We start from the raw sequence: 141,178 nt of genomic DNA, 5'->3' as shown, positions 1-141,178 counted from the left end.
CAGCAGTAGAAATCACCAAAGACATGTTTGGCGTTCCCCCTGATGCGGTGGTTTTGCGGTACTCGCTGCTGCTTTGGCGCTTCTCCTTCTCCGCTGAGGTTAAATTGGATGTGGCTGAACTGTTGCCGTGCCTGCTCTGGTTGTAGGCACCTGGTTGCGTTCATTGCCTGCTTGTGTAAAATACACCGAGGCAAAGGAGAAGCAGGGATAGCAAGCCCCGGTGTCTGCAGCCTAAACATTCGGCTCATTGCTGAGGTGCTCGAGCTCCATCCAGAAAGCACAGGGTGTGCTTTGTCTTGGCAGCATTCAAGACGGAAAGCGCTTTGGAAATGGCTTCTGCCTGTTGCCCTCCGCTTTTCCTTCCGTGCCTCCTGCTTCCCTGGGCTGCTCCTGTGACCCAGGCAGCCCCTATCTCATGCAACCAAAAGCATCACGGCGAGTGGAGGAGCAATTAGGGTCAAAAAAAAAGGATGGAGAAAAGCTTGAGGGCGTGAAGACACCACTCTTTTTTTTTTTTTTTTTTTTTTTTTTTTTTGCCTAGAACTTGGAGAGGGTAGAGCTGAGGTAAAAACTTAGCCTTCTTTCTAAGGCAGGAAGCTTGAATTTTACCTTAAGAACAGCTGAGTGTTACCTTGCTGCTGTCCTTCTGAGCATGGACAGCAGCCCTGCAAGCCAGAATCCTGCCTTCCACTTGAGAGAGTCCCTTTTAATCCTTACAGCCTCCACTTTCTGAAGAGCTGACGTGCCTGTCTAACGTGCAGCTCCTACAGACATCGTTTCTGAGGCAGCATCAAGCTGGAAAAAAAGAAACCGAAAGTGCAAGTGCAAGTGAAGAGCGCTCAGTGTGGTTAAGTGACCAATATTAATGGGTGCATTAGAGGACAAAGAAAAGCAAATGAAATTTTGCTACAGATGTCAGGAGCAGTTCTGTAGTTAGAAAATGCGATTCCTGGGTGGTTTCTTTAGTATTTCATCACGACCAATATGATGAAAATCTCCTTGGAAACTTTCCCAAGAAGCCGAACAAGAATACGTTGATCATAAATGGAGCAGGGCATGGTTTGCTGAGGATTCTTCACCGTGCAGTTGAAACAAACGAACAATTTGCAGTTTGAACTATGTTTGGACCCAGGAAGCAGGTAGACTGTCCACTTTAGCGACGATAAAAGAAGAAGGCAGACTTTTTTCTGTGTTTTGCAGGTGTTCATTTGGTGTTTTAGCAAGGGGTGCTGCAGTCTTGCCTTATTTACCAATCTCTGTCCAGTCTTCTTCTGTATTTCCTGGTCAAGTGCTTTTCCTTCTTGAAATAGAAAGAATTGTTCATTTCATTCAGTTGGCTTTGATAGACTTCCGTACAGTGCAACATAGTACCCAATGAAGCAAGACACAATGCCTTCAGTGCATTCGAGGCTACTGGAACTCAGGTGACGTGGCTGAGTCACTGGAGCTGCTTCTGTTCTGTGGCTGGACTTAAGGCTATGGATTGTTGATGGCAGCTCCAAAAATACTTCTCGTGGATTTTGGGGTCTTACTGATTTTTGTTTTTTTAATTATTATTATTACTCTTCTTTTTCCTAAAATGCACTTTAAAGAAAAATCTTACACGGGCAGAAGAAGTTCTTTAGAAAAGCAAATGCCATTGACATCTTCATTGAGTGTTTCAAACCAATGCCAATTCTCATTCTTCAGTGAACACTGAGACCGCTGCTCATTCAGCTGCAGTAAAAGTAGAATGTGACTGTATCTCCTCCGTATTCCTTCTTGTCTAAAATAAAATGTAGGTGCTTTGCAAGGAGCAGGCATCCCCGTTAAAACTCTCTTCTTGTGTACAAGACGTTCACCAAAAAAGTTGGTCTTGATTTAATAGATCATCTTCTATCTTCCTGCGGCTGTTTTCTTGCGTAGCCCTAGCAAAACCGAAGGAAGGTATTCTGGACCTGAAATTTCACTCCTTTCTACATCCTCTCTACTATATTTAATTGTGTAGGTTTCAAGTCATGCCAAAAAGACTCGTTGATAAATCAACAGAGTATATTTGGATTAAATATTCATGACTGCTGTTGCTCTGCCTAGGAGCTCATGAAGCCAGGGGCTTGGGTGAGCTTTGTCTGCTGCTGTTTGTGCTTGCTCCAGGCTGCCTGGAAGAAGAGACCAAAGCTGCTCCCCACCTCAGCAGAGCTGGGTTCTGCAGGGTTTGGGGGCTACCCTGGGCACTGCTGTGTCCTGGGGTGGGAAATCCCATTTCTAGTCAAAGGAGGATGCTTCACAGTTAGTCTTGGAATCCAGCTTTTCTCTTTCAAAGCAAGTTTCAGAAACCTGTTGGTTTGGTTTTTTGGTCTGCTTTCTTCTGTGGTTTGTTGTTGTTGTTTTGTTGGGGTTTTTTGGTTTGGTTTGGTTTTGGTTTGGTTTTCTTTCTCTAGAAGAAAGAGGTGATTCTATGATTGGCAGATATGAAATAGGACTGATTTCCTTCATTGCCCACTAAGAGAAATTGTATAGAAAGTGAATGGGAAAGATGGTAAAACTTCTGCTAAGGCCTTAAAGCTTAGATGAGGTGTTGTCCAAGAAAATGACCGTTAAGCCCGTGAAGAAAAGGGATGTTAAAGCCATCTTCTGCCTTTCAGCCTCCCAGTATCTGTAGTTGGTAGTGAATGTTTCATCAGGGTGCTAAGAATATTTTTTTTCTTTTTTGTCCTTCTTTCTCTGCTTGAAAATCGAAGTGTGCAGCTTGGAACACCGAGCATCTTTTCAGCTTGTTCTGCTTTTGGTCTAAGTCTGCCAGCTCCGCTGATGTTTGGATTTTTTAGCAGAACTTCCTCCTCTAGCTTCTTGCTTTGAACCTTAGGAAAAAAAACAGTTGCCCTGGGCACCAGCAATCCCGATCCGCCAGGGAACTTGGGCAGCCGAGGCGATTTACGTCGATTGCGTAACCTACGCTAACTTTCCTGAATAGCCTCTGCTGCGTCATCTACGTAAGGCGCGTGAACTGCGGCGAGCTAGGGAAGCTCGGCAAGCTACCAGCGCAGCCTCTCAGTGCCGGGCAAAACCAAAGCGTAGCACTCGTTTTTTCGGGAGAGGAGGATAGAAACCCTTGGTGGTTGCACCGCACAGACAAGTGTGACCGTGTCCCTGCAGTAGAAATCACCAAAGACATGTTTGGCGTTCCCCCTGATGCGGTGGTTTTGCGGTACTCGCTGCTGCTTTGGCGCTTCTCCTTCTCCGCTGAGGTTAAATTGGATGTGGCTGAACTGTTGCCGTGCCTGCTCTGGTTGTAGGCACCTGGTTGCGTTCATTGCCTGCTTGTGTAAAATACACCGAGGCAAAGGAGAAGCAGGGATAGCAAGCCCCGGTGTCTGCAGCCTAAACATTCGGCTCATTGCTGAGGTGCTCGAGCTCCATCCAGAAAGCACAGGGTGTGCTTTGTCTTGGCAGCATTCAAGACGGAAAGCGCTTTGGAAATGGCTTCTGCCTGTTGCCCTCCGCTTTTCCTTCCGTGCCTCCTGCTTCCCTGGGCTGCTCCTGTGACCCAGGCAGCCCCTATCTCATGCAACCAAAAGCATCACGGCGAGTGGAGGAGCAATTAGGGTCAAAAAAAAAGGATGGAGAAAAGCTTGAGGGCGTGAAGACACCACTCTTTTTTTTTTTTTTTTTTTTTTTTTTTTTGCCTAGAACTTGGAGAGGGTAGAGCTGAGGTAAAAACTTAGCCTTCTTTCTAAGGCAGGAAGCTTGAATTTTACCTTAAGAACAGCTGAGTGTTACCTTGCTGCTGTCCTTCTGAGCATGGACAGCAGCCCTGCAAGCCAGAATCCTGCCTTGCACTTGAGAGAGTCCCTTTTAATCCTTACAGCCTCCACTTTCTGAAGAGCTGACGTGCCTGTCTAACGTGCAGCTCCTACAGACATCGTTTCTGAGGCAGCATCAAGCTGGAAAAAAAGAAACCGAAAGTGCAAGTGCAAGTTAAGAGAGCTCAGTGTGGTTAAGTGACCAATATTAATGGGTGCATTAGAGGACAAAGAAAAGCAAATGAAATTTTGCTACAGATGTCAGGAGCAGTTCTGTAGTTAGAAAATGCGATTCCTGGGTGGTTTCTTTAGTATTTCATCACGACCAATATGATGAAAATCTCCTTGGAAACTTTCCCAAGAAGCCGAACAAGAATACGTTGATCATAAATGGAGCAGGGCATGGTTTGCTGAGGATTCTTCACCGTGCAGTTGAAACAAACGAACAATTTGCAGTTTGAACTATGTTTGGACCCAGGAAGCAGGTAGACTGTCCACTTTAGCGACGATAAAAGAAGAAGGCAGACTTTTTTCTGTGTTTTGCAGGTGTTCATTTGGTGTTTTAGCAAGGGGTGCTGCAGTCTTGCCTTATTTACCAATCTCTGTCCAGTCTTCTTCTGTATTTCCTGGTCAAGTGCTTTTCCTTCTTGAAATAGAAAGAATTGTTCATTTCATTCAGTTGGCTTTGATAGACTTCCGTACAGTGCAACATAGTACCCAATGAAGCAAGACACAATGCCTTCAGTGCATTCGAGGCTACTGGAACTCAGGTGACGTGGCTGAGTCACTGGAGCTGCTTCTGTTCTGTGGCTGGACTTAAGGCTATGGATTGTTGATGGCAGCTCCAAAAATACTTCTCGTGGATTTTGGGGTCTTACTGATTTTTGTTTTTTTAATTATTATTATTACTCTTCTTTTTCCTAAAATGCACTTTAAAGAAAAATCTTACACGGGCAGAAGAAGTTCTTTAGAAAAGCAAATGCCATTGACATCTTCATTGAGTGTTTCAAACCAATGCCAATTCTCATTCTTCAGTGAACACTGAGACCGCTGCTCATTCAGCTGCAGTAAAAGTAGAATGTGACTGTATCTCCTCCGTATTCCTTCTTGTCTAAAATAAAATGTAGGTGCTTTGCAAGGAGCAGGCATCCCCGTTAAAACTCTCTTCTTGTGTACAAGACGTTCACCAAAAAAGTTGGTCTTGATTTAATAGATCATCTTCTATCTTCCTGCGGCTGTTTTCTTGCGTAGCCCTAGCAAAACCGAAGGAAGGTATTCTGGACCTGAAATTTCACTCCTTTCTACATCCTCTCTACTATATTTAATTGTGTAGGTTTCAAGTCATGCCAAAAAGACTCGTTGATAAATCAACAGAGTATATTTGGATTAAATATTCATGACTGCTGTTGCTCTGCCTAGGAGCTCATGAAGCCAGGGGCTTGGGTGAGCTTTGTCTGCTGCTGTTTGTGCTTGCTCCAGGCTGCCTGGAAGAAGAGACCAAAGCTGCTCCCCACCTCAGCAGAGCTGGGTTCTGCAGGGTTTGGGGGCTACCCTGGGCACTGCTGTGTCCTGGGGTGGGAAATCCCATTTCTAGTCAAAGGAGGATGCTTCACAGTTAGTCTTGGAATCCAGCTTTTCTCTTTCAAAGCAAGTTTCAGAAACCTGTTGGTTTGGTTTTTTGGTCTGCTTTCTTCTGTGGTTTGTTGTTGTTGTTTTGTTGGGGTTTTTTGGTTTGGTTTGGTTTTGGTTTGGTTTTCTTTCTCTAGAAGAAAGAGGTGATTCTATGATTGGCAGATATGAAATAGGACTGATTTCCTTCATTGCCCACTAAGAGAAATTGTATAGAAAGTGAATGGGAAAGATGGTAAAACTTCTGCTAAGGCCTTAAAGCTTAGATGAGGTGTTGTCCAAGAAAATGACCGTTAAGCCCGTGAAGAAAAGGGATGTTAAAGCCATCTTCTGACTTTCAGCCTCCCAGTATCTGTAGTTGGTAGTGAATGTTTCATCAGGGTGCTAAGAATATTTTTTTTCTTTTTTGTCCTTCTTTCTCTGCTTGAAAATCGAAGTGTGCAGCTTGGAACACCGAGCATCTTTTCAGCTTGTTCTGCTTTTGGTCTAAGTCTGCCAGCTCCGCTGATGTTTGGATTTTTTAGCAGAACTTCCTCCTCTAGCTTCTTGCTTTGAACCTTAGGAAAAAAAACAGTTGCCCTGGGCACCAGCAATCCCGATCCGCCAGGGAACTTGGGCAGCCGAGGCGATTTACGTCGATTGCGTAACCTACGCTAACTTTCCTGAATAGCCTCTGCTGCGTCATCTACGTAAGGCGCGTGAACTGCGGCGAGCTAGGGAAGCTCGGCAAGCTACCAGCGCAGCCTCTCAGTGCCGGGCAAAACCAAAGCGTAGCACTCGTTTTTTCGGGAGAGGAGGATAGAAACCCTTGGTGGTTGCACCGCACAGACAAGTGTGACCGTGTCCCTGCAGTAGAAATCACCAAAGACATGTTTGGCGTTCCCCCTGATGCGGTGGTTTTGCGGTACTCGCTGCTGCTTTGGCGCTTCTCCTTCTCCGCTGAGGTTAAATTGGATGTGGCTGAACTGTTGCCGTGCCTGCTTCTGGTTGTAGGCACCTGGTTGCGTTCATTGCCTGCTTGTGTAAAATACACCGAGGCAAAGGAGAAGCAGGGATAGCAAGCCCCGGTGTCTGCAGCCTAAACATTCGGCTCATTGCTGAGGTGCTCGAGCTCCATCCAGAAAGCACAGGGTGTGCTTTGTCTTGGCAGCATTCAAGACGGAAAGCGCTTTGGAAATGGCTTCTGCCTGTTGCCCTCCGCTTTTCCTTCCGTGCCTCCTGCTTCCCTGGGCTGCTCCTGTGACCCAGGCAGCCCCTATCTCATGCAACCAAAAGCATCACGGCGAGTGGAGGAGCAATTAGGGTCAAAAAAAAAGGATGGAGAAAAGCTTGAGGGCGTGAAGACACCACTCTTTTTTTTTTTTTTTTTTTTTTTTTTTTTTGCCTAGAACTTGGAGAGGGTAGAGCTGAGGTAAAAACTTAGCCTTCTTTCTAAGGCAGGAAGCTTGAATTTTACCTTAAGAACAGCTGAGTGTTACCTTGCTGCTGTCCTTCTGAGCATGGACAGCAGCCCTGCAAGCCAGAATCCTGCCTTGCACTTGAGAGAGTCCCTTTTAATCCTTACAGCCTCCACTTTCTGAAGAGCTGACGTGCCTGTCTAACGTGCAGCTCCTACAGACATCGTTTCTGAGGCAGCATCAAGCTGGAAAAAAAGAAACCGAAAGTGCAAGTGCAAGTTAAGAGAGCTCAGTGTGGTTAAGTGACCAATATTAATGGGTGCATTAGAGGACAAAGAAAAGCAAATGAAATTTTGCTACAGATGTCAGGAGCAGTTCTGTAGTTAGAAAATGCGATTCCTGGGTGGTTTCTTTAGTATTTCATCACGACCAATATGATGAAAATCTCCTTGGAAACTTTCCCAAGAAGCCGAACAAGAATACGTTGATCATAAATGGAGCAGGGCATGGTTTGCTGAGGATTCTTCACCGTGCAGTTGAAACAAACGAACAATTTGCAGTTTGAACTATGTTTGGACCCAGGAAGCAGGTAGACTGTCCACTTTAGCGACGATAAAAGAAGAAGGCAGACTTTTTTCTGTGTTTTGCAGGTGTTCATTTGGTGTTTTAGCAAGGGGTGCTGCAGTCTTGCCTTATTTACCAATCTCTGTCCAGTCTTCTTCTGTATTTCCTGGTCAAGTGCTTTTCCTTCTTGAAATAGAAAGAATTGTTCATTTCATTCAGTTGGCTTTGATAGACTTCCGTACAGTGCAACATAGTACCCAATGAAGCAAGACACAATGCCTTCAGTGCATTCGAGGCTACTGGAACTCAGGTGACGTGGCTGAGTCACTGGAGCTGCTTCTGTTCTGTGGCTGGACTTAAGGCTATGGATTGTTGATGGCAGCTCCAAAAATACTTCTCGTGGATTTTGGGGTCTTACTGATTTTTGTTTTTTTAATTATTATTATTACTCTTCTTTTTCCTAAAATGCACTTTAAAGAAAAATCTTACACGGGCAGAAGAAGTTCTTTAGAAAAGCAAATGCCATTGACATCTTCATTGAGTGTTTCAAACCAATGCCAATTCTCATTCTTCAGTGAACACTGAGACCGCTGCTCATTCAGCTGCAGTAAAAGTAGAATGTGACTGTATCTCCTCCGTATTCCTTCTTGTCTAAAATAAAATGTAGGTGCTTTGCAAGGAGCAGGCATCCCCGTTAAAACTCTCTTCTTGTGTACAAGATGTTCACCAAAAAAGTTGGTCTTGATTTAATAGATCATCTTCTATCTTCCTGCGGCTGTTTTCTTGCGTAGCCCTAGCAAAACCGAAGGAAGGTATTCTGGACCTGAAATTTCACTCCTTTCTACATCCTCTCTACTATATTTAATTGTGTAGGTTTCAAGTCATGCCAAAAAGACTCGTTGATAAATCAACAGAGTATATTTGGATTAAATATTCATGACTGCTGTTGCTCTGCCTAGGAGCTCATGAAGCCAGGGGCTTGGGTGAGCTTTGTCTGCTGCTGTTTGTGCTTGCTCCAGGCTGCCTGGAAGAAGAGACCAAAGCTGCTCCCCACCTCAGCAGAGCTGGGTTCTGCAGGGTTTGGGGGCTACCCTGGGCACTGCTGTGTCCTGGGGTGGGAAATCCCATTTCTAGTCAAAGGAGGATGCTTCACAGTTAGTCTTGGAATCCAGCTTTTCTCTTTCAAAGCAAGTTTCAGAAACCTGTTGGTTTGGTTTTTTGGTCTGCTTTCTTCTGTGGTTTGTTGTTGTTGTTTTGTTGGGGTTTTTTGGTTTGGTTTGGTTTTGGTTTGGTTTTCTTTCTCTAGAAGAAAGAGGTGATTCTATGATTGGCAGATATGAAATAGGACTGATTTCCTTCATTGCCCACTAAGAGAAATTATATAGAAAGTGAATGGGAAAGATGGTAAAACTTCTGCTAAGGCCTTAAAGCTTAGATGAGGTGTTGTCCAAGAAAATGACCGTTAAGCCCGTGAAGAAAAGGGATGTTAAAGCCATCTTCTGCCTTTCAGCCTCCCAGTATCTGTAGTTGGTAGTGAATGTTTCATCAGGGTGCTAAGAATATTTTTTTTCTTTTTTGTCCTTCTTTCTCTGCTTGAAAATCGAAGTGTGCAGCTTGGAACACCGAGCATCTTTTCAGCTTGTTCTGCTTTTGGTCTAAGTCTGCCAGCTCCGCTGATGTTTGGATTTTTTAGCAGAACTTCCTCCTCTAGCTTCTTGCTTTGAACCTTAGGAAAAAAAACAGTTGCCCTGGGCACCAGCAATCCCGATCCGCCAGGGAACTTGGGCAGCCGAGGCGATTTACGTCGATTGCGTAACCTACGCTAACTTTCCTGAATAGCCTCTGCTGCGTCATCTACGTAAGGCGCGTGAACTGCGGCGAGCTAGGGAAGCTCGGCAAGCTACCAGCGCAGCCTCTCAGTGCCGGGCAAAACCAAAGCGTAGCACTCGTTTTTTCGGGAGAGGAGGATAGAAACCCTTGGTGGTTGCACCGCACAGACAAGTGTGACCGTGTCCCAGCAGTAGAAATCACCAAAGACATGTTTGGCGTTCCCCCTGATGCGGTGGTTTTGCGGTACTCGCTGCTGCTTTGGCGCTTCTCCTTCTCCGCTGAGGTTAAATTGGATGTGGCTGAACTGTTGCCGTGCCTGCTCTGGTTGTAGGCACCTGGTTGCGTTCATTGCCTGCTTGTGTAAAATACACCGAGGCAAAGGAGAAGCAGGGATAGCAAGCCCCGGTGTCTGCAGCCTAAACATTCGGCTCATTGCTGAGGTGCTCGAGCTCCATCCAGAAAGCACAGGGTGTGCTTTGTCTTGGCAGCATTCAAGACGGAAAGCGCTTTGGAAATGGCTTCTGCCTGTTGCCCTCCGCTTTTCCTTCCGTGCCTCCTGCTTCCCTGGGCTGCTCCTGTGACCCAGGCAGCCCCTATCTCATGCAACCAAAAGCATCACGGCGAGTGGAGGAGCAATTAGGGTCAAAAAAAAAGGATGGAGAAAAGCTTGAGGGCGTGAAGACACCACTCTTTTTTTTTTTTTTTTTTTTTTTTTTTTTGCCTAGAACTTGGAGAGGGTAGAGCTGAGGTAAAAACTTAGCCTTCTTTCTAAGGCAGGAAGCTTGAATTTTACCTTAAGAACAGCTGAGTGTTACCTTGCTGCTGTCCTTCTGAGCATGGACAGCAGCCCTGCAAGCCAGAATCCTGCCTTGCACTTGAGAGAGTCCCTTTTAATCCTTACAGCCTCCACTTTCTGAAGAGCTGACGTGCCTGTCTAACGTGCAGCTCCTACAGACATCGTTTCTGAGGCAGCATCAAGCTGGAAAAAAAGAAACCGAAAGTGCAAGTGCAAGTGAAGAGCGCTCAGTGTGGTTAAGTGACCAATATTAATGGGTGCATTAGAGGACAAAGAAAAGCAAATGAAATTTTGCTACAGATGTCAGGAGCAGTTCTGTAGTTAGAAAATGCGATTCCTGGGTGGTTTCTTTAGTATTTCATCACGACCAATATGATGAAAATCTCCTTGGAAACTTTCCCAAGAAGCCGAACAAGAATACGTTGATCATAAATGGAGCAGGGCATGGTTTGCTGAGGATTCTTCACCGTGCAGTTGAAACAAACGAACAATTTGCAGTTTGAACTATGTTTGGACCCAGGAAGCAGGTAGACTGTCCACTTTAGCGACGATAAAAGAAGAAGGCAGACTTTTTTCTGTGTTTTGCAGGTGTTCATTTGGTGTTTTAGCAAGGGGTGCTGCAGTCTTGCCTTATTTACCAATCTCTGTCCAGTCTTCTTCTGTATTTCCTGGTCAAGTGCTTTTCCTTCTTGAAATAGAAAGAATTGTTCATTTCATTCAGTTGGCTTTGATAGACTTCCGTACAGTGCAACATAGTACCCAATGAAGCAAGACACAATGCCTTCAGTGCATTCGAGGCTACTGGAACTCAGGTGACGTGGCTGAGTCACTGGAGCTGCTTCTGTTCTGTGGCTGGACTTAAGGCTATGGATTGTTGATGGCAGCTCCAAAAATACTTCTCGTGGATTTTGGGGTCTTACTGATTTTTGTTTTTTTAATTATTATTATTACTCTTCTTTTTCCTAAAATGCACTTTAAAGAAAAATCTTACACGGGCAGAAGAAGTTCTTTAGAAAAGCAAATGCCATTGACATCTTCATTGAGTGTTTCAAACCAATGCCAATTCTCATTCTTCAGTGAACACTGAGACCGCTGCTCATTCAGCTGCAGTAAAAGTAGAATGTGACTGTATCTCCTCCGTATTCCTTCTTGTCTAAAATAAAATGTAGGTGCTTTGCAAGGAGCAGGCATCCCCGTTAAAACTCTCTTCTTGTGTACAAGACGTTCACCAAAAAAGTTGGTCTTGATTTAATAGATCATCTTCTATCTTCCTGCGGCTGTTTTCTTGCGTAGCCCTAGCAAAACCGAAGGAAGGTATTCTGGACCTGAAATTTCACTCCTTTCTACATCCTCTCTACTATATTTAATTGTGTAGGTTTCAAGTCATGCCAAAAAGACTCGTTGATAAATCAACAGAGTATATTTGGATTAAATATTCATGACTGCTGTTGCTCTGCCTAGGAGCTCATGAAGCCAGGGGCTTGGGTGAGCTTTGTCTGCTGCTGTTTGTGCTTGCTCCAGGCTGCCTGGAAGAAGAGACCAAAGCTGCTCCCCACCTCAGCAGAGCTGGGTTCTGCAGGGTTTGGGGGCTACCCTGGGCACTGCTGTGTCCTGGGGTGGGAAATCCCATTTCTAGTCAAAGGAGGATGCTTCACAGTTAGTCTTGGAATCCAGCTTTTCTCTTTCAAAGCAAGTTTCAGAAACCTGTTGGTTTGGTTTTTTGGTCTGCTTTCTTCTGTGGTTTGTTGTTGTTGTTTTGTTGGGGTTTTTTGGTTTGGTTTGGTTTTGGTTTGGTTTTCTTTCTCTAGAAGAAAGAGGTGATTCTATGATTGGCAGATATGAAATAGGACTGATTTCCTTCATTGCCCACTAAGAGAAATTGTATAGAAAGTGAATGGGAAAGATGGTAAAACTTCTGCTAAGGCCTTAAAGCTTAGATGAGGTGTTGTCCAAGAAAATGACCGTTAAGCCCGTGAAGAAAAGGGATGTTAAAGCCATCTTCTGACTTTCAGCCTCCCAGTATCTGTAGTTGGTAGTGAATGTTTCATCAGGGTGCTAAGAATATTTTTTTTCTTTTTTGTCCTTCTTTCTCTGCTTGAAAATCGAAGTGTGCAGCTTGGAACACCGAGCATCTTTTCAGCTTGTTCTGCTTTTGGTCTAAGTCTGCCAGCTCCGCTGATGTTTGGATTTTTTAGCAGAACTTCCTCCTCTAGCTTCTTGCTTTGAACCTTAGGAAAAAAAACAGTTGCCCTGGGCACCAGCAATCCCGATCCGCCAGGGAACTTGGGCAGCCGAGGCGATTTACGTCGATTGCGTAACCTACGCTAACTTTCCTGAATAGCCTCTGCTGCGTCATCTACGTAAGGCGCGTGAACTGCGGCGAGCTAGGGAAGCTCGGCAAGCTACCAGCGCAGCCTCTCAGTGCCGGGCAAAACCAAAGCGTAGCACTCGTTTTTTCGGGAGAGGAGGATAGAAACCCTTGGTGGTTGCACCGCACAGACAAGTGTGACCGTGTCCCTGCAGTAGAAATCACCAAAGACATGTTTGGCGTTCCCCCTGATGCGGTGGTTTTGCGGTACTCGCTGCTGCTTTGGCGCTTCTCCTTCTCCGCTGAGGTTAAATTGGATGTGGCTGAACTGTTGCCGTGCCTGCTCTGGTTGTAGGCACCTGGTTGCCTTCATTGCCTGCTTGTGTAAAATACACCGAGGCAAAGGAGAAGCAGGGATAGCAAGCCCCGGTGTCTGCAGCCTAAACATTCGGCTCATTGCTGAGGTGCTCGAGCTCCATCCAGAAAGCACAGGGTGTGCTTTGTCTTGGCAGCATTCAAGACGGAAAGCGCTTTGGAAATGGCTTCTGCCTGTTGCCCTCCGCTTTTCCTTCCGTGCCTCCTGCTTCCCTGGGCTGCTCCTGTGACCCAGGCAGCCCCTATCTCATGCAACCAAAAGCATCACGGCGAGTGGAGGAGCAATTAGGGTCAAAAAAAAAGGATGGAGAAAAGCTTGAGGGCGTGAAGACACCACTCTTTTTTTTTTTTTTTTTTTTTTTTTTTTTTTTTTTTTTGCCTAGAACTTGGAGAGGGTAGAGCTGAGGTAAAAACTTAGCCTTCTTTCTAAGGCAGGAAGCTTGAATTTTACCTTAAGAACAGCTGAGTGTTACCTTGCTGCTGTCCTTCTGAGCATGGACAGCAGCCCTGCAAGCCAGAATCCTGCCTTCCACTTGAGAGAGTCCCTTTTAATCCTTACAGCCTCCACTTTCTGAAGAGCTGACGTGCCTGTCTAACGTGCAGCTCCTACAGACATCGTTTCTGAGGCAGCATCAAGCTGGAAAAAAAGAAACCGAAAGTGCAAGTGCAAGTTAAGAGAGCTCAGTGTGGTTAAGTGACCAATATTAATGGGTGCATTAGAGGACAAAGAAAAGCAAATGAAATTTTGCTACAGATGTCAGGAGCAGTTCTGTAGTTAGAAAATGCGATTCCTGGGTGGTTTCTTTAGTATTTCATCACGACCAATATGATGAAAATCTCCTTGGAAACTTTCCCAAGAAGCCGAACAAGAATACGTTGATCATAAATGGAGCAGGGCATGGTTTGCTGAGGATTCTTCACCGTGCAGTTGAAACAAACGAACAATTTGCAGTTTGAACTATGTTTGGACCCAGGAAGCAGGTAGACTGTCCACTTTAGCGACGATAAAAGAAGAAGGCAGACTTTTTTCTGTGTTTTGCAGGTGTTCATTTGGTGTTTTAGCAAGGGGTGCTGCAGTCTTGCCTTATTTACCAATCTCTGTCCAGTCTTCTTCTGTATTTCCTGGTCAAGTGCTTTTCCTTCTTGAAATAGAAAGAATTGTTCATTTCATTCAGTTGGCTTTGATAGACTTCCGTACAGTGCAACATAGTACCCAATGAAGCAAGACACAATGCCTTCAGTGCATTCGAGGCTACTGGAACTCAGGTGACGTGGCTGAGTCACTGGAGCTGCTTCTGTTCTGTGGCTGGACTTAAGGCTATGGATTGTTGATGGCAGCTCCAAAAATACTTCTCGTGGATTTTGGGGTCTTACTGATTTTTGTTTTTTTAATTATTATTATTACTCTTCTTTTTCCTAAAATGCACTTTAAAGAAAAATCTTACACGGGCAGAAGAAGTTCTTTAGAAAAGCAAATGCCATTGACATCTTCATTGAGTGTTTCAAACCAATGCCAATTCTCATTCTTCAGTGAACACTGAGACCGCTGCTCATTCAGCTGCAGTAAAAGTAGAATGTGACTGTATCTCCTCCGTATTCCTTCTTGTCTAAAATAAAATGTAGGTGCTTTGCAAGGAGCAGGCATCCCCGTTAAAACTCTCTTCTTGTGTACAAGACGTTCACCAAAAAAGTTGGTCTTGATTTAATAGATCATCTTCTATCTTCCTGCGGCTGTTTTCTTGCGTAGCCCTAGCAAAACCGAAGGAAGGTATTCTGGACCTGAAATTTCACTCCTTTCTACATCCTCTCTACTATATTTAATTGTGTAGGTTTCAAGTCATGCCAAAAAGACTCGTTGATAAATCAACAGAGTATATTTGGATTAAATATTCATGACTGCTGTTGCTCTGCCTAGGAGCTCATGAAGCCAGGGGCTTGGGTGAGCTTTGTCTGCTGCTGTTTGTGCTTGCTCCAGGCTGCCTGGAAGAAGAGACCAAAGCTGCTCCCCACCTCAGCAGAGCTGGGTTCTGCAGGGTTTGGGGGCTACCCTGGGCACTGCTGTGTCCTGGGGTGGGAAATCCCATTTCTAGTCAAAGGAGGATGCTTCACAGTTAGTCTTGGAATCCAGCTTTTCTCTTTCAAAGCAAGTTTCAGAAACCTGTTGGTTTGGTTTTTTGGTCTGCTTTCTTCTGTGGTTTGTTGTTGTTGTTTTGTTGGGGTTTTTTGGTTTGGTTTGGTTTTGGTTTGGTTTTCTTTCTCTAGAAGAAAGAGGTGATTCTATGATTGGCAGATATGAAATAGGACTGATTTCCTTCATTGCCCACTAAGAGAAATTGTATAGAAAGTGAATGGGAAAGATGGTAAAACTTCTGCTAAGGCCTTAAAGCTTAGATGAGGTGTTGTCCAAGAAAATGACCGTTAAGCCCGTGAAGAAAAGGGATGTTAAAGCCATCTTCTGACTTTCAGCCTCCCAGTATCTGTAGTTGGTAGTGAATGTTTCATCAGGGTGCTAAGAATATTTTTTTTCTTTTTTGTCCTTCTTTCTCTGCTTGAAAATCGAAGTGTGCAGCTTGGAACACCGAGCATCTTTTCAGCTTGTTCTGCTTTTGGTCTAAGTCTGCCAGCTCCGCTGATGTTTGGATTTTTTAGCAGAACTTCCTCCTCTAGCTTCTTGCTTTGAACCTTAGGAAAAAAAACAGTTGCCCTGGGCACCAGCAATCCCGATCCGCCAGGGAACTTGGGCAGCCGAGGCGATTTACGTCGATTGCGTAACCTACGCTAACTTTCCTGAATAGCCTCTGCTGCGTCATCTACGTAAGGCGCGTGAACTGCGGCGAGCTAGGGAAGCTCGGCAAGCTACCAGCGCAGCCTCTCAGTGCCGGGCAAAACCAAAGCGTAGCACTCGTTTTTTCGGGAGAGGAGGATAGAAACCCTTGGTGGTTGCACCGCACAGACAAGTGTGACCGTGTCCCTGCAGTAGAAATCACCAAAGACATGTTTGGCGTTCCCCCTGATGCGGTGGTTTTGCGGTACTCGCTGCTGCTTTGGCGCTTCTCCTTCTCCGCTGAGGTTAAATTGGATGTGGCTGAACTGTTGCCGTGCCTGCTTCTGGTTGTAGGCACCTGGTTGCGTTCATTGCCTGCTTGTGTAAAATACACCGAGGCAAAGGAGAAGCAGGGATAGCAAGCCCCGGTGTCTGCAGCCTAAACATTCGGCTCATTGCTGAGGTGCTCGAGCTCCATCCAGAAAGCACAGGGTGTGCTTTGTCTTGGCAGCATTCAAGACGGAAAGCGCTTTGGAAATGGCTTCTGCCTGTTGCCCTCCGCTTTTCCTTCCGTGCCTCCTGCTTCCCTGGGCTGCTCCTGTGACCCAGGCAGCCCCTATCTCATGCAACCAAAAGCATCACGGCGAGTGGAGGAGCAATTAGGGTCAAAAAAAAAGGATGGAGAAAAGCTTGAGGGCGTGAAGACACCACTCTTTTTTTTTTTTTTTTTTTTTTTTTTTTGCCTAGAACTTGGAGAGGGTAGAGCTGAGGTAAAAACTTAGCCTTCTTTCTAAGGCAGGAAGCTTGAATTTTACCTTAAGAACAGCTGAGTGTTACCTTGCTGCTGTCCTTCTGAGCATGGACAGCAGCCCTGCAAGCCAGAATCCTGCCTTCCACTTGAGAGAGTCCCTTTTAATCCTTACAGCCTCCACTTTCTGAAGAGCTGACGTGCCTGTCTAACGTGCAGCTCCTACAGACATCGTTTCTGAGGCAGCATCAAGCTGGAAAAAAAGAAACCGAAAGTGCAAGTGCAAGTTAAGAGAGCTCAGTGTGGTTAAGTGACCAATATTAATGGGTGCATTAGAGGACAAAGAAAAGCAAATGAAATTTTGCTACAGATGTCAGGAGCAGTTCTGTAGTTAGAAAATGCGATTCCTGGGTGGTTTCTTTAGTATTTCATCACGACCAATATGATGAAAATCTCCTTGGAAACTTTCCCAAGAAGCCGAACAAGAATACGTTGATCATAAATGGAGCAGGGCATGGTTTGCTGAGGATTCTTCACCGTGCAGTTGAAACAAACGAACAATTTGCAGTTTGAACTATGTTTGGACCCAGGAAGCAGGTAGACTGTCCACTTTAGCGACGATAAAAGAAGAAGGCAGACTTTTTTCTGTGTTTTGCAGGTGTTCATTTGGTGTTTTAGCAAGGGGTGCTGCAGTCTTGCCTTATTTACCAATCTCTGTCCAGTCTTCTTCTGTATTTCCTGGTCAAGTGCTTTTCCTTCTTGAAATAGAAAGAATTGTTCATTTCATTCAGTTGGCTTTGATAGACTTCCGTACAGTGCAACATAGTACCCAATGAAGCAAGACACAATGCCTTCAGTGCATTCGAGGCTACTGGAACTCAGGTGACGTGGCTGAGTCACTGGAGCTGCTTCTGTTCTGTGGCTGGACTTAAGGCTATGGATTGTTGATGGCAGCTCCAAAAATACTTCTCGTGGATTTTGGGGTCTTACTGATTTTTGTTTTTTTAATTATTATTATTACTCTTCTTTTTCCTAAAATGCACTTTAAAGAAAAATCTTACACGGGCAGAAGAAGTTCTTTAGAAAAGCAAATGCCATTGACATCTTCATTGAGTGTTTCAAACCAATGCCAATTCTCATTCTTCAGTGAACACTGAGACCGCTGCTCATTCAGCTGCAGTAAAAGTAGAATGTGACTGTATCTCCTCCGTATTCCTTCTTGTCTAAAATAAAATGTAGGTGCTTTGCAAGGAGCAGGCATCCCCGTTAAAACTCTCTTCTTGTGTACAAGATGTTCACCAAAAAAGTTGGTCTTGATTTAATAGATCATCTTCTATCTTCCTGCGGCTGTTTTCTTGCGTAGCCCTAGCAAAACCGAAGGAAGGTATTCTGGACCTGAAATTTCACTCCTTTCTACATCCTCTCTACTATATTTAATTGTGTAGGTTTCAAGTCATGCCAAAAAGACTCGTTGATAAATCAACAGAGTATATTTGGATTAAATATTCATGACTGCTGTTGCTCTGCCTAGGAGCTCATGAAGCCAGGGGCTTGGGTGAGCTTTGTCTGCTGCTGTTTGTGCTTGCTCCAGGCTGCCTGGAAGAAGAGACCAAAGCTGCTCCCCACCTCAGCAGAGCTGGGTTCTGCAGGGTTTGGGGGCTACCCTGGGCACTGCTGTGTCCTGGGGTGGGAAATCCCATTTCTAGTCAAAGGAGGATGCTTCACAGTTAGTCTTGGAATCCAGCTTTTCTCTTTCAAAGCAAGTTTCAGAAACCTGTTGGTTTGGTTTTTTGGTCTGCTTTCTTCTGTGGTTTGTTGTTGTTGTTTTGTTGGGGTTTTTTGGTTTGGTTTGGTTTTGGTTTGGTTTTCTTTCTCTAGAAGAAAGAGGTGATTCTATGATTGGCAGATATGAAATAGGACTGATTTCCTTCATTGCCCACTAAGAGAAATTATATAGAAAGTGAATGGGAAAGATGGTAAAACTTCTGCTAAGGCCTTAAAGCTTAGATGAGGTGTTGTCCAAGAAAATGACCGTTAAGCCCGTGAAGAAAAGGGATGTTAAAGCCATCTTCTGACTTTCAGCCTCCCAGTATCTGTAGTTGGTAGTGAATGTTTCATCAGGGTGCTAAGAATATTTTTTTTCTTTTTTGTCCTTCTTTCTCTGCTTGAAAATCGAAGTGTGCAGCTTGGAACACCGAGCATCTTTTCAGCTTGTTCTGCTTTTGGTCTAAGTCTGCCAGCTCCGCTGATGTTTGGATTTTTTAGCAGAACTTCCTCCTCTAGCTTCTTGCTTTGAACCTTAGGAAAAAAAACAGTTGCCCTGGGCACCAGCAATCCCGATCCGCCAGGGAACTTGGGCAGCCGAGGCGATTTACGTCGATTGCGTAACCTACGCTAACTTTCCTGAATAGCCTCTGCTGCGTCATCTACGTAAGGCGCGTGAACTGCGGCGAGCTAGGGAAGCTCGGCAAGCTACCAGCGCAGCCTCTCAGTGCCGGGCAAAACCAAAGCGTAGCACTCGTTTTTTCGGGAGAGGAGGATAGAAACCCTTGGTGGTTGCACCGCACAGACAAGTGTGACCGTGTCCCTGCAGTAGAAATCACCAAAGACATGTTTGGCGTTCCCCCTGATGCGGTGGTTTTGCGGTACTCGCTGCTGCTTTGGCGCTTCTCCTTCTCCGCTGAGGTTAAATTGGATGTGGCTGAACTGTTGCCGTGCCTGCTCTGGTTGTAGGCACCTGGTTGCCTTCATTGCCTGCTTGTGTAAAATACACCGAGGCAAAGGAGAAGCAGGGATAGCAAGCCCCGGTGTCTGCAGCCTAAACATTCGGCTCATTGCTGAGGTGCTCGAGCTCCATCCAGAAAGCACAGGGTGTGCTTTGTCTTGGCAGCATTCAAGACGGAAAGCGCTTTGGAAATGGCTTCTGCCTGTTGCCCTCCGCTTTTCCTTCCGTGCCTCCTGCTTCCCTGGGCTGCTCCTGTGACCCAGGCAGCCCCTATCTCATGCAACCAAAAGCATCACGGCGAGTGGAGGAGCAATTAGGGTCAAAAAAAAAGGATGGAGAAAAGCTTGAGGGCGTGAAGACACCACTCTTTTTTTTTTTTTTTTTTTTTTTTTTTTTTTGCCTAGAACTTGGAGAGGGTAGAGCTGAGGTAAAAACTTAGCCTTCTTTCTAAGGCAGGAAGCTTGAATTTTACCTTAAGAACAGCTGAGTGTTACCTTGCTGCTGTCCTTCTGAGCATGGACAGCAGCCCTGCAAGCCAGAATCCTGCCTTCCACTTGAGAGAGTCCCTTTTAATCCTTACAGCCTCCACTTTCTGAAGAGCTGACGTGCCTGTCTAACGTGCAGCTCCTACAGACATCGTTTCTGAGGCAGCATCAAGCTGGAAAAAAAGAAACCGAAAGTGCAAGTGCAAGTGAAGAGCGCTCAGTGTGGTTAAGTGACCAATATTAATGGGTGCATTAGAGGACAAAGAAAAGCAAATGAAATTTTGCTACAGATGTCAGGAGCAGTTCTGTAGTTAGAAAATGCGATTCCTGGGTGGTTTCTTTAGTATTTCATCACGACCAATATGATGAAAATCTCCTTGGAAACTTTCCCAAGAAGCCGAACAAGAATACGTTGATCATAAATGGAGCAGGGCATGGTTTGCTGAGGATTCTTCACCGTGCAGTTGAAACAAACGAACAATTTGCAGTTTGAACTATGTTTGGACCCAGGAAGCAGGTAGACTGTCCACTTTAGCGACGATAAAAGAAGAAGGCAGACTTTTTTCTGTGTTTTGCAGGTGTTCATTTGGTGTTTTAGCAAGGGGTGCTGCAGTCTTGCCTTATTTACCAATCTCTGTCCAGTCTTCTTCTGTATTTCCTGGTCAAGTGCTTTTCCTTCTTGAAATAGAAAGAATTGTTCATTTCATTCAGTTGGCTTTGATAGACTTCCGTACAGTGCAACATAGTACCCAATGAAGCAAGACACAATGCCTTCAGTGCATTCGAGGCTACTGGAACTCAGGTGACGTGGCTGAGTCACTGGAGCTGCTTCTGTTCTGTGGCTGGACTTAAGGCTATGGATTGTTGATGGCAGCTCCAAAAATACTTCTCGTGGATTTTGGGGTCTTACTGATTTTTGTTTTTTTAATTATTATTATTACTCTTCTTTTTCCTAAAATGCACTTTAAAGAAAAATCTTACACGGGCAGAAGAAGTTCTTTAGAAAAGCAAATGCCATTGACATCTTCATTGAGTGTTTCAAACCAATGCCAATTCTCATTCTTCAGTGAACACTGAGACCGCTGCTCATTCAGCTGCAGTAAAAGTAGAATGTGACTGTATCTCCTCCGTATTCCTTCTTGTCTAAAATAAAATGTAGGTGCTTTGCAAGGAGCAGGCATCCCCGTTAAAACTCTCTTCTTGTGTACAAGATGTTCACCAAAAAAGTTGGTCTTGATTTAATAGATCATCTTCTATCTTCCTGCGGCTGTTTTCTTGCGTAGCCCTAGCAAAACCGAAGGAAGGTATTCTGGACCTGAAATTTCACTCCTTTCTACATCCTCTCTACTATATTTAATTGTGTAGGTTTCAAGTCATGCCAAAAAGACTCGTTGATAAATCAACAGAGTATATTTGGATTAAATATTCATGACTGCTGTTGCTCTGCCTAGGAGCTCATGAAGCCAGGGGCTTGGGTGAGCTTTGTCTGCTGCTGTTTGTGCTTGCTCCAGGCTGCCTGGAAGAAGAGACCAAAGCTGCTCCCCACCTCAGCAGAGCTGGGTTCTGCAGGGTTTGGGGGCTACCCTGGGCACTGCTGTGTCCTGGGGTGGGAAATCCCATTTCTAGTCAAAGGAGGATGCTTCACAGTTAGTCTTGGAATCCAGCTTTTCTCTTTCAAAGCAAGTTTCAGAAACCTGTTGGTTTGGTTTTTTGGTCTGCTTTCTTCTGTGGTTTGTTGTTGTTGTTTTGTTGGGGTTTTTTGGTTTGGTTTGGTTTTGGTTTGGTTTTCTTTCTCTAGAAGAAAGAGGTGATTCTATGATTGGCAGATATGAAATAGGACTGATTTCCTTCATTGCCCACTAAGAGAAATTGTATAGAAAGTGAATGGGAAAGATGGTAAAACTTCTGCTAAGGCCTTAAAGCTTAGATGAGGTGTTGTCCAAGAAAATGACCGTTAAGCCCGTGAAGAAAAGGGATGTTAAAGCCATCTTCTGCCTTTCAGCCTCCCAGTATCTGTAGTTGGTAGTGAATGTTTCATCAGGGTGCTAAGAATATTTTTTTTCTTTTTTGTCCTTCTTTCTCTGCTTGAAAATCGAAGTGTGCAGCTTGGAACACCGAGCATCTTTTCAGCTTGTTCTGCTTTTGGTCTAAGTCTGCCAGCTCCGCTGATGTTTGGATTTTTTAGCAGAACTTCCTCCTCTAGCTTCTTGCTTTGAACCTTAGGAAAAAAAACAGTTGCCCTGGGCACCAGCAATCCCGATCCGCCAGGGAACTTGGGCAGCCGAGGCGATTTACGTCGATTGCGTAACCTACGCTAACTTTCCTGAATAGCCTCTGCTGCGTCATCTACGTAAGGCGCGTGAACTGCGGCGAGCTAGGGAAGCTCGGCAAGCTACCAGCGCAGCCTCTCAGTGCCGGGCAAAACCAAAGCGTAGCACTCGTTTTTTCGGGAGAGGAGGATAGAAACCCTTGGTGGTTGCACCGCACAGACAAGTGTGACCGTGTCCCTGCAGTAGAAATCACCAAAGACATGTTTGGCGTTCCCCCTGATGCGGTGGTTTTGCGGTACTCGCTGCTGCTTTGGCGCTTCTCCTTCTCCGCTGAGGTTAAATTGGATGTGGCTGAACTGTTGCCGTGCCTGCTCTGGTTGTAGGCACCTGGTTGCCTTCATTGCCTGCTTGTGTAAAATACACCGAGGCAAAGGAGAAGCAGGGATAGCAAGCCCCGGTGTCTGCAGCCTAAACATTCGGCTCATTGCTGAGGTGCTCGAGCTCCATCCAGAAAGCACAGGGTGTGCTTTGTCTTGGCAGCATTCAAGACGGAAAGCGCTTTGGAAATGGCTTCTGCCTGTTGCCCTCCGCTTTTCCTTCCGTGCCTCCTGCTTCCCTGGGCTGCTCCTGTGACCCAGGCAGCCCCTATCTCATGCAACCAAAAGCATCACGGCGAGTGGAGGAGCAATTAGGGTCAAAAAAAAAGGATGGAGAAAAGCTTGAGGGCGTGAAGACACCACTCTTTTTTTTTTTTTTTTTTTTTTTTTTTTTTGCCTAGAACTTGGAGAGGGTAGAGCTGAGGTAAAAACTTAGCCTTCTTTCTAAGGCAGGAAGCTTGAATTTTACCTTAAGAACAGCTGAGTGTTACCTTGCTGCTGTCCTTCTGAGCATGGACAGCAGCCCTGCAAGCCAGAATCCTGCCTTGCACTTGAGAGAGTCCCTTTTAATCCTTACAGCCTCCACTTTCTGAAGAGCTGACGTGCCTGTCTAACGTGCAGCTCCTACAGACATCGTTTCTGAGGCAGCATCAAGCTGGAAAAAAAGAAACCGAAAGTGCAAGTGCAAGTTAAGAGAGCTCAGTGTGGTTAAGTGACCAATATTAATGGGTGCATTAGAGGACAAAGAAAAGCAAATGAAATTTTGCTACAGATGTCAGGAGCAGTTCTGTAGTTAGAAAATGCGATTCCTGGGTGGTTTCTTTAGTATTTCATCACGACCAATATGATGAAAATCTCCTTGGAAACTTTCCCAAGAAGCCGAACAAGAATACGTTGATCATAAATGGAGCAGGGCATGGTTTGCTGAGGATTCTTCACCGTGCAGTTGAAACAAACGAACAATTTGCAGTTTGAACTATGTTTGGACCCAGGAAGCAGGTAGACTGTCCACTTTAGCGACGATAAAAGAAGAAGGCAGACTTTTTTCTGTGTTTTGCAGGTGTTCATTTGGTGTTTTAGCAAGGGGTGCTGCAGTCTTGCCTTATTTACCAATCTCTGTCCAGTCTTCTTCTGTATTTCCTGGTCAAGTGCTTTTCCTTCTTGAAATAGAAAGAATTGTTCATTTCATTCAGTTGGCTTTGATAGACTTCCGTACAGTGCAACATAGTACCCAATGAAGCAAGACACAATGCCTTCAGTGCATTCGAGGCTACTGGAACTCAGGTGACGTGGCTGAGTCACTGGAGCTGCTTCTGTTCTGTGGCTGGACTTAAGGCTATGGATTGTTGATGGCAGCTCCAAAAATACTTCTCGTGGATTTTGGGGTCTTACTGATTTTTGTTTTTTTAATTATTATTATTACTCTTCTTTTTCCTAAAATGCACTTTAAAGAAAAATCTTACACGGGCAGAAGAAGTTCTTTAGAAAAGCAAATGCCATTGACATCTTCATTGAGTGTTTCAAACCAATGCCAATTCTCATTCTTCAGTGAACACTGAGACCGCTGCTCATTCAGCTGCAGTAAAAGTAGAATGTGACTGTATCTCCTCCGTATTCCTTCTTGTCTAAAATAAAATGTAGGTGCTTTGCAAGGAGCAGGCATCCCCGTTAAAACTCTCTTCTTGTGTACAAGACGTTCACCAAAAAAGTTGGTCTTGATTTAATAGATCATCTTCTATCTTCCTGCGGCTGTTTTCTTGCGTAGCCCTAGCAAAACCGAAGGAAGGTATTCTGGACCTGAAATTTCACTCCTTTCTACATCCTCTCTACTATATTTAATTGTGTAGGTTTCAAGTCATGCCAAAAAGACTCGTTGATAAATCAACAGAGTATATTTGGATTAAATATTCATGACTGCTGTTGCTCTGCCTAGGAGCTCATGAAGCCAGGGGCTTGGGTGAGCTTTGTCTGCTGCTGTTTGTGCTTGCTCCAGGCTGCCTGGAAGAAGAGACCAAAGCTGCTCCCCACCTCAGCAGAGCTGGGTTCTGCAGGGTTTGGGGGCTACCCTGGGCACTGCTGTGTCCTGGGGTGGGAAATCCCATTTCTAGTCAAAGGAGGATGCTTCACAGTTAGTCTTGGAATCCAGCTTTTCTCTTTCAAAGCAAGTTTCAGAAACCTGTTGGTTTGGTTTTTTGGTCTGCTTTCTTCTGTGGTTTGTTGTTGTTGTTTTGTTGGGGTTTTTTGGTTTGGTTTGGTTTTGGTTTGGTTTTCTTTCTCTAGAAGAAAGAGGTGATTCTATGATTGGCAGATATGAAATAGGACTGATTTCCTTCATTGCCCACTAAGAGAAATTATATAGAAAGTGAATGGGAAAGATGGTAAAACTTCTGCTAAGGCCTTAAAGCTTAGATGAGGTGTTGTCCAAGAAAATGACCGTTAAGCCCGTGAAGAAAAGGGATGTTAAAGCCATCTTCTGACTTTCAGCCTCCCAGTATCTGTAGTTGGTAGTGAATGTTTCATCAGGGTGCTAAGAATATTTTTTTTCTTTTTTGTCCTTCTTTCTCTGCTTGAAAATCGAAGTGTGCAGCTTGGAACACCGAGCATCTTTTCAGCTTGTTCTGCTTTTGGTCTAAGTCTGCCAGCTCCGCTGATGTTTGGATTTTTTAGCAGAACTTCCTCCTCTAGCTTCTTGCTTTGAACCTTAGGAAAAAAAACAGTTGCCCTGGGCACCAGCAATCCCGATCCGCCAGGGAACTTGGGCAGCCGAGGCGATTTACGTCGATTGCGTAACCTACGCTAACTTTCCTGAATAGCCTCTGCTGCGTCATCTACGTAAGGCGCGTGAACTGCGGCGAGCTAGGGAAGCTCGGCAAGCTACCAGCGCAGCCTCTCAGTGCCGGGCAAAACCAAAGCGTAGCACTCGTTTTTTCGGGAGAGGAGGATAGAAACCCTTGGTGGTTGCACCGCACAGACAAGTGTGACCGTGTCCCTGCAGTAGAAATCACCAAAGACATGTTTGGCGTTCCCCCTGATGCGGTGGTTTTGCGGTACTCGCTGCTGCTTTGGCGCTTCTCCTTCTCCGCTGAGGTTAAATTGGATGTGGCTGAACTGTTGCCGTGCCTGCTCTGGTTGTAGGCACCTGGTTGCGTTCATTGCCTGCTTGTGTAAAATACACCGAGGCAAAGGAGAAGCAGGGATAGCAAGCCCCGGTGTCTGCAGCCTAAACATTCGGCTCATTGCTGAGGTGCTCGAGCTCCATCCAGAAAGCACAGGGTGTGCTTTGTCTTGGCAGCATTCAAGACGGAAAGCGCTTTGGAAATGGCTTCTGCCTGTTGCCCTCCGCTTTTCCTTCCGTGCCTCCTGCTTCCCTGGGCTGCTCCTGTGACCCAGGCAGCCCCTATCTCATGCAACCAAAAGCATCACGGCGAGTGGAGGAGCAATTAGGGTCAAAAAAAAAGGATGGAGAAAAGCTTGAGGGCGTGAAGACACCACTCTTTTTTTCTTTTTTTTTTTTTTTTTTTTTGCCTAGAACTTGGAGAGGGTAGAGCTGAGGTAAAAACTTAGCCTTCTTTCTAAGGCAGGAAGCTTGAATTTTACCTTAAGAACAGCTGAGTGTTACCTTGCTGCTGTCCTTCTGAGCATGGACAGCAGCCCTGCAAGCCAGAATCCTGCCTTCCACTTGAGAGAGTCCCTTTTAATCCTTACAGCCTACACTTTCTGAAGAGCTGACGTGCCTGTCTAACGTGCAGCTCCTACAGACATCGTTTCTGAGGCAGCATCAAGCTGGAAAAAAAAGAAACCGAAAGTGCAAGTGCAAGTGAAGAGAGCTCAGTGTGGTTAAGTGACCAATATTAATGGGTGCGTTAGAGGACAAAGAAAAGCAAATGAAATTTTGCTACAGATGTCAGGAGCAGTTCTGTAGTTAGAAAATGCGATTCCTGGGTGGTTTCTTTAGTATTTCATCATGACCAATATGATGAAAATCTCCTTGGAAACTTTCCCAAGAAGCCGAACAAGAATACATTGATAATACATCGACCAGGGTATCTTTTGGATCAGTGGATCTGATTCTGTTCTATGAAATGGATTTAAGGCAATGGTTTGTTTATGGCAGCTCCAAAAATACTTCTCATGAATTTTTGGGTCTTACTTGTTTTGTTAAAAATAATCTTTTCCTAAAATACACTTTAAAGAAAAATTTTACTGATGCCTTGCAAGGCTGACCTCAAACAGAGACTGGACAGGGCTAGAGCATAAAGCAGGTATTTCTTGAAAGGCCTTCTGGATCCACCCTTGGCAGGACAGGAGCCCAACCAAGGGTGCACCCTGGGTTGACCAAGAATCATTACGAAGAATGGCTACCCAGTCTCGAGATCTTACACTTTTCTAATTTTTGGTCCATTTGCACATTGTGGTTTAATTGTCCAGTTGCAGCTTCAGGTTGTGAGGTCTCCTCCTTCTTGTTCCTCCCTTCAGTCATTTTTAGCTTATGCTTTTGGGCCTGAAAGATGTCCTTGGTTCTCCACAGAAAAAGCATTTGTTTTGTCTACCTACTCTGTGAAGAGATCTTACCAGGTGTTAATAGGAGGCTCAGAACTACATCCCTTGGCAGCACAGAATCTGTAAATATGAAAATTAAAGCTGAAGGCATCATTTTTCCCCCCTTTAGAGGCTCAACAAGGCCTTTTTCTGCTGAGTCTCTATTCTAAATATCTACTAATTGTAGGAATTCAATAACAAATAAGTAACTAACAAGAGTGAACAGCTAGCAGTAATGAACATTTAACCGCAGATAAATATCTAGCAATAAAAAAAAAAAAATTACTAACCACCAGTAATAAACATCTAATAGTAGTATTGTCTTGTACTGTTAGGATGTCATGTAAAGAAGAATAATGATTATTGTGCACAGTTCTTTAAGTGTAGAGGAGAAATAATTTAAAGCATGTTTTCGTTTGCATCAGTGTCAGTCTCTGTTTTTACAGTTGTTTCAGGAGCAGCAGCTCTCTTAACTTTGGAATAGTGAATCCAGGGTCCTTTGCCAGCAGTTTTGACCGTGATGAGAGTGGTCAGCAGAACTTGGAACGGTTCCCTCTACTTAGCTTGTAGAGGATCATTGTCACACCTCTTAACACAGACCCAGTCTCCAGGTTGGAATGGATGTGCAGGTGTGTTGAGTCTTATGGGTCTGGTTAGCATGATGTAAGTCTGGAGCTTTTGCAAAGTGGAATCTAAAATGATTAGACATCGCTATAAATCAAGTTTCTCCTTTATGTGAATCTCACCAAAACTATGTGGGATCTGATATGGTCTGCTATATAGTATTTCATAGGGACTAATGTTGTTCCTCTTGGCATGGTAACTCCACAAAATCTATTTGCCAGTAATCTCTAGGAAAACCCTTTGCTTTTGTTACTCCTAATACAACTCTTTTCCTCATGTCATGGTTGTTTTTACAGCAGATTTCACATTTGCTCACTACTGATTGTATAATGTCAGTCATTCCCTTTCCTATTACTACCTCTTTCAGCGGTTTCAGGAGGTTTTCAACACTAAAATGTGTGGGTTTGTGTTCTCTTTGAGCCAGCTCTTGCAGGATCAGGGGTGGGACTCCAACCTGATTTGCTGGTGTAACAGCCCACCTACTTTCTTTCTGTGATCTTAGCTTTAAGGAACTTGATTCGTTTGTGGTTTGCTTGGTCATATTTTGGGGTGAACCCTGACAAATTAATCTCTTTCTGTGGAGTTACTGCGAGAACACCTTTTTCTAGAATTCCTCTTGCTGCTTTATCGGCAAAGCGGTCTCCTAATTCTGGTTAGGTGGTTTTCCTTTTTTGGTGACCTCGAAAAGGCATGATAGCTACTTTTTTTTTTTAATGCTCTCTAAGAGGGTAAGTATCTGTTCAGCATGTTTGATTTGATTACCTTGAGCATTCAGAAGTCCTTTCTCTTTCCAGATGGCTCCATGGCTGTGGACAACACTAAACATATATTTAGAGTTGTTGGAGTCCAGGGCAAGAGGAAAACCTCTCAAACTGCCCTGGGGGGTCCAGGACCCCTGTCCGGACCCCTGGAAAGCATTGGTTTTGACTTTAGTCCATGGGAAATATTGCCAACACTTGTGGATGAAATGAGAACAACAGAAATTTAAATTATATAATAGTTTAGTTTGTCACAGGGTGAAAATTTGCACGTTTGCATTTTTAGAATGGAAGTAGATGGAAGCAGGATGGAGACTTTTGGGTGGTGTCTTAAGTTCTTCTTCTACTCCATCTTCTGCTGTGACAGTGGCACAAAGACACTGGTAGAACGTATGTGATTGTAGTGGTTTGAAAGCAAAACAAATGAGAGGCTCCAAGTCAGAGATACAATTTAATAGGAAAAATGGAAAGAAAGTAAAATAAAATAGATGCAATAATACAAAAGACCACTGACAGAGTCAGAATACAACCTGAGCGGAGTGATGAAAGCAGTCCAGATGAGGTGGTCTTCCTGAAGCAGTGATCCTGTAGAAAGGTCTGGTAGCTCGGGTCCTCTGGGAATCCAGTGGGTAAGCGCCCCTCTGGTGTTCAGAGTCTCACCTTATATCCAGGTTGGAATGCTTGGTTCCTCCCTCTGGGCGGAGCATCTCACAATGGGATGGTGAGTCATGTGATAAGGCCTGATGGGCCCATTAACAGGAGGTAGTCCAGGAGGGGGTTATCTGTGAGCTGTGTAGCAAAGGTGCTGATGGCCCATTAACAGAAGATAAGCCAGAGTGGAGGAGGCAGGGAGCACTGCCTCACCTGGTTTCAACAGTTCACGAAGATGGTGATAGAATATACTTCAACCCAGGACAGTGATGTAGAAAATTGCATGCCTAGAATTGGTAGTAATTATTGGTACAAAATTGTAAATATAGTACATTTCAAGGGTTAATTGGGTTAGAAACTTTTAAGAGACCTTGGATGCCAAGTCTCGTGCTCTTAGCAGCAGTGTCTTTCCATGGGCTAAGCCTGGTGGTAGGCAGTGCACTGACCTTCAGATAAAAAAAAAATAATAAACTCCTTTCAAGACCAAGCTGCGAGATCCACTCTTCTTTCTAACTCTGGCACAGGACTTTGAAAAGGAAAAAAACCCTAATTAGGGGAATCTTCGACTCAAAACACAAGATCTGGCACCCAATGACTGAATCAACAGCGACATAACATCAGAGATCCTTCAAAAGCAAAGTGCCAGGATTTTCCCTCTCTCTCAGGACCTCCGGAGGTGCCAAACTCAGACTTTGACTTGGGACGAGACAACCTTCTAGGGCCCAGGAGTGTGACGGCCGTGACTTGCTGGTCAGCAAACAGAACAGACTGGACCAAACCTGAGGACAGCAGAGACCTATTTAGGTCTGGGTAAGCTGTCAGATTCAGAACGTGGGGGCATCACCCTCACATGGGCAGCTAGAGATGCTCTCTTCTCTAGAAAAATTAATCTCTAGCCATTTGATGAAAATTTCTAAGCGGCAATTGAAATCTTTGTTAGTCTGGGTGACTAATTTATACCCAGAGTCCAAAACTCAGGAAATGTTTGACCCTTTATTCTGGTAAGATGTTAATAGGCAATTATATCACTGTGCAACCTGGAATGTTAAAGGGGCACAGAAACTTTTAACAGCGGGACGACTCGTACTGGAAACAATGTCCCAGAGAGCAAAAGAAACCCCTATCCAGCTGCAAAAGCCCACCGATCCATCTTCTGGCACTGAGCCATGTCACCTGACTGCTGCCACACCAACTGCACTGCTACGGGAAGGCTCTATCCCGGCAGACACAGGGGGGGTGGCCGCCACGGCTCAAACAAATTTAGACAAATCTCCATCTCCAATTCCTGGCAAATTGAAACTACTGGTTCATCCCCTAGACCAGGAAGAGTGGGACACGGCATTCTTTGAATCTTGTCCTACTGCGCCTGCGCAGACATCCCGGGAAGGTGCAGCGGAGGAATCGGGACCGAGGGGGACGGATCTCCCAACCCCCCCCCCCAACCTTCCCCTCCCCCCAAACCCCACCTCAGGCACAACCGCAGGCGCCACAGCCTGCGCCACAGACGGCCCCAGACACCCAAACATCATCGCGGGCGGCTCAGGAGGCGCGCGAAATCTCTGAACTTCCCTCTTCCCCCTCCCCACGCAGGCGGCGGCGGCGCGGGGGAGAGCGCGGCGAGCGGGAGCGGCTACGCCAGTCAACGAAACAACCCAAGCGCAGAGCCACCGCGCCGGGGGAGCGGCAGGCGTCGGCGCGGGGGGGGGACGGTGAGGGCGGAGCGGGCGAAGGCGGAGACAGGGTGGTTTCCACCTGAATTGGGCGGACCGGGGATTTTGTGGACGGCGGCGGAGCGGGACCACGCCGTGTGGAGAGAGGCGGATGCTGGCACACAGCCAGGAGGGGCGGAACGGGGCCGGAACAGGGCGGAGGCTTTCCTCCTGGCGCCTCCCGCCCACAGCAAGCGGCGCTTCACTCTCCGCCTCCAGTCGGCGTTCAGCAAACTTGCAGTGCTCGCCCGAAAGAGTGAACGTTTCCAAAGCTGTTTTTAGAAAAAACGACAGCCACGATAGGAGATTTTTTCCACATTTGGGAGCACACTTTCCCCAATTATCCCTTTCAGCACAAGGTGGCCCAGTCCCTTCCCACATCCTCTGTACACCCTTCCTACACGTCTATGCCTAGGCTACCTGCTGGGTCCTCGGCGGTCTCAGCTGAGATTTCCCCCGAGCGTGCTCCAAGAAAACTTTGCCTCGTCCCCATGCCTCTAATAGGAGGGGAAGGGATGCCTGGGATGCCAGTGACCCTCGGGTTAGAAGGGGGCTGCATCCTGGCAAAATGTACAGCAACAGGTAACTTACAGTTGGATTTATAACAACAAATCAATCAAAGTTACAGGTTTCCTGGATTCAGAAGTGGAGAGATGGAAACCACTGTATGTCTGCAAAGCAGGTGCATGATCACAAGCAAAGGACCCGAAAGAAAAGCAGCAATCATTTATTTCTTCGTTGTGCAGAGACCCACTTCAGTATGGGGAAAAGACCTACTGTCACAAAATAGAAGTGGATTTTTAATTGGAGTAATTTAATATATTTAGGATTGAGTTAGGTTTTAATATTCTGCAAATATTAAGAGTAATTTCTGTATAGTTTCTTTTAGGTTTAGGCCTTGTTAAGTACAAGTTGAATCTAAGATTACGACTTATAAAGTTGAAGTGATAATAGATTTATATTTTATTAAAGTTTTATTGCATGTAAGTTTAAAATTATCCTAGGTTCTGTTAAAATATGCTAATTCAATTTGCAAAGTTCAGTTGTTTTTTCTTAGAAATGAGACGGCTTCAAAGGAAACACCTGTGATGAAACACTGAGAAGCTTGTTTGTGAATGGAAGAAGACAATTTTTACATCGTGGTTGTTACTGGTTGCAAGCTATTTTGTTGGGGTTTTTGTGTTTTGTCTTACGGTAACAAGTACATAATAGTTTAGAAAAGTATTTCCTTAACTTCTTAAGATGACTAGTGTTGACATATTGATTACATGATGTGAATCCGCCAATTTTTTATATTTATAACTGACTTTTCACGTGCTTTAACATTTCTTCTCTAATTATCCAAAAGACACGTCATTTCAAGATCCTTCCTTTTTATTTTCTACCTCTTTAAACATTTCCTAACTACTATTGTTAAGAGCTTTGTTTTAAAAATTATTATTAGTATTAAGGGATATCACTCTAGTATAAAGCCAGGGTCCTAGCCACGCCTTGACTTTAACTAGAGGGGATGTTTTTACCAACTAACCCAGATGTTTTCTGCACTAAAAAAAATAGATACAAGTCACTTTGACTTGGCAATTTGACCTTATAAATATGACAGCTGAACAGACTTTTGGAGTGAACTTGGGAGCCTTGCTCGAGAAAGGATACCCAGGTCCTCACTGGAAAAAGAGTTTTTAAGCTGTTGCAGAATCTGGTACCATGAGACAGTATTTTGGTCATTAACAATCATTAAATTTGTGTGTGTTAACAGTCATTATTTGTTTGTCATCTGAAATATTCTTAGTTGTTGTATTTGAATTTTTTCCTGATAGTTTTGAGTTTTAGCAAGAGTTATGCATTTTCCTATCAAGGTACACTCTGTTAACCTGTGGCAAAGAGCTTGCTTGCGTTTCTGTAGATACAGAACCCAAGTGAACTCCTGCAACGAATGTGAAGTCATATCAAGCACAGAAACTCTGACAAGTCCAAGAACGGAGAAGCGAGCACACAGACGTGAACCAGTGTCAAGACTGCATCTTTTCATTCTACATGCAAAGACTTTTCAGCTTGGGCTTTCTTTCTCTTTCTGTGAGAAAATGTGTTGTATGAATTTGTAGGATTATCCAAAATCTATTCATCTATTTCATTGGAAAATGGAGTGAACAAACTTGGAGAAGAAACCGGGTCTTGTATGGATAGTGTGTTCAATTTATTTGACCTTTCACCAATGTGGATGGAAATTTTAAGAACAGCTGTATATGTATTAATTGGCATTGTAATCCTTTTGATAGTTGTGCCATGTCTACTTTGGTGCATTCAGCAATTCATGGACAAAGCTGTCAAAGAGGTGTTTTTGGCTCAAACAGGAGGGGGAGATGTTGGAGTCCAGGGCATGGGGAAGACTCCTTAAACTGCCCTGGGGGTTCCAAGACCCCTGGTGGGACCCCAGGAAAACACTGCCTTTGACCTTAGTCCATGGGAAAAGCTGCCAACACTTATGGATGAAATGAGAACAACAAAAATTTAAATTAAATAGTAGTTTAGTTTGTCACAGGGTGAAAATGTGTAGTTTTGGGTTTTTAGAATGGAAGTTGATAGAGGCAAGATGGAGAATTTTGGGTGGTGTCTTAAGTTCTTCTTCTACTCCATCTTCTGCTGTGACAGTGGCACAAAGACACTGGTAGAACGTATGTGATGTAGAAGATTGCGTGTCTAGAATCGGTAGTAATTATTGGTACAAAATTGTAAATCTAGTACGTTTCAAGAGTTAATTGGGTTAAAAACCTTTAAAAGACCTTGAACGCCAGGTCTCGTGCTCTCGGCAGTGGTGTCTTTCAGCGCACTAAGCCTGGTGTTAGGCAGTGTGCTGACCTTCAGATAAGAAATTTAATAAACTCCTTTCAAGACCGAGCTGCAGGTTCCACTCTTCTTTCAAACCCTGGCACAGGACATTGAAAAGGAAAAAAACCCTAATTAGGGGGATCTTGGACTCAAAATACAAGAATTCTGCCCTTCCATTGCTCTTCATTTTCCTTCAGTAAATCCCTTAACACTCACAGAAAATATCTTGAAGTCAACTATAAGGTACTCTAAAACTGACAAACAGAAAGGCAACTTGTTTAGATGTTGAATATTTGGACACAGTGGAGTGTTGTCAAATCTTTTTTTGATTTATAGATGCCCTAAATTTTTCCATTGATGGAAAGACCATCATGCAATAAATCTGATCTACTGACAATAGACTTGTTCCAAATCCACTGGTGGGTCACAGGTGGAACAAAATCTCATTTTTGCATAGCACGTTCCAGAGTAATTTACAATTAAAGTGAGGAGCACATTGGACCTCCAGTGCTTGACAGGAATTTCGCCATCACCTGGATGTTTTATGGAGAGTCAGATGTTTTCTTTTGGGGGCAAATCATTCAGTAGGAGTCAAGGAAAGTTAAGTCTAAATAATACGTGTGTTTTCAGTCTAATCCAAAGCACACTGATTGTCAGAGACAGCATTTGCCCACATATTCCTCTGATAGCAAAGATAACTTTTATAAGATGCAATCATTTTAATGACTTGGAGTATAAATGGATAGCATGAGGTTATAATGGTATTTCCATTGCCTCCCCTGCAAATCTATGGCTTTTGCATGGCACAGCAGTACATATTTAGAGCCAGACAGGCTTCTCACAGAGGTGCACTGCCATCCTCTATAACCTACAGTGGTAAGACTCAGCTTTATGTGAGAAAAGGTCTATTTAAAATTAGTAGACACATACTGAGCCCACCACTGATTCTGAGGCCAGGAAACATCTCAGCAGTCACATAACTTCACAGGAGAAGTGATGGGTTCTCTGTCTTGTAGTGACATCACACCCAGACTGGATTTCACTGTGCACCCAGAGTGATCTAAATGTGCACTTAAATTACAGGCAATGAAGTGTGAGATATATATATATATATTTATAAACAACTTCTAATTTAAATCTATAATTTAAAATTTAGAAACATGTTCCTGAAAGTAGATGTGAGTTTCTGCTTGCTATGAAATTATGTATTCCAACCCTGGTGGAATTAATTATTTTAATTCAACTGAAGAACAAGTGGAGAGTACTGGGAAAAAAAAAATATTTTTGACTCTGTTTGTGTCTGTGCTGTTAGATGATGAGAGAAGTAAAAGTTATGTAATTCCTTAGGACACATAACTGAGCCTTTCCCAGCTCAGGGGTACCTGAATCCAGTGGATCTGTTTCCTCAGAGTATGCCAGCATCCCAACCAAATTCCATTGCCATGAAGTGTTTTCAGTGTGTAGTATGAATCACAGGTCTCTTCTAACTTAAAAATTGCTATAAATTACCCACAAGCACCATGGCTATTTGTTTTTTTCAATGGATGTGTTCATCCCTAAAGAATGTCTAAGAGCTGTAAATAACCCTCAACCACCTCATGATTGAACTGGTGGAATGAGAGCCGGCAGTCAGAAGCCAAATGTTTTCACTATACACCATAAGTATTCCTTTCAGTAAAATAAACTCCACATATTTCATGACTTAAGCGCAAAGGCTCAAAAAATCCAACATGAGGACAGCCTGCTTTGGTAAATAATCACATTTTGGAAAAATGCAGGATAAATTTCATGATGGGTAAAAGTGTGTTGACTTTTACAGACATTTTGTAGCAGCAGCAGAATTACACCATTGGGTGTCAGAGGGATCCAGATTTGAATATGCCTCAGGGGATGGAACCACTGTCATTTTTGGCGTTTGCTATCCCACCAGAACACATGAGCAATCCCTGCATTATCAGAGCCCACCGGAGTAGTGGCTTGTGGCAGCAGTTATTGAACAGGTTTAGCCGAGCTTGGAAAAACCACAAATCTCATCTGTTTGAGATCAGAGGAGCTGATTTTGACAACTACACAGGGCCCACTTTAGGAATTTATCCGGCCTTTTCAAAGGCCTGACAAATGCAAGGAACAAATTTCAATCCCAACAAATGCAAAGAGCAAAGAGAACTCACTCATGCTCATAAACCCAGCCTTTCAGGATGTTTTATCTGGGAAGTATGTATTAGCAATTTAAAGAATCCAAAGTCCCAAATTAGAACTTTACTCCCCTTTATCCCCAGATTACAGGAGTGCCAAGAGGCCAAGTTTAAGTGTGATTGTATTCATTGGGAGCCCTACTGACCCTCAAGCAAACAGGCTCTTGAATTGAAGAGTTAACTCCCTGAATTAAAACCAGCAGCAGAACAGAGACAGCCAGCAAAGCCAGGGAAGGAGAAACACAAGTTATTTATATAAATCAGCTCTGGAAGGAGTTAGTAAAACCTAAAACCAGAAACATTTTATGTTCCCTGAAAGCAACAGGCAAAGCCAGGTCTAAACCAAAGCTGAATCCACCTTTGTTCAGCACTTTCAGATCTAAATGGGAGATGTAGAATATGGGGGGTTCTCTTCAGAAAAAATGAGAATCACCATCTACAATCAATATTAAAAAAAAATCTGTCACTGCCACCCTTCAGAAAAAAACAAATACTACCAACACCACAACCCCCCCCCCCCCCCCCCCCCCGAAAAAATCTTCTTTGAAGACAGACAAAACCAGGTTGTTACTACCTTTAAAAACTGAGTCACACGTTGTGGACAGTTCTGGATTGCAGCAGACCTCTGAAGAATGGGTATCCCTCCCAGCAGAGCTCTGAAATGGGATTTGATGACTACTAATGGTATATAACATTTGGGGGGGTAGGTGAATATACGGCAATATTCAAGTTTATTATTTCATAACTTGTGGATATAAATTTAAGGTAGAATAACCCTGATTTGTAACTCCACATTTTTGTTATCTAGTTTTCTATTTCTTTTTTTGGGAGAGTCACATAAATATGAATCTTTCCCTGAAAAAAAATAAAAAAAGTCCTTTGTGAAAAAGTGTGACATTGCCACAGATTCTACATTCATTCAGAAAGTATATATAAACTGCTAATTTTTTAAGAAGAAATGTTTAATTTACTAGGGGAGCTTTTTCCTGTTGCTTTAAAAAGGGGAATTGTGAAAAGTTTTCATCAGGTGGGTAGTTTTTCTTGAAGACAAAAAATTCTCCCCTGTGAGGGTGGTGAGGCACTGGCATAGGTTGCCCAGACAAGCTGTGGCTGCCCCTGGATCCCTGGAAGTGCCCAAGGCCAGGCTGGACAGGGTTTGGAGCAGCCTGGGATAGTGGAAGGTGTCCCCACCCATGAGGGGAATGAGATGAGCTTTAATGTCCCTTCCACCCAAACCATTCTGGGATTCTGTGATTTAATGAAAAGACTGAATAGTTAACTGAGAGCAGGATTTTGAGAAGTTTGATGAAATTGGATTTCCCATTTATGCTTTTTATTCAGCATTTGATGTATTTTAAGACTCAGAACCTCTATTAGTTTCATAGGCTTGCAATAAGTCAGAGATGACGTTTTAACCAAACCTTCCTCCAAAGGTATTACTGAGCTTAAAAAATTCTACCCATCATTTTTTTACTTCTTTTGCTCCTGCTCATCCCACAGTCAGGAATATTAATTTTTTTTCTTGTGTTCCTTAGATTTATTTGAAAGTCCACTTTTCCAGCTCTGTCTCAGAGCACAGAGAAACCCTTTTTCCACCCCCAAAATGAAGCCCTTCTTACTTCAGCCTTGCTTTCTTGCTTGTCTTGACCTTTCTAAAAGACTAATTAAATAACTTCGTGATGCAGTGTGGCTGCTGTTCAGCTGTACTCAGGGCCACAGAGAGAGAGCGCAATGGTTCCCAAATGAAAGGAAGAGAAAGTACATTTAGACTATACAAATAATCATCATTAGTTGTGTTTCCTGTCAGCTGCTGGAGCCAAAGACTTCTTTCCTCAGGAAGGTGAATGAAACTGTGGAAGAATGAGGCACTCTGACAGTTATAACAAGCCAAAATTAATCTAAAATGATTTTTTTTTCATCTTCAAGAAAACTAGGCACATAAGAGAGGTAGTGCTGTCCTATAGAATACATCACAACATCCTAACACCTCCCTATTTCTGTCTGGAGAAAAATCTTCATCTGCAGTCCCAGAACAGTGGCTGAGAATCTGAGCTGGAGCTTCAGTTTTCCTCACCTGCTTGTGAGCTTTCCACCCACAACCACAGTACACCATAAAAGTTGTAGATGTGCAAAATCACTGAGGGAGGACTCCATACAAAACCACTGGGCTGTAAGAGCAAAGCACAGACACATTTTGGCAAGCCAAGTGTTCTGCATTGCTAGGTAGGCCCCATTTAAAAAGATTATTTTTCATATTTACAAGAGGCAAGCAGATATAAGCTAATAAGCCTCAAATTCTGAAGAAAAGCAAGATTAACTACACCAGTTTGGAATCCAGCCAAAGCCCTAAATGTCATGTTTCTCTCACAAGTCTAACCATCTGACCTTTATGAATACTGGGGCAGTTCAAGTAAGTCCACAGAGCTCTGCCTAACAGATCTGGCCCTTTGATTACATTTATTTTCTCACAACCACTGCAAAATTCAAGAACTATTCCAGGCAATTAGATAAGAGGGGGAGAAAAAAAAAATCAGCATTCAAATGGCCAGAGCATCAAGTCACAGCTTTCCAGGTGGAAATCCAGCAAGACATGGGGTGACCAAATCTTGACAGTGCATGAGGTCACACCAGAAAGACTTGTGATGGAGTTTTTAGTCCAACCATCCTTAAGGAAATCTCACAGGTTCCTGTGAATATTTATGTGAATTCCAGCCTGGTTTTTTAGCCAATGAGATGAAGTACTTAAATTTACCTCATCGTGAGAATGTGGGACAGTAACGAGTTTAATGTTTGCCTCACACTACTTACAGCTGAGTAGCAGGATAGTGCTCTAAAGTGTTGGCACTGCTTTTCCTGTTTATAGACTGTGCTAGGAATTTGAAGACACCTGGGGGGAAACCTGCTCCTCTGCCATGTTCCCGTTTTGGACAGCAGCAGGAGACCACCAAGAAAAGAGATGGGGTGCTGCAGAAACAAGGTTTGTGAACTTGATAGCTTGGCTCCCTCTCACTTTACTAGTCCCTCTTTCCTCACACAAACCAGGCTCCATTTCCAGTCCCATTTTGTGTTCCACTGCAAACTCTGCAATCACACAAAGCTGCAAAACAGGCTTCCAAATCCAAGTGTAGGTGTTATAAATCATGATAAGGCTGTAGAGTTAATTTTAATTTACATAACATTTCAGGCAATCAACATAAACATTTGTAAGTTGTATGGAGGAACATCATGGTGGTTTGAAGGCACGTATGGACACATGGTCAATCTTCCAGACAGATTTAGGGGCACCTGCTGCTACTTGTTCAGTGCAAGAGGAAAGCACAGCCTTCTCTCTCCATATTCTTACATGTGCTTGGCTTTCAAACGTGAACGGTGCACGCAGGCCCAGTGTTTTGTCAAAGGGAAGAGAAAGGGATTCCACAGAGATTCCACAGAGATTCCACAGATTGTATTAATTTCCAAACCAAGCCAATTTAATTAGAGTGAGAAGGAAAAGGGCAGGAAGAATAAACACAGACAATGGCAAAAAAATTACAATAAAATATGCTCCCTCCCTTAAGCAATGGCCACCAGAATCAGCCACACTACACAAATATTCCAAGCCACAGCAGAAGGGGAAGAGTATATTAAAATAAAAATTAGCTACACACTGCCTTTGACAGACTTGAAAGAATCTCACCTCACCCCCCTCTGTCCCATGAGCAGCAGCCCCGTGGCCCAGAGATGCAGGGCAATGGCAGCAGCACAGCCTCCCTCTGGCACTGTGCTAAATGCTATAAAGGCAGGAGTCTAAGTCCAATAAAATAAAATGCCCAACAGGGTTGATACAGATGAGAGCTCTTCTGGGCCCTGTATTAGTCTTGGCACGCTTGCCAATGCAACCAAAATGGAGAACTCTTCAATTCATGCTGAGCTCACAGCAGTACAGACTTATTTTAGCATAATCACCTGCCCTACAGACAGAGAATCACGTCAAGAGGAGCAGGAAGACAATTCAGCAGGATTTGTTTATGAAAGCAGAAGAAAGGACAGGGGGAAAAAAAAAGGACAGCATATGTCTGTATGGGCTCTGGGATCCTCTCCCACTATGCAGCTCCGAGTTCTCTGCTGATGACAGTCCTATGAGGAAAAAAGGGCACATCTCTTGTGTCTTACAGCTGGTGGAGGGTCTGTAAAAGCATATGGCGAGCAAACGAACAGGAGTCAAGAGCACGGTTGGGTCTGTGAAAAGAAGGGAGAGAGAGATTTTAAATACTGAATGGCTTTGTGTCAGCCTTTGACTGAGCAAATAAACACTATTTCCAATGCATTGGGTGCGTATGCCCTAAAACATACAAATTTTGCCCTCAGTTATCTCTTCCAAAACCATTCCATCAGTGCTGCCCAGATCACTGCTTCCCATTCAGAGCCTGCTGTGGAAAATTCTCTCTCCTGAGAGTCCAAGTAAGGAAGACAGTGGCCTAGAATCAGAATATTTATTTCCATAACTATAAACAATCTGGTACTGACTTATCTCTGCAGCTCAGTGTCTCATTCTGGGTAGAATGATGGAGGTAGAAACCCCCTTTCCTCACTTCTGGCAGTGGGTTTTTCCATAAAGTTTCACTGTTCAGAGCCCCAAAACACAGGAGATGATCCTGCAAGCACTCAAATCTTTTCTCACCAAGTCATCCGCTATCTATAATCTGATGGTGACTTTGGACTTGGGACTTTTAAAGTCTTTAAAAGACACAGCATAACCTCCTGTTACTCTTGCCTGAAGTCAAGTAACACCTGACTGGCTTTGCTGGGCTGATGCCATTTAGGTTTCACCTTTTTTTCTATGTTCTCTGTATTCTTCACACATGTGTTTGTAGCTCTGTAGTCTACTGTATCAGGGACTAGTTTTCCCAGTACTTTTCCATGGCCTTCCTTAAGCAGAGAGACAAAACTGAAAACAAATTCCAGAGCTCCAACCCCCAGGAGGTACATGGGTCTGTGCTATCTTGGCTCTTCCTGTGAACCAAGGCTGAGAACAACTCTTCGAGATACATTTTCATGGACAAAGTACAACTCATGCTGAAGAGGGGCACCAGAGAAGGGGCTTGACCTGGGGGAGGAACTGCATCACCACTTGTCCTCCTAACTGGTGCTTTTTATCAATTATGCTAATTTCCTAAAACCTATAAAATGTACTCACCCCTAGGGGGGAGGGGTAGGGTTTTGTGGACATCTTTCCATAACTGCCTCTGGAGGCCTTCAAATAAAGATCCCCTTTTATATTACATCCTTACTAAAATTATCTCGAGCTGCATTTCCAGGTTGGGAAAAGGGTAACTGGGCCACCTTTCCGGGTGCCTTACAAACAGTCCACAGAACGTCACCTGAAAGGGCCCAAGACAGAGGTTGCAATAGCTAAGTCAGATTTACACAGAATCATCTGCTCCCTGAAATTAAACCATGGAAATACACCCATAGCAGGGTCAACATGAGACTAAAATTCTGTAATGTTTCCATTGCCTCCCAGTAGTATGTATTTGTTTCTGCAGGCTAATTACCAGCTCAGCATCACTGAAACTCTTACCAGTCTCAATTCATCCATTAGAGAACCTCCTCCAAAGAATTTTAATCCTATGTTTTTCACTGTTCTGAGAATATAAATCATTCATTTTACCTCTCTTCCACCTCACCCCAGCAAAACAACCTTTAACAACAAACAGCTGTAAAGCCCACTCAGTTTGGGAAAGAAGGGTGAGCTGAAATAAAGAGTGGAGTATCTAGGAAGGAGCAAGGCGTTCACCTCCAGGGGTACACCACATGACCAATAGCTGCAGGAGCTGTTTGGTACATCTCTCCATGGCTGCTGCAGTTCAACAGAAGCACATCTTGGAGAAGACTTAACCCTTTTTACTCCCCCCAAGAGCCATTCAATGCCTCAGACTGAACACACAGTGTCACAGAATTACAGCTTAGAGTTCTTCTAAGTGGCTGGGAGACATTTCAGCCCTCATCTTTGGAAGACCCAAACCTGTTTGCAATGAGGGAGCTGGTTCCATCCAGGCAACTGCCCATTTTTGGAACTAGAGAACCTGGACCACTGATGTTGATCACAGACAAGATCCCTCAGCCCCCTCTCTTAACACTAAGCCTCCTCTAGCAATAAAATCCTCCTTATTTGCTGTGGAGTTGACTGTCTGCCACTCTATGCTACAGACTGTTGAAAGAGACCAGTGATGTGATGCAATTCAACAGCAAAGAGCAACATTAAAAAAAAAAAATCCAAAAAACCAACCAAACACAAACTCCATCACCTCCAGCAAGTCGTAACAAGTGGGCAGGCAGACATGCACATACTTTCAGTATTTCCATCTAAAAAAGCATATGTGGATTCACAGCACCCTCTTGCGTCCAAAAAACCCAAGGAAGGCTTGACAGCAAGCAGAGTAAGATGGATACTGTTTACAGTCTGTATCCATAATTCTGTAATTATTATTGAATAGAGAACACTGCCTACAACAACAAATTGTCACAAAAGGAAGGAGGAAAGTGCCTATTCCAGAAGCCCCCTGCAGTTAAAGACAGCAGAGCTCTGGCCTACAAGAACTTTACAGCTATAAAAGCCCAAAAGAGCTAACTGCAAACCAAAAGGAGAAAAAAAATAGAAAACACCACAAAAGGACAACTAACCCCAACCAGCCTCATCCTGGAACCTGCTAAAAACCTGCTCTCACCCTACATGGCACATGGTCCATGCTGAGCCAGCCACCAAGCTCCAAACGGATTTCAGGCCCTGTGCCATTTTGCCTAAAGTAACATTTTTGGACTGTTTCGCCTCTGACTGTGGAACAGTTGCAAATCTTTGGTGTTTTTTTTTTTTTTCCCTAAATCTCATCAATGCTGAAGTTGACACTGACTTAATTCAGTAGAGATATGGTTTCCATAGCCATTTAATATATTACAAAAGCTAAAGCTAGTGGGGGCAGGGGATGATTCTATACCTATAGTGGAAGTAACAACATTAAGTAGGGGCAGTCAGTAAAAGCACCCTCTTCAGTACTAATGCTCCCCATTTAGTTCTCAGAAAAATCACTAACTTTGTTGCTGTCACAGTAGGAAGTTCCATTTAAAAACAAATTCAGTCTTTGTGTTTTGCAGTTTCCATGTGCTGGTGTTCAGTGTCACACAGCATGACAACTCTGGCAGAGCTCTGCTGACCCTCTTAACTCTGAAGGATGACTTGGAGGGCATAGTTAGGTCCAGTGTACCCACAGTTCACTCAAGTAGCAGCCAGAAACCAACCAGGTTTCCCTAAGCTCAAAACAGTTCTTCTGTAACAGGCATTAGCAGTCTTTCCTTCAGAGCCACTTCCTTGCAAAGCCTACTTCCCACTTTTCCCTCTTTAGGATTTTTTTAATCTGAACCTCACATACTGAAGTAAACGAAGTAAAATAGAGACCCAAAATTTGCAATTTCAGAACAGACACTTAGTGGGCTTTCACAACAGCTTACACATAGCTATTAACCCTCAAAAGTTTCACGAGCTTCCACAGGGAAGACTGCATGGCAAATACAATACTCACTTTGTAACAAAAGCTGAGAGAACTGGGACCAGGGATTTAGGGAAATAATCCTGCTGGACCATATGGTTCAAGGTCATAAGAATACCATAGAGGCTTGGAACAGTTTTGATCTTCTCTTCACTCTGAGAAATGGACAAGAAATCAGACATCAGACAATTGGCATTTGATCTAACCCACTGTAATTCACAGACAAGAAATTCTCTGCTGAATGAAGTGCTCCCACACACTGCAGCAGTGAAAGCTGGTCACTAGATTAAGTACAAGACATAGGTGGCCAATTCCATAGTCTCCCAGCACCTGAAATAACGTCTCAGAACATTCTAGTACTTATTAAGTGACAGCAGTACTGATAGGGAAAGGAAAGTAGTGAACCTGCAAGTGAAACAGCCAAGTCATCTCAGAGGCTCTGTGTCAAAGTGTTCTCCTGAGGAATTTCACCAGACTTCAGTCCATAAAGAATTCAGTTGCCTTAACAGTTTCTACTGTATTATTCTGTAGCTCATTTTTATACCACCTCCAGCTCTTTGACAGGCTCCCACCAGAACCTGATGCAGTGTTCCCAGAACTGGTCTCACAGTTATGTACAAGATAAAGTGAACAGTCATCCTCTTGCTTACATGATGCATAATTTGTTCTTACTCCTAACATGACACTACCTACATGTCCCAACTCTTGCATTGTTTGCATTTATTTCTCTACTGGCATTTCAAGAAAACATGTCATTCTGCAGATACGACATAGACCTGTGTTCCTGCTGTTTAACCCTGGGGTTCACACTATTAAGAATATCTGTTGCTCACATGCTTCCAGCTACATAGGACTGAAAACTGAGTATGCACCTTCTCCACATGTAGAGGACTGGTGATGAATTAGGCATCACAGATGACAATCAGCAGGCTAATCCTCCAGGGATCCAGTGCTACTTCCTGGCCTAAAAGAATTCTTCAGGAGCACAGGTTTGTGCCTCATGCATATTGCCATTTTCCATACGAGCAAAATGTAGGTTGCAGTTTTCAAAACAGGCATTCTGGAGAACCAAATGCCACCTTGGGTTCCATTGACCTTTCTGGGAAGTGGGAAGCTCATTGTCAGTCCAGTATACAATGAATAGAGGGGGAGTCTAAACTGATTTTTAGGAAGTCATATCCATGCATATCAACAAGGGTCTGGACTCCAAGCTGGATATTACCAGAAGGACATTCATAAACCTGTTTAATAGCACGCTGCTATAACAGAGATCACAGCTTTTCTGTAGTTTAGAATTGTCTTAGTCCAAGTTTATATTCTCAGCTTCCAGGTCTTGAGGCAGCAAGGAACACTAACCCTTGTAGCACAAGCAGGCAAAGGGGTTTAAGGTTTTGCAGAACCTCTCCACAGTCACCTCACTGAAACTAAAGCTATTAATTCTATGAAAATCACAGGGTTCCTAATGAGACGGAGAGCATATATGGCTATGAAAATTCAGAATTTTAGAAGCATATAATAGGCTTAAGCAGGTGAAGGGGAAACAGAAATATATATGGTTTGTGTAATGATTTTGGCAAAAGAACAACTTCTAACAGTATACAGAATGTAACTTGTTGCACAGAAAGAACTGGTAGCAGCACACATAGGAATTTAGTTGCTAGGTAAAAACTGCTAAGATAAGATGTATATTGTGAAAATTCAGTAAAGCAAGACTTGGGCATTGTGAAAAATCAATAAAGCAGAAAGCTATGGTTTGAATCCAGCAAAATTTGGCTCCTAATTTTTGGCAAGAACAATGTGACCTGAAAAATGGCCAAACCTCCACTGCACCTGCCCAGAAGCAAAGGTCAACCAGCAGACACCTGAGGAAGACATCAGCCTTCCTCCCAAGACGCCAGCTCACACCACCAGGAGGTGTGGCAGCTAATTAGAATACGAAGCAAGAGAAGGCGGGGAAGGGGCACATGGGGAGGTGTGGGATCAATGTGTATTTAAACCTGGACCTTGTCTTGACCAGGTACGCATATTTGGTGGAAATATCCCCTATGTGTCCCAGCTGGAATAAAACAAACTTGCTTTAAAATTTCTAATTGTAAACTCCTTTTCTGGCAACACACTACTGACCCTCCATCTTCTCACAGTAACTTTATTCCTTGAAACTTATTACTTAAAACTAGCATTTGGCAAAGAGTCTACAAAGCATGAAGTTGAATGCCATTTATCTGGCATGAGTAGCTGATATACATTTTTGAGACATGCTCTCAAGAAGTGCCCCAAAGGACCCCAGTAACACTGACATGGCTTTTATAGACACTATAGTCCAGCAGCAGCATTACTGCCCTACCTGACCCTCCCTACCTTCAGGGAATGACTGAGAATGCAGAGCACATTAAGCAGGAGATGTACAAAAAGGTTACACATCTTTCATCCTAATGCAAGCTTGCAATTTGCAGTTTCTGCTGTACCTGCAGACTTCCATTGCCCCTGGGCATCAGGCATGCACAGGCATCCAGAAGCTTCCATGGCAACATAATTACCCAAAATCCTGCCTGTCTGCCCTTCAACAGCCTAAACAGACCGTGATTTAACCCTTTCCTGCTTCCTCACCTTAAGTAGTCCCATGTGGACCAAGAGGTTTGTGATGAATGCATCTGAATTAAATGTGGCAGAACTGAAGGCTTTTTTCATCAAGGCATCTAAAAAGAGATAAGTACATTAGTTTAGGCAATACAGAAAAAGGACATTTATGGATTTTAAGTTTAAAATGGATCATACAGAAACTCAGCTGTTATATCAGTTTTGTGATATAGCATGTTAAGATTTAATTTTTCTCTGTAGCTATAAGCTCTGAAACACTAAGACAGGTAAAACCCCTTAAGGATAAAGGTGAAAAAAAACAAATTAAAAAAGAAAAATCCAGCAAAACACACAAAGCCCACACAAGAATTCCCACACTGCCAAGCTTCAGATGCAATACACCCCAGTCCTATGCACCTTGCACCACCAGATGCTCTGCTCAGTGCATTTGAGCATGCATGTTATGTGTATATATGCATATAATCATGAGCAGATGAACTAGAGCACCAAGAGGTAGAGCCTTGACTTCTTAAAGGCCAGCAACAATTCACCTTTCATTTGAAACCACAAGGAATGAGAGAACACAATGAGAAAGTTTGTTCAGCTGTTTTCTGGGCTCCCTCAGGACCAACAGTGTGCCACAAACAATGGACAAACCAGTGCTTTAACCTCTCATGTGTACAAGGTGGACAAGGCAACCCAGTTTTGACCTCTGACAATTCTGTTTTCTTAAAATGGGCAGAATTCATTAGTGTCCTACAGTGCCAGACACTAACCAGGGCCCCCACTATCAGCTGATGGCTGCTTTTATGGAAGGGAAGTAATTGCCAGGTTCTAGCTTTCCTGAAGAAGCAGAAATAAAGATAAATAAGTACACAAACACACTTAGGACAACAGCAATATCCTTTGTCCCATTTTTTACTGGAGACAACTCATAACGGGCATGAGCCAAGGTGCACTAGCTCAGTGAGGTGCCAACTGACTATTTTTCACTGACTGGACCCATAACCAACTGCAGAGAACTATTGTGCTACTGATTGTAAAACAACAATTTTACCATGTTTATGAATTCCAAACAAAAAAATTCCAAACTAGGCAAATGCACAGTACACCAACTTAAGTGGTCTTAAGATGCAATTCCTTTGTACAATAATAATAGGTGGCTCATGTGTGGGAGAACTGGACTGCTGGGGGATTCAAAAAAGATGAAAGGCAATGGTCAGATGCCAATGATTGTTTAGAAATTCTCATTTCCAAGCAAAACCATGAAGGGATAAACTGTTAGTCCACACGCTAATCAGACCTAACCCAAAATACTTCTCCCATATAGTGTGAGAAATGGTCCCTTGTTTGAACATTGGTTTCTGTGTCTTGCCCCATGTAGGAAATACTTGCTTCTTGAAGAAATTAAAGATAAGAGACATAAACTAGAAGGTCTCTCTTTACAATCCTGTAACACCGCACTAAGGAGGCTACTTCCTGCAAAATGCTTTTTAAATAAACAGCCATGGAAAGTTAACTGACATTCAAACACGGAACTACTGGCTATGGACAGTCCAGCATCAAGGAAATGCAGTAAGGGCAGCACGAGCCCACTACAACAGCAGCTACAACAGAGACAGCCTTTGGCAGCACAAAATATGCCAGGTTCAGAATAAATCTTCCACTCCACATAACAGCAGGACACAGCTTGTCACTTTGTTATCTGCCAGGGACAAAAAGGCCCAATAGCCTGGCCTACAGGGACTTTGTCCCACCTCACAGTGGTGTATATGGCACTGAATCAGGTCCCAGCACAAAGTCAAGAAAGGCCCAGTCACCTGTTGTTTCATGCACTGCTGTTTTCACTGAGGCTTCATCTTTGAAGACTGAGGATATCCTTAGGAGGGTTGCAACTACTTTCTCTACATCAGATGTATCTGTCTGAAAGAAAAAAAATAAAGATCAGTTAACTGCTAGACAGCTACACAACATGAGTCTCTCCTAGGGCTGTGGCAAAAAATTACACTCTTCAGCTGACTGATAGCAGCTTTGCTTTGGCCATATCACAAGGCACAAGCAATACAAACAAAATTACTTTATGTGAAAGCTCTGATGCCAGTTTAAGCATTAGCTGCATCATCTGCTTCCATAAGGTTCTTTGGGATCACTGGAGAAAAGATGCAAATCTAGGTCAACTGGCAATTGGCAATTAAACAATTTTGAGAGAAAAATCAAGCCCAGACAAGCACCAGCTCACCTACCTGCTGAGCTATCAGCACAGAGCACTTTGGTCCTAATCGGAGCAGCTTCTCTGGTGATGGGAAAGCAAGGAATGTGGCAACATCCACAGGAGGAGATGGCACAGGAGTTGAAGCCTGTAACAGGTGGAATCCATCTTAAGTTTATTCTTGGAAGTAAATAAATTGGTTCAGCCAAAGCAGATGGGACAGCTCAGGGAACAGCTACACCAGGCCATAATCTGTTCTGTTTGAAAACAGCCTGGGGCTGACCTAAGCCTAGACTTGGAATGGCCAGAATATGCTAGCATGAGGGCATGGCACTGCATGTACAAGGTCTCCACCACTTTCTGAACATGAAAGACTTTTGCTACCCATGTGTTGCTACAACCACTACTCAGCCCTTCCCTCCACACGTGTACAACGTGCACACATTAACAAAACACATTTTTCAGCTAATCCATTTTATTTCCTGAATGTTACTCCCTGTTACAATAGTGCCAGCCCATGCAGGAATGTGACTGCCTGTCAGCACTTCAAGTTCAGACTCCAGAATCTCATTACCTCGTTTCCTCTTCTCTAGCTGATGAAACAAAAATCCCTCTGGCAGGAAGCTTACCTGCGAATCAAATATCTTCTTAGGAGTCAGTGACTCCTGTTCTTCCGCTCCTCTCTCCTTCAGCTGTTGCTGTTCATCTTCTTCCTCCTCCTCCTCCTCCTCTTCATCTTCCTCCTCCTCCTCCTCCTCATCCCCTTCATCATCACTAAGGTTTGAATGTTACACATTCCATTAATTACACACCTGGAATTCCTGTACACTGGCACTCAAAACTTTTCAAGAACAGAAGAGCAGCCTCTCCTCAAAGTCCTACTGCTAGAAGCACATCTCACCTACAACTCACCAAGAGGACACTCATACATCAGTCACCCAGCTGAGAACAGCAAGAAAAGATCAACAAACACAACCAATTACTAATGCTATGGTAAGTGCATCAATGAAAGTATTAGTTTTGTACTCCACACTCAAGATCAACATCCACCAGCAATGAGAGTTCTTATTTTAAAATGAGATAGGTCAATGAAAGTGCTGATGAAAATTGTCAGAAAACTTCTGATTTAAGCTCTGGTACCATGCCTACCTCAAAGATCCCAGCACTGACGCCATATTGAAGCCTTCAAGGATCTCATGGAGTTGCTCACACACCTCTTCTCCCAGACAGTTACCTAGGTTGATAGAAGAAAGGAAGTGGACTTGACAGATGCACACCAGTTTGTTCTTGAGGACTTAGCTGTATATTCTTGTCTATCTCTTGTTTCTGAAATTAAACAGTTACATGCCATTTCTGCACAACACCTTAGAGGCAGCAACACAAACTGCACTTATCACACAGAATCAAACAGTTGTTAAACAAATTTCAGCAGCATTGCACAATGGTTGGAGATGAAAACCCCCTAATGCTTCAGAGTTGGTTTGAGAGACTTGTTGTTATTTCTCTAAATAGCTCTTGTTCTTAGTGAATCTAAAACAAGGACACAGCACAGCAGCAGTGAAATGCAGTGACCCAAGGTACGAACAGCAAAAGCCAACAAAAGTCAAAGTTCTCACACTCATCTGCACAGTTGCACATAAAGGTTTTTGTTTGCAAGTATGAAGTATCTGAGATAGCACCAAATAATTAGCTTTACTGAAAGCAGGTATAGATACCAGCCAATCTTTCCACCTTATCAGGTGTACCAAAAATGCTTACCAATTAACAGAGTTCATGGTTTAAGAAAACTTTTAGGATCTAACCATTTCCTGTCCCAAGGTCATGCAAGTTCAGCTACTGAGTACTGTTTTTTATATGCTGACATTTGCAAGAACAGAATATATGATTCTGTCAGCATTCTTCCTAGTGGTTTCTCATCGGAATCAAACTAGACATACTTTGATCTAGCAAACTTACATACCATTGAGATCCAACTTCTCCAACTCTGTCTTATCTTCAATAGCTTCAGCAACAGTCAGAGCAGCATCTCGTTTAATCTCACAGAACGACAAATTCAGTTCCTAAAAATGCAGAACAACATTTTGTCTGCAGAATTCCTATTAACATCTATCATATCCATAAATTTCATGTCCTCAGAAGTGTCCTGGAAAGCCAATCATTTGAAGAGGCTCTCAGCAAAAAAACAAAGTGTTACTAATTTAAAATAAAGCCTGACACACTCCTACCTCATATACTTGAAAGGGCAATTTTGAAACATACTGGTGTTTAACAGCAGCACCATTAAAGGTGTAATTTTAAAATACCTACAGACCACTGCTCACCTAAAAGGTAGCAGACATTTCAGTCCTTAGCAGTCAGCTGACTGGAGATCTTCACTTATCAAAGGTCACAAGAGCGCTCCAAAACTCACACTCCAGTAAATCTAACAGAAGAAGGGCAGCTACTGTAGTAAAAAGATTGCACATTTCCTTTGACACCTCAGTTGCAAGTTAAGGCCTTCAAAACACAAGCCATGTGTGGTACTACTTCTGATAGACCCAGCCAACAGAGAAACCACATAACCAGTAAGAGTAAATCATCAGCCAGTCACCATACCCCACCATTCCACATTGTGCTCAATCAATCCCTTCTGAGAAGGGACTGAATATTAACAACAGCAGAAGGGAAGCAGTCCTTGAACAGAATGAATCAGCTACAATTGCTTCATGCTACCTTCCCTTAACCATTTCTGTTCTGGAAAAAACTATTTAACTTCTATCTGTTCATCTCAACACCCCATAACTTAAGTTTGCTTGGGAGATTCTGACAAGTTCCAGTACAACCAGCAGAAGCCCAAGCAAGGGATCACACAGCATGAAGAACCTACTTTCTGTACCAGGTTCATACGCACAAATAGGTATTAGATTACTTTTTGTCTTGACTGCAAGATTAGGAATCACATGTTCAGCATCTATCTCAGGGCAGTTATGACTAATGGCAGGTGTTTCTAGAGATCCTAGTTTGCTTATGTTATTAATTTGACTTCAGCCTATCCAGAATGTTGTCAGATTCAAGTCCTGTGCAAATACTGATGTAGGAGGCTGTGGTATCACCAAAAAACTAAAAACAGTAGCGGTAGGAGAATGAACAGAAAAACATAAAATGGAAAACGTGGCATTTTTCAAAAGAGCTGAACAAGAAGACAATACCTTTAATTTATGAAGCCCTTCTTTAACAGCATCAGCAATAGCAACAGCACCCTTAGAACGCACCAGGCAGTCCCCAAAGTTGATCACTTCAATCTGCCGAAGTGCCTTCAGAGTCTGCAGACCAAGGCAGCATAGATTTGAAAAGTGGACATGCAAGTAAGTGAACATCCTATTACTTTTGGAATGTCGTCTTTCCCATTGCAGCATGACATGGTTCCACCAACCCAAACGTGCTAATGCCAACCAGACTTGAGACAAAATCCAAAACAATTACTTAAAACAACTCACCTCTGCCATGGCCACAGCTCCTTTCTCAGTGAAGGTGTTGTCATTCAAGTTTATAACCTTGAGCAGTGGGTTGATAGCAAAGGCCTGTGCCAGTGCTGTAATGCCAGGATGGTTAATTCCATTCTGTGGCATATGGACCTCTTCTAGAGTCCCAATGATCTGGGAAAGGATGTAGACAAAAAAAAGCTGATACTACAGCTCAAGAGTATAGTGTTCCACTCTTAGGATTTACTTAAAATGGTTTTGAGTTTCAAGACTCCATTGGTCTTCTACAGTGCATTACTTACCAGCAATTCTGTCACAAATCTAAGTGAAATCACAGACACATGGCACGTGTCAGATAAATACAAAGCCCTGTGTCTTCGTTAGGTTTGTTCCTTCTTTCTCCAAAGAATTTTTTCCCTATAAGTTACCAAGGAGACCAAGTGTTGGATACTTGAGAGTACTTAACTGAAACAAAGAGGTGGACAAAGTTGGAAGGGGGAGATAACGCAGGTAAAAGACAGAGCTTGAGGCAGCTGCGGGCTCTTCCTTTTTCAGCGTTCGGGGGGGGGGGGGGGGGGGGGGGGGGGGAGAGAGAACGGCTGTTGCTGGCTAGAGGAGTTTCACTGTGGCCAAAGGGATCCAGTCCTGGGAAATCTACTATCACCGGTTCAGCCTGACTCCTGAGCTTTCTCTGCCACCCGCGGAAGCCGGGCTGACCCTGCCTCGCCTTCGGCTTCTTCGGCACTGCTCTGCTTGCTACAGTGTGACCCTGCACCCCCTGCGCTGCGGGGACACCCTGCCATCCCAGCTACCAGCCCAGGACTTTTCCACTGTTTCAGCTTGGTGCTCTGAGGATCCTGCAGGGACACCGAAACCAAACTGCCCTGGGTTTTGTGAAACAAAGCCCTCAAGGTTCTTGGTACTGTTTTCGTTTGTTATTAATGCTGTGGTCGTTTGGTTTTTTCGTTTTTCTCTTGTGGTTTTTTTTTTTTTTTTTTTGTGTGTGTGTTTGTTTGCTTTGTAATACATACTGGTAAAGAACTGCTATTCCCATTTCCCAAATCTTTGCCTAAGAGCCTGATTGTAAATTTATAATTGAAAAAGAAAAAAAAGGGGTGGGGGGGGGTTACACTCTCCATTCCAAAGGAAACTCCAGTTGTTTTTTTTTATTACTTGGCAGATACCTGTCTCCCCAAACCAAGACACCCTGATTCAAAGAGACAAGTGTCATTGTCCTATATGCCTACTCTAAATAACTTAAGAGTTCTTCACCTGTGGTTCAACAACACTGAAATAAACCACACATCATGACTTTAATTTTCTAATTAAAATCTACATTTTCCCCTGACCACAGAAGCAAACATGTAAGAAAGCTAGTACAAATATTGTTTATGGACTAAACAGCACGTCACATAAGCACAGTAATTAACCCCATTTTGGTAGTGCCATTCAATCTTGATTCTCCATAAATCAAACTGTTATACAACTCTCAAGTATTAAAAAAGTCTTATTTTTACCATGATTACTGATTAATCAAAATCACATCTAGGCAGTTCTTTACGAAAATAGTCAACCTGTAACCTGCAATATCCTTGTCAATATACTTGACAATATGCATTATCATTCAGAAGTCTCTTCTAGCATCAACTGAGGTATGAAAAGGGAATTAGGTGGCCCCAATCAGAGTCAATTCTCTTCCTCCCACAGAAGTGCAAGTGGGCCAGTGACAGCTAGAGAAAGCCAGGCAACACTTCAAGCTCTGACCAGATGATCCTAGCAAAAACACCGGGCTGCTTTTGCCAGATGACTGAGCAAAGCAACACTCAGGAGAATAAGCTGGGATACCTATCCTAGTGCCAGTCAACAACCATTAGCATAGACAGAGGAAAAGGAATAGGACTGTTAAATTACTTAGGAGATGACTATTTCTCCCCAAGGTAACTACTTTACACAGCTACTAGTTATGTGTTTGGAAATTTAACACAAAACACATAAAAACTCTGTCACCAACTCTAATTCCACTTGTCAAAGACTCCAGTTTCAGCAGCAAGAAACATTGTGACTTTAGTGAACTGACCACCAGCTCTGGCCTCGAAGCTGAGGCAAACTGTGTGCATCATCTTCAACACTAGCACCAAATCATACCTTGCTCCAATTTGCTGTAAAAGCAGCTCTGGTTTGATACTCACCCCGAAGGCTTCAGCCAGGGCAGTGGCACCATCATTCTCCAGACGATTTCTGCCAGCCACAAATATTTTTAAAGCAAGACGCTTGCCCTGGGCAACTGATTTCCTGTGACACTCTTTCAGAGCAGCTGCCAATATCTAAAGAAAAAACAAGAAGCTTATACTTTCCCAGCATATCATTCTACAGTGATACCCAACTGTGTTTTGTAGATCCACCTCTAGAGAAATACTTTGGGCTTCACTGAAATACCTACAACAGGGTACATAATAAAACTGTCTCCACCTGCAACACTTGCACACTGTGGTCTCAGGCAAGAACAATTGATAATTTTGCAACACTAAAGCTTCCTGAGCCATCAAGAACATTTTGCGTCTAATCAGGCAAGCATATATGGGTAGGAAGTTGACCATGAGCTACCAATACACACCTGAAGCAAGGAATTCCACTGGGTTGCCTTGGGAAAAAGCACTCCCAGCAGGTCAGATCCTTCTCTACTTAACCCTGTGAAATGTATCCAAGCACAGTGTCCAATACCAGGCTCCTAGATGGATTTACTGGGATGAGTCCAGCAAAGGGTGCCAAGGACAATTGAACTGGAGAACTTTACTCACTAGGATAATACTCAACCCTGAGACTATTAAGGCTGGAGAAGAAAAGGCTCTGGGGAAAATATTATCCATGTGGAAAAACAGCCAGAAAAACAAGATGAGGGAAGAAGGTGGTATAAAGAAGGCAGAGTCTAACAACTGCACACAAAGTGCAGAGAAAACACCATTTTAACACAAACTCCCTTTTTTTACTGTGAGGGTTGTTCAATACTGAGAGACTCTTCATAGAGCTTGTGAAGTCTCCATATTCAAAACCTGACTAGACCAAGCTTGAAGAACCTGGTGTAGTTGTAGCTGCCTTAAGCAGGGGAATTGGCAATCGAAGATTGCTTCCAACTTCATCTCCAAAGAGGAGATAACCCTTACCTTGCCACCACCAATGCCCATGCCACAGTTATTGAGCTTGAGTTCCTGCAGAGTGTAGCATGTGGGGCTCTTCAGCAGAGCCTCAAAGCCACGCACACCATCTGGCCCAAAGGCATTGTCACTCAAGTCCAACTCCACCAGCTGGGCTCCAGCAGCAATGAGTGCATCCCCCAAAGAGATCTGTAAGAAAACAGATGGCAGTGGGTGGGAGGAAATGGATTAACTTTTAGTGACAGCATCACTGCAGTGGCTAGGTATGACAGTGATGCTGCAAAAAATTTCCACTTTGAAACCACTCTGCAAAGCTGCATGGGGAAATAAAACTTTAGTGTTAAATCCAGAGAGGAAGTTGCACAAATTAAGCTAAAAATAACCATAAAACAGTTACCAAGACACTATCCCATCTCTTTAGGTCAAATACTTTTCAAAGTGAATTTCCCACTCCACACAGCTGAAAGAAATACTGTTTCATCAATGTTGAGCTTTTGTTCTGGCTTCACAGGACTCAAGGAGATGAGGAGCTCTGTAATGAGCTACATGTCAATCTAGATGTCTTAGAAGACATAGCCATATGATTTATTTAAAAAGCTTAGCTCTCACTTTTTCTGTTGGGTCATGAAGATGTTTTTCCCAGTGAAAACTCCTTCACTAGCATAGACTCACATTTAATCGACTCTTCTTCATCTCATACAGGAAGAGCAAAAGGAGAACCACTCACCTATTCTGAGACATTTAGCGCTAAGAGCACAGAGAAGGACCAGCTCTGTACCAAAATACAGACTCCCACAAAAAAGCATGACAGGTGAGAAAAGAGGTTATGTTAGTCAGAAGTCTCAGATCTAGTTTTACTTACCAAAGCAGGAGGGATCTCAGACCTTAGCCTGCCTGTGAACATGTCACTCCAATGACACCTCTAAAATAAGAAGCATACAGATAAAACCCGCTAAAATATTTAGGTCAACACAGTTGTAATAAACATTTACACATACAAGCTGCTTTACATCAATGGGGACAGCTTAATGTTGTCCCCCTTTCTTTGGGTTGTCATTTGATTGTACTAAAGGGATGCAAGAACCATTGTTACAATCACTTCACTTGCAAGCACAAAGTAACAGAAATTCACACCATAAACATTATACAAGAATTCTTGTTTGTGTTCAAGCCAGAATTCTTTTCTGCTGAGAAAATTACCACAGAAAAAAAAAAAAAAAAAAAAAAAAAAAAAAAAAAAAAAACAGGAAACAGAAGACTACATCAGCAATGCAGATTTTACTAAGGTATGAAGCTCAACAATCTGAACTTATTGAAAAGCCACACTTGGGTGGATTAATGCATATCAATGTCTCATACCACTCTCCTTCAAGGGACAGTGTACTGTGTCTAGTAGCACAGCATTCCCTTAACATTAGGCTAGAGCAATAGTAGGAAAACATAGCTTGGGTAAAGATGAACATTTTGTTGCATTTCCTCCCTATTCAGACGTTCTCTGAAGACTCAATCTCCAGAAGATCCAACTCAGCTTTCCCGAAAAATTCATTTGAACTTAAGGTTTTGTTGCCATGGTTCTTTGCTTACAGATGCTCCTAGCAATAGAGGCTCTTCCTTACACAGGTTCCCAGCTTTAAGACTGGAGGCCTTCTAAACAGGAAGTTAGGAATGCAGAAGGTGTTCCCATTATCCCAAAGTCTCCAAGTTATGCTGTATTTTCATAAGGTTGCACTTCCTCCTGGAAGAGCCACCACTTTGAGGGTAACTCAAGGCAGATTTTTGCAGAAAGAGCCTATATAGGCCTTCAGTATTTCCGCATTATTTCTTCCCCTTGACTATTCCCCATTTAAGAATCTCACCTTGAGCTCACTTTTCTTCTCCAAGGCTTTGGCAATAACCTTTGCTGCCTCCACACCCACTGTGTTGCCTTCCAGGCGCAAGGCTTCCAGGCCATTAAACTCCTCAATTTGCTTGATCACTTCTTCAGCTGCAAGAAGCAGATAATCTAGTTGGTCTTTTAACCTCTGTCTTAGTTACCACAGTAATACTTGTTCAACCTCTAGCAAAAATAGCTAGAACAACACCTGAAACAGCAATGGGAACAGAGTTGAAGTGTCAGGTCATCAGAAAGAATACTCTCCATTCCCTCCCCTGCATTGTCATAATTTTTTTCTTATTATATTCTGATAGCCATCCTCCTATTTACAAAAGTACGTTTCTTTACTTCCCAACTAAAATTCCTCTGCCATTCAGCAGATGGTTTGCTAGAGTGCATGTCCCTAGTGATGAGCAGAGACTAAGTTAAAAGTTGATGGGAACTGGTGTCACATCAACAGGAAAAAGTTCCCACTGGCTGGCAGAAGTAATGTTGGTTTAGCAAACATGTCAGGGTGGAACAATTCAACTCTACAGTAATCCTAAGCAAGGCAAAGAAGCAAGCTGCAGTCTCTCCTGCCAATGGGCACTTTCTATTGTTCCTGAGCTCCAAGGCCTTCATCCACAGTTCAGTGCCTTTGAACTACAAAACTGATGCCTTGTGAGGCTACCTGGAACAGAGGCTGAGTATAAAAGGAAAAAAGTAGATATTTATTAAAAAGGCCTTCAAAGGATACACCTTGGCAGTATAAGAGCCCGGCTGTGGCTCTACCCAAGATGGATACCTGGTCACAAGTTTTCACACTTTTGTAAGTTTTTGTCCATTTACATATTGGGGTTAATTGTCCAATTACAGCTTCAGGTTATGAAGTTCCATCCTCCTAGACTGCTCTCCTCAAGTCGCTGTTGTTTATACTTTTTGGGCCTGAAGCTGCAACAGTGTCCAGTGTCCTTGGTTCTCGGGCTGGAAAAGGATTGTTTAATCTAACTACACTGTGAGGAGAATTTACTAACACTTTATATGAAGTTCAGAGTTACATACTAATGCAGATATTTACATTAGCAGCCACTGTAAGACTTATTGTGAAACACACACACAGCAACAAGACAGAAAGAAAGTGAACTATTGCAGCAGGCTTACCTATCAGCCCATTTCTCTGTGCACATCTTGTTCCAAGAGCTGGAATGCACCTGTTTACTGTTTTTAAAAGGAGCACTGACTTCTAATGCCCAGTGACTGTCAAAAGCACTTAGCAAGAACACCAAGAATACAACAACGGCAAACCAGGCACCCAAACCTCAGTTACAGTAGCTGCAGCACTGCCAGGGCACCAGGCCAAGAGCAGGGTACCAGAAGGGAAGGAAATGTCTCTATCAAAAGCAGTTGTAGCTGACAGACCCCTACATCACAGATATGACAACTTGTCCATGCAGGATTAGCAGAAGGTTTACCACAAGATTTTACAACTTCAGGGAGATGCTTCCAAAGCACAAGGGTACTTTCTCTTACCATCTTCAGCTGTGTTGAGTTTAAGGCTCTGGCCTTTGAAGCTCAACTGTCCACCACCCACTTTGGTTTTGGCAAGTGACTCTGCAAGCTTAGTGATGTCTTCTGATGCCATTTTCCCACTTTTTACAGAAGAGCTATCAATTAAAAGAAACCGTCATCACAAAACCTCTTTAACTACAACACATAATCTATACAAATAACCAAATTTATTTGTACATTATTGTGGTTTTTTCTTACTCAGGTATCTAATTGAGTTTTCAATGTCACTATTACTTTTCCCCAGAGCTCAATTAAGACAGCTAGACTAGATTAACATTCCAAAGCCACTCAGATGGTGCTGATTCTTCCAACACTGATGAGACTTGTGTTTTGATGGCATTGTTATACTTCCCAAATAAACAGCAGGTAAAACTATGGATTAAGGCCACATTAAGACATTGTGCAAGCCACATACTCTTTGTGCAAGATTAACAATTACAACGTAACATTCATCTTGTTTCAAACCCCATCCTTTAATTATATGTGCTACACACTTTCCCTGCTCTCCAAAGCAAGATAGAATGAACACAGTTGGTTTTCATTTTCAGTGATATTCCCAGTAGTGCCCTTGCCAGCCCAGTTCCAGGACCACCGAGCTGCTGAAAACATTGTGTGTGCTGCATACAAAACTCTCTCAGCATCCTGGGTGCTCTTTCCTTTCAGATGTTCCACACAAATTCATCACACATTAAACATGACGTTCTTACCATACATTAGTGAACATTTAGCCTCGAGGCACAAGTTTGAAGAAAGCCACGTCTGGTAACATCTGCATAGCATTATTTAATGAATATTAATCACTGTCTGAAGAACTGGCCTCCATCCATTGAGTAGGATAAACAGAGAACATTTCTTATCCCACTACCTCCACTGGGATTAAAAGGCAACACACAACTAATGCTTAGAAACCACACACTTAGACTTGAGACATCAGAAGGATGAAGTTTCATCCCTAAAACAGAAAACTGGTTCCCTCCCATTCCTGTCTGATTAGAAGTGACCCCACACTCTTGTAGCTATTTGAGGTCAACAGTACTGGTTTTAAAATATCCCCTATACTAAAGCTGTACACACATCCTGACACCCATCTGTGAAGTCTCCAGCTTCCCCAGAATATGACTTCTCTTCAGGTTTCTTTAATTTTAATATCGTTTTTGGAAACAAGGAGTGAAAATCTCCAAGGCTAAAGGACACCATTTTTCTAGGATTACTATCAGCTCAAGTATGTCCTGCCAGTAGAAAGAAACCCACATAACTTACTCCACTCCTACCAGACCACACAGATGCCAAACTCATGGACACTCCCAGCCTCTGCAAATCCAACACTGAGAAGGGAGAAAAAGAGGACATCCTCCAAACCATGAAGGCTTTACCAGACAGGAACAGAAGTTAACATCTGCACAAGTTACTCTGTTCACCTAGTTCAATTAATAACTTTACTCTTAAAAACCAGTTCCATTCTACTAAGATCATCTTCCTTATAGATGTACTCATCCTCTTGGCTTCTCTTTCCCTTGAATCTCCTTTGTCATTCTTCACCTTACACATAGACTGCCTTCTAATCTCAACATCCTGAAGCATGTTTTATAGCACACGTCAGCCACAACCAACTGTCAACTTACCAGAGGTCTCTTCACTGCTAATTCTTCCACAGAGAAAGCTCTGGGAAAAGAAGAAGAAAAAAGAAAAAAAAAAGAGAAGAGTTAGTCTGTTTGGCAAACACAACCAAGATCTGGAAATGCCTGAAGACAGGTTTCCTTTTCACTTAAAGGCTGTATGAAATTTTGCACTTCCTGATGATCAAAAAAGTTAGTTCAGACTAATACTTGAATTACAACACGTCGTCGACCCCAACAGTCAACACACCGCCTACCCACCCACACCCGTTGCCCGCCCAGCCACGGGAGGCCCGGTAGCACGGAGCGACAGCCCGAGGTCCCCGCCCCGCCAGTCCCTGACAGCCCCTGACAGCCTCCCCGCGTCGTTCGCTCCAGGGGAGGCCCAAGGCTCCTGTCCTCCCCCGCGGGACTTGCCAAGCGCCGGCCGCACGCTCCTCCCCAGCCCCATGTAACGAGGCCCCAAGCACAGCCGGAACACCGCTTCCCGCTCCGCGGGGTAAGCCGCAGTTTGGAGAGAGACCCGCAGGCGAACGCGCGTGACGCGAGCCCATGACGGGGGGGACACCCCCCCGCGCGTGGGAGAGGTGCGTGTGGGAGCGCCCCCCGCAGGCGGGGCCGAGGAGCGCGTCAGCCCGCGGGATCGCCTCATCTCACGCACGGCCCCCTCCGCCGGCCGCTAACGGCGGTGGATGCCGCCTCTCCCCTCACCTCCTCGGAGATCCCGTCACCGGCGGCTGTCGGGGAAGGCGCGGAAGCCTCACGCCGCCGCCGCGCCGGGGCCGCTGGGTGAGGGGCAGGCGGGGAAGGCGGAGGATTTGAACGCCGGCAGTTCTACTCCCCGCTCCGGGATTGGCTGCTGCATCGTGACGTCATAGGACGCGCTCCACCGCCGCACCGCAGCCCGGCCGGTGTCGCCGCGCCGCGCGTGGGCGGGGCTGCGGGGGTGCGAGCGGCGGCGGCCGCCGCGGTGCACGCCGGGAGCTGTAGTCCTCTGCCTGCCCTCGTCTCCGGGGGCGGCCTGAGGCCTGAACGGGCTGCGCAGAGCTGTGCCCGGGACGCACTCACAACCCGCGTTCTTGGAAGTGTCGCTGGGGGAGCTCCCGCAAGCCCGCGGGTGCGACACGAGCGCCTTCTGATGTGAAGTCTCACCTAGATAAAGTCCCTGGTGTCTCCTGTTCGTACTTAGCATGTTACTGTCGGACCATTCTGCCAGGGAAGGCATTTCACAGAATCACAGAATCAGTTAGCTTGGAAAAGACCTCTGAGATCGAGTATAACCTATGACCAAACAACACCTTGTCAACTAGATCATGGCACTAAGTGCCAAACCCAGACTTTCCTTAAACACCTCCAGGGACGGTGACAACACCACTTCCCTGCGCAGCCCATCCCAATGCCCAATCACTCTTTCTGTGGTGAAATTCTCCTAATGGCCAACCTAAACCTCCTCTGGCACAGCATACAACTATGTCCTCTCATCTGTTGCTTTCACCTTGGAGTGCGTAGTGCACCCTGTTAAGGGTGCAAAAAAGCCTTGGTTTGTGTGACAGCTTTGTGTGCACATCGTGCGTGACATTTTCTTCCTGAATACAGAAACAAAAGTACATTGGATGAGGCAGGGTGAGCTGTGCACAGACCTGCCTGCTACTGCAGTGGGTTTGCACACCACTTCAGTCACTCCTCTGCAACCTGCAACCTACAGGCACCAATGTCGGTACCGTTTCAGGTGGCAGATACCTGGTGAGGTCACTATTGAAGTGGGCCATAGGTAGGATTTATTCTGCTATTTAGTCCCAAAACATTGTAAGAGGCATTTTCCAGTCTCTCACAAATGTCCCAGCTGTGGTTTTAATAAACAACAGCAAATGCTTATATGGACCCAAGAAATGAATGTCAGTGGTTGATGGTGCTGGGTGACCAGCCTCATAAATAGTAAGAGTAGTTTCTTTTCCAACTGAAGAAAATTACAAACTACTTAGACACTAGACTATGGCTATATGTGAGAAGTATAAAGCTGGCAGAATACATAGAGCTGATGAGGAATGAAATTTGTGTGATCTCAAGAAGGAGCTTGAACCTGGAAAATATAAGCAAAAATTTGGCACTGGATAGTAGTTCCTCACAATTTCTAGTAATAAACATGATCTTATCAAATACATCAGATTCTCTTCCCTGTCATTCTCCCAAATATTGGTTGTGCCAGAGGGGCAAGAATAAAGGCATTGACTATAGGTGCAGCGATATTGGAATGCAGGTGTACCATGCCACTATAGGATAGATCCATACATTCATTCTTCCTTTATAGCCTTAGGAATCAAAGTAACTTCCATGTCTCTGTATCTGGTTTGTAGCAGTGGTTTGCAGTGTTTGACTCTTTCTGACTACCTGCACATGAGACTGAGACCGAGACCTCAATAACTGCACTTGCAAACTGTGAAAATCTTCATGTTAACTGCTAAGAAAAGATTTTACTTCATGAGAGGAGTAGTACATCCCAAATCATGACCTTGCAGGACATCTCTCAGTCTTACAGAAAAAGGAAATTGGGATGGAGGAAAGCACAAGTCACAGCCTATTTTTCATAAATTATCAGTTTATTGTGTTGACAATGCTGTCAAAGCCAATCCTATTCACTGTAATAAAGTGTTTTCTGATCAACACGTTTTAAATATCAAGCAAGTTTAGTACATTTCAGATGCTACCTTCTATCTGCCTTTGAATCTTGGCAGAGCACACAGTTGCAAAACACACGGTGACATTCTTGTGGGTCACTGTAAACACAGAAGTGAGACACTCAGGAGTAAACATGTCACTGATTACATTGGGAAAAAACTGATAATTTATGCCAGTGTCAGTCTGGAAATTATTAATCTAATGGTAGACAGAATTCTTTAGGGAGAGGGAAACTATTCTACCAGGGAGGCTGTACAAGCATAAAACACACTCCAGAGGGTTATTTGAAGTTAGTGATAGTGCAGCTGGGTGCGGGTGGGTGACCCCTCACCTAAGATGGTCTGTGTATCTGGGTCTTCACAACCACTGGCCATGGTAGAACATGTCCCACTCAACCTCCCTTTCCCACCAGCAGCTCTCTTCCTGGGGCTCTGCCACCATGGACTGCTATGGAGATTCAGTCCACTTTCTGGAAATATTGAGGGATTTGGGATGAAAACAAGCCAAAAATCCAATTACAAGAAGCGTCTAAACTCACATGTGTATGCATAAATATAAAAATATACATGCATCTACCTACATATAATATATAAGTAGATTGTATAATACCAATCATATAAAATTTAATATTAATGTGGTTTTTATATATACATACATGCTGCATATATTAATCTACACATATATATAACACATATATACGTATGTGTGTATATATAAAATATATGTAGATTGTATAATACCAGTTGTATAAAATAAAATATTAATTGAGTTATAGATATATATTTATTTGTTATTTTTGTTTTATTTTTGTGGTTAGTTTTTGGGGTTGTTTGGGGTTTTGTTGTTGTGGTTTTTTGTTTGTTTGGGGTGTTTGGTTTTTTTTGTGGTTTGGGGTTGGGTTTTTTTTTGGGGGGGTGGTTGTTGTTGTTTTGTTTTTTTAAATTGCATATTCCTTTCCACCCAAAGATTTATGTTTTTAAACTATCTTATTTACAGGGAACCCCCTCAGCAGCGCAGGGTGGAGCAAGTAAGGTCTGGCTGGAGCAGATAATTGCTCTGCGATCAGCGATGGCTCTGGTTCCCATCCAGCGAACAGAAATGGGTGGGCACAAGGGTCCCTGCTTCACGTACGTGATAATCCCGAGGGGGGGGGGGGTGTCTCACAATTCAGTTCCTCGCTGCGTTCGTATGCATGCGATCCCTCTGCAGAGCCAGCTTTGTTTTCTCTTGGGGTATATATTTTTTTAAATCAGCAAAGACGACCAGGAAGAAAAAAAAATGTTGCATTAAAATTAGAATGGAGAGTCGACTGCTGAAGCGCTTTATTTTTTTACATTTGTATTTTTTTAAACCTAATTCATCTTAAAGAATCTCAAAACCAGCCACAAGGGAAAGAGTTGTGAATTTTTGTAATGGAAGGCGGTAGCCTCTAGGGCCCAGAGGATATGCAGGGAGGCATTTTCTCTTGCTGGTGCAGCTGGGAGCGAGCGAGAGAGAGCGAGACCTGGAAATGAAAGTAAAGAGATCAGGAGGCACATGGCGGGAGCTGCCGGGGCAGCCGATCCAGAAGCAGAATGCCGCCTTCTATAATTAAATAGCACTTACTATTATTATTACTTCTAGTAATAATACATTAATAATATCTCTAGTAATATAATATCATTTATCAAGGAAAGTTTATACGTAGTGTGGGGGGGGAAAACCCGAGGAGAGGTGAGTTCTTTATTATTATTTTGGGGGGATTATTTTTGTCTTAAATCAATTCTCTGTGTGTTTGTGTATGTAGAAAGGGGTGGACTTGAGAAACAAGAAATTCTGGATGTTGCTTCATTAGAAAGTAAAGGTTTCAGATAGTAACTGCACAGATGAAAGGTTGTGTAATTGGAAATTTAAAAAAAACGTGGTGAAAAATAATACGAGTGAGATTTTGAAGCTAAACCCTCTTCCGCCAAAAATGTGGGGTTTGCGAAAAAAAAAAAAAATTGTCAAAGATCCTAATCCCACCCCCTGGAAAAAAATGTGGTAGTAGTCTAAAATTGCATAGCTAGGAGAAAAGACCCTGGGTTTACATAGAAAACTTAGTATTAATCGCGTTTGTGCCTGTTTGTGTTTTGTACGTTCGGGATGTGTGTTCTTGTCTGTATTTAGGCTGCAGTTTCCCCCTCGTTTGGTACAAACCCCATGAAACGGCAGAGAAGCCCTTTGGAATTGCTTTTTAGATGGACCTTCCGTAGGGTCTTCTAAAGTTTATCAAATAAGAAGACCGTGTTTTGGTTTTGTTTGGGTTTTGTTTGTTTTGGTTTGAATTCTTTAATGTTTTAGACAGTTTCCGGGTGGCAGGGGACGTTATGTGTTGGGTTTTTTTTTCTTTTTTTTTTTTTTTTTCTTTTTTTTTTTCTTTTTTTATTTTTTTTTTCTTAAAGCCGTCTCCCAGGCTCTTGGAGATGCGTGATTTTTATTTAAGCGTATGGGGGGGGTGGGGAAGGAGAAAGAGTATGTTTTGGTTTGTTTTCATTTTCCCGGGGAAGCCTGGATGTCTCCTGCCGCGGGAGACCCCTCCTAGCAGGGCCGCGGTGTTGGGAGTGCCGGCGTTCGGCGGAGTCGCGGCGGTGCGGGAGGCGCCGCCGGCCGCTCTCCGCTCCAGCGGCCGAGGTGGCGCCTCTCCCGGCGGTGGTCTCCACGCAAGGCCGGGGATCGGCGGCCTAGTGCTGGCAGCTGGGGGAGGAGGCGAGAGAGGGTTCCCGCGCCATCCGTGTGCGAACCGGCCCCGGGATTTAGTTGTTCAAATGAGGCACGGGAATGCGAGCTGGGTGGGCAGGAAACCAAGAGCAAGTGGCTTAGGAATAGGCAGCATCACCCCACAACTCTCTGCTTGCTCCTTGGCTGCGCTGCAGTGGGGGCAGGAGGAAGGGTGGCCTGTGGTACATGGATGTGTTATGTGTGGAACACAAGGCTGGAGGGAATGGAAAATGAGGTCGTTGAGGGCTGATGTGGTCAACTGAGACTTTTAGCCCCCCCCCCCCCCCATCCCCCTGTCAGGGAAACTTAGAGTCACTGCTTTTATTTTCACTGAGGGGTGAGCTGGTTGTTGCTACCTTGCTCTGCATTCTCTGAGTGCAGTGAATATTGCTGGGTGCAGCTTGTGGCACCCCAGTGACCCCCAGTGATGCTGCAGAGCAGTAGTGGCACTAGTGGGGTGCTGGGATGTGAGATGGTGGCTATGAAAGTGCCTTGAGGCAGCCAGTGCAGGGAGGAACAGAGGAGTCAGCCCTGGTGGGCACAACACAGTGGTGGGGAATCCATGAGCAGTTGGCTGCGAGAAGCAGTGAAACCCAGGGAGTGGGGCATGGCAGAAAGCAGCTGCAGGAGTGAGCAAGAGCCCAAGTTTGTGGTGGGCGCTGCAGGTTGTCCTTTGCTGTTGTGTGCCCAGTTAGCTATTCTGCTGCACCACTATGGTGGCCAAACTGCAGGCAGTGAAAGTCTCCCATGTTTCAGACCAGTGTATCCTTGAACCTTTTTCCTGGGGAGCTCCAGTCTCAGTTCTACAACCTACCACTTGCATCTGAGTGTACTTATTTCTAGCTGAAATGTTACAGCCAATGCCTGAAGTCAGTCAAGTGTCAGCTCATTGCCTTCTCAGAAATACAGTATGAAAAACTTTGCCCAAATTAAGCTCTGGTAGGGTTATGAATAGCAGCTGTGTCCTTAATAAGATAAATTCAAGCCTTTCTGGTCATCTCATGTTTCTACCATCTACCCATCTAGAGGATATCTACCCAGTTTGTGATTCAGTCACCCAGCTTACTGACTCGTGCTTCCTTCTGTAGGCAAGAAAACCATTTTGCCTGTCTGTAGTATTTTATTCCTATCTAGCAAAGGGTTTGGAATTTATTGACAAACTGTGAATGAAGTTCTCTCTAGATGCTGGACCAGAGAGGATAAATGTCTCTGTACTGAAAGGATAAGAGCTTTGAAGTGGAGATATAAATACTCAGTATTTGAATTTTGCTGGTGATTTGAGTGGACAAGTCTGGATAGAGAGATTTGGTGGCGGGGAGAAAAGGAACACTTAGACACAGTGCTTCATAAAGTATTTTCTGCTGTGTTTCTGAAAATATTTGAAAGACCAAAAAACCAAGAGCTAAACAAGCTTTGCACTTAAAATTAATTATGCAGTAGCTGTGGTATAATGTGCAGCAGAACTGAAGCGTTGCTCATGTGGGTAGCTCACTGTGTGTTAGATGTGCTGGTGTTAACAAGTTCATGGCTTGGTCTGAATGTTAAATGAAACACGCTGAAGAGGCTGCAACGATGAGGAGAAACAGAAGTGACCGAGTTTGCTGGTGAGGTAGTGGGGGAGGAGATGTGAGGAGCAAAAAGAGTCTGATCGGCAGCGTCCTGCAGTGGTTGGGGCAGCAGAACAGATGAGGGGTCTGCCATACACGAAGGAGATTGCTGGTGTGGAGTCACATCAAAACGGGAAAGAAGGTAGTTGTTCCTGAGAGATGTGCTAGAAGTTGTTGGGCAGCAGCACATGGTGTGCGCTTTGAAGGTGTTGCCATGAGGGGATGAGTCTTAATGTGCAAAGTCATGACGTAAGCCTGCAGGTGTGACAGACCTTTAGCAGAGAAAGCTGGTCACCCACTTGCAATGAGGGAGGAATGTGGGGCAATATCAGGGAGCAACAGTCTTAGAGGGGAGATGAGGTCTGTGGGTTATGTCTGAAGAAGGCAATGGAGGGGTTTGGGTTGAACAACATTCACCCTGGAAGATAAGGGTAAAACTGCAGAACATAAACAGCATGCAGAGCACAGAAGGTTGCCTTTTACAAGGGTTTTGTAGCATGGATCAAACTGTAGCTGTGTATTGTGGGACCTACAGAGATGCAATAGACTGGTCAGCCATCCACATGAAGCAAGGGTGGGGATATTCATGCTGGATGCAGTGGCAATAGTGATGAGGAGAGAAAAAACAAGGGCAGCTTCGGGCTGCTAGAAGAGTTGGGTTACTGTGGCCATTCCAAGTAGTCCTTCGGCTGCACTTCAGGTTTAGGTTAGTAATGTTTGAATGTCCTTCTCTCTGGGCAAGCAACAGTAATCAGTTCTCTCTGTAGCACAGACTCACATCCTGCTGTGTAGGATGTTTTAGCAGAGGGATCAAGTTAGCTGTGAGGACAGGTACTGATCTCTCCTTCACTCCTTGCAGAGTGTTTTAAAGGTTGAGCTCAGAAACAGAAGTAGACATGTGTATCAGAAGCTTTTCAAGGTGACGATCTGCTTTGTGAATATACACAATTGTAAAGGTGTGCCACAGCATTTTTGGAATTCGGTCATTGACTTGGTGATGACCAGCCAGTATTCAACTGCCCTCCCCACAGTCACCAATAATCCCCCTTTTCGTCAGATCTGTGGGCTGCTGCTTCACTTCCTTGACTTTTGTTCCCTCCAGCATGACTCAGGAAGCAGCAAGAGCAGGGCTGCATCTCCAGGCAGGACAAGTGAGTAACTGAAGGTGGTGGCACCAGCAATGCCCTCACTCACAGGGTACAGTCCCACCACACCTGAACAGTGTAGGCAGAACTAGATGTCAATAGCAGCGGCCCATCAATAGTCCCAAAGAAGATGAGGTGGTGAATCTGGTCCAGGTCCACCCAGTGAGTCCAGCGGTAGGAGAGGGTGCCAGAGACAGGACCGGAGACAAGCTGCCTGCAGTGGAGGTCTAAGGTTTGTCCCAGGGATAGAACTGAGGAGAAGTTCACCTACAGCATAGCTCAGACAAGGCAGGACCTGGACCTCAGGTAAAATGGAGCTCCTAGACCGTGGCCAGAGGGGCATAGGTGAGGGTCCAGGGTGAGACTGTTTGGAGTACTTCAAGCTTTTAGTGTATTCAGGGACCAGACAGCTAGGAATTCTTCCTTCTCCCTGTGCTCTCCCCATGAGCCTTTGGGAAGGTTCACTTGACTCTTTTGCCTCCTCTTCTCCCATAGTTTCTCTCTTGTCATTTTCTGTGGAGACTTTTTCCTCGCTCTTGTCTCTGATGACCCTCACAGTTTCCTACAGTGTTCTGGGGTGGCTCTGTCCTCTTTCATGTCTTTCATTGCTGCCTTTGTGGAAATCTTTCCTACTGCTCCTCTTCCGCTTCTGTGTTCTCTCTTACTTCCTCTGCCTTTGCAGAATTTCACACAAGGAAGAAAATTAAATTAATTACCTCTCTCTCCTTGTCTACCTCTCAAGCCTGTCTGTTTGTATTGTTAGTGATCATATTAACCTTACGATCTCCTTGTTAAATTTCCTTTTTTCTTCCTGATTGCTCATTATCCAGGCTATTTATTAATCAATGCAGGCCTTCTGTTGGTGTTGTACTGAAGTATATCAGCTCTTCTCCATCACTTCTTTTAAAAGCCTTTGTAGAGATGGTGATCATCCCTTACATTGTCTGTTGGCTTTCCCTTTCTTGCTGTGCTGCCCATTCTGTTCCCAAGTTCAGCTGCTTAAAATCTCCCACCTGATGCTTGAACCAGATTGCTCCCAAATTTACTGTCTGATGACTTAGAAACTGCACAGTGTCACTTTCCTTCTGCTGCCACTTTCTCTCACTCCAGTTTTTCCCCCTTCCCCCAACTCTTCTTCTTGGTAAAGGGCAGGTATCAATTGTACATTTTGTGTGGCACAGAGCACAATCAATAAGGGCTTCCTGAGTTGACAAGATTGATTTTTATGTACCTTTAAGGCCCCTTCACCCTGTTCAGACTGAGTGTGTCATTGATCCTGCAAGATATCTTAGAATGATTGGGATGGTCTTAGTATAAAAGGGGGCTGGATGATAATGCTCCCAAGTTGTTGTAGTGTAGAGGTGGAGAAATTACTTTAGTGTCTTTTCAGAGGCAGTTCTGGATTGGGAAAGTACAGGGTCTTCATCTCATTTCAGTGTTTCTGTACTTGCTGCCTTTGTCCCCAAGTTCCTATTCTTCAAATGCTGAGCATTATTTGTAATCACAGCTGGTTGAAATGAAGTTTGCTGTCACCAGCAACTCAGTTTTGCCATCAAAGTGCCATCCTTTCTCCCCTTCATTATTCTTTTCTTGTGTGACAGACCTGTGTACCTTGGAGAAAAGTCAGTGGGGAGCCATTCCAAAATTTGCTTCCAAACTGCAGAGGATGAAGTGGAGATAACTCTTGAGCCTTCCTAAGGTGCTGCCCACTCCAGTTTAAAACACTGCAGGATAGAGCTCTGTTCCCTCTCCAAAGAAGTGTTCCCCAGTCTGTACTGCTCTTGCCTGCAGATTTTCAGTGTGAAATCCCCATCGCATGGATTCAGTGCTGTCCTTTTATGTGGACTATGGCAAGCAATTCCCTCTCCTTCCCTTGCATTTTCCTTTGTGCTGTACCTCCATAAACTTTATGTAGATAAAGTATGTTTCATATGCTGTGCAGTAAACCACTTTACATCTGTCCTAGATAAATAGTGGTCAGAATTGCTTATCATGGGAGAGTCTCAGCACAAATTCCTGAAATGACTGCTGGTGCAGGCAAGAATGGTGTTGAGTTTCTTCCCTTTCCTAGAAGGCAGTCATGGTAACAGTTGGTTCCCATTGCTTTATTTACTGGCAGCCTAAGCAGAGAGCTCAAATTGAAGTGGTTCCTTTTTGCCCATGTATCCTGTCAGTGGCATGTGAGAAAAAGCAGATACTTGGTAGTGAGCTGCTTGCCATGCTGTATCTGCAGTGTGGATAAATCATGGGCTTCGCTGTTCAGGGCATCTGGTCTGGAACATTTTGTTAGTAGTAAATTCAGGCACAAACAAAATACTGTGCTGTTTAATTGCCAGCAAGACCTGAAATGACTCACTTGGTGGTGTTTTTTTTTTCTTTTTCCTCCACAGCAACTATAATGGAGAGGCAGAAGAGAAAACAAGAAATAGAGAAAGGACTTCAGTTCATTCAGTAAGTGGACAACCTCAGTGTTCCCTATGGATTTGGAGGTGGTCATCTTTCTGTTGAGGATTGCAGGAACTGAGTTTTTCCTGTTTACTGCTTTGAGTTTGCTGCATGGGAAAGAGATACTGTCCTGAGGATTTTGACTGTGATTTTTCAGGGTGTTTCTTGTCCTGTTAGCTCCCTAAACTTGAAATTCTGTCATTTTAATATCCTTTGGTTTTGCCTCCCACCCCCCTTCAGTTCCAGGACAATCTTTACAGTCAGCATAATGCTAATAGTACTCGGACCTTCTACATCATCCTCAGCATGAAGATCTCAAAGTGCTCTCTCAACAAGGTTATCCCACCTTTGTTAGGAAGGGAGATAGTTTTTCAGTTCTGTCGGTGGGGAAACAAGGTACATAACTTGTTAGGCACCCCATATGGTGCCTATAGAACAAGTAGATGACCTGGGTTCTTTTACAGTTGCCAGCCTGGTAGATGTCTCAGATCACTCTTCTATGAATATTATTTGGCCTTGTAGAACTTGAAGTGGTTGCTTATGTAGTAGAGACGAATCCTAGTACTTCCTTATAAGATACAGCAGTATTTCTCCCTCCAATGTTTGAGTTAGCAGAGGCCTCAAACTTAGGCCCAGCTTCCATGGTGAGTAAGGAAGTAGTAATACTGTAATCAGGTTGGTTTGGGGTTTTAAAGGTCTGCTTTTGAGTCCTGCAATTATTATGCCTAAAATCTGTGCCTCTACAATAGGACGCCCCCCCCCCCCATCTTCTATGTTACATATTTGTATTCTCTAATATACTAATATCCTCTATGATATTTTCATCCCAGTCTGAGACTAAATAGGGCTGATAACCCAGTTTTGGAGAGGTAATTGTGAGGTTTATATTGGTAGCACTTAGAAAAATGCACAAGATTCTGAGGAAGAAAATGATTTAGAAATATGAGGTATAGTTCATGCATCTGGGGCGTATCTTGCACTCTGAACCAGGAGCAGTGCCATATGGTTTTTTTGATGTGGAAAAGGGAGTCCAAGTTTGTAAGCATCATGAATGTTTCTTACAAAGTCATGACATTTCCTGTAGTTAGTTTTAAGGAGTGATTAGATGAAATCTAAAAGATGTTTATTCTGTAACCATGTAAGACGACGTATGGACTGTAGGTGAGAAAAGCTATGAAAGGTACTAAGGATTCCTCTAGAGCCTATTGATGTTTCCTTGAAGAGAAAAAATAAATATATGTGGACCAAGCCTGGATCAATTGGTTGGTCCAATTTGAAGAACAGAACCTTTCTCTTAAGTCTCAGTGCTATTCTGGGGTAGGTGTTATCCTCACAAGCACTGCCAGTGTTTGTGTCTCAGCCTTGGCCAAGCAAGTTGGAGTTCAATGGTCTCCTGAACCTGCATTGTTTTCTCCCTTCCTTTAGTGGGATAGACCTAAAGGCGTGTGGCTAAGTTAAGGCAGAGAAGAGTGATTGTATTTATCTCTGTATGTCTCTGGTCTCACAAAGGATTTGAGGAGGTCTTGGAGTGCAACTCTGGTGCCTCTCATTAGAGCCAGATGCACATAAAATACACTTGTATTCCTCATGGCAGTCTCTCAGAGGACTTTATGAAAGATGGGTTTTTTAGGTGACTGTTGGAAGGCACATTACAGAGGATTGTGTATGCACAGAAAATAAATGAGAAGGAGACTCCTCTAGTCTCAAGTCCCTCTTAGATGTGACCATCACTTGACAGCACTGTGACTGTCACTGAGCATAATGCTCCCTAACTGTGTTCTCTTTGCCTCAACTGCCGTTGCAGTGATAAAATGTTCGGTAACTTACTGAGATCACCGACACAGAACGAGAAAAATGATCTCTTTATCAGGCAAAAGCCCTTGTTTGCATGGATGCCTGTTCCATGAATATTTTCTCTTCTTTTTCTTCAGGTCCACATTACCCCTGAGCCAAGAAGATTATGAGGTAATGGAGATTTTGTTTGTTGAAACTGGGAGCCCTCTGGTTAGCAAGATTTGTTCTGTTGCACAGCCTTTAGTTTACATGCTGAAAGTGAAGAATGTGGGATGGTCTGTCACAATTTGCCTGTGACTTAAAGTTTTAAGGTCCTGACGATGACAGTTTTCAGGGAAAGAAGACACTTGAGTGTTTAAAAAGAATGGGAATTTGACTATATTATTCTCCTCTACCAAAAACCTGATGTTTTACAGGAGAGTAGCAATGCAGGAGTATCTTAGTGGGCAAGCAGTTTGCTAAAAGATATGGAAAGGAATGAGAAATTGGGAAGTCTCTCCTGTCTCTGAATATCCAATTGAGTGTATTTGTTCTCTCCCTGCTGCCCAGGCCTTTTTGCAGAAGCTAGTGAGAAACTTGTTTGCAGAGGGCAATGATTTGTTCCGAGAGAAAGATTTCAAGCTTTCCCTGGTACAGTACGTAGAAGGGCTGAACGTAGCAGATTATGCAGCCTCTGACGAGGTGACCATCCCAAAGGAACTCCTCTGCAAGCTCCATGTCAACCGAGCTGCCTGCTACTTTGCCATGGTGAGTGCTTTCCCAAGTCATTCCCAGGAGCCGGGGTTGCAGTGCTGTGCAGCTGGAAAAGATGTCAGGAGGCTGGTTTTGTCCACTCCCTGTTCAAACACTGGAGGAGACAACAACACAGAGAAAAGTCTGCAGTCTCCTCCTCACAATTACACTGTGTCTTACTAGACCACAGGAAGGATGTGAAGAGAGGGGGCCAGCCTAAGGTACTGACAGTGGAGTTCTGGTCTTCAGTGGTGAGGAGTTAGTACCATCCAGTGTCTTCCAGTATTGAGTAAATATTTTTCTGGAATACTGTTTATTACTCTGGAGGCTCTTGCCACCTCCTTTGAGACACTGGAAAATAGTAGAAAGGCTTTGGGTCTTGAAGGAACTTGCAGCATACACATGGAAAAGTATTCTGAAATACCCAGGCTTTAAAAGGCTGCATGTGTCCGTTTTACTGAGGCATGTGACAGCTTTCCCTTATGGCATAACCACAGAGCAGGCCCATCCTGTTTGTAAGGACACCAAGTCCCCTGAAAATTAGCAAGCAGTCACATTAATTAAAGACTTTCAAGTGTAACATGCACAGGATAGAGGAGGAGACAAGATAAGGTTGCTCAAGCAGCCTTAGTTCTGTCATTCCTTGACTTTGAAATGGTTTGAGTTTTGCAAGATTTAACAAAATGTTCTGTTAATGTAGGTGTGTTTGCACACTAGTCTGTGCATGAGGTAACGTATGTACTTCCACCTGCTGCTTGTATTCCTATTTTCTGCTGAGAGATAGAACATTTGCATTCACAGAGAAGGACAAGTTAGTCTGCTGTGCCTCAGCTGACTCCGGGTGGTCTGTTCCATGCAGGGGTTGTATGAGAAGGCGCTGGAAGACAGTGAGAAGGCTTTAAGTCTCGACAAGGAGAACATCCGAGCACTATTCCGGAAAGCCCGTTCCTTAAATGAACTTGGAAGACACAAAGAAGCGTATGAGTGCAACAGCCGATGTTTGCTGTCCCTCCCACATGTAAGTTTTTGACATACAAGTCATCTTGGGTTTTGTGCCTCACAACCTTCCTCTCCTCAACGTGCTTAGTGTGAGGCCAGAGGACAGTGGAAGAGAAATCTTGGCTGTTCCCAGGAACATGCTTATGCCCAGAAATTCTGTCTCTCTGACTCAAAGATGTTTCTCCTCACATGTTTCTTCAGGTCAGGTTACCGCTTACAGATAATGCCAGCCAGAGGCGCCAGTTAGTGACAGCAGGTTCATGGGCTGTTTGTGAAGAGCAAACCCCTACACTAAAAAATGGTGAACTAAAGCCATGAGAATGTTTTAGTTGGCTACTTTTATATCCCTAATGAAAGTGACAAGGAGCATGGGATAAATGGGGACTGGAGCTCTGAAAGGAAAACATGTATGGTTTTCCTATGTTGGATGCAAATGTCTCACACTTCACTTACTGATTGCTAGGGCAAAGTGATCAAGCTTTTTATTTCTTGAGGAACATTTAAAGGTGTCCTTGACATCACATGGCATAGTTATTTTTGTGTTCAGGGGTGTGTAAATTTTTGCATGCAGAGAGGACTATCTGCATATATTAGGAACTAAGTATTTTCCTGATAGTGCTTTTGAGCATCCTCTTAGGGCAGATATTGATCAGGAAAGCAAACTGTGATTACATGGATTCAAGTGAGCACTGTGCTGATCTTTGTTCTGATTCATCACAGTAATGTTATTACAAGACAAATGCATCCACCTCAGCAGAAGCTAACTTTCTTTTATTTTTACTGTTGTAGAAGCAGTCTTTGAAAGCCTTGTTAGCAGTTAATTATTCCTTTTTTATAGCTTATAAATTCTAGCCTCTTTGACTTGGCAGAACAGAGTGACCAAAACATATTAAAGATACCATGTTTGGGGAGTCCCAAGGAACTGTTTTATAATCAAACCCTTTGATTAACCAAAGTATCTAATATAGGTGTTCTTGTAGAGCTATATATGGCTATATTCTACACTGTAGTTTAGCCACTTAATTTAATTTATATTTTAACTATATAGTTATGTTTACGTAGCTCCATTATTATCATTACCTTATCAAACTTCTCAGTGCCAGGAAAGTTCAGCCTAAAAAACTCCGTATTGAGTGATCTGTGTTTCCTATTTTAAACATTTCAGCCTTGTAAATTAACATACCCCTTTGTCTTATTACCTGCTTAACAGAAATTATAAGCCTTCTCTGCATCAAAGGAAGTCATGCTATCCATCATTTCACTCCTGTTTCCATTACCCTCTGCAGCACATGGGTACTTCCATCTTTGCATTGCTGTAACTGCTGAGAACTTTGTTGTTGTCAAAACAGAGTCTGTCTTAAAACTTCTGGTGATGAAGGATCTGCCGCTCATTTGGCTCACTGTATCAGAGTTAACTTATTTCTGGGTGCAGATACTCAGTGCTGCTAGTTTGCAGAAGTTCTCAGTATGGTGAAGTTAATACTTCTTGGTGGTACACTTGTGTTTGGTATGTCATGGGGTATTTAAGAAGAGGAAATGGACAAGCTAGATTTTGTTTTCACTGACATCAGTGAGGATGGTGCCAAGACTAATGTTAAGGGTGTGGGGGAGTGAGTACAATCAAAAAATGGCACTCCAGATTGAAGGGAAAAGTTACTGATATGGTGGGTTGGAAGAACCAGAGGTTTCTCAGCTGTTGAACGGGAAAGGACTCAACCTGCAGGGAGAAGGAGATTGGAAAGACCAGCATGGCAAGTAGAGAGAAGAGGGCAAGCTTCAAGATTGGAGATGAAGGGGGAAATGTTAGAAGATTCAGGAGGGCTATGACAACAGGTTGGGCAGATACTTTTTTTCTTCTTTGAAAAAACTGTTAAAGTACTCTGATATTTTTGCAAACAGGGAGAGAGAGGAAAACAGAAGGAAACAGTTGTTGGTGATATAGAAGTGTAGAAGACTGTGGCAGGTTGTTAGTCTGGGCAGAAAGCCCATGATATGTGAGTGGGCATGGGCACTGGGCAGGGAGGATGGTAAAATGCCACACAGTGGGGAAGGCTGAAGGATCTGAGGCAGTTTAACTGGAGCTGGAGACAGTCAAAATGCCATCTAGCTAGTAGGTTGAAAACTGAGACCTGGTTTCAGCTTTAAAAACAAACAAGCAAAACAGGTTAGTGGGTACTGTCTGCCTATCAAAACTAATTATTAACTCTGCAGCTGGAAGAGAGGGAAGACATGCAGGCTCCTTGCCAGGCATAGAGACCTAATGGTAGCTGTATCAGCAGCCAGCCTTCAGCTGGCTGAAGGCAGGTAACATGAAGCTCCTTCAGCCAACTTGCCAGCAGGACTCCTGAAACCTGTTTTCGCAGAGCGGGTGCTTTGTTGGAAGCAGATATTTGAATCTGATTTTCTGCAGCATTGAATGAGTGTAGGGCGAAACTCCTGGTGCAACTGCAGCATCTTGGCAGGACTGAATGACAAGAATCCTGAAATCTGTCTGGACTCTTCTGGGGCTGTTCTGGAAATTATCCACCTGCTGCTGTCTGAAGTTGAGGCTTCTTGGTGAAGCCCTATGTGTATAACTGCGTTCCTCTTTATTTCATTCTGTGTGCCGCAAAGGCAAAACTGAAATTGTCCCGTCAATGGTTTTGTCCCCAGGATGAAAGCGTCACACAACTGGGACAAGAGCTTGCCCAGAAGCTGGGACTGAGGGTTCGAAAAGCATACAAAAGACCTCAGGTATGACTTTGTCTTAGAGGCTATCCATTGCTTGTACATATTACTTTTGCAGAAGTGGTAGGTGCTGCTGTGCAGTTACAGACATGTGTACACAACCCTGCAAACTCTAGCAGGCTGCTGGCAACCCTCCTTGTCCTGACCCTCTGACTCACTTTGCTTTGATCCATTTCTAACCCCATTGCTGCTCTGTGTCTACTACCAGGATGTTTTCTGAGTTCCCAGCTAGTGCTACAGGAGAAATTTCTGATGCAGTAGATGCTTACTGTTTTTTGCGGCAGAGGAACATGATCTCAAAGCAGGTTTTGCGTCACAACCCTCTCACTGTAATGCAGCGAGAAGGATGGCATCCTCTGCTGCATTGGAGGCATGGCTGGTTTTGTAGTGCAGCAGATCATGAAGGATTCCTGCCCCATTTCTAGGCATACACTTCTTTGTGGTGGGGGAAAGGCTTGTCTTTGGGAGAACAACGGGTACACACCTGGTCAGAAGCTCATTGATGCCAGTGGCTGGATCCGTAACTTGGCTGTACAAGGATGTGCTGTAGGTATTTAGATGTGTACCCTGGGATGGAGCTAGAGGGCGTTAGGCCACTGCTAGCCATAAAGCTGCTCTCCCATAAAGCTGCCTTGGTCAGGTATTTTGTTCTCAGGAGCAGAGAACATGAATTAGTAGTGGAGGCTGGCATTTGCATCATTGGCCCCAAGCATGGGGGTGTGTTAAACAAACAGCGTGTTCCATCTGCAGAGGGGCACCTTTGTAGCATGAGGTAGGCATCCGGTTTGTGGAGAGCTTTTAGGGTAAATCTGGCTGTAACGTGTTAATCCTCTCCCAAACAAACCTCATGTGTGATTTCTCTGCCCTAAGAAAATTCCTTGTTCTTGTAGCAGCTTTCCACACTCCCAGATTATTCTGTCTCAAAGAAAGGGAAGTTTATGTAGAGATACTTTGCATAGCTGTTCACTGTGTTGGCCTTGCCACCTTTTTTGCTGCTGTCATGTTACTCAGCTGAGATGGGCTTAAACCACCTGTATGTTTGAAATATAAAAATTAAACACTCCTGAATGCTTCTTATTATTTGAAATTCTGTGATTGGTATTTTGTTAACACTTTGCGATCTCTTATTGAGTTCCAGCTTTCACTCCAGTGTGATGATGGCTTCCCAAAGTAGTAATTTCTTAATGAAAAGCAAACCCATCTGTTTCTCAAGGAAATTTTTTGCCTCCTGGTTGTGGGTCAGATGTTCTGAGGTGTAGAGAACAATTAAATGTCTCTTTTCAGTGTTGACAAATGTGTACTCCTGTGTCATCTCAGTGGGGTAACCTTTTGGGGTGGCTTTTATTTTTGGGTAGTTCTTGGAAGGCAACCATATTGTAATCCAGCTTTAACTAGTTTATGAGCGTTCCTGGGCTGAATTCTGCTCTAAGACCTCTCTCTTCCTTGCAGCAGGAATTGGAAACATTTTCACTACTCAGTAATGGCACGTCAATCAATTCATCCAACCAGGTAGAGTTTGCATCCTGTGGTTGTTACTGTTTATGGATTGTGCTACTAGAGTGCTTTAAAGTTTTATTTACATGCAATTTTATAACTGTTTTTTAGGTTTTAACTGTTTTAATTAGTGGGTTCTGCTTTTAAGGGATATTGCCAAGAAATTAATTTCTTTGAAAATATTTCTACTGTCGTAATTTTTTATGTCGGTAATTAGATCACCAAAGATGTTTACTTTTCTTGGTTATTCTTAATGTTGCTTTCTCTTGCATTTTAAAAAATTTTTTGTTTTCAAGTTTTGCATATCTAACAACAATGCTAAGTAAAAGTCAGAAAGTGCAACTGCTGAAGAAACATATAAAATTAAATCCTGTGGTGTACTGAGCAAGACATATACAGAGTTTATGTATTGTTTGTATAATCCTGGGAGATCCAGCTGGGCAGGGCAGTGTACAAATAGTAAGGTAAAATATAAGAAATCGCTGGTTTCCTTGGTCTACCAGTGGGCAAAAAACTGCCCCGACAAACAAGCACTTCCTGTTTTTACAGGATGTTTGGTACTTCACAATGCTTCTTACAGCAAATAAACAATAAAACTGTAAACATTGTAATTTTGTACAACAAAATGGGATACTAAAGAACTAGTTTGCCTCTCACTGTTTAGCGATTTGGCTTTACACCTTTCTAGGAAGGTCAGTCAGCTTTCTTTAATAGTTGTGCCTAGTTTTTAATTTGAAAATCTTTTCCTTTTATAAGAATTGAAAATAGTGCAAAACCCTCGTGCCTTTTTAAGCTTAAGCTAAAGGCACACGTACTTACCTCTATTTATGTTTCTGTAAAATATGGACTCAATTTATTTCTTGCCTTCAGCTCCAAGTCAGCAGTTGTCTTGGTGGAAACATTTTCCTGTTTTTAATTTTCTGTAGAAGTTTGTGGTTGTTAGATTGCAAAATATGTGAACTAAGAAAAGGAACGTTGTGTAAGATCAGGCTAATCAGATCTCCCATGCAGTGGGCTGATTGGTGTATCCTGGGACTTGGGACACAGTGTTCTTATCCACACATGAAATACCCTATTCCATGTATGGAGTTGCTCACATGGTTGGATATTGTGCCGACACAGTTTTCCTTTGTCGGCTGCTGAAGGTAAACGTGAGTAGGCTCCTTGGATCAATGGCCTCCTAAAGTTCATTGGTTTTACTGTTCCAACACAGAAAGAGGTCATAAAGGAAGAGTCATATAAATTTAGGAGTAGTAAAGAGTCCCACGTGTGAAGTGTGGTTGTCTTTTTAAAGACTGATTTCTCACAATATTTTTCCTGTCCCTTTTCCTACATCCTCTTTGCAGACTACTTCTAATGGATTGGGCTCAATAGATGACATTGAAACAGGTAAAGATATCTCTCTCCTCAGATTTTTGTGGCTTCAATATGGTATGTGACCAGACTGGCAAGCTTGAGAGGTTCATCACCTGCATTTGTGTTTCTTCTGCACACTCCCAACTTTGGTAACTAGGAGAAGGAGAAAGTGGTGCAAAGCAGGGGTGGTTTTTTTTGCAAAAACAGCTTTTTGTCCAGGCCCAGTGAGGGACCCATCTGGGAGTTAAAAGGGTCTGCTGAAGTACACAGCTCTCTCCAATTGTGCTTTCTTAAAGCTGCTCCTTGGCAAAGCTTCTGAAACTCTGCTCCAAAGCAAAACAGTCCAGATAAAGTGAAGTTAAGGTTGTTTGTGCCTCTGAGTGCGTACGGTCCTCCAAGACATTGAGGTGGAGGAATTGAAAACAAAGGAGTTGGGAGGGACCCAAGGAGAGCCAAGTTCAGGGTTAGGCACCCAGGAGAAGAAGGAAGATTAACAGGGTTGCTTTTCTCATGCTGAGAAACAGGTGACCTTAACTCTGCCCCTGTGAAAAGGCTTGCTACCTTGTGTGCTGGAGCACTGAACTTCTGCCTCTGAGTTCATCAGTCTTTGTACCTTTGTAAGGTAGCTCTGTGCATGTGAAGGTAAGTGTGAGGACATACCGCCACAAGTAGCAATTGCTCTTTTTATAGAAAGAAACTAATTTCATGATTAGAGTGCTTTGGAAAGCATGTTAGTTCTCTGTTGAATGCCAATTTGGTATCTGCTTGCTACATGAGATCATGCGACCCAGTTCTGTGAATTAAGGAGAGTTTTTCACATTATCTTGCTGTGCTAAAATTAACTGGACTCCTGCTACAGACTAACAAATGACCACATCCAGTAAGCTCTTTATCTAATCTGGATTTGGTGTAAGAGCAGCATGCCACCTTTGCTGCAGAGCAGGCAGACAGAGCCGTCACTGCTAGGAAATCTTTGCAAAAGTTTGCTAGGAAATCTTGCAAGGAAATCTTTGCAAAACCATTAGAACTATGTGTTATCCAATTGCCCTGAGAGTGGTGTGCCACCAGGACGGCTGTGGGTGCTGGGTACCCTGAGAGTTTCAGATTCAAAGGTTTTTTTAGCAAGGGTTTTTGTTGTTGTTGTTTTGTTCTGTTTTAAGATGCAGACTCTTGAAGCCTGTTCCTCTGTGTTTTGGTTGAAGTCATCTGATTAATTCAGCCCAGCCCTGCAGAGAGATCATGGTTCAGATCTGGCTCAGTATGGCCATTGGCCAGCTAATGCACCAGGGAACCACTGCTGTTTTGGAGAGTGGACCTAGAAACAGTGCTTTTAAAAGCTCTGTACTTGCCCCTTGGGAACAGGCAGGTGTATGGCCAGAGAAGATACCAGCTAGGGGGGCTTGGTATGGGAGACTTGGTTCATGGGGGTGTGTGGACAAGCCCCTCGTTGGCCTTATAGTAATACATGGGGCTGAGTGTGATGGCAGGGGCAGAAATCAGCAGGTGTGGGTGTGCCTGTGATCTACTCATCAAAGAAAGCTGTTTTATTCTTTTAAGATGGAACAAACATTAGGGGAATGCAGAGGATGCATGAGCACTCTGTATGGAGAGTACATGAGATGTGGGTATCACAGCTGGTGAGTGAGGTCAGCAGATCCGGTGTCCTGAGGAAAGTAGGAATGGGAAAGGAGAGATGGGAGAAAAGATTGGACAGAGTGGGAGGAAGTGGCTGAAGGAATGACAGGGTTTGGGTGGTCAGGGAGAGGGGAGTGGACATCTTCCCTCTTCCACTTGCAAGTAGTGGAATCTATTGGTCCCTGATCTTTTCCTTGCCCTTCACATGCACTGAGCTGTGGGAATCTCAAGTTATTGTCTGCCTTTTGGTCATGCATTCAACATTTCCAGGTTTGGGGCCTCTTAGGGTGTGTGGGGGCCTCTTAGAAGGTGTGTGAGGGCTTCTTTTTGTTGCTTCCCAGTCTGAATGGAAAATGCAGGGCCTCATTCATTCCTCAGAGAAGGTCTGAACTGCTGCGTCCTTTGGAGCCCTGTCACTGTGCACCCTTTTGCTTCCCACTGCACGTGTCCCCATGCCTTCCAGCATGTTCTGAACTTCTTGTTGGCCTCTGTAGGGATCTTGACAGTACTCCAGATTTAAACATCTGAAAAATGGGAAGGCACAAGCCATCCCTTTGTACTTCAGGGAATCTGGCCAAGCTTCCAGCCATGAGAAACGCTGGATAGCTGGCTCCCTGGCAGCTGAGGGTTCTGCACCAAAGGGAGATGAGATAAGTCATTGCAAAGGAGGCTTGGGGTTGGCGATGAGCCTGATTGGTGGGGCAGCTGCAAAACTAAGGATATGCACAGCCTTCCTTTGAGTTGCTGCCTGCGGGAAATTTGGCTGCAGCACCGAAATCCTGTGTTGAATCCCATAAGGTACAACACGTGTTTGCCTTCGATGGCATGCTTGAGGATGTGGAGAGGGAACTGTGTCTGTTCCTTGCACTTTCCCTGCTTCCCTGTCTTTTGTCATGGCTTAGCCTCCAGTGCCTTGCACAGTGACCTTTGCTGTGGTCCATCCACGTGGACCATTCACAACGAATACTGGAGGAAAGGTTGCAGGGGTTGGTGCTGTGCTCCTGCTGAGGTTAGAGATAAGGGGACATGGCTATGTTTGTCATCTCTGCTGTTGTTTTGTTCAAAACTTGGGGGTTTGCTGGAATTGCTAATTTTCTGAGCTCTCTGAGAAGGTACCAGCACATTCCTGGGCCAGCAAATGAGCTGTTTGCAGCCAGTGACAGGGCTCACTCATCTGGTCCCTGATGCAGAGGGATGGCCAAGTTCTTGTGGGGGCTGGGTGAACAGACCTGGTACAGACAGGATGCAGCATTTCTTGCTGGATCAAGTTACGTGTCTCTGAAGCTTGGCTAGTTTCTTTCCCAATTTTATCAGTGTTTCAAATAAAAGCTATTGTCTCTCCTTCCGAACTTTGCCTTGCTTTTATAGCCTTAGTCTTGCAACTGTGTTGCAGTTACAGTGCAGCCAATGGGATGTGGCTGGAGAAGGTAGCATCTTTGTCTCATTTCTTTTCTTTTATTCCAGAATATCTGCACAGGGGCAGAATTAAGGTAGTTTGGGTGCTTGGTATGAGAACTGCAAACATAATGCTGCATTTTCCAAATTTCTAACATTTGAACTTTTTTTTTAACTTTTAATTTTTTTGAGAATAAAATGCTCTTCTGTGAAGAACATGTGCTTGTAACCTTAACTTCATTTAACAGTGGTTTATATTGCATGATGGGAACATCTTACTACATCAGTAATGTACTCGAGAGGGGAAGAAACCTTAGGGAAAACCACTGCCTCTTTCCTGCCTTGACCCCACCTCACGTGAGTTCCCGAGGGCATGTTTGCTGATCAGATATTGAGGGGGAAAATGGGTAGCAACCTCCCACTTTTGGACATCAGGAAAGACTCAAAAGCAGGGAAATTACTTGGGTAAAGACAGCTGAGTGAGTCTGATGGGGATTTTTGGCACACATTGTTAGCACAACCTGATCTGACCGCTCAATCTCTGACTCTCCTCCCAACAGGGCCTTCTGGTTTTTATCTTCCATTTAGGATGCCTGGGGTTTTAGAGAGGGTATGCAAGTAAGCAAGCTTTCAGCTGGGGTATCAAAGCTCCAAGGAGTAGAGAAGGCAGTTATCTCTGCCAAATGCATTAGTGAGGAACATTAAAGAAAACACCAGGTGATGGGTTATATAGAAATTGTATTATGTGCCCCTGGCTTTTGGTCCTGTCCATAATGAATTCACGGTAACTGCTCAGCCACAGATTTTGTGTTGTTCCTGGTTGCTGTATGTGCTTGCCAAATCCTGACAGTCACACTGGGCACTGGCCCTTAGAATGTGTTTCAGCTATTGGTGAGCCATTGGAGAGTGGGAACAAAAATGAAAGGGTAAGTACTCTTCAGACTATGGCCTCTCCTCTCAGAAAATTGGCATACCTGGTTTTTGTGATTTGATGGATTTATACAATATTGGTTTTGCCATGCTCTGCTCTATTTGCCTCCTGCAAGAGGCACTCCCAGTGACTCGCTCGTTTCTCTCTCATCACAGACTGCTCTATGGACCTGCAGTGCCTCCCAGCTCCTGTGGCCATCCCTGTGAATGAGGGGCTGGCCCCTTTGCCCTCTGACTCAGATGCAAAGGGCTTGCCCACCTCGCTTCCTGCTGCCAGCTTGCTCCCATCCCCAGACTGTGTACCCTTGCCAGTTCCTGAGAACGTGGAGGACTTCACAGATGGGGACATCATTGGGGAAGAACTAGACTCCCTCCTGGATTCCCTTGCTGAAGGGTCACCATACCCTCTAGTAAGAGTGGGCACTGCGTGGGGTGTGCTGCTTCTTTGTTCCAAATAGGTCCTTGGCGGTTCTTGGGGCATGAGGATGTACATGCTGCCTGTCATTCTCTTTCTGTAATTCTTTTCTCCTGTCTCTTTCTTCTGGCAAAACTCATTCATTCTTTCCTTTATTTCTGTTACTGTGAGTATGTAGAGTCCTCCTCCAAGCCTGCTTTGCTGTGTGCAGCTTCAGGGAGCTGCCTCTCAAAGTATACCCAAGGTAGCCCTCTTCTGGCATCTCCTTCCACCTGGCATCCCATGTCCATGAAGCTGAAGCCAGTCTGCGAGTAGAAATGAGTGTGGTGAAGCAGGAATGATGGATTTATTTTATACAGTGGGCATGCTCTAATCTCCTTGTATTGTGCAGGTTGCACTCAGCCTAAGCTCGTTGAACAGGTCTGGGAGCTGCATAGACAATCTGCATTCATATTTATGTTGGATTTTAGTTTCCGGTGTTGCTAATATGAGCCGCCTTGGGTCTGGAAGCAGTATAGTGATTTTCATGTTGGAAAAGCCCTGATGAGTGGTGGCATGGGTTGTGATCATTACCCTGACTTTTGCACTGTGTATACTCGGATGCCTTGTTTCTCGACCTGAGCTGGTTTAAGTGTCCAGTGCAGGGCACCGCCTTGCAGACTGATGAATTCAGGTATCCCAACACCTCCTCAGGGATCCTGGTCCAGACTGTTTGCAGTACAGAAAAATTGGAAGGTCTGGGGGAAGTCTGCAGGTGGATTGAGCTGCCAGGTATCCTTTTGCTCCAGCTAGTACAACACGCCCTTCACTGGGAGCCTGTTGCTCTTTGTTGTCATGGTTTGACCCCAGTCAGCAACTAAGTACCAGACAGCTGCTCACTCACTTTCTTCCTCCCCCTTCCCCAGTGAGGAGGATAATTGAAAAAAACCCAAACTTGTGGCTTAAGATAAGAACAGTTTAATAATTGAAACAAAAAAAAATACAATATTAACAACAATAATAATAATAGAAGAGAGAGGAAGGAATAAAACACAAGAGAAATAAGTGATGCACAGTACAGTTGCTCACCACTTGCTGACCACTGCCCAGCCTTCCTTGAGCAGCAGTCAGTGACCCTGACCAACTTCCCCCAGTTTATATACTGGGCATGATGTTCTGTGGTATGGAATATCCCCTTGGCTTGTTCAGATCAGCTGTCCTGTTTCTCGCATCTTCTTGTACACCTGCTCGCTGGCAGAGCATGGGAAATGAAAAGTCCTTGACTTAGAGTAAGCACAACTTAGCAATAACCGAAAGATCAGTGTGTTATCAACATTATTCTCATGCTAAATCCAAAACACAGCGCTGTACAGCTACTAAGAAGAAAATTAACTCTGTGCTGACCAAAACCAGGACATCTCTTTTCAGTTTTTGTTCCTCAATACTAATTTGCTATTTATCCTCCCTCCTGCTCCCCTGAAGTCTCTGGTCCAGGGCACCATTCCTACCAACCTGCCAACAGAGATGCCCCAGTTGATTCCTGTGTTTCCGGGGGGAACTCCGCTGCTGCCTCCAGTTGTGACAGCCAGCATCCCTGTCTCCACCCCTCTGCCACCTGCTTCCTTTGGCCTGGTGATGGATCCCACCAAGCAGCTTTCCTCCTCCTCTGTCCTGGATGCCTTTGAGGTCCCACCAGGAGGAAGTGGCAGCTCCACTTTAGATTCGCTGGATTCCTTGGATCTGCTTCCATACACAGATACGCGGCTTGATGCCCTGGACTCCTTTGGGACAAGCAGGGGGTCGCTGGATACCTTGGATTCCTTTGCCATTGGTAGGTGTGGGGTGATGTTTTGTATTGCCTTAGATGTGAATGTGTGCCGAAATTATTTCCTTCAATGCTGGGGACATCTGTCTTCTAGCTTTCTCTGCCAGTGTGGCAGAACAGGAATTCAAATGTAGAAGAGAGCAGGAAATTGTCTTGGACAGAGTAACTGATGATGTTTAGCTCAAAAGTAATGAGAAAAGCTGTAGGTAATCCCAGATAACCAGTACCTGCATGGAGTGAAATCTAAAGGGGAGAAATTAACACCAAGCTGTATAATGATGACTGATGAGATTTAAACTTGGCTTGGTGTCCAGAACACCTCCCTTGGCACAATTTGCTGGACTATAGCATGATTCCTCCACCTTCCTCCTCAATGACTCTTTGACATTTTTCACAAAGTAAGCAGAATGATTACTGTTTTAGATGATACAGGACCTTGTTGTGCTGGGCAGAATGGTAGAGGCCAAGGTAGGTCTTTCCCATCTCTGGATTCAGGGCAATGAGTATCCTCTTGAATGGGGCACTGAACTCTCATGTCACTAAGACAAAAGCTGTGGAGAGTGATGGGCAAAGACTAAGTCCCCTCCTGTTCAGGAAGGAAGTGGCTTCTTCTTGGTTAACTTGTTCCCAATATTGCAGTATATTGGCAGCAAAAGTATTTTGAGAACAGCAGAGATTGGCGAGTCAGCATTTACACACTCACATTCACCTCAGCTTTGGGTTGCCACTTTAGCAATGCCAGTTCTCAGTGGCATAGTGTTGGGTTCAGTAGGATATCTGGGACAAGAAGGCCTTTCCTGGAGTTTTTCCAAGTCTAGGCAGATGCTTTGGGAAGAAAGTATTAAAACATTATGAAATAAATAAAGAAAATTAATAAGCTGTTGTTTGTCCTTTTGTGAATAGAACTGCCTCTGAGAGTGAAATGATTGTTTTTGTTTTGTGGGGCTCTTTTCCCCTTCTTTTGCCCAGAAGAAACTAACTCTCAGGAACTGCGACACCCACCTGGCAGCCAAAAACCAGCCCCAGTGGTGAGTGAGCTATGCCCTGTACTGACATCCCAGGGTGCTCTGGAGCCAAGGTAGTAGTGGTGGTGGTAGTCATCACTTGGGTGATGTAGGTAATTTGGGCCCTTTTTCTTACCCTGCCCTGGTGAGTGTTGCCTCCCATGTTGTGGCAGGGCAGGTAAAGATTCCCACAGTAGGAAGACATTTGTTCCATCTTTGTTTTTATCTGTAACTCCATATTGCCGAGGTAAACATGGTGTATAGGGTTGTAACCAAGGTTGTAGGGTCAGCAGGGGATCGTGGAGGCCGGGGTCCCACTGTATCTGGCAGCCACATAATGCTCCAAGATGGGACAGAGTAAGGCAACTTTGACTTCAGGCTACTGAAGTTCTTTGCTGCTCTCTGCCCATGTCAGGAGGCTTCTCCAGATGGTCTGCCTCTGTCCTGTGTCTCCAGTCTTGGAGAAAAAGGGAAGGATTAGTAAGCTTGGAACAAAAGTTGTTCTTTAGTTCCTATCACCTGATGGCCCTGTTAACATCAATGTGAATATCCCTGAAGATTGACTGATAAGCAGGTTGGGTTTTTTCTTAGGTTGGGATAAGGTTGATTTAAAAGTCTTCAGTTGCAGAGTAGATTGTGTTGGAAGGAATGGGAAGGAGTGAGGAGGGCATTTTGTTCTGTGGCTTGTGATAGAGAACTGAGGTCTCATACCAGTAGGAAAGAGGCAAGTCTTTGAAGTGAACACACCACAGTGTTCATTCTCTTTGAAGAAGTTGCATGCATCTCTTCTGGAAATGTCATTTCAGATGTGAGCATTTTGATGAGAGAAGAAACAAGATAGGTTTTGAGAGACTAGAGCGGGGCAGGGGGTTAGAGAGGTTTCTTGCCCATGTGGTTGCAGAGCTGAAGAGAGAGGCTGTTTATGTTTTCACTCAGGTCAGCCTTGGTGGAGTGAGTCACCCAGCTGTGCCCAAGGCCACCGAGCACCTGCTGTCCCAGCCAGAACCAGTAATGCCCAACACAGCTCTGCTGGTGAAGAACCCCCTGGCGTCTACTCACGTTTTCAAACAAGCCTGTCATATCTGCTACCCCAAAACAGGTGATGCATTTGCTCTGCCACCAGAGCACTGGCACAGACTAGGAATTGGCTTTCCCCAGGCTAATGGGGTTATTCTCTCTGGCAGGGCCCAAGGCTGGCGATTACACCTATCGGGAAGGCTTGGAGCACAAGTGCAAGCGGGACATCCTGCTGGGCAGGCTGAAGAACTCAGAAGACAAGACCTGGAAGAGGATCCGTCCTCGCCCAACCAAAACCAACTTTGTAGGATCCTATTATCTGTGCAAAGGTGATCTGTGGCGGTTGGTCACTGGGAAGGGGCTGTGCCAGGGGATACTGGGAGGGAAATTCCGTGGGAGGGAGAGATACTGGGAGGGAAATTCTCTACAGCCTGCTGGCTGTAGAGTCTCCTGTTCCATCCGTAGGCTGTGGACTGGATGGCTCAGTACAGTGAAGGGCAATGAGCTGCCATGTTGTGGAGAGCAGGCAGCTTCCAAAGTGGTGGAGCAGAAGAGTTTCAAAGGCTCAGTGAGCTGCTGTGCACAGTCGAGCACTCGGAGCTGCTCTGCTGGCACAGGCTTGACTGAGAACCCGCCTCCTGTACATGTGCTCATATTAGTCCCACTGAACCCAACTGCCCCACAGCAGTGCTATGGTTCTGCCTAGGGAAGAGCATTCTCTGCCTGTTCCTTTGTTCCAGCCCATCCCACAGTACATGCAGCAGTGTGACCAGACTGGTATCCCGAGGCAGTGTCATTACAAAGTACCTAATGAGGTGGGGAGATTGCAAGAGCGAAGCTAAAGTGGCTCCTTACTGCTAGGCCTATGGGAGAACTTAATCTGTATTGGCTTTAAAAGAGATTAGTTAAGTCATGAGCTGTCCCTGGCCAGGCACTGAGTTAAAGCTGTCCTCTTGTTTTGAGATTGTTTCCCCTATAGCAGCATTACTGGAGATTGTGACCATTCAGTAGTTTGCATTAACTCCTGAATGTCTTGATGTAGGTGAACTTGGGAGGAGATGTCTTTTCCTTTTTCTTTTAGCTCTTGGTTTTCTTGCTTTCAGTTCCATGTGAGGCGTGGGCAGTGGGAGAAGATGAGAGAGAGTTTAGTTTCTGACTGGGCCGCCCTTCCTGTGTGGTGGTGTGTGCTGTTTGTTGCTTTGTAGATATGCTTAACAAGCAGGACTGTAAGTATGGGGATAACTGCACCTTCGCGTACCACCAGGAAGAGATCGACGTGTGGACGGAGGAGAGGAAGGGGACCCTCAACCGTGACCTCCTCTTTGACCCGCTAGGTGGGATCAAGCAGAGCAGCCTCACAATTGCCAAGCTCCTCAAGGAACATCAGGGCATCTTCACCTTCCTCTGTGAGGTACAGAACTGGTGGGAGGGTACAGGCATCCATCATCTCTTCAGTATGTATCTGGACCACTGATATGTTGATAGTTGCCACCACGAAAATATGGTGGGATAGCTTGCACAACTGGAGTGCTTGCAATGGATGTCTGTAAACTCTTCAGAGGAGGGACAGGTGAGGAAGGAGAGGCAGTGGGGGAGCCCTGTGTGTTAGGGAGTGTTTTGACTGTCTAGAGTTTAATGATGATGGTGATAGGGTTGAGTGATTATGGGTAGGAACTGGGGGAAGGCGAACAAGATGGGAGTCTGTTACAGACCACCCAACCAGGGTGAAGAGGCAGACAAAATATTCTATAGGCAGATGGGATAAGTCTTGTAATTGTTGGCCCGTTTTCTTGTGGGGGACTTCAGTTTACCATGTGTCTGCTGTAAGTACAGCACAGCAGATAGGAAACAGTCCAGGAGGTTCCTGGAGTGTGTGGAAGATAACTCCTGAGACAGCTGGTGAGGGAGACAGCTAGGGAAGGCATCCACTGGGTCTGGTGTTTGTGAACAGAGAAGGACTGGTGGGTGGTACAATGGTTGGAAGCCATCCTGAGCTCAGCAGTCATGCAGTGGTAGAGTTTTCAGTTCCGGGAGAAATAAGGAAAGGGGTCAGCAGAACTGCCACCTTGCCAGTTCACTTTCTGAAGGGCAGACTTTAGCCTCTTTAGGAGCCTGGTTGACAGGGTACCTTGGGAGGCAGTCCTGAAGGGAAAAGGAGTCCAGGAATGTTGCACATTCTTTAAAAAGGAAATCCTAAAGGTGCAGGAGCAGGCCACCTGTGACTCTGTGTGTCCTAGCCAGTGCCCTGCTCCCAGAAGGACAGTGAGCATTCTATGCAGATGTGTAGGAGAAAGGAGTTGTTTCCCTCCTTAACCCTGCAGCTGAACCAGGTGCTGACAGCCTCATGGGATCACTCATCTTTTCCTCCATCTTGACATCATCTTTGAATTGTAATTTAGTCCCAGTTACTTTAGAAAACGGAATTCCATAATGCAACAAATTCCCATTTGATATCTGTGCAGAGCTACTGAGTCGGTCAGTTGAGAATTGCCTCATATCATCCTAATGCTCTGCAGCACAGAGTTCCTTATGTTGGCAGTAGATGTAAAGGGATGTGTTCTTTGCTGTGAAGTGGCTGGTTTTTTATTTCTCCTTTGTTCTTGTTCTGTTGGCTAACAGGAAAAGAATATGTGGCTCTGACCAAAATTTTTCCAACCACAATGGAAAATACTGTTGAGAATAAGCCAAAAAATGTTGTCTGGAAGCTTTTTCAGAGATTGACTTGCTTTATTTTAAAGCCCTACCACTAAGTTTTCACCACACTTCTTTCTAACTTTGAACATTAGAATAGGCTGGCTCTGGTTCTTCTTCCTCTTCTAAGCGAAGTCGCTCTGGTTCACTGCTCTCTAAGATATTCCCAGTACACTAATTCTTCTCTTCTCAGATTTGCTTTGACAGCAAACCCCGGATTATCAGCAAAGGGACCAAGGACACACCGTCTGTCTGTTCCAACCTCTCTGCAAAACACAGTTTCCATGACAACAAGTGAGTGAACAAATTTTTCTCCTGATGGGAACAATCTCTTGCGAGTCCAGCCAGTTTAACTCCAGGGCTCTGGTCTCTTTCTTTCTATCCGCCCTACGGGTTCCTATCATAGGACAGCTCAAATCATGATAAATAGCACTATGGCTTCACCCTGCATGTTTGCTCCTGGTACTGAGGGATTTGAGGCATCAGCAAAGCCCTTTGGAGTCAGTCTGTTAAGTTTTCCATTGACTTAATTTGCCTTTCCAGTTTGGCCATTACAAAAAGGTCAAAACAAAGATCCTCTAGCTCAGGATCCTGCCTCTGGCTGTCTGGTAATGAATGTTTGGGAAAACAAGTGTAACAAAGATGTCAAGTACACAGTCATGCAATTCCTTCAGGTTCCTGGCAGCCTGAGACATCATGGGGAGATGCTGAACCAGAGGTGTTGGTATCTTTGCTGCATATTTTGAAACGTGTCTGATCTCTGAACTTAGGCAGAGCATCACCCATGTGCTGAGTGTGAGAATAACTACCCAGGCTTGATAGGGTGGGAGGGCAGAGAATCTGCCCAGAGGGAATCTGTCTCTCTCAGAGTCGATTTGCTTGTGTTATTTGCCTGCCCAGTCAAATGTCTGGATGTCATATGTAAGGAGGAGGAGGTAGGGAGGGTATGATCCTCTGGTGCTTTGTATTTTTCTGCAGGTGTCTGGTCCACATTGTGCGTTCCACCTCCCTGAAATACTCCAAAATCCGTCAGTTCCAGGAGCACTTCCAGTTTGATGTGTGCCGACATGAGGTGCGTTATGGCTGCCTGCGTGAGGACAGCTGCCACTTTGCTCACAGTTTCATTGAACTCAAGGTCTGGCTGTTGCAGCAATATTCAGGTGAGTGTGACTTGGCTGGTGTTGTTTATACCTGAGTTTCTTCCAGTGTGTACCCTGGGCCAGTTGAGAGGGGAAGAAGGTGATTTGGGAGTACTGAGAAGGTGTCACTCGCTCGTGCATGTTACTTCTTCCCTCCTCAGGGAGTAAGTAATTATTACTGCCTCGTCAGGGACACAAAAAAGAGGACCAAGGTGTTCTGTGAGGTGATTTGCCCCTTGTCCATTTACAGGAACAGGGCTATTATAATTTGCAGACCAGAAAGCCTTTCCTTCGGGACCAGTTGAATAAATTAAAATGATAATTAGGTAGAGCTGAATCTCAAGAGGTGTTTGGTGCTCAGATCTTGTACAAATAGTAGTTGGACCACTGAGTGAACATGTCTTGCAGTGAGAATGGCAGCATGCACAGGTGTCAAAGCAGTTGGTTATAAAAAGAAGGCTGTGGATCTCCAGTTTCTCCGAACAAATTCATCAACAGCAAGAACTTGCAAGATACTTGGTGTTTCCCAAAAAACCTTTGATGACATGCCTCAGGAGAGGATTTTACAGAGATGATACTCAGGGAAATCATATAGTGACAGTGCCACATCTGGCACTTTCAGTCCTGTCTCTTTATCTCTGTCTGATATATTGGAGGTTTTCTCTGGCTGCTGTCCTGTTGGCTTAATCCACCCACAATGCTACCTCCATGTTTTTTCACCACAAGATCTCATTTAGTGCAACACCCAGCCTGGTAATGGGAGTAATTCAGAGAGGAAGCACATTAGGGATGTTTCTCACCATTCTTTGAAATCATAATTGATGTTCAGTGCAGTTCTTGGCCTTGGCTTCAGCTCAAGAGGGACAGTGATGAACAAGAAGCACACTGTGTCAAGTGCCATCTTTAATGCTTCTCTTTGCCCTCATTTACTTGTGGCCTCAGGAAATTAAAAAATTACAGCTTTGGAGTTTCTAAGATAGCACATTGCCTGTGAGTCATGGGCCACCATTGCTGCCCTACATGCTTGTGGTACTGCTCATTGTACTCTGGGCACTTATATTCAAGTACCTTGCTTTTTTCCCCCATCCCATGGTTGGTTTATTTCTGTTGTTTTGGTCTGGTTTTGTTATTTGAAAAGTTTTTTTCCTCCCTTCTTCCTTCCCTCTGTGTTCCTTCCTCTTCATCCTGCAGAAGAAATAAACTGATTTTTTTTCTTGCCTTCTTTACTTGAAGAAGTTATTTCAAAGGGAAAGCTGAGGAGATGAAACAAGCCATGAGTTAAGCTGCAGAGTTGATCATTAAGCCTTGTGCTTACTTCCACCTTTTCCAACAATTAGGAGAGAGTGGGGTTTTTTTCTGCAGGGCTGTATATATGAGCCTGCTTTCCTTGTGAGTTTGCCCCTCCCAAGTGTAGCCTTCATTATGGAACTGAGATTAAAGGCAGTTGTTGCCATTCTCTGGGAGTGCTTTAGCTTTGGAGCAGAAAGTTTCATTTGGGAACTATTTGCTCAGCAAGAATAGGAAGAGGGCAGCTTACTTTTGAAACACTTCACAGATATTTGAACATTTACAGAGCTTTTGGCTTTGTTTATGGGGATAAAGGATTGTATTAGTGAAGATTCCCAAGATCTGAAAATTGGACAGGCAGGACTGTTTTCTCGTTCACTGTGGGTTTTCACAGACATCTCTTGGTATCTTCTTCAACCAGTGGTAATAACAGACTCTTCATCTTCACTAATGATGTTGCAAAAGATGTTGAAATATTATACATAATCAACCCATGGGCCTTTTGGTTCCGAGCTCATTTCTTTGTGATGGTTCATGTTTTGAAAAGCTGGTAGATTGTAAACCATTCTTTCACATTTGGTAGGGTTTTTCTTTCCCAACCACCACATTTCTAGACTGTATTGTTGAGGTAGTTCAGAATTCTGGAACTGGAAGAAGGCAGTCACAAGAACTGCGTTTGAAATTCAGTCTTCTGACAAGACCTGTATATGCTTCTCCCTTTGGTTCTGCACCCCAAGGATCACGGGTGTGCAGAATGGAGAAGGTGGGAGCTGCTTCAGCCCTTTCCCTGCCAGGTCCAGTGCAGCATGTTAACTTTTTTTTGTGGTTTTCCCAGCTTTAGAGCTTTGTCCCCAAAATACAAATCATCATTGTGTCCGACCCTGGAATAGTTGGATATGGAAGAGGGAGTTGCAATTTTTCTAACTCCACACCATTTTTTCTGGGATTAATGGTTAAGGTGTGAAATATTCACCAACAGCTCTGACCTGTGTGCAGTACCAGTTATGCAGTAGTTGCCATTTTAAAGACCTGAGAAAACGTTCTTGAAGAATGGTGAAGTTTTCTGAGTGCTTTTCATCCTGTTCAAGCCCTGTGTAAATGGCAGTATTGTTGCCTGATGGGGCCTTGAACAGCTGAAATCAAAGACAGGAAAACTGAGGTCAGGATTGCTGTGACCTACCCAAGCTACACACAGCCTAAGCTGAGATGAAAACTTTGGTAGCCCTGACGTTTGGAACATAATGTCTGCCAGATCAATGATTGTGTTTATGTAATACTCCTGGGGAGCACCTCACTTCAGTAATAAAGGCTGCAGGCATCTAGCAAAGCAATCAAATATGCAGTGTCTGTGTCTGGGGATGCTGCATCAAGGCCATCCTCAGCACTGCCCTTGTTGCAATCAGCTGCCTGTGGAAGATACTTGCTTCAGTTTGTTTTGGCAACTGTCTTGGGTCTTTAGAGCACTTAATAACTTGAATGCCCATCTAGCTGGCTGGTGCTAACAGAGGCTGTTCCCTCACCACTTGAGCTGGTCAGGAGCTAATTCCTTAGATAAGGTCTGACCAATCCTTTTTCTCATTGTCTGATGTTGTATTTCTGATATCTTGAGACCTTGCAGATCTTTCCTTGCTGGTTATTTACTAGCAGCTGTTCCTTGGTTGGTTTTGCACTGCTGGTCTTTCCTTGCTGCCTTGGTTGGGCTTGGTGTCTCTATGTATTGAATTTCTTTCCTTTTTGCCTACTGATTGATGGGGAGCCATCTCAACTTGAAGGTGTAACAGGTTAATTAATCCCAGCAGGTAATAGGTGAGAATTCTGGGGTCTTGGAGATGCTAGATGTCTCAGTGGTTATCTGTGATGTTCCAAGCTAGAAGCAAAAACTCCATATACAGTAGATCAGCAGTAACAAAGCATTGCCTTTAGGACCTTGGTAGAATCTGCTGATATGGGGTTGGGGGATAGCCTTGGTCAAGCTCTTGACTCTTGTGAAGAATTATTGGCTTGGAAGCAGTGTCTGGGTCCTTTGCAGACTGCCTGAGCAGAAAGATAGGTCTGAACAAGTCCGGGAGACCAAACTCTTCTCCTTTTGTTTGGCTTGTGTAGGAGGAGCTTCCTTAGCAAGGGATTAGACATGTTCTGTGGTGGGTTCTGTCACAACTCAGTCCTGACATTACATGGGGAACTGCTGGGAGCTGTCAGCTACTCAGGGATTACTAAGCCCAAACTAAGAAGTCCTGCAACCTCTCACTCTCTTCTCTTTGCCAAAGGAGTGTAGCTCAGTTCTGTCTCCTTTTTGTTCCCAGGAATGACCCACGAAGATATCGTGCAGGAGTCTAAGAAGTACTGGCAGCAGATGGAGGCACATGCCAGCAAATCAGCCAACAGTGTGGTAAGTAAGGTCCATCTAGGGCTTGGAGCCAGATTTTGCTCCCAACGGTTCCAGCCCTTTCTCTCTTTTCCTCCCACTACTGTCCCTGACAGGTCCCGGGCAGACCAGGGTGGCCATTGGGGATAGCTGAGAACTTTCCCGGATGCAGTGCTGGTGTTGAGCTTTGTGCCTTGTTTTGCAGTGTTACTATCTGCTCTGTTCCCTGCTAGGGGTGAAGCCTCCAGGTCACCGAGGGCAACACACACGAGAATGGTGTTTCCTGTGACACCTTGCTGGTGAAACTGGGAGATTTTCGACCAGTGGCCACACAGTGGGGACCAAATGTGTCCTGCTGCCCTTTAGTGGCCAAGGGATGGTAGAGCAGTTTGAAGGACTTCTAAGGGATGACTCACGACCTATAGGACTGATCTAAATGCAGGAGTGGGTGGAACTGGCAGCTGACAGACCTTAGTGGTGCTTTATCAGGAGGAGGCTGGGAGCTTTGCCTTTTTTTTCGCCACCAGTCCCTCACTGTGGAGGGCTGCACCCTCCAGCACTACCAAGAGTGTACCAGGGTAGTGTGAGAGGGGTTACAAACAAAGGGCTCTTCTTTGTTTACCTTCCTCTGTCTTGTTGGCTATGGGAAATGCTGTCCTACCCCCCCCCCCCCTTTTTTTTTTTTTTTACTCCAGAGGGGATTTCTGTACTGTAGGAGCAGAGCCCACTCAGTGAGGACAATTCCCAGCTCAGTCCTGAGGTTGAACTAAAGCAATTTTGCCATTAGAACAGGAGAATGGTGGGGAAAGTGGTGTAAATCCTTCTTGTTCCCACTTGACAGCTTTCTTTAACCTTGGCGAACCTGAGCTGGCCATCCCTTGGTCTGTGCCTTACTGTCCAAGCAAGAGTGTTTCACCTTTGTGTGGGATCTGTCACCCAGGAATTCCTCTGCAGAGACCAGTGCTGAGTGCAGTCTGTGAGCACCCTGTGGAGGAGGCGTTTTATAGGAGAAGAATCTGAGTCACTCATGTGATGTTTAGCCGCTGTTTTTTGTCTTGGTTGTGGGCCAACAGAAGTGGTCTGAAGGCTGTAGGGCACTGATGCTGGGGGAGTATCTGTGGGAAGGTCTGATGGGCATAGCTAAGCCTAACAGAAAAGATGAAGGTGACTGCACTGACACTTGTAGTGGGCTCTGTGTCCACCTATGCACTGGTTATGCTGCATGAGATGGATTCATCTTCGAGGGGATGCTCAGCAATAAACTTGTGCAGTTGTTGTGGTCTGAAATGGTTGGATGAGAGGAATGGGAAGCAGCAGTGCAGAATAACCAAGGTCTCTAGTTCCCAGAACTGTCTGACTTGCTTAAGGAATACGTTCTAGCCTCTCAGGAAGCTGAGCAGGACAAGTTTCTAACATCCTGTATTATATGATAAGTGGATGATCTGAATGGTCCCTGCGACCAAAGCTGGCTGTGATTTCTTTCTGGCTGGTGTGGGGACAGAGGCAGTGGCCTGCATCTCCACATGGAAGGAAAATAAATGTGAATTTGCAGTTTCTGACAGCAGTTGGATTTATATCAGCAATCCCTCCTTCATATGTGCCTTGCCCCAAGAGCACAGTCCAGAGATTGTTTCTGTCCTGCCTGCTGTGAATTTACCTGCATTTCCAAGAAAGCCCTGTCTTGCCATTCTCTGTGCGTAATGAGGGGATTAAAAAAATATAAATGGACCGCTGTTTTGCTGTAAGCTTTGCAGCTTCAAATTCACCTTTGTCTGGAGGCGCTGCTGCTGGAAGAATAAGCTGTACGGCAAGCAGTGTCAGAGCATGTCCGCTAAAGCACATGGGATCTGGATGCTAAGTGAAGGTTCCATTTCTGGGTGCTGGAGCTTGCAGGGGGCAGATGATTGGGAAATGAAATGCCAGAGCCTGCTACATCAGGGGATGGGCAGAGAGCTGCAGTTTCTGGGCTCTGTGGGCAGAGCTAGGGTTAATGACCAGTGACAAAGTCTGGCTGTGCCCCACAAATGCTTGTCACAGAGCTGGACTCAACCCACCACCCTTCCAGGTGCAGAGGCAAAGCAGCAGCCATGTTGGTGCAGTGAGAAAAAGCCTAACAGCAGCACCACTAGCTGTCTGTAAGGATTGGCAGCCTGGCACTGGCACTGTGCAGGGAGACAGTCAAGTCAGTCAGATGCATGTGTTTGCAGTAGGACACTATGGCTTTGGCAACAGCATGTCCTCAGCCAGAGGGCTGTGCTTTGGGATGAGACTCTGGCTTGCTGCTGAAGACCCTGCAGCAGGACTAGCTATCTGTTGAGAAAAGTTTACTTTTGCCATTGTTTTCTCCTGTCTAAGCAGGCTAATGTGATTCAGTTTTCTCAGTGTCCTTCCAACTTTCAAAGTTGGCTGCCAGGCAAAGACAACTTCCCAGAAGTGCTGTAAAAACAGACCCCTCCTTCCCACCATCCTGTGTGATCCACTCTCACTCCAGTGCCCTCTGGTCAGTGGAAGCAAAGTCACTCTGGGAGATTTTGCTGCAGTTTTGTCACAGCTGCCAGCTGGACAGCACCCGGGGCTGTCCAGTTGTGGAGAAAACAGGAAGGCAGCATGCAGGGGCCCGTAGCTATGGCAGTGAAGGTCAGGAGGCTTAGCAAGAAATGAAAAATGAAGACACATTGCTTGCCAAGCACCTGCTGGGAATCTTGCACTTGGCCCCACAAATTTGGTCCCTCACAGCAGCTGCTGTAGGAGTAAACCCAGTGTCCAAAGATTGAAGAGCCAGTCAGCAGAAGGGGCTGTTTTAGGGAGCTGGGTGTCCTCTCATTGTATCCCTGCAAAATGCGGAGTTGTAGCTCTCATTTTTTCTGGTTTTCAAGAGCTGTCTTGTTTTTATTCCCCTAGCCAGCACCAGAATCCCCATGAAAGTTGACCACAGAATTATCAATTTAAGCAGGAGAGGGAAAAAAGGTCTCAATTAAGGAGTACTTGCAACCTAAGTACTGCTCAGTCAGTTAGGTGGCTGAGTAACCTGGGCTCCTCATACAGTCCCTGAGGCAAGTGGCTCCTCCAGAGAACATTTTAGTATCATTGAGAGGAGTTCCTGAAGCTGGGAGACATGAGTGGCCGTGCAGGGTCTATTGCTTTCTGCAAAGCTTGAAGTGGAGAGCTGTCGTGCCAGAGACTTGTATTTATTTGGTTGCCATGGTGCATAGCTAGCACTATATTGTCTGGCTTCATAGCAAGGGGTGGTGCCATAGCCCACAGCACTTTTGCCTGGCTTCGTCTGCTGTAGCCTCATGTGATATAATTTCCACACTGTTGGTTATCAGCAGCCTGCCAGGTATGTGTCTTGCCTTTACAAATACAGTCACGTAACATTAACAGCAGCCGCTTTGATTTTTTGCTTGGCTCCTGATCCCCTGGGAGCATACTTGCCCACTGGGTTGACCAGCAGTGTGCATGACTCAGATGGAGAAATGCACGGGACTTCTTCTGGTTAAGAATTTGTGGAAAAAGCAGCCTAGATAACCAGAACTACCTGAGAGATATTTTCTTGCGCTCTAATATCTTGTCCCTTCTGGAGACACTCAGTGTTTAGTTTTGCTGGGTCAGGAGGTTTAAGCAAACCTTTCTGTCTGTGCTGAGAGATATGTCACCAGCAGCATAGCATGGAATTGATAAAAGGGAATATGCCAGCAGTGCCATTTTGTTACCATAGGCCCATAGGTTTGATGGGTCACTAGTGAGCTGTAGTGGAATTTCCTTTGGAGACCAAGTGGAGATTAAAGCTACTGTTCAAAGGCCACATATCTGAGAGGGAGGCACCTTACTGCCTTCCATGGTAGCCCAGATCTCAACTCCACTCTTCACAGTGACAGAGGACCCTGTATATGTGAGCTCTCATTCTCCAAAAGACTAGGTCTGGAGGATGCAGAGTGGCAGTTGATAGCTGTTGTGGTGGCTCCTGGGAAATGCTTTGATTCTGTGTTGTCTGTGTTTGAGGTTTTCCCTTCTCCAAGGGATGCAGCCAGGCTCCATGCTGCTGCTAATCAATTGCTGGCAGAAACCTGCTCTTCAGAGACGCCGCTTGCATGTCTGGTTATTGTGAGGTGCCTGGGGTAAAGTCGTGGCATGGCAGGTGGGACGGGCAGCTGATGTGGCTGACAGTCAGAGAATTGTTTTGCTGTTGCATGACCTTTGTGCTTCATGGCCAGCTCGATGACCAAGGTGTTCTCTTGTACTCTCATATACTCCCGTGCCCAGGGCCACTGGCATACAGTCGGGTTTGTTCTTCAGTTTGGAAATGAACTGGAGACATCAGCCTCATCTTCCAGTGGTAATACAAAATGCAAACAGTTTTCCAGAGATTTGCTCAGAAAACATGAGGCAGCAGTGATACGAGATTGGCTCCATTTTTTTTTCCTTCTCCACAATCTGTTAGTCATAATCCCAAACCAGCCTTCTCAGGTGGGGTGGGGACAATAAGTGCAATGGCTGAGAAGACATGAAATATGTGCATTGTACCTCTGTCCAGAGACTGTGATTTAACTGCTTGTGAAACCCAGTGCAGAGGAAGTGTGAGAGGAGCTACACAGGAAACTCTTGGAATGATATCAACAAGAGGACCCAGCTCTGACTTCATTGTGTCAAATGCTGGGTGTGACACAAGGTTCTTGGGCCAAAAGCAGGAGTTTTGGGTCCTGCATTTTTGGTGTGGTCCAGCTTCCTCCCAAGGGGCTCTCTGGGCTGTGTGGCCAAGCACTCTCCAACAGGCAGAGTGGGACATGGATTGCCCTCCCTGCTGGGAAGTGGGGATTAAGCTCTGGGGCAGGTCTCACAGAGCTTGTCTGTACACGGATATACTCTGCTGGGATTTCACAGCCAGGCCTGGTCAGTGCTGGAAGCTGCCAGGCTGTCTGTGCTTTTGGCCAGATGTCAAAGTCCAGGAAATCATGCTGAAGCAAGCAGTAGTTTTGCTCTTGTCTAGTACCTCATCAGGCCACCAGCTAATACTGGCAAAGGAGAGCTGATTTAATCTGGCCTGTTGCTGGCACACGGGCATGTGGGGAGCTGCCAGCATCTCCGTGGCAGATTTGGGGGGTGCATTTTCCCTCTGTTTGTCTGAGGCTGTGGTTCTTTCCCCCAGGCTTCTCCCCGGACTCCCACGTCAAGCACCTTTGACCTCCAGATGAAATTTGTGTGTGGCCAGTGCTGGAGGAACGGGCAGCTGGTGGAGCCAGATAAAGACCTCAAGTACTGTAGTGCCAAAGCCCCCCACTGGTGAGCAATTCAACCTTCTCTTCCCTCTACCCCTCTTCAAGGGCAGGAATTTTTCATCCTACCTTCTCCATTTGGCTTCATTTGGCATCTTTGGAAGAGGTTGTAAGGTTTCCTAGCAGCCTCTCACTGCTCTGGGTGTTTGTCACTATAGCAGACATTGCAGATAGCTGTTTTCTAGCTTTCTTCTCTCTTTATTTGCTGCCAGTGTATTTGCTGCCAGCATCGTGCAGACTGTTACTCCTGGCACAGACAGTCCAGCTCCCACAGTTCCCTTTTCTCCCAGTTCCTATCATTTCTTCTTACCGAGGGCACAAACAGAGTTCTCCTCTGCACATGTTTATACTCTTAGCTGTTTGCAGATGTTTGTCAGGTCACAATTAGCAGTGATTTAAGATATTCTGCTTCTTTTTAAATCAGTTTCCCTTGGCTCTTTCATTGCTTTGATTGCTCCTCTGTGATGCATGTCATGTCTGTTTGTACCCCTTGACTCCTTATGGCCCATGAGAATGTTTGGTGTGATAGAAGCATTGAATCATAGAACAGTTTGGATTGGGAGAGACCTTTAAAGGTCATCTAATCCAGCCATCCCACACTGAGCAGGCACATCTTCAACTAGATCAGGTTGCTCAGCCTGACCTTGAATGTTTCCAGGGACGGGGCATCTGCCACCTCTCTGGGTTGTGCCACCTTCATCATAAAAAATTCCTTCCTTATATCTTGTCTGAATTTACCCTCTTTTAGTTTCAAGACACTACCCCTTGTTGCAACACTACAGGCTCTACTAAAAGAATTTGTCCCCATCTCATAAGCCTCCTAAAAGAGAAATACTGGCTGGGAAGTCACTGTTCATGAAAACTGTGGCCTGTCTCACCCAGGCAGCCTGCAGGGATAGGATGGAAGGGTTTATAGAACTTCTCTTCCCATAACACAAGCCACAAAGGCACAGTCTTGCTTCCTATTGTAAATATAAGACTTGTTGAAGAAGAGACAGAAGCAGCAGTTTCTGGAGGAAGTAAGCAGGTGAGGTTTGCTTCCTGGGATGGGAAAAATAACATCCCTTTGTGCAGCTGCTGAATAGAGCTGGGGTTTTTGCTCAGGGTATCTCCTGGTGATCCCTTGCTGGAGCTGCAGGAGGACAAATACTTCCAGGCACTGTTCATAAGGCAGTGCTTGTAATGACTTGCATTTCTGTTGCATCTTTCAAGCAGAAAATATTCCCAAGTGTTTTTCATGGATCTGATTGCACAAGAATTGGCTGTGTCAAAGAGTGGAATGCAGCTGTTTAATAATCTGTGGTGATGCCATGTGAGATTTGGGGGAGATTTTTGTGGCTTTATGAAAAGAGGTACCCCAGGAAATAGGTAATATGTACAGGGAGAAGTCCTCCTAAAACAGCCTTCTTGTGGCTTCTCCATCACAGATGTACGTGTCTAGGAACAGCCAGATAGTTCAGGGACAAGCTGGACAGAAGGGTCTGCTCATTTCTCAATATTTAAGCGTCTCTGAGGTAAAGAACCCTTGTTCTCCTCTTCCTTATGCCTCTCTTGATTTATTCTCTCTTCTTCAGTTGGACTAAGGAACGCCGTGTCCTGCTGGTGATGTCCAAAGCTAAGAAGAAGTGGGTGTCCGTCCGACCACTGCCTTCCATACGTAACTTCCCACAGCAATATGATGTAAGCCCTGTGCCCAGCATGGCCGGGTGCCTCTTCCCTTTCCCTTCCACCATGGTGCAGTGCCTTGAGGGCTGCTCCCTTGAAGCCCTGTCAGGGAGGCAAGCACATGATGGCTGAGATGGGAGATAAGGACAGACCGATGGCAACAAAACACATCCAGCAAAAAGATGGAGCAGAAGAAGGAGCAGCACCCATTTAAATCACTCTGTGCACAAATGCGAGTTTCCAGTGTTGCTGCTAATTCGTAACAAGAACTGTTAATGCATCTCTGGCTGGTAAAGGGTTTGGGAATGAAATTTGAGACTCCCCTTACATCAGGGTTTCTCAATGTGGGTGAGAGGCGGGATGCTTTGGAGAAGCCTACCCCTGCTTCGCTGTGACTGTACCACTTTAGATTGTGAAACTTGTTCACAATAGGTTTTGAAAGCAAAACTAAGAACTCAGTGAAAAATCCACACGCTGTGAAGAAAATTAGATCTCCAACCCCGGGCCCAAATGTGGTGATAGAGAGTTTCTCTCTACCTCTCCTTTCCTTTTTGCGTGAAAGGAGAAAACTCCTTCCCCCTACCCTGTTATAGGTCCTCCTTTTGTGCCAGGGCAGGGGGAGAAGTAATGATCAGTAAATAGGATGTTTAGAAAGCTTCTCATTTTCTCAGGCAATGATGCTGTTGATAGCTGTGTGTGCACCAGTGTGGTCTAAGCAATCTGTAAGGCCACTCTTCACCCACTCAGAGATGGCAGGAGAATGAGTCACCTTTGGGGACCAGCAGCTTGATCAGTAGGAGACACTATTGGGTCAATCCAGGATGCTCCCTGCTGTCACCCTGCATCCAGTCACCTATGGAAATGGCGACAGCTGGTGAACTGCCTGTGTGTTTATGTCATCAGGAGACTGAGGAAAAGAATCATGAGTTAATGATATATAAAGTGTCCTGTTTGCAACCTCTCCTGTGCAATTTAATGCCCTGGCTGGTTATCAAACCCACTTTCCCCTCTAGCAAGGACTGACTGTGCAGATGCTAAATTTTTCTCTCTTTCTTTTAACAGTTGTGTATCCATGCACAGAATGGCAGGAAATGCCAGTATGTGGGCAACTGCTCCTTTGCCCACAGCCCTGAGGAGAGAGACATGTGGACCTTCATGAAGGAAAATAAAAGTGAGTGGGAGAAATGTGGGCCAAAGAGTTTGGGAAGAGGGAAGAGAACATTTGGGCATCTGGAGGGTCTGTTAAGACATATTCTTGACGACAGAGATGGAGTTGGACGAGGCTGCTGCCGTGAGTTTAAGTGGGATTATGGGTCAGGTCTGTCTACAGCTGCTCTTTTCTTAAATGTGCATGTATCTCTTGAGTCCCTTGCTGTGGGACTAGTGCACAATAGTTTTATGTCTTACATTGCTTCACTGCTGCCCTCTCTTTCTGCATCACTTTTGAATCCACCCTGTACTGCCCCTCCAGTTGCCTGTAGTGTCCCAGGCCTGGCTCTGTATGGAGCCTTGCCAAAGCACCAGTCCTGGCCTGTAGCTGCTTCTGAATCTTTCTTGTCTCTCTTCTATCTGCCTTGGCTATCTTACCTATTTCTGCTCATATCCCTTGGTCCTGGGCTGTGGCACTCCCTGCTCATGGCATTGTATTCAAAGGGGTGGAGTTGAGATCCTGAAAGAGAACATTGTTGGGTGGTGCCTTTGTGGAGGAACATGTCTGTATTTAATTCTGCAGGCTTACCTTTTCGGCAATAGTTGGGGGAGTGCCCATATCCTAGACAGCCAGCTCTGTGGGAGAAATCCTTGTTTATTCAGATCAACAGGAAGCTGGGGAAAAAAGGGCCAGTTGTCCACGTGTCCCCTACCTCTCTTGAAGCTGCTGGAAAGCCTGAAGGATTTCAGGCCTGCCCTGAGTTTTTTTGGTTCATATGGTTCTGTGGAGAGCCTTCTCCCTGCTGAGCGAAACTGTTACTTTTTGCAGTTCAAAGCATTTTATTGCTGGGGCCTTTAAAGCACATCAGACTGGGTGTGTTTCCTCAAGCACAAAGGTGAATCTTCAAACCACAGCGATGCCTCAGTTTGGGGGAATTTGCTTTCATTATCCCCAGTTGCCTCAAGTTCCTCAATTACCCATTTAGCAAGGAGTAAATCGCTAACGCATCACATTTAGAGCATCATTTTGATGTCTGCAAACACTTAAGTTTCCATAGCCTCTCTCAGGAGCTGATCTTGCAAAGGCAGATGTCTAGTTAAAGCTTCCACCTCAGATTTCCCTTCTCAGAAATATGCTGGGTGGCTTTTAAATCAAAAGCCATGAGAGACATTGACTGCAGTTTTCTGAGCAGGTTTTGAACTTAGGGCAAGCTATCATTAGGTCCTCCTCCCCTCTGCGATGCTTCCTGTGGCCAGCTTGCTTAGGGGCTCTCCTCCCTCTCTAGTGCTGAGGGTAAAGCTTGGGCTTAGAGGGAAGAGATGGATCTGAAACCAGCCCTGCCTTCGGTTCCTGGCTGGATGAGATGTCTTCTGAGGTCAAGCAGAATCAGGCCTGTTGGAGAATCATCTTGTGGGGTGAATTCCAAGGAGATCTTGCGGCACTTTGCCACCTTTCTGAAAAGTTTGTGTGGCTGTTGTCACAGTTGTTCCTCAACTGATAGAAGACACCCCCCATGCGAGGTGGTGTGGTGTGAATTTGGCTCCTCTTGCCAGAGGTCTTACCTGAGGAGGTGACATGGGTCACAGGCCAGAGGGCCTTCAGCTGCACAGGACAGGGGAGGGAAGGGCTGCTCCTGCATTTGTCTTTTTCTCATAGTTTATGCACAGGGTTGGGAGATTGTCTGAGTGGCTTCATGTGTCGCCTTTGTGCAGTCCTAGATATGCAGCAGACCTATGACATGTGGCTAAAGAAACACAATCCTGGGAAGCCTGGAGAGGGAACACCACTCACCTCGCGAGAAGGGGAGAAACAGATCCAGATGCCCACTGACTATGCGGACATCATGGTAATAAGCTGATCTCTTGTCCTTCATTCCTCCTCCTCAGTGCTGCCAGCCTGCCTCTCTCCTGTGCTCCAGGTGTGGCTAGCAGGGACTGCATTGCTCTAGTGGAACAGAGCCTGTATTAACACAGGTTAAATGGACAGCTTGGAGCAGCACAGCAGGGGCAGTACAGCTGAAGTGAGAAGAGATCAACCTGGGGTCAGCAAGGCTCTACAATGGCTTTTCTGTTAATCCTCAAGTCATTGGGAGTTTACCTTAGGTTCCCTTTTGCATGAGCTCAGCCTCTTTCCAGGGTCCCTGCCTGCTCCTGAGCAAGCTGGAAAAACCATTGCAGGCCTATCAGAAGAGGGAGAAGCTTGGAGAAGAGCTGGGACATAAGACTTGGAAAACTAGAGGCAGATGTGTCTCATTCCAGGGGTGGTACTGGTGTAAGGGTATGTGCTGCTGAAGAGTCCTGCATTGCCATTGGGGACCTTGCAGTGAGACCACACTCTCATCAGCATGGGCCATCATGGGCCATCAGCAGGGGCAGGGGGACCATGTCAATGAACTGAGCTGCCCTGTTCTGCAAGCCTGTTTGAGCCATAGATAAACTCTGACAGAGCATCTCCTCTATTCCCCTTTAGTGTCAGCACAATTCCCTAAAGATGACATGGCAGAGATGTGTGGGTAGTCAGAGACTGAGTGGAGCTTCCAGGATGCTCTGGAAGGAGAGGGGGAGAGGTAGTGCTGGCACAGGGAAGGCCAATGGATGTGAATGTTACTGCACTGACTGGCCCTTTTTCCCTGTCTGCACTGGTTAGATGGGCTACCACTGCTGGCTCTGTGGGAAAAACAGCAACAGCAAGAAGCAATGGCAGCAGCACATCCAGTCAGAGAAACACAAGGAGAAGGTCTTCACCTCAGACAGTGACTCCAGCTGCTGGAGCTACCGCTTCCCCATGGGTGAATTCCGACTCTGTGAGAGGTACCGTTGTCTCACCTCCCTCCTGTGTCACTGCTGCAGGGATGGGGTAACAGGCCCAGAGCTTCTGTCATCCCTCCTCATCCTCTCACAGAGTTCTCGGAGACTTCTGCATGGAGGAGGAGTGGGATGAGATGACAGGTTTGGGTGACAGTGAGGCGGCTCTTGGATCACAGAGGTGCTCAGCCACAATACTGAGGGGTTAAAACACATTCCTGAGCATTTGTCTGTAGAAAAGGAGAGCTTCCTGTCAGTACCTGTGCCCCTCATAGCCAGGATGCTGTCAGCACTCAGGCTGCTGAACAGTCTCCTTGGCCCAGTGCTTGGGGGAATCCCAGGTGCCTTATTAAATGGTATGAATGTCTCACGCCCTCTGAATCAGCACCTTAAGGTGCCTTCAGAAAGCTTTTGATAGTTAAAGATGCCACTTTAGTTAGCAAGAAGGTTCTTGCCTTTCATGCTGGTTACGTGGCATTTCCTCTCTTGTGCATTGGCTTTTCCTCATCCCTGCTGATCCAGTTCCAGCTCACATTTTTTTGTGCTCTTGACTAAATCCCCTTGTAGCCACTGCTCTTTTTGCTGCTCTATTTTTTTTCCCAGCCTTGATGTCTTTCCCACCTGCACATGGGTTTGTAGAAGAATCAGCTCACCCTCAAAAAGGAGAGTTCACAGCATGCTTAGTGGGTCCTGATCAAGTATCCCAGACTGGGAGCTGAAACTCCTGTCCTGGGGGTGCCCTCCTGACTGTGCTCCTTGCGCTGGCAGGTTCCAGAAGAACAAGGCCTGTCCTGAGGGAGAGGAGTGTCGCTATGCCCATGGGCAGGATGAGCTGACGGAGTGGCTAGACCGGAGGGAAGTGCTGAAACAGAAACTGGCCAAAGCTCGCAAGGACATGCTGCTCTGCCCCAGGGATGACGACTTCGGGAAATACAACTTCCTATTGCGAGATGATGTATAGTATGAGCTGGGGGAGGTCTGTCAGCTGCAGAAATACGGGATGGGTCTTCTGAGTGGCAGCAGCAGGGAGAGCGAGATCTGTGTCTCGCAAAGAGAACTTTTTCTTTTTGTTTTAAGAATATGAGACAATGATTTATTAGCGGTGAATGGATTTGTAAATTTGATTCTCGTTGGCCAGCAACGCCATGCTCACTGAGTTTGTGATCCATCTTTTCTCTCTTCTTTCCCCCGAATTCTCCTTCCACTTCATATTTTTGTTTTCACTGTCCTTCATTCAAAGGAATTAGTTCAGTCTGTATTGAGCTGCAAATCAGAGAATTTCTCCTTGGGTCATACCTCTGTCTTTCAATTCAGAGTATGACTGCAGAGGTCTGGAGGACACAGCTGAGAGAGAGGGACAGAAAAGTTGTGGATGGCCTATCCCTGGAACTTTTCAAGGCCAGGTTGGATAGAGCTCTGAGCAATGTGGTCTAGTGGAAGGTGTCCTTCTAAATGACAGGGGAATTGTCATGATTAGATGATCTTAAGGTCCAGCCCAGACCATTCTATGATTTTATGAAATCTGGTGAAAAAGTGACCATGAATTTCATATATTCCTGTTCTCAGTGATGCAGACTAAGCCCCACTTACGCTGCTGCAGCCCTCCTGCGCTTCTGGGAGTTTGGTACCAGAAGAAATAACAATTGTGGTGCAAAGAAGGAAAACCACTAGATTTGGCTTAAAACATCTAGGCTTATGCTCCCGCTGTCTATATTGCCCTGAGGCCCTGGTGCTGAGTAACAGCTGTGTGGTATAAGGAGTGCAAGGTAAAAGCAGAGCAAAGTAATAAAATTGCTTGCAGCAGCAGGAACCAGGTTGTAGGTGACTTCAAACTTCAGCTGACTGTACTCAGAAAGCAAGTTGGTGACTTCTCATTAGATGTGTTTTTCAGTGTGTGGCAGGTATTTAGGGCAGATAGTTTGGTGGGGGTTTTTTTCGGCTGGTGTGACTGGTGCAAGTAAAACAGAACCCATCTAGGAGGTGTAGTGGAGTCTGTGACACGCTGTGTGTCACTGAAGTCCACACAGCAGTATCAGTCAGAAGGAAGGTGGTCACCGAAAGGAGCCTGTGTTTCTGTGTTGCCTTGTGTCCTGAAGAGAGGGAGGGAGAGAGGTAATGGTGTTCCTTTCTTGCTCTTTAAATGGCATGTGTTTCTGGTTACTTAGAGCTGCATTTTTTCCCTGCACTGCCAGAAGAACTGGGTGGGGACCGATTTATAAGGACACCACTGTGCAGCATGGGCAATGTTTAGCTAATGGGAATCCAGCTGGAAGCACTTACCAGTACCAGAGGTCCAGCCTCCTTCTCAGAGCCAGAGCAGGGAGATTGCAGATGCACAGTGCAACCAAGATGCAACTGAGAGCTGGGACAGTGGTGGAGAGTGAGTGGCACAGCGGGACCCAGCCATGGCCTGCTCCTATGCTGCCTGGTGTGTGTTTTGATGAGATAACCAGTAATGCTGAACTCTGGGACAGGAGTTTGGCTTTTATAAGTGGCAGCAGTGAGAAGCAGTACTGCTCTAAATGCCAGCCTTGTCCTTTCTGTCAGTCTCATCCTGCAACCAGTAAACATGTCCCCTGTCCTGAGCTTCCCTCTCCTTCTATCTTCTGCAGTCCAGCTGTGCTCGGCAGTTTTGCATGTATGGAACGCACCATCCAATCAAACACAAACATATCTCCCTCCCAGCCTTCATCAGGGATGTCTTTTTCATACAGAGTCTCCCAGGACAGCAATCTCAGAGCCCTTGGGGCTGGTAGGGCTGTATCCATGGTGAATACAATCTGGCCATGAACTGCTTGGTGCTTTGGCATTGCTGTGTCTTCCCATTCCTCTCTGCTCCCATATCCTTGGGCTTCAGAGCTTCAGGAGAGATGGGATGTGAAAACTGGGAGATGTGGAGGTGGTGTGGGGCAGCTGTCACCTTTCTAAACCAGCCTTCAGGAGGGTGCTTCAGGTCCACGAGGATAGGGTCCAGTTTTGGAGCAGAGAGTGCTCTGCATTCTGGTCTGGAATCTTTCCAGAGATGTGGTGTGTTCTAAGTAAACTGAAGGTGCCTCTGCACTTAGAATCATTAAGTTGAAAAAGATCTCAAAGATCATCAAGTCCAGTTGTTAACCTGGCACTGCCAAGTCGCAGACTAACCCATGTCCCAAAGTGCCACATCTACATGTATTTCTAGATACCTCTGGGGATGGTGACTCAGCCTCTTTCCTGGGCAACTTAACAACTTTTCTGCTGAGCTTTTTTCCCTCTCCCTTAAGATATTGATGGTAGTCTCTGATTTGTTATGAGCAGTATCAGACATGGCAGTTTTTGAGTGGTCAGGTGCTATATTTTCTCCTCTGTTCTTTGTGGTAGCTATGGTACCTTCTCCTGGTCGTCCTTGTGCTCAAGTGGTCATCTTCAGAAATGGGAGGAGGCAGGCATCAGCTCCTGGGTTATCTTGTTCTGCTTTTCTTGGGCAGAGACGCCAAGGAAGGAAATATGGATTGGGGAACACTGGAATGTGTTTTTTATTTTTAAAACAAACCTGCATCTCTAGTGTGACTCTAGCGTTCGCTGAGCCGTGATTTCTCATGCAATGACTTGTTTAGGTTACAGGGTGGGTCGCTGTCTCCTCTCCCCTCTCTGCAATGAGAGCTGAGCTGCTCAGTGGGGCTTCAGAGGTTCGGGCTGGGGCTGAGATAGGGAGAGGGTGAGAGTGAGGTTAGGTGAGGCGAGGTTGGCCCATGGTCACGGGTTGCATCAAGTGTCTCTTGTTTTCCCTGATATGATAACCTGGTCTGTGATGTTGCAGTACTTTGTAACCAGACTTGTTTTAGTGTGTATATATGTGACCCCTCCCATGAAGCATATATACACAGGTATTAAATATATTGCTCTATATAATATTATGTGTGTGGTATCGAAGGAATCTTTTAAATGAGGGTAAAGGAAAAGGACTCAGGTCATGAAACGCAGCAGCTCCAGTTTAAATATGAAGCCCTTTATTTGGGTTAGGGAAAGGGAAATAACAAAAGAGGGGAGGGTTTTATATAGATAGGTATAAACTTTGAGATGGGACAGGTTTCCCTGTTCGCATTTTTGAAACCCTTTAGGATGCCCTTACAGTCCCATCTCGGTGAGAGAGAATTATACTGCTAACTAGTGAGTACAGTTTTAATATAAGGCTTTGCTAGTATTACTTAAATGGACATTGTGAAAGGCAGGAAGTTTCACACTTGACTTCCCAGGCTTGCTTTATCAAGACAAGAGGGTTTTCTTCAGCACATTATATGCTCTCAGCAGAAATGCTCAGTGCTTGCAGCTCTACAGCAGATAAACCGCAAGTTGTAGGGGCTGCTTTAGTGGTGTGTTCACAAGACCCTGTGATAACTCTTTCTTTATTTGTGTCAGAGAAGAAGAAAATTCTGCAGCACAGAACCAAATATGAGGGTTATTAACAAAGGAAGAGATATTTTAATTTTATAACATTAGAAGAAAATCTCGTATCTTGTAAAATAACCTCAGATGTTCACACAGAGCAGAAACTTATTAAACACTGAAGGACTTAGTGAAAATCTTTTCACAAATTCTTTGGTAAGGGCAGTGATTTAGGTGACACTGGTATTGGAGTTAATCTGGCCTTTACAGGGAGAAGTAAAAAACAAACAAACAACCCAAAAATACCCTACTTAGCTTGTATGAAACTATGTCAAAAATGGATGGGTTTTAGCAAGTGAAAGGAAAAGATAGCAAGGGGATGCTGCAGTTCTGAGCTGGGTAGTAATGATTTTGAGTCCTTTAATATGTCTTTGTATTAATATAATTGAAGAATACCACGCTTTACTATTAAAAAATAACTTAGTATCTTTCATAAGGTCTAGTATCAGGATAATTATGTAGATGTTTTAACAACATTTTTGTTTTTGTTCTTAAATAAAGAAAGAAAAACCAAACTTGCTTATTCTATCCTTTGTAAAAGAAAATAAAAGTGTGCACTTTAAACCCTCTCCTGATTCAGAGTGTGTTTTTGTTTTTCTAATAGCCTGTAAAGGATTTTATCTTGCTTTCGGGTTTCCCTGCTGTGAGGAGGGAAGCAAAGGGAGCACGTCAAGCATGGGACCACTGTGGCTTTCTCCCATCTTTAAGTATAATCAGCTGCTCTTCTTGCTGAGTGGAAGATGGCCTATGTGTGTATTAACAGTTGGTGCAGTTCTTCATCAGACACACAGTTCTTGTGTAGGTGTATTTAAGATGTTTTTCTTTCCCCCTAGTGCCAAGAATCCATGTGCTCTGTATTAACTCATAGTTTCAGGTGTTTGGGTAACCTGTGTTTTGAAACCTCCACTAAATGGGTGTTGTAAACACCTTCATCTAGAGATTCTTCTGTGTAGGCTGCTCTGTTCAACTGGGTTGGCCAGTTCTTTTGCCTGGCAGTGTGCACCCTACTAGGGAACGTGCCCTTAGCCCTACCCACCGAGTTGCACACAGCTTGGGCCATGGGAAGGGTCTCTGCACTTACTTTCCTCCTGGAGATGATGCTGTGTGAGGAAACTGCATTGGGGGAAGAGGTCAGTGTGAAAACATTTATTAATAAACCCAGCTTCTTTATTTTTTGAATCCGTCATGATGCAGATTAGTCTAGATTCTTGATAAAATCAAAACTGGAGATATGGTGAAGACAGGGGGGTCCCATGGATATGCCCTGTTATTCCTGTATAAACTGGTAGGTCATATCCAGGGAGGCCTGAAGAGACAAGATTTGTCATACATCTCCTTGATGTGCCTTCATACAGACAGACATAAGAACTCATGTCCTTCTGGTCAAAGAAGAGGCCTGAGCACATTCTTGTACTGCAGGGGGAATGAGGAGCCCTGTGCACTTCCAAGGTGCATCAGTTGAGTACATACAGTGTGAGAGACATTACTTCTACATTCCAAAGATTGTTGAAGCCATGCTGGCAAGAGTCGAGGGTAGCTTTTCCAGTACAGTTTGAACCAAAATTGTCAAATTGTGAGATACACAAAGCATCTGGAGAAAAACACTTGTTTTCCTTGCAGGTGTGAGCCTTAGCTGTAAACTGGTGTTTCTTCACTGAAATAAACTTGAATTTTGAATAGGAAGAAAAGGAGTGGTGATTTCCATAATCACATTTTCCTAGGAACTTCAGCAGATACAAAGACAAGACAGAGAGACCCAAGTGAGCCAGGAAAAATCCAGGTTCTGTGGGACATTGAGAGGAGCAGGGTAGAAACCCCTAAGAAGTGGGAGGAAGGCTTCATATTGAAGATGGTTAATGCCATCACACAGCAGTCTGGCAGAGGGAGTTTGCTGCAGATGAGAATCCTAAGCAATGCTGTACCTGAGTCTGCCTACCACACTATAGAGAAACATTTCTGGGCAGTGACAGCAGATGATGCAAGTGCTCTTCATTGGGTTTGCTGCTGCCATTGCAACCAGGAACAAGGTCATGTTGTGTTGTGTCTGTGCGCAGTGAGCAGTAGAGAGTTCCTGGCATGCATGAACTAGGGAGGTGTGTTGGTCACTGGGCACAGAGGACATGACCATGTAGGGCAGCTGGGGGGAAAATCATGGGGCAGAAAGCAACAAGCTAAATAGTAAAAGAGACCTGGATGGAGTGACTAGTTGGAGGGAAGTGGAGAATGAAAGGCTGTGGGCATGCCAGCTGAAGCACACAGCTGTTGGGTGCTATGGGATGGCTCTGGGCAGAGGTCCTGTGGACACACAGCTCTTGGGGCTTCCTGGAAAGCTGCAGGCTCTGGTCAGGAGCTGATCCATGTCTCACTCAGCCTCATCCCTTTCTCCCCAGGATGGGAGTGGACAGGACAGGACCTGTCCATTCCACATAACCTCTCTCCCTTCCCACCTGTCACCTCCTGTTTCTCTGTGGTTCCCCCACCAGGCAAGAGCAGTGTGTCCTGGTGCTACTGGGACAGGAGTGGTGTTTCCTGAAAACACATCCAGGTGCAGCAAAGACGAGCAGGGACCAGAGCAGATGACAGCTCCAGCCGACTCATTTCCCACCAAAACAGTCCTGTCCCTGGCAGCTCCCAAGATTGCCCCTTTCAGTGATGCTTGTCTCTGCAGTTTATCTTATGAATATCTGTGCCCCAGAAAACTACTACTTTTCCAGAGAGCCTTAGGAGGCACAGACATAGCAGAGACCCAGTAAATAGGGTCATTCATAACCATCTGGATTAATCCTCAAAAAAATTACATTTACACAGGGGTGGGATAGAAATCTCTAAACCTAGATGCCAGAGTAGATTTGGCTTGCTTTGAACTGGAAAAACACTCGGCTCTGGAGGTGCTCTTTGGCATATTTCCTCTGTTCTCAGTGGATTTCCTATGTCTGCCTTAGCTGTGGGCTTCCAATAGTGCTGCAGCCCTCCAGGCAGATGGTTGAGAAGGATGAAGAGATGCATCATTTTGGTAATTGAATACCAAGGCACGCCCCCATCTGTACCTCAGCAAAGCTCTGAGACAGAGAGGGAAAGTCCTGCTTCCATGGGAGTGAGATGGCCTCAGTTTTCCTCAGCAAAATTGCTTGAGAATAACTGCAACACAGCTGGGCATTGCCCCTGGGAGCTGTGGTGGGGATTCAATACAGGGGCAGCGTTTCAAAAGAAGCTCTAGGCAGTCTGGAGTTTCTCCTGTTCAAGACCATTCATGTCTTGGTTTTGGGGTATCAGCGGCAGCCAAACTGTCCATGCTGTTTTAAGGGTAATTTGTTTTCTTTCAGACCACATGCCTTCCCCACACTCAGCTGACTCCTGCATCTTTCCATCAAGCTCAGACCTCTTGTGCTACGATGCTGCAGGATCCCTGCTCTTGCTAGGGATCATGTTATCCTTAGCAGGTGTGAGTAGGAAGAGATGGCTGACAGACAGCCCAGGTCCTTACAGACAGCCCTGGTTTTGAGAGGGAAGCAGCCACAGGAATGTGTCTCTTGCTGTCCCACCTAATGATCTACCATGGCACAACATCACTGGCATTGGATTTCCCCATCCTGCTTTCAACTCCTTGGTTTATTGCTGCTCTTGGCACCTCCTGGACTCTGCCTCCTGCCAAGGCTTGTTCCAAGAGCTCCCAAAGCTGTCTCTGCCCAGGCTGCGTGAGTGTTTTCAGAGCAGGGAAATGCAAAAAGGAGCTCTAGGTGTCCTTCCTGCCCAGGACAGTACAACTTCTGGTGATCCCAAGGCCCCTTCTCACATTTTCTCCCTGTCTAGCACCTAGTTCTCTGGCAAATGGCACCTCACAAGGGAAGGCCATGTGCAGAGAAGCAGAGCTGCCATGTGAGCACCCCAAGAAGGGGGAGATGTCTTGATGGGGGTGGTGGGGAAGCAAAGCTCATTAACTTTTTGGCACTCCTTTTGGGGAATTAGTTTTTAGAAATTCTTTTGCCTCAGGCGGGAGGTGCAGGCACTTCCTTCCACTGAGGTTCACTGCTTGGTTGGGAGATCCCAGCTCTGCTCCTCCACACAGGGAGATAGGCAGGCACATATGTACACATACAAAGGCATGTGTATGCATGCCATGCCTTGCCAGGAAAAGAAGCCCTTTCAGAGGTAGGAAGGGAGCTCTGAGGAGTGAGGCCTCATCAAGCCTGCATTTGTGTCACATGTTGCTACCATCAAAAGTACCCAAAGGGTTGCATGCCCATGTTGCAGGCACCAGGCAGGGTCTTTAGCCGATACAGAGCCCTCATCCCACTTTTCCCTTATCTGTCTACCCTCCCATGCTGGCTTCATCACTCCTTTTCTCACCTCCTTTTCTTCAAAGTAATCTGCTGTGGATGCTGACACCCCTGTGGTCTGGCCACAGCCTTCCCTGCTGCTGCTGTTCTGGGTATCCCTGCAGCTCCATGGATGACTGTTGGCACTAGCAGCATCTCAACCCAGAAGAAGACAAGTTTCTGGGATGTGGTGCAAGTGTCCTTTCAGAACAGCCATGGTGAAACTCAGTCTGCAGAACTCTGCCAAGGTGAGATCCCTACCAAGCCAAATGCACCACACAAATAAATAGTTAAGTCTGGAAGCTGTAAGGGGAATGTACAATTGTCCTAGAAACTAGTACAAGAGCAAAAAATTGTACAGATATCTGTAAAGAGGCAGTGATTGACCTCTGGCAAAGGGTTTGCTTGGATAAAAGAAAGAGGTAACCACTTACCAAGCTGGGTTTGGTGTGAGAATCAAACCCTACAGGTGGGCCTGGACCCTCCACGTGGACTGAGGAATAGACTTGATTTGTGGGATGTGCAACAGAAGATGTCTCATGTGAGGAGGTGTGGAAATTTCCAAGTAATGGCTACCCTGCCTATGTGAATTGTCTTGGGTGACTGAAAGAAATGGAGAAAAAAAAGGAAAATACTCCTGCTTCAGAAACAGCAGAATTTGCAAATCTCTTAGAGGTTTCTACACATTTTTATCCCTTTTTCCAGATGCACTTCAGAGGAGTGTCATCTTGTATGTCACCACAAAGTCCCTTCAGTACTGCTGGCTTCTGCCTGTCCCTTGTCACTGTCAACGGGCCCCAGATCACACAGAACACATAACAGCAGGTTTTATCTGTGGGGAGACATTAATTTGAGTCTCCTTGTCTTGGGCTGCAATGCAAGATGTAACCAAAAGTATGTATTCTATTGCCATCTGTTGAAACCGGTTGGGGAGGTGTTTTTGTTTCTCTCTTCTATGACCCATTCCTCATTACTACATGGTGGGGAGGGGGCAGGTGTCTTCTGTTAGTGGGCCAGCTGTTAAAACCAGGTGGGGCAATCTTCCTTATCTCTTCCACAACCCGTCCTCCCTCCAGGGGGATATCTTCTGTTAATGGGCCATTGAGGCTCACTGCATGACTGATAAAATTACATCATCCCATTGTGAGATGCTGCACCCAGTGGGAGGAGCCAAGCATTCCTACCTGGATAAAATATGATATTCAGAACACCAGGACACCCTGTTTCCACTGGATTTCAAGGGGAAGACTGGACCCATCTCACAACCAATGGACCTTCAGAGGAAAACTACACCCTTCTACAGGATCATCTCTGCTCCAACAGAACCACATCTGTCACACCAGGAGGACTTAGCTGGACTGCTACTAACATCCTGACCAACGGGGTGTCAGGCTGTAGTCTGACTGTCAGTGTTTTCTTTATTTGTTTGTTTGCTATTTCTGTACTACTACCGTTTCATTTTTAATATTCCTAGGAAAGAACTGTTATACCTATTCCCATATATTTGCCTGAAAGCCCCTTAACTTCAAAATTATAATAATTTGGAGGGAGGGGGTTTACATTCTCCATTCCAAGGGAGGCTCTGGCTTTCCCTGGTGGACACCTGTCTTTCCAAAACAAGACACTCCTCTTCCTAGCATATCTTTCAAACAGAATAAGATATTTAAATGTATCTATCCCTTTGCCAGGTGGGTAGCATGCTCTGGGGGTGGATGGATGGATGGATGGATGGATGGATGGATGGATGGATGGATGGATGGATGGATACATAATAGTGTTGCATAAGCTTTTTGTCCTTAAAAAATCAGACAAAAAGTTTTTATTTTCTAAGAGGGCCCATTCCATTAGATTACCAAGCCAACCTTGCACCTTATTGGAGGAAGCTGAGATAACAACAATTAGTAATAATAACCACTAATGCCTTTCTTTGGTCAAATGTCATTGCTGCTGCTGGGTTCCCCATCAGCTGTGCTTTCAGACACACCTGAGAAACAATTAAATTCCCTTTTGTAGTGGTGGCCTCATAAATCAATGAGCAGCCAGGTGTCACTACCAAGGACAAGACCCACAGCAATAATCTGCAGGAGTTTCTGACTGAGAAGGTACACAAGTGTGCCGCTGGATCTTGTTTTGGGTCTGAGGGTGGCTGCAAGACACTAGCAGAAGCAGAAACAGGGGAAAGGCTGCTCCAGAAGGGTTGTGAAAGTGGCCTGTGGAGGAGTTAAGGGAATGGGGCTTAGGGAAAGATGGCAACTTGGAGACATGCACAGCGAACCCCCTTCCCCAGCTCCTTGTAATGAGCAGGGTTGTATCAGAGGTCTGAATGTCTGAAAAGATTCTTCAGGGTCTCAAACTGTCAGCAAGGCTGTACCTATGAGTAACACCTCAGCAGTGTTGCTCTACAGTTCACTTTGGACCTGATGGCACACCTCTCTAGAGAGGTCCCATTAGAGACAGGAGTACAATTAGAGGTTTCAAAAGAGACATTTACATGCTCTGGTGCCAGCAGAAGCACCTGAGCACTGCAGAAAGGCAAAGGGGTCAGGGGAAAGTACAAGGATTGGTTGCTTAAAAAAGAACAACTCTTTCAAATAAAAATGTAAAAGGAGGGAGAGTATGGACCAAGACAAATGTTGAGGGACCCACAATCCTCTCCTCAAGACTGCTGAACACACTCCTTGGGCAAATGTTCCAAGAGGTTCAGCCACCACAGCTGGGTGGTGTGGGTAGCTGCCACAAGAGACCTGCAGAAAATACAGTGAAGTTAGCCCTGGTCTCTGCCAGTTAAATTGGCGTTCCCGGAGTTTGGCCTTTTCCATCACATTAGGTGCCTCCTTTTGTGTGCTATCCACTTAGGACCAGTATAAGTTGACTATGACTGGTTGAGTCTGTGAGAAAATGTGCTGTTAAGGGCTGACTGGGCTTCTGAGTGACAGCTGGAGCAGAGCTGCCAGCACCTCCCCTAAAATGGGATCAAAAAACCAATAAAAACATGTCTGATCTGACAACAGTGCAGCCAGCACAAGTGATGCAATCTGTGGCCAGGCCTGCATCTTTCCAGGGACATTTCAACTTCATTCACTAAAGCAGCTCAAATGCTCTGCTCTCCGTGGCAGGGACATGGGAGCAGCAGTCAGAAATTCCCTACTGCTATGACTCTACTTAATAGTATAGTTTCTGATTCCCTGAGGCTTGAAGACAGGGTGGTGGTGATGCATCCAGCTAGTGATGTTACCCAAGCTCTTGTGGGCAGGAGCTCATTGTTCAGGGATTCTGAATCAAGAGGGACATACAATGTTGGTAGGAGACTTCGTGGACATGGCAAACGCCAGATGAGATGTGTATTTTGTTGCTCTCAAATCTCTAGACAAAAACTTAGAGATGTCCATTGCAGGCTAATAATTCAAACTGCTAAGTGACAATCTAGATGATCTTTAAGGTACTTTCCAACCAGAACCATTCCATGATTCTATGAATTTTCTCTGAATTAATATCTTGGTCTCCTAAAGCCATAAATGTCAGTCAGTTGCTGCAGCAGCTGTTGTGAAGTTCTTGGGTCCCTCCAGACACGTGGTCAGATGTTTGTTCAACTTTCATAACAAGTTTGAGCCTGGGACAAAACCAGGGGGTCCAGCTGCACCTGGCACTGGACAGCTACCATGTTCCAAGTCACTTTCCCTTGCCAGACTGTGATAAGAAGCAAAACTAGGCATATATGACAGTAGTTGTCCCAAACATTGGTGATGCCTGGAATGACTGAATGACTCCAGTCTTTCAGAACGGACTGGAATATTTCAGGAAAGGACATGGATCTCCTGGCTGGTAGGCTGAGCTCCAGGGAGAGATGTGATCATGTCTCTTGCTCACAGGAGCCAGAATACACTGACCATCTGCAGACTCTGATGGCTCCAGCTTTGGGTGGGTGGAGAACACTGTAACAGCCCAGGGTTAGTATGGGACTGTTCTCCCTGAATGGCTTCACCACTGATGGTTATGACTGGCTCAACATCTGAAAAGGTTGTATTATAATTACAAATTCTACTAAACAAACTATTGTGTGGTTTTTGAGCCTGATTAGATTGGGATCTAGATCACGAGGCTTCTCCAGCTAAACTGAAATTCTCAACCACCCAACCTGGCTGGTAATTCTTTCTTTTTGATTTCTATTGGGTTAAGTCAAATGTATTTCCTTATGGAACCAAACACTATGCATGGTTTTGCTGGGCTGTGTCCAGTTGCTGTGGCTCACAGACCAGTGTTGGAATACCTGGTTTCTACCGACTCACACTGGCACTGTCAAGCTGAGCCTGGCAAACCAGACAGGAACAAACTGAGAAATAAAGGCACTCCTGTTGAAATACCACACTCAGCAAAAGAAAAGACCACAGTACATGTAAGATGCTACTTCCCACGCCAGGTTCTGAAAAAAAAAGATCAGACCTTTATCCTCCTGTCTCCAGTCCTTTTTCTCCATGCTAAAAATTTCACTGACAGGAGAGGAGGGGCTTTGTGTGCTCAAGATCTTACTTAACCAGCTGTTACCAGGGTATTTGCAGGGTTCATGAACTCTCTTCCCGTACATCACTGCTCTGAGAGGAGGTTGCTTGCTTTCTGATAAAATTCTGTGCCAGTTAAGAAGAAAAATCCTGTATTTTGGAGATGCTGCACGCTTTATAAGAAAGAAACCTTGTACTATTATCAGTATTAATTTGGTAGGGACACACAGTAATTGTTGCATAACATACAAATAATGTCACTATCTTCATCTCAGCTAAAAAGTTAGCAGGCAGATGCAGACAGCATGTGTATCTCCCTGTAGCAGCCTGCACAGCTTGGAGCTCCTCAGAGTCTCCCAAGAACTCGTCAGAGGATACCTCTCCTGTAGTGTTTGCAGCCGACGTGTACCCCTGACAGCACACACTTGCTTTTTTTCCCCTTCAGACACATGTATTTGTTATAACACCTTGGGAAGGAAAAGGGCGCTGCCTTTGCAAAGTTAGATAACTGGCCCAGTTCTTCGCTGCCGGATTGGCTGGGAGAGTCCCTGTAAAACCACGCTGGCCAAGCGCCCGGCCCAGCCCTGCAAAGCTGCAAGCTATTTCTACAATTGGCCACTTCAGAGGGGGAGAGGGGGAGGTGAAGGCAGCTGGGCCAGCTGAATCTCTGCCAGGCTGCTTCCCTTCCTCCTTGTTTTTTCTCAGCCGGAGTAGTTCGGCAGATCTGCTCCGGGTGCCTCCGAGCCTGTCTCACAACACGCAGGAGAGTGGGGTGTAACGCTGGTGGCCAGGTACTTGGCCCTCCCTTAGCCCTGCTGGCACAGTCCCAGGACAGGACATGTCAAGCTGCAAAACCCCTGGGGGCCCCACTGCCCTGGACTTTCCAGAAGTCCTGAAGTCCCTACTGGAGTATTCCTTGCCCTGGACCAACAAGATGACAGGTAGGATTGAGGAAATATGTACTGGGGGTTCTGTTTTGATTTCTCCTTCCCTTCCTTCAGTTGCAAGGTGAGAAAGGGGCAGATCTTGTTTGCTGCAAGCCCTTCATGGGTGTGTTTCCCCGAAGTGTCCAAGTCAGACAGGGAGTTCTGGCACTGTGCATGTTGTGCAGCTAGGAGGAAAAACAGCAGCAATGGATTGATTATAAAATCAGTCAAGAGTGCTGAGCTCCTGATCCTTTTAATCTCTTTGCTCAGCTACTTCTTGGAAACCCTCAAAGATTCATGCACAGAAACAGCTTGGGCACAAATCTTCGTGCTTACATAGAAGCGACTTCCAGGGTTGCCATTCATTGTTGTCCTATGGTTAACAACCACTAAGCCTTCAGACATTTCCTCTTCCCAGACTCAGACTGTCCAGGGAGCCCAGCCTGTGCGGGGCAGACTGACTCTGTGCAAACTTTGTTTGATGCTGCAGTTGTTTTTTAGTGAAAAGCTGGGGTGGAGAACACACAAATGCTGCATTTTCTTTGCAAGAGCACTTCTGAACCCCTAGGCTTTCTCACTCTCTGTGCAGCATCCTAAAAAAAAAAAAATGGAAAGGACCCAGGAGGTTATTTCGTTTGGAGTTTTGCTATGCTGAACACTTTGCTCATGCTGCACTGATCGCTTTGCTAATGCTGAGTCTGCTCCAAGCACCCATGACACAGCTTGAGTACCCTCTGGTTTTGGATAGGATGCTACACACCCTTGACAAGCTGCTTGTTGGTTGTTATGTTTTATCGGTTGCTGCTGAGCGCTGGGCAGGTGTGTGGGAACACCTCAGCTCAACGAGCCTATGTCTGGGCATGAGTGAGTTAAGGTCACAGAAACAAACAAGCACAGAGCTTGCTCTTCCCTAGGGATTTGCTACCAGGATATCCAGGCAGCTCTGCAGTGTGGAGGGGCAGCAGGAACAGAAAAGCCAGGCACGCAGTGTGGAGAGGGACCCTGGTCTCGCTCCAGGGTCAATGGGAGAAAAGGCTGCTGCTGTGACAGTAAAGCATTTGTGTCAGGAAAGGTAGCTGCCTACACCTGCTGTCATACAGTGGGCCCTATGGCACATGCACAGCTCCCTGTGAGAAAGGGAAATAGGGCAAGGGGAACTGCCCCGCTCCTAAGGGGCTCATTTTATCACATAGTTCTGCTGCTGCCTCCTGTGAGCTCTCTCTCTTCTTGGCTGACGCTGCCCACTAACAGGTGTGTTTAAATACCACACCATATGAAGTCCCATTGTTTGTGTGGACCAGGGCATGTTTTCCCAGCTGACAGTACCCAGGTAGAAAGTGGAACTGTCTGGGAGGAGGCCAAGGGCTCGTGTGGTGCAGAGCCTTGCTGTGGCTAAGCTGGGTTTGGCTGCTTTTCTGGGATTTCTGCTCTCCACAGCCAAGTGGATTCAACTAATCCAAGGGAGGAGTGCTGGCAAGACCTATCTGTTTAAAGTAGGCGGTAGAGGTGAGATCAATGATTTGAAGAGAGAATAATTTAGTCTTAACTCAATGTGACTTATTTGGCAGCTGAGAGTGCTGTTTTGTGACAGCTTTCTTCCTCACCTCCAGGACCACCCTGCCTCTCCACATCACTTCCCATAGTCCTCAGAACTGTCTTTATTATGCTGCCTCTCTCTCTGGACCAGCATTCCCATCATGGCCCTCTTCCCTCTTCAGTTTTCTCCTCCTGGGTCTCCATATTTAGACAGCACTCATCTCTGGATTTGCTAGCTCTCAGACCTCTCTCTGAAATTCTGCTATTCAAACCTCCCGGTAGGGCTTGCTGTACATCTCCCCCTCACACCCTCTGCCCAGCAGTGAGCTGCTTGTCACTTGCCTCCCTCCCTGCTGCACCCCAGAACTGGGCTGTTCTGTATCATCTGGTGCTGACAAGACTCCCTGCAGTACCAGCCAAGGCTACTGCATTCCTCACATCTCATTGTCCTCCACTCTTCCTTCTCAGCTGCAGAGTGAAAGCAAATGTAAAAATCCCAGGCAGATCCCAGCTTAACCAAGAAGGCACATCTTGTGGTACACTGCCTGCTTTCTGCTGGCAATTGCTTGAGCACCTAATCCCCAGAGGCAGTGAGGAAAAGCTCTCAGGGCAGCCTCCCTCCTAGCTGGCAGGGAGTGCTAATGGTGGAGCAGGGTGATGTGAGAGGCAATCCACAGCAATGCTCCTCAGGAATTCCTTCCTGCCTTTGGGAAGAGCAGTTAACGCTGTATGGTCTAGACCCTCTCCAAGAAAAGTCACAACCTGTGGTACAGAAGAAACCTTGGCACAGTGGGGCACGGGTGGAAATGTGCTGAAGGAAGAACATGATCAATCCAAAGGGAGTAAAAGCTGCTGAGTGGTTTTAATAACCTCTCTTCATACAGACATTACCCAGCAGAGCAGCTGCCATTGAGCTCTGCAGGGGTGATGTGCGCAGACCCTGTTCCTTGAAGGAGTGTTGTAACAGTACTGAGACACAGCATCCTCCTTGAGGGCCACCAGCGTTGACGACAATGGAACAAAATGACCATGAAAGCCATAACTGAATTGGAAGCTTGCAGCCTGCCCCCACTTTGGCTGTGTCCACTTGCCTAAAAGCTGCTCCTTTGTGACCTCGCTTGTGGAGTTCTCTATCTACCCCTATCAGTAGTTGTTTCCTAGACAAAAGCACCACTGTGGGCTTGCTGCCCCTTGCCAAGCTGTGTGTGCTGCCTCTGCTGTGTGTGGTCTGACATCTGTGTCTCATTACCCTCTGTGAAGTGGCATCTCCCTTTCACACATGTGCCTTTTCTTCCTGCCAGCTGAGCTTGGCAAGGCAGACGGGAGTCTGTGGAGGGCACGTAGTAGCCCTGGAGCATGGAACATGACCTGCTCTGCCTGCTTCTTGCAACTGGATTTATCAGCCTTGATAAACCTGTGCTGTTCCAGCCTATATGAAAAGGGTGTCCTTTTCCAAGCATCCCGTTGGGCAGCATGTGTGCAGGAGTTGCATCTGGAGTCTCACCAGTTCCCTGTGAAGGAGGGAACAGATTGGGCCTCCCAGCCCACACAAGAGACGTAGCTGCTGGGTAGGGCAGCTCCACATCTGCCCAGGCTAGGTGGAGATGTCCCCTGGTCCTCATTGCAGTAAGACAGTGGAAGAAAACACCTGCCCTGTGTGACTTCAAATCTGTTCCTTTTCCTGGGGCATAACTGTGCCTTGCCAGTTGAATTAAATGTCTGGGGTTTGTGGTGGGGAAGTTCAACCAAGCAGATGCCCAAGTGCGCACCTGAGAGGAAGACGTCTTTTTTCTGCTGACACGTGTGGGAATGCCTATGCTCTCACTCCCGCCGCTCTGTTGGATGCAGACAGGCCGATCCCATTGGAGCGCACCCTTCCCTTTCCCGGCTTTCAGCACTGTGTAGTAGGTTCGCTGCAGCCAATCCTGCCGAGGCAAGAGCAGCCAGTGCTGACAGGAGAAGCCTGTCGCTGCAGCATCTGACACTTGTGTGAATTTATTAATTCCGTGGGAGATGCTCCTCAGTATCCACCTGTGCTCTCAGGAACGAACTTGGCAATATTTGCTCCCTTCGTGTGTTCAGAAGCTTAAATCCCAGCACGGCATCCCTGCTGCTAGAGCAAGGGGGCCGCTTGGAGAATCTCAAGAATTTCTTGTGATCGTGACAATCTGGAAAGGCGGCCTTTCCTCCCTTCCCCCAGCAGCCCGCCCATGCCAGCACTGCAGTGTAGTGTCTCTCCCTGCCCATGTAATGTAGGGCACGCCGCTGCGGGCATCGTGTGGGGCGGAGGGAGATTAAATCCAGGGCACGCGCGAAAGCTGATTTCGGGATCCTAAACGAGGACATGCAAGGGCGGGCTGGAGTGCTGGCGCCGGGCAAGGGCGGGGAGGGAGTTCGCAGGCGTCGCGCTGCGGGAATGGCCCTCACGGACGCCCGGGCGGTCGCGGCCCCCTCAGGCACTGCCGGGCCGCGGGAACAGCAGGAGCGTGGACGCGAAGGAGGCGCGCGCTCCTCCGCTGCCCATGCGCGCGCTGCCGCCTCCGCGCTGCTGACGGTGACGCAGCGCCCGCGGGAGGAGCAGGAGGGGGCGGGGCTCCGGATGCTAATGAACCGACTGGGGCCCCGCCCCTGCACGTGCCCTGGCGGGCGGAGGGCGCGTGCCCGCGCCGGCCACGGGGAGGAGGAGGTGGGGCGTGGCCGCGCGGGGCCGCCCCCCTCGGAAGGCGCGGGCCAATCCCGGGGCGCGAAGAGGCCGGGCCGGGCCGGGGGCCCGTAGCTCATGAATACTGAAGCACGCGACGGGCGTCAGCCGGCCGCGCCTGCGCCGTTAGCTCCGCGCTTCGCTGCCGCCGCCGCCGCCGCCGGGACCCGGGGAGTCACCGCCGCCGCAGCCCCGCGCCGCCGGTGACCGCTGACAGCCCGCCCGCCCGCGGGGAGTATGCCCGGCCGCGCCGCGCACCAGGAGACGGCGGCGGCGGGAGGACCAGAGCCCACTGCAGCCGGGGGGAGTGCGGGGGCCGCCGCGCAGCAGGAGCGGCGGGGCCTGGCGGGCGCGTTCCCGCTGGTGCTGAAGAAGCTGATGGAGAATCCGCCGCGGGAGGCGCGCCTGGGTGAGCGTGGGGGCGCGCTCGGGGGCGGCGGGAGCGTGCGGCGCCCCCCAGTTATCCACCTGCACCGCCCCGTGGCTCGGAGGCCGGGACTGGCCGCGGGAGAGGCCGCACGCCCCGGCCCCGTCACTCTGTCCCGTCCCTCCCTCCCTCCCTCCGCCCCCCTGGCCGGCCGAGCCAAGAGCCGGCAGCACGGGATCGCTCCCCGCCTCCCAGGGATCGTTCTCTCCGGAGCGTGTAGGTGCCTGCGCTGGGCGAAACAGAACGCTGCGGGAGCGAAGGGTGGGCCGGAGCCGAGACGTGATCCGCTGGTTTTAGTCCCTCGGCTCTCTGGAGCCTGCCCCCCTCCTATAGACGCGTAGCTTGGGAGCATCAGTGAGAAGGTTTCAAGTCTTGCTTGACCTTAATTGCTGGGAAGTTGCCCGATGACACGAGTAAACAGCAGATCCCCTCAGATTAGGTTCGGTGATAATCCATAAGGGTGTGAGTGACTGCCTGCACATGCAGTCCTGCATGGGCTGGAACTGCCTCTCTGCCACCGGTGATGCGAACAGCAGCTGTGTAAATAACAGTGCTGGTGCTTAGAGTCTTTGGTGCTGATGGCACGCTTTTTTTTTTTTCCTTAGGTTTTTTGTTCGGCTTTTGTTGGGTTGGTTTGTTTTTTTTTTTTTTTTTTTCCTTCTCATCTGGCAGTATTTTTGCCTTTCTAAGTATCAGTTTCATTTCGAGGAAGGCTCAGGATTATCTGCACTGCTGTAATGTACTGTAGTGTACTGGTGTATAGTAAAATAAGTCCTTACACTTAGGAATTTTGACATTAAAAATAATTTTTTGGAACAGTCGATAACATCCAGAGTAAACCACAGCATAAGCAAGGTTGGCAAGATTGTTGCCAGTGAGGATCCTACCTACCTTGCATGTCTAATATTGCATAAATCCATTTTGTGATTCTGGAGACTATATTTTTTTCCTTTCTGAAAAAAAAAATCAGCTTGTGATACAGGTTTTAGTTATGTTGCTATGGTGCAGGATGCTGCAGCACACAGAATCTTGAATCTACAAAATCATGGGATTAAGGTATTTCTGCACCCCATCCTTTTTAAAATCATTAGTGCCAGCAGGAGCAACTTCAGTTCATGTATGGTTGCTGATAGGGATTTGGTGACTTTTTCTTGGGGGTGATTTTTGTGTTCAGAATCATGTGACGTGGCCTATGGAGATGTAAAATTCTGAAATTAATACAGTTGTGAGGTAGTGTATTTTTCTAAAATTAGAAACATTTCATAGTAGATTGACTACTAGATGACCCTATTCTAGCTCATGAAGGTGTTCAGCTGGAGCCTCTAAAGCTTGCTAGTGAGTCCATTTCATCTTGATTATCCCTCTCCATTCATAGTGCGATAAAGTTCAGGTTGTTCTTGTTCTTAAAATTTCTCCATAGATTTCCTTAGTTCACCTTGTTCTGTTTCACTTCACACTTTGTGGAACTTGTTGCTTTCTGTTTATTTTGGTCTCTGATACTTTTCTTGTTTGCATATTCAAGACAAAAGAAAGAATGCCTTCATTGTCAGCAGGTAGTTACTCCTAATTTACAAAAGGCTTGTCTTTATAAAAGACTTCTGACTCAACTGACTTCAGAGGATCCTTGATTATTTTCTGTTCTTTTAACAGTGGTACACTCAAAATGTTAAAAAATTACTCATTCGCTTAATCCGGTGGCGCAGTTTCAGCAAACTTTCTGAGAAAAGACCCTGTGCTCTTGTCTGGAATGCCTATTAACAAAAACACAATTTTCTATCTTTTCTGTAAGAAATTATATCAGCTAGCTGCAGTGGGTATGCATTTATAGTCTCTGCAAGGTACCTGTGGGTTTTCCAACCGCTGTGGGTAATTTGACTACCCAGTCAAAGCAAGCAGCTTTCCAATCCTCCTGAGCAACAGAGGAGGAAGGTCAGCCAGTTCCAGCAGAATACCATCCCCTTGAACACTCTGCCATGTACCAGGTACAGCTCACCAGCCTTGCTGGGAGTTGTTTTGTGTATAAGGATTAAATAAATTAAAATAATGGTATTTTATTAATAAATGAAAAGCTCTGTGGGTTAAGGGAAGGCAATTAATATTCTGGAGCAGGAGTGTAGGTCTCTTCCATTAGTAACAAGCTGCTGCATACTCTCCAAAGGATGCCTTAATCACCAGTTGCATGCTGCTGTGGCAGGGAGAAATGCCTCAGCAATCATCACAGCAATGGGCATTAGAGATAGGGAACTCTACAACCTGCCTTGTTGCAGCCTCCTCACAAGTGGGACTAAAGATTCATGGAGCAATCAGCCTGTATATATATCTATATCTAGATATAGATATATATATAGGGGTTTCAGTATAATTTGACAATATTTTTTTGGTGAACAAGAGGAAGTTTGTCAAATAAGTACTTGTTCTGTCTGTGGCTGGGATAGCTCTTGACAGCGTGGTGGTCAAAATCTTTTGGTTGGTTTTTGGTTTGGTTGGTTTTTTGGTTTTGAGGAAAAACCAGGACAGGGAATAAAGCTCTTTTCAGGCTGCTGCTTTTGGTTAAAACATCAGTATTTCCAACAGTTCAGTAACTGGAATGGTCCACTTGAATCACTGAGCATAAACTGGTGTCCTCACTGTTAACACCAGATCTATAGCTCAGTTAATAGGTCATGGTAGCAGAATGAGGGGGCTAAATCAGACATGAACCATCATCTGCAGAAGTACAGTCCAGATTTATCAGGGTGACCTTGAATTGCTGCAAATGGAGCCTCTTAGGATACTGCAGCTCTCCTGTCAAGTAATACCTATTTACACTATAAATATCTTAAGAGAATTAATCTTTCAGGTCCCAGTGCTGAGGTAGGCAGAAACTTCCCCCTCAAGATGCAAGAAGTTAATTAGCGTTTCATTAGATATTGTGCACCCAGGCAGGATGTTGTGTGGCAGAAATAAAGATTAAATGAATTGAAAGAAAGCCCGTGGGAAAACATCAATGTAAAAATGATCATACGAAGTTTTTACCATGTTATGTATCACCTTTGAAATAGTTGGGCTCCCAATATGTGTATTAACTTCTGCTGTTTTGTTTCAGATACTGTTAGAAGTGAGGGAGGAGAGAGAGACAGCATAGCTAAACAAAGACAGCAGTGGGGGCCCAGTGGTTGCTAAGTTGTCAACTTGTAGCAAAATGACGAAAAATATCAGATGCTTCTCTTACCTGGAGGAATGATCTAATCTGGTGTGAGCCAGGGACAATCACAGGAGGAAATAGGAGGAACCACAGTTTTTCCAGGTTACTGCCAGACATCAGGATGATCATGCATATCCAAAAGGTTTTAAAAGATCTGAGAAGAGCCACATATGCCAGTAGTGTAGTCTTTTTAGTATCTGCCTTCTGAAAAATATTTTTAAGCCTTTTATTCAGTCTAACAATCACTTAATGATTTTTTTCTCCTCTCTTGGAGGTGTTGTTTTAGATGGTGCAAAACAAAAGCACTGCTGGTGTGTATTAAAACTGGCATAACTTATAATGGTGTAGTGTTGTTTTCAAGAGTAAAGATTTTTTTTTCTTTTTAGTTGACATTTTGACTTGACATTTCACAAGTTTTTTATCATGTTAATTAAAAATAGTTATTTACAAAAAATTCATTATTGTTGCTTGGTGGTGCTATCTTTACTAGGATATCATCCACAACATCCAGTGCAAATCTGGGTTTGGTTGTGCTGGGCACTATAAAATGTTGAAGAATACACAATCTCTATTCACAGGTGAAATGTTGGTTCCAATTTGGCAGAGTGTGCTCCAGTAGTAAGGGAAATTCTTATTTAGAGAGTAGATGCTGTTTCTTCACTGGCTTCAAGTAGGAGCTGTTTAGAGACATTCTGCTTATTTGCATGATTACTGTTAACCTGCTTGTTTGCTTTGCCCAAGCAAAAGGTAGAAAAGTGACGAAACTCCCTGCAAAAAGGAGTCTATAGCAGAAATAGGAGCTGGTAGATGGCAGTTAGGAGGCAGCAGTGTCAAGTGCAAAGAGAAGGCCGAAAGGTGCAAGGTGATGTTACCAAAGCTTAGTCCAGGAGCCACTGGTCTGAATTTAATGGGCCCTTTAGGTACTTGCTCTTGGTCCCAAGCAGGTGGCTGGTGAATACGTTCTCAGCTTCTTGGTTTAAAATCAGTATCTTTTTTGTATAAAATATTCACAATATGGTAGATAATTTACTTTGTATGGCAGCATTGTTCTTTAAGCCATAAAAAGCTCTTTCAGTCTCAGTTCCACACCACAGCTAAGGCAACAGCGGAAGGAATGCCACTTTTATCAGAATAGGTTTTATATAAATAGGCTTTTCTGATTTAGAGCCGAGTTTCACCCCCACTTCCACTCCCGATAAAGAAAAATGCTCCTTTAGCATATTGTAGCCAGTCTAGAAAACCCTAATGCTAAAGACTGATGCATTTTATTGGGCTGATCTCTGTTAATACTGGAGATCCAAACGTCCATTGAATGTCCTTGGAGTCCCTGTTCTACTGAACTGAGTATTCCTTGGCTTCCATGGTAATGCCCAGTTTGCAGGTGATTAGGGTACAACTGGTGACCGTCCCTTCCTTTTGACAGCAGTGCTGGCTCAGTGCTGGCAGTACTAGCACTGCTTCTGGAATGCCTCCTTCACTGCTGATAGAACTCATGGCTGCATGGAGAACTGGATCAGGAAAATTACTTGGATTTTAATTTTTTTTTTCTGCCAGCTTATTTTTATCTCTTAAATTATGTAATTATTCCACAACTTGAGTTTTCTGCTTGGATTCTGTCCCAGACAATTGTTAAGATTCAGTAGCTATGGGGAACATAGAAACAGACATTTTTCTGTAATATGTGCACTGTAGCACAGTAAATGGAGAAAAATTCATCAGTCTCTTGTGACTTGGGGGTGGGATGTGGGAGTGTGCTTTATTAGACATCTCCCCAAAGAGTGAAAATTGTATGTAGGTACTCTGAGCTATCTATAGTGAGCAGCACTTGGAGCTATTGCTTTCTGTGGACATGCTGAGTCATTTCAGAGAGAAATGCTTCTAAAATGCCGAACAATAGGCATCCAGGTCTCTGGTGTTCTGTGGACCTTTTGACTGATTTTCAAATGTAATCTGAAGACCCATATTCCTCTCTGGTTTGTAATTAAATTAATGTTCTGCACCTTCCTTCTTTGTGCACTGAATAAGCTACTCTGCTTCCTCAGAATTTTCATATTGGTTTCCCATACAATCTTGCTTTGGGACGCTCACTTTTGTTATCTTCTGACGTGGGTATGTGAAGGCCAGGCTGTTTTGCAGTGATTGGTTTATAAGCTCCGTGCAGCACTTCATCACACCTTGGTAAGCTATCACAGCAAAGATGCTGGTCTCCAAGGCTGCTCAGCTGTTTGTGATCCAGCCATCACAGGGGGTTAGAGCATTCCATACCTAAATGTTGCTTTTCAACATCTGGTTTTCCAGATCATGTGATGAGGCAGAACCATGACCTTACTGAATTTCCTTTCATGGGGGTTTTGTTGGACTCTTAAACCTTGAGTCTCTCCCATGTTTCAGCTTGTACAGTGACCTACTTGTATCTTTCAGATAAAGAGAAGGAGAAAATAAAGCTTGAAGAAGATGAGGCAGCAGCTGCTAGCACTATGGCAGTCTCGGCTTCCCTCATGCCACCCATTTGGGACAAAACTATTCCTTACGATGGCGAGTCTTTCCACCTGGAGTACATGGATCTGGATGAGTTTCTGTTGGAGAATGGAATTCCTTCCAGCCCTACTCACCTGGATTTGAACCAGAATCCACTCTTGCCTGTGGCTGAGCTGGAAGGGAAGGAATCTGCTGGTGCTTCCACTGGTTCTCCTGCATCATCCTCTTCCACTGCAGTTTACCAATCTGAATCAGCGTCCAGCACAGGTAGATGGAGTAATATGGGGTTCTGAGGGACTTCTGTTGTTCTCATGTTAAAAGGTGCCTCTTTAGATCAAAGAGGAGACATGCTAACTCTTTGTTTGCTGTGGCAGGTTAAACAGTACAAACATGCTCAATGTAGAGCCTTAGTTCATGTGTCAATTCATGAAGATGCTGCCTGTCCTTTTCCCCTCTTCCCATCCTATGAAGAATAAGTGTCTATCAGTGTGTAGTCTGTTTTGCTTTTGAAATTATAAGAGCTGAAACAGCAACATAAACTATTTGCTTTCTTGGTATTGCTAATATAGTGAGAAGCTGGACATATTGAGAAAATACTTTCTCAGGTTATTTTACAACAGATTTGATAGCTTGTCACAAGTCATTTTTACTACCTTGGTCTGCTTGGGTGAACTTATGTGAACTTAATGTACCTCAAAGAACAATGTTAAATAGAAAAACAACGGAGCAAATTTTTTTGTGGTAGCCTGGGAAATGTGAAAACAGACACTTGGAAAAGGTGTTTTATTGAAGGAGTTTGATGTTCTGTGGTGCTTTGAAGTGGGAATGGAGGAACAAAAAAACCCCCAAACTGCGCTTAAATGGTATTAGGAAACTTCATTTGTAGAATGGAGACCTTCTCTATTAAAGAATTCTGCTGCTCAATTTGCCCTAGATTTGGAGTTTAAACATGATAGCCATCACAGTACTATTTTATGAGCAAGCTTTACAGAAAGCATTTTGCTCTGGACCTCTTTTATGAATCTGTGGGAAAGATAATGTGGAACTCCTTCCATAAGTTATAGGGTGTAGCTTTTTTCTAGGTGGTATATGCAAAACTTATTTATTGATCACTACTGCACATTGCAGTGACATGCAGTTTTGCAGCTCACGTATATGAAGTTTTGTAAACAATACATTAATATGATAAAGTTCATAGGAACACTACCAGTGTCAGACATTCTGTTGGAGCATTTGTTTCTATGTGGCAAATAAGAAGAATACTGTTGCATTTGTAACAAACCTCCTTTATTTATTCAGTTGTTTTGAAGTCTACTACTTGTCTGACCTTTGAAGGTTCCAGGGTCTGGGGTCTTTGGGCAGGCTTGTTTCTTTAAGGATTTGCATGGTATAAAACTCAGACTGATACAAGTTTCTCCCTTCTTACTGCTGTTGAAGGTGCTTTTTATGTGTGCAAAGCATGTAATTTTTGCCAAGGAAGTGTTCTCCTGTCCTGCATCTGTCTACTCATGTCTGTTAGTCTGGCATATGTTCCTGGAGTTACATTACAGACTGGACTGTGAACTCTTTCTCTGTACCAGCAGCAGTACAGCACCCACCATGCCTCAGGGAAGCACCAACCAATACTATTAAATATTTCTCACCACAGGGCAATAAAGTTGGCTTCTTTGTTGATTCTCTTCATCCTGCTGAATATATTGTAATTTCTCCTGTTGTTGCCAGAGTCCCCACCACAAAATGAGAGAAATACTCCCAGCCCCATTGATCCTGACTGCGTAGAAGTTGAGGTGAATTTTAACCCTGATCCTGCTGATTTAGTGTTGTCCAGTGTGCCTGGTGGTGAGCTCTTCAATCCTCGCAAACACAAGTTTACTGAAGAGGACCTGAAACCACAACCTATGATTAAAAAAGCCAAGAAGGTTTTTGTCCCAGATGAGCAAAAGGTAACAGATTTATTGCTGCAAACTCTTCTAGGCTTTGATAAAAGTTTGACTCTTTGTCCAAACAATTTGACATACAGAGCTAATGCAGTTTACCTACATGATTGGGCAGAAGCACTGCCAAGAATAGAATTGGCAAGCCAGCTGCTGGGCTTGCTGTTTTGCAGGTTTTGGTATCATGACCTAATTACTGACAAGGAGCAACTGATCATGCTATACACAGAAATTAGAAGAACTATCAAGTCAAATCTTCATCACCTGTGCTTTTGAAAGTCATTGTTTTATTTGCCCAGTATTGTGTCTAATCTGGATTTAAGCAACCGAGACAACAGAACAGGTGGTTTTATGTAAAAGTTCACTCCTGAATTGAAACTAAGTAAAGGAAGCATTTCAGTTGGACAGTTTCTTAATACCCAAGTCTCTAAATCTCCTTAGTTCTAGCAATGGGCTTGGTTTATCCCAAAAAAAGACTTGTGTAAAGATGAAATCTTACAGTACTGCGTGGTCCTCGTTGTGATGTTAGAGCCCGGCAAACCTATGGAGGAGATGCCTCAATATAGCAGTCAGTGTGAATATCATTATACAATAAAGAAATGTCTCTGAAACAGTTGTCAGTTTGGCATCTTTTTTTTTACTACAGGATGAAAAATACTGGACAAGGCGAAAGAAGAACAATGTGGCAGCCAAGCGTTCCCGTGATGCTCGGCGATTAAAGGAGAATCAGATCACAATTCGGGCAGCCTTTCTTGAGAAAGAAAACACAGCCCTGAGGACGGAGGTGGCAGAGCTGCGCAAGGAAGTGGGACGATGCAAGAACATTGTTTCTAAATACGAGACCCGATACGGACCCTTGTAAGCACACCCTTTTCTTTGTTAGGGCTCTTCGTTTTAGCTTCTTAGACTTCTCTGCCATCTGTAGAGACTCCCAGAAAAAAAGTTTATGGAGGTTTTGCCATTTTGCATCTACACTAGAAAAAAAACCAACAAAACACAAACGAAGCCTGTTTCTGTTGGCACAACTCGTTCAGGCCCATTCATGATTGTTCTGTTGTCCAAAATCTTAGTGTCCATATGTACAGCCTTGTTTTCAACACAGATAGAACATTTTCTGATGTCATACAATTGAACAGGTTCGCCTGTCTGGAGGAATTAATGTGGATCCCTCCAGATTGGACAGAGCTTTTGCTGTCTGTTCTAACCTTCATTTTTGAGAGGAGAAAGAGTCTAAGAGACTCTCCTCTCTCTCTTTCTGTTTTGTTTTGTTTAATTTTCAAACTCTTGCTCTTTTCTCCTCTCCATTCCAATTCCCCCTTCCAGTGAAAGTGTAAAACATAATTTTAGGGTATAAGTAGATGTTGCTGGGCAGCATCATGAAATTGTTTCCTCTCCCATTCAGAGGCACTAGAAAGTATCTGTTGTATAGAACTCTGTTCCTGTTGAAGAGGAATAGGGGAACCTTTAGGACAGGAAGACAGGAAAATATTCAATCTCTTGTAAAAACAGAAGTATTGTGAGGTTAATCTATGAATGTTATGCAGAATGGAGTCAGTGCAGTTTTGATTACAATACTGTCTGTATGTCTTGATAGGTTCTGATCCTGGATCCTTGCAGAAACCAAGGCGAGAGAACAGTAGTGAATCACTCGCTTTACATATGTGTAGAAAATAATTTGATGTGGTTTCTAGACTGTATTTCTACCACCACCCCCCCTTTTTTTCCTTAAAGGGTCTCCCCTCTTGAACTTCTGATAAAGCCGCATGTTGCACTAAACTGAGAAGTAAGGGAGATTTAGAAAAAGAGATCTGGCTCATTAGGCTGAACCTTGAGTCCCAGCTGTTAAAAAATGGCCAGCACATTATGCTTTGAAAGAAGGGGCTTTTTTAAAGAAGTAAACAAGCCAATGTTATTTTACTGCACCTTACTTGTTGTGCAAGAGATTGAGAAAGAGTTTTGGTCCTTTGCCTCGTGAACACACTATGGGATAAGCCACACCCACTATAAACGTGAACAGTTTACCTCACTATCTTCAGTGTAGCAGTATATCTGGTCTCTCCATGCTTGCTGGTTCTACCTCCAGCGTGTTTCCTGATAGAAAATTAGCACACAAGACTTGCCCTCTTGGAAGTAATCCATTCTCAGCATCAAGCACTGCTTCAACAGTATATGGTGTTAAAAGAAAAAATATGCTGTGTGTGATGTTGAGACCTTCTACGTGATCTACAACTGCAAGAACTAGAAGTTTTACCAGAAGTATTTGTCTAGAAGTCCTCTTAACAAGCAAAGCTGTCTAAGATAGTGGCTGTGTCAGAATTCTCAGGCTACACTTCCTGGGATAGTTATATTAAGGAGTAAATGTGGGATGATGATGTTGAGGGTAGTTGCAGTTCCTCTACTGAAATCTGAAAATATATTAAAAAAGCGCTAGGGTTTATTTTCTATGCTAAAGACTAGCTTGTTTTTTAAACATAATGTGGAAATTACGAATTTAGAGCAATTTTGTGTTGACTTCTTAAGGAAGTGGAGAAGCAGGCTAATCCCCAACACTTAATGTATGCTTTGAAGTATTCCTTCCCTCTGTTTTGCTCTTAGTTTGACTAGAGTGGCTCTTGATGCGGTGTTGGTCTAATTTCTTTCAAACATACCAAAAATTGTCACCCTTTCAGCAGGGGTTTTTTCTTTCACAGGGTGGTTTGTGGTGGTGATGGTGGGAAGTATGTTATAAATAAATTGTCACACTTAACACTTTGCTTTGTTTAAAGTGACTTATCTGATTCCGAGTGATGCAACTTTAAAGACTTGTAAAAACAAAGAAACTAAAAAGCACACATGAATCGCCAGAGTTCCAGTGTGCCAGTCTTCAGAGTGAGCAGTGAAATCTATGAGGTGTCCCAACACAAACAACTGATGATGACCCTGCCTGCCTCCTTGCCTGCAAGTACCCCATCTGACTACCCAGGGCTGGGCATGATGAAAAGTGCAAAGTCTCTTTAATTCTGTATATGGCTTTCTTATCTGTCTTTCTCACCGTAACTATGAACTACAATAAGCTTACCTACTGGGGTTTTGTCAAGACACTCAAAGTTCATGTCTCAAAGTCTGTTGACAGCCTCTGTGAATAGCGACTCTTCGTTTTGGCACTTGAGTGGAAGAAGAGAGGGAGTTTTAAATGAAAGTGTCTGTATATGTAAAGAACTGCTATATTTTAAGACTCTTTTCCCTACAGTATAATGAATTTTATTTAATACTGTGGTTCACTTCTGGTGCAGTGTAGCGTATTGTGGAGTACTGTGAGTGCAGAACTAAAGACACCAGGAAGATAGCAGTCTGTACTGTGTGAGACTTCAGTGCAGAAGATTACAGCAGATGTACTGAAATAATCCAGAGAGCACCACAGTGTGCCATTCAGAGAGTAATAAACCTCTATCAAATGACCCATGTAATAGTAAACCACGTGGGTCACTTTCCTGCTCCACAGCTACACTGCTGTAACCTGCCTTTTCCTTTATTTAGTTTATGAGGCTCACTTTATTTTATGGTATCTTGCTGAAACAGGATCTATTCTTCTGCTAACGACTTAGCAATCACAGAAAAGGTGCTATTCTGAGTTGCTGATCTCTAAGTCTTTTGGCAGTCTGAAACTACCAAATGAGTATTAGCTCCAGGAAAACAGTGGCTATTAGCTGCCATATTACAACTTTCTGGCTCTTGACTGCAGGACAGCTGCAGTGCTGAAGGTGAAACAGGCAATGATATCCCACAGTTACAACGGGCAGCTTAAGTGTGAGGACCCTTGTGCCGGTGTGAGAGGGTAGATGAAAGCTTGGAAGGATTGTGGAGATGTTTATTGTGTTTAGAAGATGGAGGAAGTAGGTGGAAGTTCCGTTGTAAGAATTTCATCAGCATAACAATAATCTGCTCTTATATTAAGAGAGCTTGAGAGCTAAATCTGTGTGGAAAGAACAAGAGTACTTACTTTCTAGGAAAGGAGTACAGGACCATGCTTGTAGCCAAAATGGAGCTTGTAAGACAGTAGTGTGTTCATGCCTGGAGACTGATGAATAGCATACACCTCAAAAAAAATAATCTTGAAAGTTTTCTGAAGCACAAGTGCCAAAATTATGAGGCGTGACTAGTTACCAGCATAGCTCAGTACTATCATATTGAACAATTATTTTGACTTTGTGTTTACCCAAGAGATTCCACCCCTAATTTCAGAGCAGAAATGCACAGAGAAAAATGTGAGAAGCAGCAGCTAATATAGTAAGCTTAATTTAAAAAAAAAATTCAAAAGGCATGTTTCATAACCAGTGTTTGACAGCATAACCTTTGTACAGAGCTTAGATATTAAATGTAGTTTTTGACCTATCATTTTTAATGGACAATGTACTGAAGTCAAGAAAGTGTTTTTAACTTTTTGCTGGGTACCAAAGTATACCTATGAGTGTATTATTATAATTTGGGATTGTAAAGCTCTGAGATAATCTTGGTATATTTTTATCAAATAGCTAAATATCTTAGTTCCATGTTGCTGAAATGGCAGCATATATCTCTACCTGTATTGAGTATTGCTGATTTGGACTGATATTTTTGGTATGTACTGGTTTTTGCTTTATTTTGGTGATAAAGGCCCAAAACATGGATTAAAAAAAAAACCAAACCAGCAACGAAACAAACAACCATGACAGCATGTAAATGTAGCAACTTTTTTCATTTATAATTTCTAAATTTTCAGTTAGCCCTGGCTGTTCATGCTTTCTGTTTAAATCACAAAGCCAAAAGCTAAATAAGTGGGCAAGGAGTTGCTTCATTTGGATCCTACTGTACTTAGGAATATCCTTTAAATACTTACATATTGCATACAATCAGTGAGATTAGCACGTACAATTCTGTTGTTTTATTTCTGTTATCTTAAAAGCTTACACAATGGAAACTAACAGTGAATGTTCATTAGATCTTTCTTTCAGAGAAGACTGTTAGCAAACACTTGTGCTTCCCTGTAGGAAAATGCAGATTTGCACAATCTGTGATTCATGTGTCTACGGGTTGCAAAACTGGAAAATTGCACTTTAGGGTGAGTGGGGCTCAACTTTTGTAGCTGGAGAATTTCTTGTGGTTGTTAAGAAGCAGTATCTTTAAAGATAGATGAGAAGGTAGTAACTATTTAAAGGAGTGCAGGTATTGCCAGACAAAAAACACCGTGCAATGCTGAATTCCTTTCTCAGTTTTTGCAGTCTCAGGAAGTTAAGTTCATTGCTCCAGAGCTCTCTGGTCCTCTTGGTATAATTCGCTCCATCGTTTTGTTTCTTTGACTAGGATGACAATCCTATTTGTAAGTGATAACTTGGGTATGTTTTCTTAATGATCATAAGAAGACCAATATTCTTTTAGCTCAATTCGAATATTAAAAGATGCTGAATTGACACTGTTAGGGTTTGAAGTTCTCCAGCCTTGGAACATACTCTGTAGAGGCCATAAGTGTGCCTGATGCCAACCTACCCCATTCTAGCCACAAAGGGACCATCTCCAAGGGGAGAGAATAAAGGGCATGTGCACCTTTCAGCATCACTGCAGGGATTGCCTGGAAAGAGAGCCATTTATGACAGAGCTGTACTTTTCATTGGGAAGTGGATTGACACCACATTGCCATTTCATAGTTCTAACTTTAAAAAATATATAAACTATGGATGAGATTTGTGGACAATGAGTGTTGTTTTACTCTACAGAAGACAGCAGCTATGAATAAACGACATACAATATTTAATACAGTGTTACTTTCATACATGATGATCTAATCTACATGTAGTGGGTTCGTGTCTAAAAATTTCAAGAAGCCTAATCTTTCACCTGTTGCCAAGATCTGCTCCCACTGAAGCTAGTAACAAAGATCTCATTAACTCCCACAGGAAAAGGTCTTTACTCTTACGTGGTTATTGTAAAGATTTAGCAAGTGCTGGAGTCATGGGTGTCTTTGCTTTATTCTGAAGCATTCTGTGCTGGGATCAGGTGGATACATCTCAGATTGCAGGTCTAGCATTGGTAAACTGGTCCTGATAGTTTTGATATTCAGATAGTCTTAATTCTGCTTTTTTGGGGGGGTCCTGCATGGAGACAGTGAAAAAGTAGCATACTATAAACTTGTGTTGAAGAAGAAATGTTTTTGGGTTGTTTGGTTTTTTCCTAAGTGGCTTTTTGCAGTAACATTTTATGTTTTTTCTGACAATTCTCCATTTCATTTCCTTGCTGTGCTGTTTGAAAGCCCAAGGTGTTCTAACTAGAAATCACTTTCAGCATTATCTGTAGGCCTGATACTAGTTGTATCAAATCAATTTCAAGTTGGGAGGTGCAGTGGAAGGCCAGCAACTTTGGGAATACTGTAATAAAACCACTTATGCGGAAAAAAAAAACATGTAGATAGTAAAAATAATGGACCTGCACAGAGCAGAATATTGCTGCTTCAGTATTGAAAGCCACCTGAGCATAAAAAGGCTTTGTTCCTTGTGATCAGGTGCTTTCATTTTTAGTGAGAGAGAAGGTATCTCGGGCCTTTGTAAAATCCAGATACACTTTTGTTCACCCTTCTAGTTTTAGCTGCTAAACACAAGATGAGAAATGCAAATTTATCTTAGTGCATAAATCTCATCTTTTGGCAATATACACCTAAATCCATAAAGAGCAAATTCATTTGTTAATGCTAGCGTTTTGCCTTTGCAGCACTACGAGACTGACTGGTTTTCTAGATGTTCAGATAATTACTCTGGTCTGTATATCTGCCACTGTAACATGGTGAAGATAGATAAACTCACAACTGAAGACTGGGAGAAAGGTAGAAAGAATAGGCTTAACTAAATATCTGTGGAGATGCTAACATACTAATGGAGAAATTACAGTAATTTAACTCATGATAATGCATATTGTCATATAGATGTAATTGATTCCTTTGATAGTCTGCTGTCCCTCATGAGTCACTTTTGGAATGCAAGAAAGTTTAGAAGTTTAGACAGCTACAGGGAAAAAGGAATCCTTTGAGGACAATACATATATAGAAAGACATAGATACTTGGCAAGGAGAGCAAAGAATGAAAAGAGGAAGAGGAGAGTAATGCAAGAGTCCGACCTGAGTGAGATTGCTAAAACTGACACCTCAGTGTTTATAATTTTAGGCCAATTTGGATCCCCTCAGTTTAGCATCATACTGAAGATAAGTACTTGTTTAGGTCTTGGGAATCTCCTTGTCTTGGTCCTACTTCCACAGTCCAGAAAGAAGTGAAAGGAATATACAGATAGGGAGGAGAGTTACTGCAGAAAGGCCTGAAAAAAATCGCTGTTGCTTCAACTAAGTGTGCTGTTGTGCTGGGACCTGCCAATGTGAACTGGTCAGTCCTGTCTCATGAGGAAACTACTATCCGAGGCCCAAATCTTTTAAGGCCTCAATTCTGCTGTCATTTCTGCATGGGAAGAGCCCTATATAGCGAACCATGTGGACTTCACAGGATCTATTCTTGAATGTGAAGCTCTGCCCAGGCAGTCACCTGCAGAATTGCACACTTAACACACTATCCAGTTGTAGTTACAGGGCTGTTGATAATAAGTGTAATTTGGGTGCCTGTTATATAGCCAAAACCCTTGTTACTTTATTTTCCTAACTAAGGCATGAGCAGAAGCCCTTTGCTGTACAACATCTGTAAAAAACTTTAAAATGTGCTTCACATACGTCTAGTAAATTAAGGCATGTGATTTTGGTCTGTGGGTCTCAACAAACCTTGCTTGTGTACCTGCCTGAATGTTTTCCTAGATCTGCAGCTACGTTTCAGTGAGAAGGGATGGTGGGATTTATTTTCCCAACAGGGAACAATAGCAGCTCTCACCTGTCACACTGGGGTGAGCGCTCGCTACTGGCCAGGATCAGGGATGGATGCATCCTCCACACTTTTATGTGAAGTTGTCTGAAATATGGTGATTAACATGATTATTGGAATACTGTATTTTGTATAACTTAGAACATGTAAATACACTTTTAAAACTAATCTGTTCTATGAAGTAATAAATAAGTGCTTCCATTGTAATATCTGAATATTGTTAATGCTTCATGTAGCTTGATTTGGGATTATTTCTTTCCTAGAGAACTACAGAAATCAAAACAAAGATTGATGTTGTGGAATTCTAGTCTAGTTGTGATGCTTTCTATCAACAAAAAATGTTTTAAAAATAATAATGAGCTACTTAAGCAGAGAAACTAAGATTTTGAGGGAACTGATTCTCTTCCAGTCTTTCTTTAACGGTAGTCACTGATTACATTCATAATTGTACTCTTCCCATCCTGTTAGCTGGACAGTTGATTTGTTTGTGAGTAGCATTTGGAAAGTAGCAATATTAAATTATTTGTAAACTTCAGTGACTGAGGAAAACTAGAGCTGGGTGGTTTTTGTTGGGTGTGTTTTTTTAACTATTCTCTCTCTTGGCTCAAACAGATCTGTCTCCACCCTTCAGCCAGACTGCAGCAAGTTGCAGTGCAACAGTGAGTGACTGTTACTGAAGGTCATTTGTGACCTAGATAGTCTACATCTTTATTAGTTCCGTTATGTACATAGATGACACGGGTTTCCTGTTGTGGTGTGGAGAGAGAGAGAGAGAGAAAGTGATTAATGACTTGTGGTTTTGCTGAGTACATGTTCACTGGATGCTGCACAGCTGGACCTTTCATCAGCTTTCATGACCTTTTCTATCTTGTGTTAAAAAGAAAAAAATAAAAAACAGTGGAGTGAGAATCATGAACAGTCTGCTAGGAAATCTGAACTCTTGGGTTTTGAGGAGGAGGTGAGATTAATCCATCAGCCTCCATGGAAAGAGATTAGCCTGTGATGACACTTTCTCCAGCCAAAATGTAACTTTGTCTTTAATGCTGTACTGGAGCAGTCTCCTTTCTGGTAACCGCTGTATCTGCAGTGTTCAATAAATGACAAAGCCACATCTTTCGTAGTGGGTAGAGACAATGGCATCTCTTTGTTTTCTTCTATTTTTTTTTTCTCCTCCCTCAGTGTCTCTAGGTGGTAAAATAGCTATGAAACAGCTAAGCAAATGTGCAAGTTATTCTGAAAACTCTGTTCTTGTAAAGCTTTTTCAGACACATACAGTTTTTAACTAAATAATTTGAGG

The 141,178-nt window shown here is 44.7% G+C and overlaps 3 protein-coding genes across 9 annotated transcripts; 2 read left to right on the top strand and 1 right to left on the bottom strand.

Annotated features, from left to right (window-relative positions):
* Positions 1 to 38,496: 38,496 nt before the first annotated feature.
* RANGAP1 (Ran GTPase activating protein 1) lies at positions 38,497 to 60,127 on the bottom strand. Of its 3 annotated transcripts, none has more exons than XM_066183625.1 (17): positions 60,023 to 60,127; positions 59,318 to 59,357; positions 57,657 to 57,790; positions 56,131 to 56,258; positions 55,137 to 55,196; positions 54,284 to 54,463; positions 53,312 to 53,446; positions 51,138 to 51,296; positions 50,850 to 50,963; positions 49,622 to 49,721; positions 48,811 to 48,895; positions 48,291 to 48,435; positions 47,696 to 47,809; positions 47,273 to 47,375; positions 45,483 to 45,571; positions 42,909 to 43,030; positions 38,497 to 39,570 (listed from the first exon to the last, which is right to left on the bottom strand). In XM_066183625.1, exons 3-17 carry the CDS (start codon positions 57,766 to 57,768, stop codon positions 39,501 to 39,503), a joined length of 1,716 nt encoding a protein of 571 aa, XP_066039722.1. In that variant the 5' UTR covers positions 57,769 to 57,790; positions 59,318 to 59,357; positions 60,023 to 60,127; the 3' UTR covers positions 38,497 to 39,500. The 3 variants fall into 3 exon arrangements, with proteins under 3 accessions (XP_066039722.1, XP_066039723.1, XP_066039724.1); XM_066183626.1 differs by lacking the exon at positions 60,023 to 60,127 and adding an exon at positions 59,729 to 59,816; XM_066183627.1 differs by lacking the exons at positions 57,657 to 57,790; positions 59,318 to 59,357; positions 60,023 to 60,127 and adding an exon at positions 56,932 to 57,123.
* A 3,198-nt stretch (positions 60,128 to 63,325) lies between these two features.
* ZC3H7B (zinc finger CCCH-type containing 7B) lies at positions 63,326 to 110,590 on the top strand. Of its 4 annotated transcripts, none has more exons than XM_066183624.1 (23): positions 63,326 to 63,700; positions 69,869 to 69,929; positions 71,855 to 71,888; positions 72,267 to 72,464; positions 73,309 to 73,467; positions 76,101 to 76,181; positions 77,628 to 77,684; positions 79,016 to 79,058; positions 83,142 to 83,395; positions 84,862 to 85,210; positions 86,177 to 86,232; positions 87,145 to 87,307; positions 87,393 to 87,554; positions 88,431 to 88,636; positions 90,110 to 90,210; positions 90,895 to 91,076; positions 94,646 to 94,731; positions 99,854 to 99,987; positions 101,555 to 101,660; positions 102,708 to 102,816; positions 104,508 to 104,641; positions 105,442 to 105,605; positions 106,368 to 110,590. In XM_066183624.1, exons 2-23 carry the CDS (start codon positions 69,877 to 69,879, stop codon positions 106,558 to 106,560), a joined length of 3,024 nt encoding a protein of 1,007 aa, XP_066039721.1. In that variant the 5' UTR covers positions 63,326 to 63,700; positions 69,869 to 69,876; the 3' UTR covers positions 106,561 to 110,590. The 4 variants fall into 4 exon arrangements, with proteins under 4 accessions (XP_066039721.1, XP_066039719.1, XP_066039720.1 ...); XM_066183622.1 differs by having other exon boundaries at positions 86,174 to 86,232; XM_066183623.1 differs by having other exon boundaries at positions 77,625 to 77,684.
* Positions 110,591 to 119,525: 8,935 nt separating this feature from the next.
* Positions 119,526 to 140,088, top strand: TEF (TEF transcription factor, PAR bZIP family member). Of its 2 annotated transcripts, none has more exons than XM_066183620.1 (5): positions 119,526 to 119,774; positions 130,029 to 130,352; positions 131,808 to 132,028; positions 132,666 to 132,877; positions 134,785 to 140,088. In XM_066183620.1, exons 1-5 carry the CDS (start codon positions 119,672 to 119,674, stop codon positions 134,804 to 134,806), a joined length of 882 nt encoding a protein of 293 aa, XP_066039717.1. In that variant the 5' UTR covers positions 119,526 to 119,671; the 3' UTR covers positions 134,807 to 140,088. The 2 variants fall into 2 exon arrangements, with proteins under 2 accessions (XP_066039717.1, XP_066039716.1); XM_066183619.1 differs by lacking the exon at positions 119,526 to 119,774 and adding an exon at positions 124,090 to 124,405.
* Positions 140,089 to 141,178: the final 1,090 nt, after the last annotated feature.

This window comes from Chamaea fasciata, unplaced genomic scaffold (assembly GCF_029207755.1).
Source record: "Chamaea fasciata isolate MVZ Bird 193981 ecotype frontalis unplaced genomic scaffold, bChaFas1.0.hap1 SCAF_5, whole genome shotgun sequence".
Taxonomy (NCBI): Eukaryota; Metazoa; Chordata; class Aves; order Passeriformes; family Sylviidae; genus Chamaea; species Chamaea fasciata.
The sequence above is the reverse complement of the archived record's forward strand: the minus strand, read 5'-3'. Positions and strand labels throughout refer to the sequence as shown.

What these genes read in the sequence shown, in the direction of transcription:
- RANGAP1 (XM_066183625.1), bottom strand. Translation starts at nt 57,768, where the DNA reads ATGGCATCAGAAGACATCACTAAGCTTGCAGAGTCACTTGCCAAAACC. An exon ending in GGAGAAGTTGGATCTCAATG is followed by an intron (nt 48,896 to 49,621) that starts GTATGTAAGTTT and finishes CTATCAACCTAG; the next exon opens with GTAACTGTCTGGGAGAAGAG. An exon ending in AGAAGATATTTGATTCGCAG is followed by an intron (nt 47,810 to 48,290) that starts GTAAGCTTCCTG and finishes CACCTGTTACAG; the next exon opens with GCTTCAACTCCTGTGCCATC.
- ZC3H7B (XM_066183621.1), top strand. Translation starts at nt 69,877, where the DNA reads ATGGAGAGGCAGAAGAGAAAACAAGAAATAGAGAAAGGACTTCAGTTC. An exon ending in GCTGTTGCAGCAATATTCAG is followed by an intron (nt 91,077 to 94,645) that starts GTGAGTGTGACT and finishes TTTTGTTCCCAG; the next exon opens with GAATGACCCACGAAGATATC. An exon ending in CTTCATGAAGGAAAATAAAA is followed by an intron (nt 102,817 to 104,507) that starts GTGAGTGGGAGA and finishes GCCTTTGTGCAG; the next exon opens with TCCTAGATATGCAGCAGACC.
- TEF (XM_066183619.1), top strand. Translation starts at nt 124,234, where the DNA reads ATGCCCGGCCGCGCCGCGCACCAGGAGACGGCGGCGGCGGGAGGACCA. An exon ending in GCCGCGGGAGGCGCGCCTGG is followed by an intron (nt 124,406 to 130,028) that starts GTGAGCGTGGGG and finishes TGTATCTTTCAG; the next exon opens with ATAAAGAGAAGGAGAAAATA. An exon ending in TGAATCAGCGTCCAGCACAG is followed by an intron (nt 130,353 to 131,807) that starts GTAGATGGAGTA and finishes TGTTGTTGCCAG; the next exon opens with AGTCCCCACCACAAAATGAG.